At 40.6% G+C, this 144,179-nt stretch overlaps 5 protein-coding genes and 1 non-coding gene across 11 annotated transcripts; 2 read left to right on the forward strand and 4 right to left on the reverse strand.

Annotated features, from left to right (window-relative positions):
- Positions 1-26,203: 26,203 nt before the first annotated feature.
- armc1 (armadillo repeat containing 1) lies at positions 26,204-40,100 on the reverse strand. Its single transcript, XM_088322076.1, has 7 exons — positions 39,829-40,100; positions 36,951-37,162; positions 33,856-33,947; positions 31,528-31,720; positions 31,345-31,461; positions 29,650-29,724; positions 26,204-28,174 (listed from the first exon to the last, which is right to left on the reverse strand). The coding sequence occupies exons 2-7, from the start codon at positions 37,110-37,112 to the stop codon at positions 27,977-27,979; spliced, it is 837 nt and encodes a 278-aa protein (XP_088178202.1). The 5' UTR covers positions 37,113-37,162; positions 39,829-40,100; the 3' UTR covers positions 26,204-27,976.
- On the forward strand, positions 39,786-50,076 carry mtfr1 (mitochondrial fission regulator 1). 3 transcript variants are annotated; one of them, XM_088322074.1, is made up of 9 exons: positions 39,786-40,173; positions 40,272-40,399; positions 40,963-41,071; positions 41,143-41,241; positions 43,137-43,267; positions 45,614-45,855; positions 47,285-47,534; positions 49,316-49,451; positions 49,532-50,076. In XM_088322074.1, exons 3-9 carry the CDS (start codon positions 41,036-41,038, stop codon positions 49,577-49,579), a joined length of 942 nt encoding a protein of 313 aa, XP_088178200.1. In that variant the 5' UTR covers positions 39,786-40,173; positions 40,272-40,399; positions 40,963-41,035; the 3' UTR covers positions 49,580-50,076. The 3 variants fall into 3 exon arrangements, with proteins under 3 accessions (XP_088178200.1, XP_088178199.1, XP_088178201.1); XM_088322073.1 differs by having other exon boundaries at positions 39,786-40,399; XM_088322075.1 differs by having other exon boundaries at positions 39,786-40,399; positions 40,996-41,071.
- A 2,162-nt stretch (positions 50,077-52,238) lies between these two features.
- Positions 52,239-97,206, reverse strand: pde7a (phosphodiesterase 7A). Of its 3 annotated transcripts, none has more exons than XM_088322484.1 (12): positions 96,253-97,206; positions 77,647-77,707; positions 68,130-68,216; positions 66,915-67,081; positions 65,790-65,853; positions 65,430-65,626; positions 62,354-62,485; positions 60,819-60,910; positions 60,597-60,741; positions 58,722-58,818; positions 58,561-58,641; positions 52,239-57,142 (listed from the first exon to the last, which is right to left on the reverse strand). In XM_088322484.1, exons 1-12 carry the CDS (start codon positions 96,388-96,390, stop codon positions 56,943-56,945), a joined length of 1,461 nt encoding a protein of 486 aa, XP_088178610.1. In that variant the 5' UTR covers positions 96,391-97,206; the 3' UTR covers positions 52,239-56,942. The 3 variants fall into 3 exon arrangements, with proteins under 3 accessions (XP_088178610.1, XP_088178609.1, XP_088178611.1); XM_088322483.1 differs by having other exon boundaries at positions 68,130-68,219; XM_088322485.1 differs by lacking the exon at positions 68,130-68,216.
- Positions 97,207-103,533: 6,327 nt separating this feature from the next.
- Positions 103,534-103,619, reverse strand: trnay-gua (transfer RNA tyrosine (anticodon GUA)). The gene is given in 2 exon segments: positions 103,534-103,569; positions 103,583-103,619. It is a non-coding gene; the product is annotated as a tRNA-Tyr (tRNA).
- Positions 103,620-107,989: 4,370 nt separating this feature from the next.
- trim55b (tripartite motif containing 55b) lies at positions 107,990-120,778 on the forward strand. Of its 2 annotated transcripts, none has more exons than XM_088322164.1 (8): positions 107,990-108,238; positions 109,942-110,114; positions 111,655-111,838; positions 111,911-112,006; positions 115,407-115,640; positions 115,709-115,731; positions 119,110-119,234; positions 120,446-120,778. In XM_088322164.1, exons 1-8 carry the CDS (start codon positions 108,119-108,121, stop codon positions 120,601-120,603), a joined length of 1,113 nt encoding a protein of 370 aa, XP_088178290.1. In that variant the 5' UTR covers positions 107,990-108,118; the 3' UTR covers positions 120,604-120,778. The 2 variants fall into 2 exon arrangements, with proteins under 2 accessions (XP_088178290.1, XP_088178291.1); XM_088322165.1 differs by having other exon boundaries at positions 111,658-111,838.
- Positions 120,779-126,436: 5,658 nt separating this feature from the next.
- On the reverse strand, positions 126,437-127,342 carry crhb (corticotropin releasing hormone b). Its single transcript, XM_088322104.1, has 2 exons — positions 127,176-127,342; positions 126,437-127,088 (listed from the first exon to the last, which is right to left on the reverse strand). Exon 2 carries the CDS (start codon positions 127,077-127,079, stop codon positions 126,603-126,605), a length of 477 nt encoding a protein of 158 aa, XP_088178230.1. The 5' UTR covers positions 127,080-127,088; positions 127,176-127,342; the 3' UTR covers positions 126,437-126,602.
- Positions 127,343-144,179: the final 16,837 nt, after the last annotated feature.

Consider the following 144,179-nt stretch of genomic DNA (forward strand, 5'->3'; position numbering starts at 1 on the left):
CTTTCAACGTCTGCTTGTTCAGTGTCTCTCTCCTTTTCTTTCAATGTCTGCTTGTTCTCTCTCTCTCCCTCTCTCTCTCTTTCTCTTTCTCTTTCTCTCTCTCTCTCTCTCTCTCTCTCTCTCTTTCTATTCTTCTCTTTCAATGTCTGATTGTTCTCTTGCTCTCTTTTCTTCTCTTTCAATTTCTGCTTGTTCTCTCTCTCTCTCTCTATTCTTCTCTTTCAATGTCTGCTTGTTCAGTGTCTCTCTCCTTTTCTTTCAATGTCTGCTTGTTCTCTCTCTCTCTCTCTCTCTCTCTCTTTTCTTCTCTTTCAATGTCTGCTTGTTCTGTGTCTCTCTTCTTTACTTTCAATGTCTGCTTGTTCTTTCTTTCTCTCTCTCACTCTCTCTCTCTCTCTTTTCTTTTCTTTCAATGTCTGCTTGTTCTCTCTCTCTCTCTCTTTATTTCTCTCTCTTTTTCTATCTCAAACTTTTTCTTTCGACGTGTACGTCTAATTTCTCTCTCTCTCTCTTTCTCTCTCTCTCTATTCTTCTCTTTCAATGTCTGCTTGTTCTCTTGCTCTCTTTTCTTATCTTTCAATGTCTGCTTGTTCTCTTGCTCTCTTTTCCTCTCTTTCAATGTCTGCTTGTTCTCTCTCTCTCTCTCTCTCTCTTTTCTTCTCTTTCAATGTCTGCTTGTTCTCTCTCTGTTTTTTCTTCTCTTTTAATGTCTGCTGTTTTCTCTCTCTCTCTATTTCTCTCTTGTTTTCTATCTCAAACTTTTTCTTTCGACATGTACTTCCTCTCTCCTCTTATTTCACTTGGTCTATTTCTCTTTTCTTTCTGTCTTTTACCTCTCTCTTATTCGCTTTTTCTGTCTCTTTCTCTATCCTTGTCTCTCCTTCTTTCACTCTTTCTCTCTGTCTCTATTTTTCTCCCCCTCTTTCACTCTAATTCTCTCTCTCCTCCTCTCTTTCTCTTTAATCAACCTGCCTGGCAGGCCGTAAGAATGTTTTTTCTACCATGTGGCCCCTGAGTTAAAATGTTGCCACGCCTGGCATAAGACATCTAAATTCACTGGATCCTGGGACAGTCTCAAAGTAGAAGTGCCACGATAGATTAAGGTTTCTAGACCAGTTGAACCACTCAAAACCGTATGGATAAAGGAAAAATAGGGTTCTAAGAGTCCAAAAAGCGGCAAAAGCATATCTGTCGCGCTCCAGGGCTCCATGCTCTTACAAACTGTTGTATTTCCCTTACAAAATAATCTTACACCATATTTTTATTTCAAAAGTTTTTATTTATGTAGTTTAAAATTTTATATTGTACACGTGTTTCGTTATATCATATATATTGTTAATTAACATTTTGTTGTGAGATACCGAGTTGCTCGACATGAATGAGGTCTATTATTAAAAAAGTTCAAAAATGAAGTAGCTTGGACGTTCACTGTAGAAGGAAAAAATATATGCAAATATAATTAAGTAGAATAATATATTTTCTTATTCAAATTATGAATTCATGTTGTGCATTAAATCATTGTTGGTAACATACTGATTAAAGGGATAACCACAAACCTGTCTTTTTTCATTTTCTCATTTTATACTTCTTTTTTTTCTTTGTATTTGTATTTCTTTCTCTCTCTCTCTCTCTCTTTCTCTCTCTCTCTCTCTCTCTCTCTCTCACGCTCTCCCTCTTTTCCACTCCTTTTCTCCCACTCTGTCTCTGTCTCTTTCACTCTCTGTGTCTCTCTTTTTGTCTTCCTTTGTTGCTCTTTGTCTCTTTCTCTGTGTCTTTTTTAACTTCTTTTGCTCTAACTTCCTTTTTTTCCTTTTCTCTCTTTTCTCTTTCTCTCTTGTGGAATACTCTTCCCCCTGAGATCCGATCTGCAACTTCAGTGGAAATGTTTAAATCTAAGCTTAAAACTCACTTCTACTCTATAGCATATGAATAACCTATACTTTACGTGGAAAATATCTATGTATTATTTGGGATTGCAACATCCTTTGCTGTCTGGTCATCCTGGAAGGGGGATACCACATGTGCGGTCCCTTCTCAAGGTGTCTTCATTTTCCTCATGTTGAGGTTTTTTTGAGTTGTTCCTTGCCCTCATGTTGGTTCCAGAGCAGGGGATGGTGTAATAATAGTCTGAAAAATAGTCTGTGTAATATAATCTGCGTAATAACCTGTGAAGCCCTTTGAGACTCTTTGTGATTAAGGGCTATACAAATAAAAATGACTTGACTTTATAATAATAATAATTTCCCTTGTATTGTCATTCTTTGTAACAATGTACACAGAACGAAATGTCGATACACCTGACCCGTTGTAGCGAGCCGATGCAGCCGCAGCCAACAGAGGGCGCCGCCATTTTACCAATGTTATAAGTCTTAGGTATGACTCGGCCGAGGCGCGAACCAGCGACCTCCCAGTCTCAAAGCGGGCGCCCTACCATCTAGGCTACTGAGCTGGTACAACATAATAATTCGTAATATAATGCATCAAAGCATGTGAGCCCTTTGAGACGGACTTCCTTTCACTACATAACTACCACATGAAAATCCGATGTTGAATGATGCATGATGGGAAATCCCCAGGCGGCAGACGCATGCGCACAGTAGCATCAAAACGTTCGCTTCGTTTGCAACAAAAAAAAAAGATACTGAGATAGAGGCTACCGCGGCGAACTCGTTTGACTTGATTGATTTGCCGTTTTGTCATAGTCGGTACCCATCATTGACAAATTTGCGTTTTTCCGTACAGATCATCTCGTACGTCGTACACGTCTTAAAATGCATAAATAAACGTACTTTGTACGGCAAAAACGTACAGGTTGACAGGTATGCAAAAGTTTCCGTGTAAATTGTCAACGCAGAGTAATTTCAGAAAACAACGACCCAGTGCTTCAAAATAACCTACGATGCCAAGTGAATGGATGGTCATGGAACAAGGGGTGAAGGCGGAGGTGGAGGAGAGCATCCAGTCAGAAAACAAGCGCCAAACAAATCCTCCATGTGGAACATGGAAGTCATTGAGCGAGAAAAAGAGAGAAAGCAGCCACTGAGGAGGATTTAATGAGAAGAAGGGGGCTGCGCAATGATGTGGCCTTTGAGTGGAGAGAATGGCCCTAGTCGAGCATGGCCTCTGAAATGAGGTGAGACCGCCGTCACCTGATCCACAATTATCATGGCTGACAAGTGGGGGGGTGACAGAAATGGAAAAAAGGGGGGGGAGGATGGGTTCACAATTCACTTTATGGCAAATTGTCCGCACCCTCGCGGGACTTAATGAAAGCTTGTTGGAAAGATTTATACTTTATAAGGGCAGCCGGCGACTCGCCGTTGGGTGTTACCGTCACGGTGTGGACAGATGGTGAAGAACGACATTTTTGCCACGCTAAAAATAACACTGGCCAGGCACTTATTTAAAATGAAATTTCCTCGTGACCGGATTGGTCCGTGGAGGCTTCCCTTGCCGGATAGATGGGTTCCTATTCAGTGTAATTTAGAGCAACTTCCCGAAAAGAGAATCATATAACCCCCATCTTGGATCAAATTGGAGGCTATGAAGGTCAGGAAATATAAATAATAGCAACTGCAGCTATGGTATGTAGGCCTGGAGAGGGATGGGCGCCACCAGGCTGTGCCTGCCCAAGACACACCACAGGAAATGGTGCCCCTAAGACCCTATTTGTTAAGGGATCCACACACACACTGCTAAAGCTGTCAATGGACTTGGACTTCAGCTTAGCCTCAACATCATCCCAAGAGTCTTGGTACAAAAACCGCTTAGGCCTTTCCACACCCGTCAGTGGCTAAAGGACTTCCCATCAGGTCGTCCACAATCCGTCAAGCTTGGAAATCACTGCTACTCCACCATTACACTCAGCACCAGATCTCCACAAGGGTGTGTATTAAGTCCCCTTGTCTTTGCTCCATACATCTGACTAAGACCTGACCAATTCCTCAAATAGAAGTTTGCTGATGACACCACCGTGGTCGGACCACAGGAAATGGTGCCCCTACGACTTTATTTGTTAAGGGATCCACACACACACACTGACAGGTAAAGTTGTCAATGGACTTGGACTTCAGCTTAGCCTTCAACATCATCTCAAGGATCTTGGTGCAAAAACCGCTGCATTTAGGCCTTTCCACACCCATCAGTGGCTAATGGACTTCCTATCAGGTCGTCCACAATCAGTCAAGCTTGGAAAACACTGCTACTCCACCATTACACTCAGCACCACATCTCCACAAGGGTGTGTATTAAGTCCCCTTGTCTTTGCTCCATTCATCTGACTAAGACCTGACCAATTCCTCAAATAGAAGTTTGCTGATGACACCACTGTGGTCGGACCACAGGAAATGGTGCCCCTACGACCCTATTTGTTAAGGGATCCACACACACACACACACACACACACTGACAGCTAAAGTTGTCAATGGACTTTGACTTCAGCTTAGCCTTTAACATCATCCCAAGGATCTTGGTGCAAAAACCGCTTAGGCCTTTCCACACCAGTCAGTTGATAAAGGACTCCCTAACTGATCGTCCGCAATCCATCAAGCTTGGAAATCATTGCTCCTCCACCACTACACTCAGCACCAGATCTCCACAAGGGTGTGTATTAAGTCCCTTTGTCCTTGCTCTATACATATGATTGAGACCTGACCCACTCCTCAAATAGAAGTTTGCTGATGACACCACCGTGGTCGGATTCATCTCAGGGGAAGATGAGTCAAACTTCAGGGATGAGGTCAAAAGACTAATGGCGTCATGTTTATTGAAAAACCTGCCACTGAAAACCACAAAAACAAAAGGAGATAATCCTGGACTTCAGGAAAGGCAGAGCAGACCCAGCCCGACTTCACATCAACGGGGCCAGCGTGAAAAAGGTCTGCTCCATCCAACTCCTGGGTGTGCAGATCTCTGAGGACCTTAGCCAACACCGCAACAGTTTGTAGGGCCCTTAATCACAAGAGGTCTCAAAGGGCTGTAAAGACTAAATGGTATTATTACACCATCCCCTGATCTAAAACCTACATGAGGGCAAGGAAAAACTCAAAAACTCTGCATGAAAAATTAAGAAACCTTGACTCTGGGTGATATTACATTTGCCAATGTCTAGAGCGGTCACAACATTAAGATGGACCAATAATTACCATTTCAGTCTTTCCAGGGTTGAGGCTCAAGAAGTTAAGTGACATCCATCTTTTTAACTAAGGCCTCAGTGAGTTTTCCCTTCCGATTACAAGAGTGATCAAACTAAACCTTGTGGTGAATCGCTGGCGCTTTCTCGTGGATGGAGCGAATTTGGCAACTGCTTCGAATACAAAAATGATTCTTTCTAAAGCTGAATATCTTGAAATAAAGCAAAACTCTTTACAGTTTACGGTATAAAGTATAAGTGTATGAAATCTGCAATCTTTATACAGCAGTAGCTCTTAGTGTAGTTTTAATTCAATATAAACTAAAGGACTAAGGTTCTCTTAGGTCCCTTTGGGGGGACAGAAGCAGTCCAATTAGGTTTTAATTATTTCATTTGAAATATCACTCGTTACAAGGCCAATTCGAGCTACAAGCTCGTATGAAGAGGTACCACACTTTTCCTAAAATTCCGCCCTTCACGTATGAACTTCAATGAACAGCTCCCAAACTGGTGAACTAGCGGGTGCGAAAATGATAGGTAACCAAAATAAACACCATCCTGAATCGTTTCATCCGCGGCCACGGCTTTAATCCACGTCTGCCCAGGTCTCTTTCATGAAATTCTACAGCGCCGTCATAGTGGGCATGCTAATGTACTGCATCACAACGTGGTACGCAGGATGCTCTGCAACGGACAAGAAAGCCCCACGGAGGATTCTAACCATCCATCTATTCGGTCCACCGCTTATCCTCAGTAGGGTCACGGGGGTGCTGGAGCCGATCCCAGCTGTCTTCGGGAGGTGGGCAGGGGACACCCTGAACTGGTTGCCAGCCAGTCACAGGACACACAGAGACAGACAGCTCACTCGCTTATTCACACCTAGGGACAATTTGAACTGGCCAATTAACCTGACATGCGGGAGGAAACCGGAGTGCCTGGAGGAAACCCATGCAAGCACAGGGAGAACATGCAAACTCCACACGGGGAGGCCGCGATAGCTGGACTTCAACCCTTGAACCTCTGCACCGTGGGGCTGTGCGCTACCCACCCAGCTACCGTGCCGCCCCAGAGGATTCTAAACACGGCCCAAAAAATCACCGGCTGCCTCTTACCAGCCTGGTGGACATCGCCAGGTCTTGCTAATGAAATGAAATCATCTGCATTTCTATAGCGCTTTTCAAGTCAATGACTTCCCAAAGCGCTTTACATTGTGCTTCACATTTCCCAATAGCGGCCGTGATCTGTGCAGCCATGTAAGGCGCTACCCTGCTTATTGGGGGTATTGGGGGTTCAGTGTCTTACCCAAGGACACTTCGGCATGTAACACAGACAAGCCGGGATTCGAACTGGGATCCCTTAATCCTAAAACGATCGCAAAACACATCATGAAGGACTCCTTACACCCCAGCAACCACCTTTTCGAACTGTCACCATCGGGCTTGTTTGGAATTAAATATTATAATGTATCGTTTACCAAATGGTTCGAATTAGTTATCTGACTCCATTAACATTCACCCAACGCGCTCGTTTCTTGATGGAAAAGATGACCGGCATTTCCACAGGGGGGCAGATTTAATTTCTTGAACAATTTAACTAAGTATGCTCCATCGAAAATGGCCAAATAAGTGTCGTCGGAGTCTCTGTCGTGCCTCCTCTCTCGATCTTCTTCTTCCTTCTCTCGGCCCACGTTATTTCCGCCAGCTGGTGTGCCGCCTCCTCCTATGGGCGTGCCAGGAAAGCCCCCACGTGGGCGCCACGGCTCCACCACCTCGCCTCGATGTTTGGAAAAACTCAAAACAACTTCTCCAAACAATGCCTGCTGTCCTGCATCAGAGTCCTGTTATCAACAGAACTATACAAAACATTCCGCATTCGGATCAGCGTGACCTATCATTGAACTTAAGCCTACTCGATGAAAATCTTCATTGCACTCGATGAATGTACCGTATTTTCCGCACTCTAAGGCGCACCGGGTTATAGGGCGCACCCCCAAAAAATAGTTTTTAGTCCTATATTTGACATACATAAGGCGCACCGGATTATAAGGCGCTACAATGGGAACGTCGACAAAACAGTCAGATAGTTCAGTCAAACTTATTACCCCCTTAGCATTCCGAAAGCTTGCAAAGAAGCAAATACGTGTCGTAGACACGTGCGGATGCGGTGTCCGTACGATGTCACTCAAATGCATCGTTCCATCATTCGGAAGGTTAAGGTCTTTGGATTCAAGAAATGCCAACCATTCCTTAGTTTTTCTTTTCTTTTTCTCTCGCAACTTTACGGTGCATATGACAATAAACACTTGGAATTGAGTTTAATTCAAAAATAGACACTCCATTCCATCCATTATCTGCACCGCTTATCACAGAAACATTGAGTTCAGTCTGAAACAAGATACAGGGAAAATATATAGCCAGAGTAGCTCACTGAAGTCGTTGTGTTCAATAATAATGTGCAGCCATGGTCCTCTTATATCCGTGAGTTTAGTAAATCCAGGAGAATAAAATATTTACAAATACAGAAAAGTAAAAAATGCTTTCTGTATGCCGTCAACCACGTGCTATACACATTCATCTTTTTCGGTCAATTGCAGGCTTTGTTTTGCCGCTTCAGCCTATGCCAGCCTGTAAATGATAAAAAGGATCCGCCCTTTGACCTCCGAATAACTTTAGCCAATCGTGATCGATTCAACTGATGATTGCCACATCTTTTTCGGCCAATTGCAGGCTTTGTTTTGCAGCTTAAACCTATGCCAGCCTGTAAATGATAAAAAGGATCCGCCCCTTGACCCCGAATAACTTTAGCCAATAGTGATCGATTGAAATGATGATTGACACATTGGTTAGCCAATGAAACGCCGGTAAATAAATCCCAGCATACACCGCCGACTACTTGGCGTTCGGGGGAAAATCTAGTCGCCGGCTGCAAGTTAGTTGGAAGACTTTGCGATTTGATATTGATCCATAAATAAGGCGCACTGTATTATAAGGCGCATGGTCAGCTTTTGAAAAAAATTAAGGCTTTTAGGTGCGCCTTATAGTGCGGAAAATACGGTAACTTGTAGTCAATCGTATAAAATCCTTTATAGTAAAATGTATAAAATCCTTCAGGCTCTATGTTCGGATCCCACAAGGCCCCGAAGAACAGACTGAGGGATGGCTTCTTCTCCAGAGCTATCCACTAAAACCTGGAACACAGTTTTAAGAGCACTATCGCAGTCTTAATATCAATAACACGGCTCCCTCTGACTCTCCGCCGACTCGATGGCGAGAACAGGAGCGCCGCTGATTAAGTGGTGTTAAGGAGCGGGAAGACTTGTTTGCAAGGACAATCTTTGTGTGCTTTTGGGGCGCGCTGGCCGCCGCCATCTTTGCGCAAGCACGAAACCTGTTTAGAGAGATGAATCGAGATCGGACGAGCCGTCCTGACACGATTATGAGGGATTCATCTGCGGCCATCTGCCGCCGTTATGAGGGAGGGGGAGGACGGGAGGGGCCTACCTTCTGTTCAGCCAGCCAGCCACAAAGACCAGACCCGCTGCTCCAATATTTAACGTCAACACTTCAAGGTGGGCGTTCGATCTTGTATAACACGGGTTTTAAACTCAATTTGCTCGAGGGTCGCCGGAGCTGGGGTAAGAGTGAGGTGGGGCTGACAAGAAGACCTGTGGTCCCCCAAAATAAAAAATGCCATTGTTTTAAAAGAAATAAAATAATAATATAGATAGAAAACACAAAATAAATGGGGTCGGCAGTGGCTCAGGAGGTAGAGCGCTCGTCTTGGGATCAAGGGATCCCAGTTCGAATCCCGGCTCGTCCGTGTTACATGTCGAAGTGTCCTTGGGTAAGACACTGAACCCCTAATACCCCCAATAAGCAGGTTAGCGCCTTACATGGCTGCAAGGCCGCTATTGGGAAATGTGGAGCACATTGTAAAGCGCTTTGGGAAGTCATTGACTTGAAAAGCGATATAGAAATGCAGATCACTTCATTTCATTTCAAATGAAAATCAGTCAATCAACCGGAACAGGAGGAGAACCCAAATGCGTGACGTTTCTCAAACAAGCTTTTATTTTACGGGAAATGGGGCAGTCATGCACGTTAACACAAACGCCGGTGATTCGGCGATCGATACGTGGAAGACGTAAGGCAGCAGTGGAATGAAAGGAAGCCAGAGGCCGACAAGATTAATACCAATTGCACGACCAAATATCGGACGGATAGGGTTGATACCGGACACAACGGGACAGACAGGATTGATACAAAAACTGGAAATCGAAATTAAACAGGACAAACTAGACGGAAACAAAACTGGAGACCGATATTAAACAAGACAAAATAGACAGGAAACAATGCCGGACAGGAAACACCAACAGGAAACTGGACAGAGTCAAAACCCCCGTCTTGCGGGCGCAGAGGTTCGTTGGCAGGCTGACAAAGGGTGAGTGAGAGCAGTGCGCCTTAATAGAAGTGAAGCCCATCAGTCAATGAGCCGCAGCTGGTGCCACACGGGCAGGGTCAGTTGGGCTCCATGGCAACCGTGACACCGTAATCTGCGAGGGAAGAAATTAGAGAAAAAAATGGAAGCAAACAAAAAAGAAAAAGGACAGGAAAAAGGAATAGAGAGGAAGACAAAAAGAGAAAAAAAAAAAAAAAAAAAGAGAAAAAAGAGAGAAGAAGCAATAAGGGGGAAAACGACAGAAAAGTTAAAAAATGAAAGGAAAGAGAAAAGAAAACACCAAAGAAAAGAAAACAAAAAGAAAAATAAGAAGGAAAATGACAGAAAAAAGAGAGAAAGAAAGGAAAGACAAAGAGCAAATCAGATCAAACGGAAAAAGAAAAAAGACAGGAAAAAATAAGAAAAATAGAATAGAAAATGAAAGAGGAAAAAAAGACAAAAAGGGAATAATAAACACTGTTCTTTTAACATTAACTAAACTAATGACACAATTAAAGCAAATCTGTAAATAACACCTACAAAACAAAAATAGTTATAACAAATACAGTAATAATAATAATACTACTATTATTACAAATATGTTTAGTTATTTTTAGTCTTGGAAATATTACTATGATAAAAGGTGGGCTTGCATAGTTTGAGGAATCTTTAAAAAGTTTAGAATGAAATATTTTCTTATGTATGTGTTGACACAAGTTGAGTTTTTCCTTGCCCTCATGTAGGTTTTACATCAGGGGATAGTGTCATAATAGTTTGTGGTCTGTGCAGCTCTTTGAGACTCCTTGTGAATAAGTGTGTCACAAATAAACATGAATTGACCTAAATATGACTTGAAAAAAAGAAAGAGGAAAAGACAGAAAAAGGGAACATAAGAGAAAAAGAAGAGAGAATGAAAAAATAGTAAAAGAAATAAATAAGTATTTCCAAACATGCACGTTCATATCATAGTTCAGTGTCACGGTTGCCATGGCGCCCAATTGGTCCCAGCCGTGTGGCGCCAGGTTCTGTCACGGTTGCCACAGCACCCAATTGGCCCCACCCATGGACACCGGCTGAAACGCTTTGACAGATTGCTCACTGGGAGTACTTAAACGCGGTCCTTTGAGCCGTTAGTTCTCAGAGCGTCTGCAAGACTCCTGTTAAACTCTGTGTGAGATGCCTAGCTCTGTGAATTTGCCTGTGTTTGATCCTGTTTTATTTTTGGCCTGAACTGTTTGATTTTAACAACTCTTTTGTTCGTATTTCAGTCCACTACCGCAACCATCGATCCCCGGATCGAGTGTGCGCGCATTCCTCCTCTCCCTAATAAACTGTGAGTATGTTACGCGATTGGGTTCTCATTCCTGTTTCCTGTCCTGGTTCGTGACAGTTCAGGTGATTTTTGCATGTTTTTAAAATGAATATATATATTTTAATAACTGTTTTTTTTACTGCTATGCAATAACACACAGCTTCACGACACACTCTGTCTCTTTAAACTTTCATATTAAGTAGAGTTCCTTAAACTATAAGCCGCGATTTTGACCATTCTGTATTGTATATACCACAGGTGTCAAACAGGAGGCCCGCGGGCCAGATCAGGCCCGCTAATGGATCGAATCCGGCCCGCGAGAAAACACTCAGAGAAGCGCAAGAGAAAAACAAGCTGCAGGTTGAAACATGTCAACTTGATGTTGCCAAAGCCAGGTGCCTCTCACAAAGACACTGTACTTGTATTTATCTCTCTCTCTCTCTTTTTTTTTCCTTTTCACCCCTTTCCTCTCACTCTGTCTCTCTCTTTCACTCTGTCTCTCTTTTTCTCTTCCTTTGTTGCTCTTTGTCTCTCTCTCTCTCTCTGTGTCTTTTAACCTCTTTTGCTCTAACTTTCATTTTTCCTTTTCTCTCTTTTCTCTTTCTCTCTTCCTACACTTTGCGCTTTCTTTTCTCTTTTCTCTCCTTCTGTTTTTTATTTCTCTTTGGATGTCTTTCTTCCTCTCCCTTTCTTTTCCCCCTCTCTCGCGACATTTTATCTTTTGTTTCTCACGCTCCCTCCCTCTCTCCCTTTTTCTTTCTTTGTCCCGCCCTCTCTCCTTTTCCCTCCCTCTTTCTCTTATTTCTTTATCTCTTTTTCTTTCGCTTTAATCTACTAGTCCGGCTCCCGACAGAAGGTCTGTTATATCGTGTGGCCCCCGAGTTATAATGAGTTTGACACCCCTGGTATATACTGTATATAAGTATAGAACCAGTTCAGGGTGTCTCCTGCCCACTGCTCAAAGATGGCCGGACATAGAAGTCGATCTGGTTTTCTTTTCTTTTCGCACGCCATGTGGACGAAAAGTGTGCAGAGCAGATGGGCTCGGTGGCTCACCACAAACGTCCACTTGTTGTTTCAAATTGTGTAATCGGAAGAAAAAATTCCGATCGCACCTTTATTTTTTCCCCTTGCTCGATTTTTACACGCCGACATTGTTGATTCCTCGGATTGTTTTTAGGTTTTTGTCAAACGACTGTTTTAAGAAACAATTAAACTGGTAATCATTTTGAAAAATGATAGGAAGACTTTAATATCCTTGTTATTGGCGTCTAGAGAAACAACTATATAAATATATATGAAAGGCTTCAGGAACAAATAGACACAAAAAAAACCAAAAAGGGGATATTACAGATTTTTGCTGATTTAAATGCAAGGAATATCGTTCGTTTAGTTGATAAAAATGAGAAAACATTTTGATAAAAGCATTGGTTTTTTTAGACGAAGCATGTATATCATCAAAAGGACACTGTGTGATATTTGACCACTAAGTGTTGCAGTATTGTGTAGTGTTTTTTCTCTTTTCAATATTCCCCCTTCTTCCATTTTTTTTTCTCTCTCTCTCTCTTTCTCTCCTCCCTCCCCAGTGGCTTGCAAAACTATTTCGCCCCCTTGAACTTCAAACATCAATCAAAAACAATGTTTGGGATGTTTAAAGCTTGGGAAATCTTTTTATATCCATATCCAGATTTAAACTTCTCCACAAACGTATCTCAGACCTACCTGGTGTGTTCCTCATTCTTTATGATGCTCTCTGCGCTTTAAAAAGACATATGAGCCTATCACAGTGCTGGTGCATTTATACAGAGACTTGATTACACACAGGTGGATTCCATTTTTTTATCATTAGTCATTTAGATCAACATTGAATCATTGAGACATCCTCACTGAACTTCTGGACAGAGTTTGCTGCCCTGAAAGTAAAGAGGCAGAATCATTCTGCACACCCACTTTTTCGTTGTTCATTTGTTAAAAAAGTTTAAAATATCGAATAAAGTGTGTTCCACATCATGATTGTGTTCCACTTATTGTTGATGCTTCACAAGAAATTAGTTTTGTATCTTTATGACTGAAGTCTGAAATGTGGCAAAGGGTCAAAGTTCAAGGGGGCCAAATCGTTTCGCAAGCCACTGTATATATATCTATATTCATTGGAAATGTTACGAATGTTTGTATCATGTTTTCCTCCTACAAAACCATATATTTTTCCATTATCAAGCCTTTTTGTAAAAGCCCCAGAGATCACTATGGAGCACTAAAGAGCATACGGCTCCAGAGCTGCTTGTATGCATTTTCTATTTGCTACTTTCGTTGATGCTGTTTCATTGTACTTATGTTGCTGCGTCTCCGTGACTTTTACTGGTGTTTGTTATTAAAACTTTGAAAAACTATGGGTACTGTCTTTTTTTGTAAATGTCTCGTGTTTCAAAATGGGCACGTGCGGCTTATAGAAAGGTGCAAACTGATTTTTGTTCTTTTAAAATGGATTGCTGGCTGCCTATACACCAGAAATTAAGGTACTATAGCTACTAATGGGCAGCACGGTGTAACAGTGGATAGCGCGTTTTTGGCACAGTTCTGAGGTTATGGGATCAAACCTTCCTGTGTGGAGTTGCATGCTTTTTCTTTTGTGCTTCTCTGGGTGTTGCCTCAAAGGGCGAATTAAAAACTACGTCAGGCCTAATCTGGCCCTTGGGCCACATGTTTAAAACTTGCGCTACAAAGTATTTCCGGAGATCAGAGAAATGCAGTGCAAAAACGATCACCATCAAACCAAATGGAACTTGAGCTGTTTTGTAAGGAATAATGGGCTAATATTTCTGTTTCTAGATGTGCAAAACTTCTAGAGACATACCGAAAAGACTTGTGGCTGTAATTGCAGCAAAAGGAGATTGTCTATCTATCTATCTACCTCGGTCATATCGCTCAAGAGGGGTGACCGACCGACAGCAAGACAAACACATACAATAACAAAAAAAATAAAAAGGGGAAAAAAATAGCAGCCATCTCACTCAGGTCAGGGTGACACAACACACTCTTTTGTTCAACAGCAGGGCCCGACAGCTTTCACTGGTTTACCCCTGCGGCATCATACAGGAGCCCTGCCCATCTCTTAGAACACGTCCAACATCCCACTATCCTTTCACAACACCTCGACACTCATTCCTATCACCAACAAGAGCTCTAGCTTCCACCAGATTTAGGCCTCTTTCCTCCAGTGCACTCATAACACCATCCATCCACGTCAATCACGGCCTTCCTCTTGGTCTCCTTCCATTGACTTCTGCTCTGTAGATCCTCTTCAACATTCACTCCTCATCCGTCCAAACCATCCGAGTAATCTCTTACCAACACTCTTGCTCAGTTCCACTACTACTCCAGTTCTGTCTCTCACAATTTCATTTCTCAATCTATCCAATCCTGTCACTCCTAACATACTTCTCAAACACTTCATCTCAAAAACTTTTAATTTCCTCCTTAAATCTGCGTTCAGGCTCCAAGTCTCTGCACCATACAACACAGTCGGCACAATCACACTCTCATACAGTCCCCTCTTAACATCCATACTCATACTTTTGTTGCTCATCGCTCTCCTCAGAGCACCCAAATCTTGCTTCCATGATTCAAAAGGAGGTTGTACAAAGTATTAACTCAAAGGGGGCCAATATTTTTGCAACACCCTTTTTTTGTTGTTATCACAATAAAAAAATGTGTTAAATTGGTTTATTGTGTCTCACATGTTGTTGATTCTTGAAGACTCAAAAACCAGAAATATGGCAATATGTGGAAAGGTTCTCGGGGGACGATACTTTTGCAAAGCGCCGTATGTAAATGGTGGATACGTGCGTGAGCGCGTGCGTGTTTTATTTTGAAACAAATCGTCTTTTCCTGTACGTCAGGAAGGTGCGCTTAATTATGGCTCTCTAATAACCTGTCACAGAGGCGAATGTGAATGTCACAGCGTATCGGTTGGCCCTAATGGCGGCCGGCAGATCCACTGATGAGCAGTTTTGGGACAATTAGGCTCAAATCTCAGGTTGTGTGCGATTGCGTACGATTTGCATGCATGAGTGACGGGCTCGAACGCGCACTCACTTGTTGGACCTTGAACGCGGACCCTACACCCCCCTCCGCGCAGTCAATACTCGGCCGCAGCTTTTATTATCCTTCTAATCCGCATATCCGGACAGATATGCATAATATCGTGAATTATTTTGACACTGGGGACCTTTTAATTCTCAACAGCTATAATTCATCCGGCCAATCGAGCGCCGGGAGAGGTTGTTGCCGGGCGAACGTGTCACGGGGGGGAAAACGGAGCCTCCCCCCACAGCCAAATCAAGGACAATAATGAGCTATGACAACATTTGTGATCTTTGTGTGTCAATCTCATCAGTGGAGTGGAAGGACAAAGCAATCGAGTGCATTCGGTGCACTGTTGCTAACCAAAACAGCAGCGACGAAAGCTTCGAAGAAGAACTTACCGTAAATTCCGGACTATAGAGCGCACCTGATTATAAGCCGCACCCACCACATTTTAAGAGGAAAACCGATTTTGGACGTACACAAGCCGCACCTGTATATAAGCCGCATGCGCCCACATTTAAACATGTAACACAAACACAAAATTAACCCAAACCCGACTTCAAGTCCCGCTATTGAAACTAAATGTCCTTCTTTCCCAGCTTTCAACTTGTTAGCAAATGATTTCGGGCAGTTACTGTAGAGGTGGTTCGTTTCTCCACAGAGATTGCACTTTCTGCTATTGGTACACTCCTCAAAAGAATGTCCAATTGTCCTACACTTTCCACAAAAGATTCGATCACATGCCTCAGCCAGATGTCCATAGTGACCACATTTGTGGCAGAGTTTGGGTTGTCCTTGATAGTGGATATAACCTCGGTCTTCCCCCAGGACTATCATCGACGGGAGGTGTTTCAGTCCCTGGAAACCCTGAGGGTCTTGCCATTGTTGGATGGGTACCCTCCAGGCACCATTCCAGACGCCGTCTTCATCCCTCACCTTCATAGCCTGGCCTTTTATCGTGCAGTACTTGCTCAACCAAAAACAGATGTCCTCTGCAATCACCGCTTCATTGAACATTCTGACAATGACTATCTTGTTAGCCTTGTCAGTCAACTTCTCCACCGTAAAAGCAGAAAACTGGGGCCTCACTCCCTCAAAGCGGTCCCAAAACTTGCCAAAAGGGCCGCCCATGTGAAACTCACATCAAAGCCTTTGTTAAATGGCATGGTTATAACTGTGTTTAAATCCTCCGTTTTTAATTTCAGACACTTTCGAATAAACTTCCTCGAAAAGTCCAACCATGACATTTTGATGGAATCAGCTCCCACATCTTTAAAAAGGAAGCGCACGCTGTGAGGTCTCGGCCGCCTGGCCATGACCGCTAGGTGATGTTGGTCCATCAGCTAACTGAACTTAACGGCCCAATCTAAATTTGCAATATAAAGAAGGAAAACTCATGACACTTACAGGGTACATTGATCGAACCGGGGATGGAGACGTATTCACGGAGCTCCCACGGTTCTCCTTCATTAAAGTCCACAGTCCAAAAATCACAGCTGGAAAAATGAACGGAAAATGATACCGGTACTTAAGGTTTGATGCAGACCTGCAGAGTCTGGGTCCCGTTGAAAGTAATCCAAGGAAAAAAGTGTATATTTCCAAAGGTGGGGGGGGAAAAATATATCAGATGAACACATTTACTTACGCAACTCCTTTTTCTTTAACCAACTTTTTACCCCCTCTTCTTTCCTTGTTTGTCCCTCAGCTTTAGCGATCCCGACTTAAACTCGGCACCCCGCGCTTGTTCGGTCCTCATTTTTCGTTCACCCGTGCAAAACATATCAGAATAAGCGTCTAAAATAAATACAAATAAATACATTACAACAATATACAGTTGCAAATACATATTATACATGGGTTTCACATATTTACAAAGAAAGACGGTACACCGAGAGAGTTTTCAAAGCTTTAATAATAATAATATGACTTAGACAGGGCAGTTAATGGTAGCAACACTCGAGCGCCGCTGGCGGCTGTTAGAAAAATTACATAAATTGGCCGCATCACTGAATAAGCCGCAGGGTTGAAAGTTAGGGGAAAAAGTAGCGGCTTATAGTCCGGAATTTACGGTAATTCATTTGGTACCATAAACGTACCATAAAAAAGTATCTGCCCCCTTCCTGAATTCTGTGTTTTTTGCCTATTTATCACTCACAAAGGTTTCAGATAGTCAAACAAATTTTATAATCGGACAAGGACAACCCATCCCCCCAAAAATCTAAATTTATATAGAGTCTATCTAAATAATTGCCTCCCTTGTTAAATCACAAACTAACAGGTACCAACCACAATTTTTAGAAAAGCTGAAATCAATGCCCCAAGCCACACCCAAAATTGATGCCGACCACCGGTGTTAAATCAAGACTCACTTAAATTAAATCTGTTAAACAAAGCGAAGAAGTCTACAAAATCTCAAGAGCACAATGGCATGCCATGATCCAAAGACATTCCAGAAGAAATTAGAATAAAAGTAATCGAAGTCATCAGTCCGAAAAAGGTCAAAGACATTTTAAGGTTGTCGGGCCCCAGAGAACCACTGTCAGAGCCATTATGTACATATGGAGAGAACTGGAAACAGTGGCAAATGTTCCCAGGAGTGGTCGGCCAACTCAGATTACTCCGAGAGCGAAACAACGGATTATTCAGGAGGTTACGAAAGAAATCTGAGAAATCTTCTAAGGAACTGCTGGCCTCACTGGCCTTAAATAAGGTCAGTGTTCATGACTCCACTATAAGCAAAATAATGGCCAGACATGGCAAGCGAAAACCACCGTGATCACAAAAGAACACAAAGTGTCGTCTCACATTTGCCAAAAAGCATCTTGATTATCCTCAAGACTTTTGAAGAAACATTCTGTGGACTGATGAGTCAAAAATTGAACTTTTTGGAAGGTGTTCAGCCCGTTACGTTTGGCGAAAAATGGCACAACATTTGGCTAAAATAAAGCAACGGTAAAGCATAGTGGTGGCAGTGTGATGGGCTGCTTTGCTGCTTCAGGACCTTGACAACTGTCTGTGGTTGACAGAAAAACTAATTTTAATGTTTACCAGAAGATCCTGAAGGAAAACGTCCGGCCATCAGTTGGTGCCCTCGAACTTAATCGCTCTTGGATCATGCAGCAGGGGAACAATACCAAAGACGCCAGCAAGTCCGCCTCTGAATGGCTAAAAAATAAAACAAAATAAAGGTTCTGGAATAGCCAAGTCTAGATTCAAATCTAATTGATATGATGTGGTGTTACCTTAAATGGGCAGTTCATGCTAGAAAACATTTCAATGTGGTAGATTTAATACTATTTTGCAAAGAAGAGTGGGCCAAAATTCCCCCACAGTGTTGTGAAAGACTCACCAAGTATCATAAACGTTTTATTACTGTTATCGCTGCCAAAAGTGACCCAACTCGGTATTAGGTTCAGGGGGCAATCCCATTTCCACATAGGGCCACATAGGCTTTGATTTTTTGTGCCTTTATAAATTGAATCAACATTTTAAAACTGCATTTTGTATTTCCTTGGGTTGTCTCTGTGTGATATTAAAATCAGTTTGAAGATTTGAAACCTCTATATGCAAAAATCACTGAATCCACGACATCAGAGCACTTCACACTAAAGAGTCTTTTCGCTCGTCGCACTTTAGTTTTATTTATCTCTTTCAGTTTTGTGAAGTTATGATAAATAGAAGGCATATGATGTTCCTTCAAGTCTGTCCTTTTGAAAAGCAAACGGATCTATGATCATTCTTAGCGTTCCACTATCCACGCAGCCAGAGCCGGCCAACATTGTCACTTTGTATGTCCACTTCAAAATACTTCTACAGAAATACAACAAAAATACGACACAATAACCACAAAACTAAATATTCAATACAGTGCTTAAAAACAGGGACCTCGTATATTATTTTGCTTTCATTCTGAAAATAAAAAAGTGTAGGATTAAAGCCAAAATACTACTACAGTAATACTATATTACAAAATACTACTACAGAATTATTCACTACAAAAAGACAACAACAGTAATATTACAAAAATATGACAAAAATACGACTATGGAAATACTACAAAAATTCTACAAAAATACAACAGAAATACTGCAAATTACACCTATGGTAATACTACAAAAAATCTATGGAAATATCACAAAAATATTAAAACAATAAAAATACAGTCAAATTGTACTACGTAAACACTAGATATACAAAAAACATTCTTATATGGAACTACTACAAAATACAACAGAGATACTACAAAAATACGACAAAAATTTAACAACAGAAATACTGCAAATTACATTTATGGTGATACTACAAAAATTATATGGAAATGTCACAAAAATACTACAAAAATAAAACTACAGTAAAACTGTACTACATAAATACAAACATTCTGACATGGAAATACTACAAAATACAACAGAGATAGTACAAAAATACTACAAAAATTCAACAACAGAAATACTGCAAATTACACCTATGGTGATACTACAAAGATTATATGGAAATGTCACAAAAATACTACAAAAATAAAACTACAGTAAAACTGTACTACATAAATACAAACATTCTTATATGCAAATACTACAAAATACATCAGAGATAGTACAAAAATACAACAACAAAAACACTGCAATTTACACCTATGGTAATACTACAAAACTTCTATGGAAATATTTTAAAAATACTACAAAAATAAAACTATAGTAACACTGTACTACATAAATATAAATATTATTATATGGAAATACTACAAAATAAAACAGAGATAGGACAAATATACTACAAAAATATAGACGACAGTGATAGTACGAAAATACCATAATGATAAAATTACTGTAATAATACAAAAATACTACTATGGAAATATGACACAAATTCTACAAAAATACAACAACGGAAATACTGCAAATTACACCTATGGTGATACTACAAAAATTCTATGGAAATATCACAAAAATACTACAAAAATAAAACTACAGTAACACTGTCCTACATAAATACAAATATTCTTATATGGAAACACTACACAATACAACGGATATAGTACAAAAATACTATAAAAAATAATACCACAGTAATGGGACAAAAATGCTATAATGATAAAACTACTGTAATAATACAAACATACTACTATGGGAATACGACAAAAATTCTACAAAAATACAACACCGGAAATTACATCTATGGTGATACTACAAAAATTATATGGAAGTATCACAAAAATGCTACAAAAATAAAACTACAGTAACACTGTACTACATAAATACAACAAACATTCTTATATGGAAATACTACAAAACAAAACAGAGATAGTACAAAAATACTCCAAAAAATGATACCACAGTAATAGTACAAAAACACCATAATGATAAAACCACTGGAATAATACAAAAATACTATGAAAAAACAACAGATATACAAAAAAAAAAATCCACTTTCGTAATACAACAAAAGTACTAGAGAAATACTAAAAAAGTACTACTATGGAAATACTACATAAAATTACTTCAGAAATACTATTAGAGTAACAACAAAAACTACACGACTTTAATAAAAACCCAATATCAGAAATACCAAAAAAAAAACTACAGTAATACTTAGGAAGTGTATAAATAATAGTATAATATAACCACTACTAGAGAAATATTACTAGAAAATACTAATACGAAAGGTTTACAGCAGAAACACTGCAAATTACAACTATAGCGATAATACAAAAATTATCCAATGGAAATATAAAATACTACCGAAATAAAACGACAGTAACACTGAGCTACCAAAATACTACAGAAATACTAGATATACAACAAACATTCTTTATGGAATTACTACAAAATACAACAGAAGTACAAAGATACTATACTGTACTAGTTATATTACAAAAACACAATAATCATAAAACTACGGTAATAATACAAAAATACTATGAAAATACTACAGATATACAACAAAATAATCCCCTTTCAAAAGTACTACAGAAATACGATAAAAATAGTACAGAAATAAAACTACAGCAACACTACAAAAAAGTACAGAACTTCAATAAAAACCTGATTTCAGAGATACCAAAAAACGTTTTTAAAAAACTACAGTAATACTTCAAAACTAAATAAAAAATGAAGTGCTTAAAACAGGGACCCAATATACTATTTTGCTGTAAATGTGGTCGTTTCTATACAAATTTGATGAAAGTAATCTACTTCAAAAAAAGTATAACATGTCACTCCAAATAGAACACGGAAAGAGTTCTAGTATGGCTGTAAATGATCAGGGTTGGGTAGGGTTACTTTAACTAGATTACTTTCAATTACTTTTGGATGACTCCAATACCAAATATGCAAATAAAAGACAAAAGAAACTAAATATGAATAAAATGATGACTCACAACACGTGGTAGGCTTTCTCTCCTGGCTTTGATCTCTTCGATCTCCGGCAAAACTAACATAAAATGCGACAGAAACAAAATGAAAAGAAATCCAAACAGCTTGCCAACATCATTTTTGCCGTTCCATGTATTCCGTTACTCCCCGAGCCTGCACAAAATTGAGTCATTTTATTCATATTTAGTTTCTTTTGTCTTTTATTAGCATATTTGGTATTGGAGTAATCCAAGAGTCATTGAAAGTAATCCAGTTAAAGTAACCCTACCCAACCCTGTAAATGATCAAGTAACAGGGGGCCCCCAAATCAGATTTTGCTTAGGGCCCCATGAAGGTTTAGACTGGTCCTGCACGCAGCCATAAGTTGGCTTTTACTAGTGAATACAATCGTCTTTATAGCACATTAAATGAGGTTTGGGGGGCTTCGTACGCCGGCGCATAATGATATTATACACGACATTAGCGGCCGTCCACATAGGACACCGCGCCTTCGCCTGGGATAAAAGCCAATCAACTCCGTGCTATCTATTTGCATGCGTGCGGGGTGATGGCGGACCCGCTCGGCGCTATCGGTCATAAATCTCGGGCCCGGCGGGCGAGGGTGGCGGGAAATGATGGGACTCTGGCAATTTATGTCAAATAACTTTTGAGGACGCGGCCGGCGCGGCGGCGGCGGCCATAACTCTTCCTCTTCTAGCTCCCCCCCGCTGGGTTTAATTGAGACATTTCTCTTGATCTGTGTTGTTGAGATGTAACGGCGCGTTTTTTTTATGACGAAGGTCATGCCGAGTGTTTGAACGGCCCTTTTGAGATTTGAGTGGCCTCTAAAAACACAACTGAGTCGGCTAGACAAATTGAAATGAGTAAATAATCTGCTTGACCTTTCCCAAAAAGGTTTCATCGTTTTGTTATCGGGCTATTATGTGTGTTTTTGTCAAAATATTCTTCAGAGGTTTAGGGTTGGGTTTTATAGGATTAATGCGGGGTTTGGAACGTATGGCTCGCGGGACATACAGTGTCAAGTCATGTTTATTTGTAGAGCCCTTCATCACAGTCTCAAAGGGCTGCACAGACCACAGATTATTACACCTGATCTAAAACCTACATGAGGGCAAGGAAAAACTCAAAAACCTCAACATGAGGAAAATGAAGAAACCTTGAAAAGGGACCGCACATGAGGTCATCCCCCTTCCAGAATGACCAGTGAAGTTATATACTATTTTATACACTGTTTTATCTTACGTAAACTCAAATATACTTGTTCTAAAATTTGCAGTAGATTCTCAGAAAACAAACAAGATCCAGAATTCACAATGGGCACGTTCAAAAGGCTTTGCACTTGGGCAAATGGTTCAAAAGGGTGTGGCAATCTCTCGGTTCATCCGTTTAGAGGAAGAAAAAAAATACAGGTGTGAATCTGGTGGTGCCTATTTAAGGATGATGAAGCCAGCGCAGGTTGAACATGCATTTGAGGAAATCGTGTCATTCAAGACACTGCTTCATAGAAAAGCGTTCTTTGATTAAAACGTTGATTTGTAGAGGGAAGAACCTATAAAGGTGAAAAAAGGTGTTGGCTGTTCAGCTAAAATTATCTTCAATTACTTAAAATAGGAAGAAAAAACAGACACATGTGGAAGAAAGTGAAAGACAACTCTTAAATTGGACCGAAGAATAACCAGAATGGCAAAGGCCCCGCCAATGATTAGTTCCAGGACAATGAAACAGGCTGCAGTTACCTGTAAGTGCTGTGAGGGTTGGAAGCATATTTGTTTTCGGGAATCCCACTCAAAGTCCCTCAGTTAAAAAAAAAGAAGAAAATTTGCCAAAGAACACATCAACTGGAATAAAGATAAAATGAGGAAAATTTTGTGGACCGATGACGGAAAAATTGTCCTTTTTGGGTCCAGGGGCCACAGACGGCGTGTGGGACCTAAACTCTGAATTCAAACCTCAATACAAATAGAAGACAGTAAAGCATTGTGGTGCAAGTATCATGGCCTGGGCATACTTCTCCTACTCTGGTGTTGGGCCCATTTATCACAAACCAGGGATCATGGTTTAATTTGTGTATGTTAAGATACTTGAAGAGGTTATGTTGCCTTATGCTGAAGAGTAAATGCTCTTGAAATGGGTGTTTTAACATGACAATGATCCCCAAACACCAGTAGATGAGCAAAGTCTTGGTACCAAACTAATAAAATAATGTCATGGAGTGGCCAGCCCAATCCCTAGATCTCAAACCAATCGAGAACTTGTGGGGTGATATCAAAATGCTGTTTGTGAAGCAAAACTGAGGAATGTAAATAAATTGTTGAATGTTGATAAGCAATCATGGAGTGAAGGAACAACTGAAAGAAGCCACAAGTTGGTTGACTCTATGCCACACAGATGTGAAGCAGTTATAAAAGACAGTGGTCATGCAATATTAGTATTGCCTACCTTTTTCTTGTTGGAAATACAAAACAGTTTTGAGTTTGTACAGTCAACAGCAGACACTGCTATTGTTTTGAACACACCCCTTTGAACTATTTGCCCAATTGCACAACTTATCATGAATGCTTGGCCTTGTTTGTTTTTCTGAGAATCTACTGCACCTACTAGTAACTTGTTCGGCATGTAACAATAAAAAATATGCAAAAACCTGAGATATTCTGGTTAGTCACATAGCACCGCTATCATTTTAAACCGCACCGTATATGATCTTTTCACGAGTACACATGGCTCGGAGATAAATCTGCTGAAGCAAATTTGAGCTGTGTTGGTCCAATTCTGATTTGCCAATGTAGCGCTGGTAATGAAATTTCTTAAATCCAGTGTATGAATGGTAGTTTCCACTACACTGTCACACCAAAAGACCCTGTTTTGGCTGTATGTCACTAAGGAATCCTTTGGAAGCTCAATATGTTTACTGTTGAGACACTTTATGATGAAAACCCACAGAACACACTCTAAACTCCCCCCAAAAAAGCCAGCCAATTTTACAAAGCATTTTGTTTGGGTGAGCGGTAGGAGTATGCAGAACTCTGCACAGAGGACGATTCCTTCTCTGTCACATGGGGCCCACGGCGCTGAAGGGACTTAGTTTGCAGTAGTTTGACATTTTTGCAAAAGAACAGCTTGCACCTTGATCTGAAACCATTATTGACGAAAAAATGAAGTTCAAAATGGGCCTAAAATGTCAATCATTACGTTCGGGTCGGGCCAGGCAATTTTCTCACAGACGTTTTTCTTTTTTAATAAATATCCTTATAAAAATCTATACTAAAAAAAGTGTGGATACAAAACTGAAAAAACTTTTAAAATGCCGCACTACATTCTCAAGAAAACAGACCGCCTTCAAATTTTCCCCTCAACTCTTAAAAAAGTTATCAGTTAATGTAACCTCTGCTAACACAGAAATAAAAAAAGATAAAATATTTATAGTCTTATTAAACTTGAGATTTTGTTAAAAAAAAACAGGCTTTCATTTGTTACTATAATCACCTCTTTTCATCTTGAGTGCTCACAAATAAAATGTCAAATTTTAGGTTTGCTTTGGGTGTGGCTCTGCAAACCAAGTTAATTGTTCGGGTTCGGGCTGGGTCAGGCTGTAATACCCGCGGGTCTGGGTACAAAAAAATGTCACAAAAATCATTAAGAATCATAAAAAAAAAAATAGTGAACTTTTCACATTGGACGCCGCGGTGTACCTAAAGAATCACCCCAGTAGGAGGTGACATCACACCCAGTCCTCTTGCGCTCCACCAGCATGGCTCCAGGGCCTGCAGCTGCCTTTCTGCCACCAGTGCCATGCAAAAGCTGATGCCCCCGCTTTTCCTATTTGCCTTAAGGCATCGCTCATTAAAAACAAATACAGTGCCTAGCAAAGGTATTAAAAAAAATCAAAACCAAGAGGCCCGTGATCACATTGGATAACCTGCTGGCATATACAGCTGAGGTGGGACAATCAATGCATAAAACAACTATAAATCGTAATCTTCCAAAATTTACCCTTTATTAGAAGAGTGGAAAGAAGAAAGCGTTATCTAAAAGAATACCATAAAAAAGCCCATTTAGCATTTGCAAGAAGCCCTTATGGTAGACACTAATATCATGTGGAACAAGGTTCTCTGGTAAGATGAGACCAAAATTTAATTTTTTGGGCTGAATGCAAAGCGTTTGGCGTAAGAGTAACACTGCACATCACTATGAAAACACCATCCCCACTGTCAACCATGGTGGTGGCAGGATCATCCTTCGGGGTTGCTTTTCTTCAGCAGGGATTGGGTGGGAAGATGGATAGAACCAAAATCTGTTGGTATCTGCTAGACACCCAAGAATTGGGCGCATGTTCACCTTCCAACATAATGACCCTAAACATAATGCAAAATATACAATGTAATGGATTAAAATTAAGAAAATAAAGGCGTTAGAATGGCCAAGCCAAAGTCCAGACCTCAATCCTATAGAACATTTGTAGAAAGATCTGAAAGATGTGGCACATAAACATCACCATCTAACCTTAAGGAACTTGAGCAGCTTTGTAAGAAGAATGAGCAAATTTTTCTGTTTTCAAGAGTGTTACCCAAAAGTTCTTGTGGCTGTGATCACAGCAAAAGGTTGTACAAAGAATATTAACTCAAAGGGGGGCAGTATATTTGCAATGCCTACTTTAAAAAAAAAAAAAAAATTGTTAGCGGAACAAAAAATGTTCCATATATTTGGTTTCTTTTCACAAATGTGACTCACGTGTTGTTGAATCTTAAAAAATATTTTCAGCTTAAAGTTTGAAGCCTGTAATGTGGTAATCTGTCCAAACATTTCTGTGGGGCCAAAACTTTTGCAAGGCTCTGTAGTGTTAAAAAAACAACAGCACACCAACAAAAGTTGAATCGAAAGTTTATGGTCGTCTGATGGGAATGAGTAATACAGTATAATACACGAGTGGACGTCTGTACAACTAATGAAGACACTGAGCTACACACGAGGACATCTACCAGTCAAATACTGACCGCGGTAACGCAATATAAAAAGGAACAATTTATTGCTTTACCAGGAAGTATCTGTCGCTCAGGCTAGATTTAGGTCACGCCGCCGCGTTACGACTAACAAGAGACGAGACAAGCGGGCCAGTCAGCAACGCGCTGGACGCTAATTACGAGAGACATCATGCCGGCGAGATAACGGGTCAACCTGGGATGTGAGGTAAGCACTTTCGGCAACCGAGTTCTTTTTATGCCGTGTGAAAAACAAACCGAACTCAAATTGGATCCAGGAAGGCCTGCGGTCAGGCACTATTTACAGAAGGTATCAGGGTGCTCTTGCTTTTTGATCCCAGGGCCGCTTATGTTTATTTTGTATTCTGTTTTGAGGAGATAGTTCTATATTCAAGGAAACCAATATACCTTCTGCTATAACAATTACATCTCTCATTCAATATGTTAAAAATTAAAATAAGTACCCAAAATGTACCATTTTATTTAACTCTGATTTGTTCCTTTATTCAAAGAAAAATCACTATCAATATTGTATTCCTTATATTTTCTTAGTATTTTTGCTATACAATTAACATACTTTATCCTATCAAAATAATTTGAATTAAGTGATTCAGATTTTATTACAATGGAAATAAGTTTGTTCATTCCAATTAGAAATATAAAACCTAGAATTGTATTCCAGAAATTTCCTAGTGGTTTGACCTCAATTAGTATTTCTTTCGCAGTAAAGGTTGTTTATTATTAAAAAAAAAAAAGGCATTTAGTAATATTGAATTTATTCTATCCTGTTCTCAGAAATAAACCACCCAAATTTCATTAGAGGACTAAATAAACATTTTTGCTCTAATTTGCCAAATTATATATTATTATATAATAATAATGATAAGAATAATAACATTAACCCAAAACAACCCATTCCAGAATTTTCCTAGTTGTTATTTTTTACAAATAATGTGATTTTTAAGAAATAAAAAAGGTAATTTTATAGTATTTAATTTATTCTATCAAATAAATGCATCAGAATTAAATCACCCTAATTTCACAAAGGGAATAATCTAAATTTCTGTTTCTTCAATTTGAAAAAAATTTAAAAATACATAACCCCTCAAATGTATTTCCATTTTTACCAAATCATTTTGAGTTCATTAGTTACTATTAATGTACCTTAGAAATGACAATTTTATTGTATTTATTTGATTCTATTAAAGTGAGGTTTCAATGAATTGGATTGTTTTACTATGGAAAATCATCATTTGTACGCTCCAATTTTTTTCAATCAGATTAAGACTAAATTGGCCGCCGCATGTTCTTCGCTCTTTAAAGAATAAATAATAATTCCAGAATAACATCCCAAATAAAAAGGCACGCTGAAGAATGGAGGGAAAATTGGCACTAATGCATGCTTTAAAAAAAACACATGAAATGTGAAATGATTAGTATGATAAATATTCTAGCGAGGAGGGGGGGGTCACAAAAATCATCTCGTAACAAAACAAGCGTCCTTGGTGTCAGCTGATTTCAAGTCCTCTAGTTTGGATAACCAAGTAACTAGCGTACGCTTGGTAGACACACATGCTCGGTGTGTTCATGCTCGTGTGTGTGTGTGGTCAGTCCGGGCTAAGCCCACCCGCATGGTGGTATAACATGGGGGCGAGGGTCGGGGTCACCAATAGAAAGAACGTGTTAGGAAGTTGGCGGCCGTGTTAAGCCAGCCTATCCCGTCCGTGACCGATCCCACTCGCGTCACCGCCTTGTCCGGCTCCTCAGACGGACTCTCCTCCTCGGGTAAATAGTCCGGGATGTCCGTGTTTTCCTCGGGTGCTGTTGCGCCCTCGCCCTCCTCCTGGAATGGCATGATCAGCTGCGGAAAATACCAGAGGATGATATGCGAGGCACAATAATTTACTCGAGTCAATTTAGATAGAGAAAATATTTGATCCAAATAACTAAAATGCGGAGGGGAAAAAAAATACATTTAATAATCCTTATTAACAATTCAACCAGCAGTTTTGTCCATTAACAAAATAAGTGCACTTAAGCAGCAGTCAGCAACACACAGGCTGTGGACCAGTACAGGGCAGTGGGGGGTTTGGTACCAGGCTGCACAGAAAGAAAAAAAATAATGATAAAACAATATTACCTATAGTTATTTTACTGACATAGTAAATACTAAACTTGAACCAGGGCTTTGAGATGGTACATAAGAATTTAAATTAGTACAATCAGCACGGGCACGGGTGGTGCAACTGTCATGTTGGAAACAAGGATTCCCACCTGTCGAAGATTCAGTGAAGGATTAATCAAACCAAACTTTTGAGCTTACAGCCAACCAGCATGGAGTATGAATGAGTGTAAACACGCTTGCACTTAATTAAAAACCTTTGGCAACTGAGTTGGAGATTGCATGGATCCCAAAGTCAAGAACACAACAAAAATACCACATAATACCAAAACCTGGTTCATTTGGTGAGTGGGGATTTTCAATAACATGAAACGTGGTTAGTTTTCCAGTAGACGTTATGATAGCCACTAGATTGTGTTTCCATTAGCAGGTCTGCCTCACACTTCAGTGGACCTGAGTTCAATCCAAGCTACCAGCCTCTTTGTGTGGAGTTTGCATGTTGTCCCGTGCCCCCAGGGACTCTGGTATCCTCCACAGTCCAAAAACTTAGTTTGCGCTAAGCACCTCATTAGTGGAAGCGGTTCAGAAAATAAAATATGATTTTGGTGCGATGTTACGAAGACGTCTAAATGTTCCACATGACTACACTTTGGATTTACTCTCATTATCATTAATGTTATAATTATTCTTATTATACTACTATGATTTTACAAAAGGTGTAGAAATGTTAAATGCCGCCCTTGGGCTGCGCCGTGAAAATATTTTCAGATAATGAAACGGTCGGTGGCTGAGTGGTTGTCGGCCACAGCACAAAAGCAGAAGCTCCTTGATTAAAATCATTCCTGAGACAAGCCTGCCACCTGTTGGTCGTACTCAGTTCTGTCGCGTAGCAGTCAAAAAGGACAATAAAAATGAAGTTGTAAGTATAGAAATATAAGGACTGACAGCTGCCCAAACAAGTGTCCGCAAATGATTGACTTAGTGGCGACACAATTTGGTTATATTCTCTACTCAACATGCACAAAGTGTTGTGCATATATTTTAATATTTTGAGCTCTTTTAGCAAAACATTGGTGCTATTAATTTGTTTCACATGCCCCACTGTGGCACACCTCCACAACCACTTATTGGTCTCCAGAAGATTTTATCGGTTATCGGTAGGAAAAGATCATTTTTGAGATTTCTCAAATAGTAAGCTCTTGTTCTTATCTCACCTCTCCTCCGTCGTCCGTCCTCAGCACCTGTTGGGCTTTCATCACTTTGGTGGAATTGATGGCTGTGCCCAGCGCCTGTCATACAAAATACATTTTTTATACTGATTAGGTAATTTTGATCTAAATAGACCTCAAGTAAGAGTGATTGTTTTTTTTTTTAAGTATGATAAATTACTGACCATCTTTTACGAAATAAATCAAACTATCGATACATACAGAGTGGCAAATAAGTTATAGTCAACCACCAATTGTGCAAGTTTTCCTAAACTTCACATTGTTTGATTTTTATTGAATTTATTTCCAAATCAGAGTGTAAAATAAGCATTTGGTCACCTACAAACGAGCAAGATTTCTGGCTGTCAAACGAGGCTCCACTCACTACCTGTATTAATGGCGCCTGTTATAACTCCTTATCGGTATAAAAGACACCTGTCCACAACCTCAGTCAGTCACACTCCAAACTCCGTTATGGCCAAGACCAAAGAGCTGTCGAAGGACGCCAGAGACAAAATTATAGACCTGCACCAGGATGGGAATACTGAATCTGCAGTAAGTAAAACACGTGGTGTAAAGATTTAACTGCTGGGGAAACTGTTAGAAAATGAAGACGTACAAGACCACTGATAATCTCCTCGATCTAGGGCTCCCTGCAAGATCTCACCCAGTGGCATCAAGCAGATACAATAAAATGGTAAGCAAAAATCTGAGAACCATACGGTGGGACCTAGTGAATGACCTGCAGAGAATTGGGACCAGAGTAACAAAGGCTACTATCAATAACTCAATGAGCCGCAAGGGACTCAAATCCTGCACTGCTAAACTGGTTCCCCTTGCTAAAGCCAGTTTAAGCCCAGGCCCGTCTGCGGTTTGCTGGAGAGAATTTGGTTGATCCAGAATAGGACTGGGAGAATGTGTTATGGTGAGATGAAACTAACATATAACTTATTAGAAACACAGATTCTCATGTTTGGTAGGGAGAAAGAATACGGAATTGCATCTGAAGATACCACACCCACTGTAAAGCATGGGGGTGAAAACATTATGCTTTGCGGCTGTTTTTATGTAAAGGGACCAGGATTAATTATTTGTCCAAAGAAAATGATGAATGAGGCCATGATTTGAGAGATTTTGAGTAAAAAAATCGAATTCCATCAGCAAGGGCTTTAAAGATGAGAAATGGCTGGGTCTTTCAGCATGACAATGACCCCAAACACATAGCCTGGGCAAAAAAGGAATGTCTGCGTAAGAAGCATTTCAATGTCCTGAAGTGGCCTATCCAGTCTCCAGATCTAAACTCAGTAGAAAATCTGTGGAGGGTGTTAAAAGGCTGTGTTCCCAACGACAGCCCTAAAACATCACTGCTCCAGGGGAGATCTGCATAGAGGAATGGGTTAAAATTCTAGCAACAGTGTATAAAAAGCTTATGAAAAATTATAGAAATAAATTGGCCTCTGTTATTGCCAACAAAGTACGCATACGAAAGTATTGAGGTGAACTTTTGGTATTGACCAATTACATATTTTCTACCATAATTTGCAAATAAAGTCCTTATAAATTCCAAAAATATGATTCTGTTTTTTTCCACATTCGGTCTTTCTAATAATGGGAACACTAGTGGGATGACTAAATAGTTATTTGCCCCAGTGTAATATCTAGGATTTTTAGGAGAATTACGCTCCAAAACTTGCTGCTTACGTCAGCTTTAAGGTCGGAGCGAATCCTCACAACGCATCTCTTGACGGCCATCTGAAAAGTGAAGCTGATGACGCCTCGGATTTTCAACAGGGCCTCTTCGCACAGGCTCCGGCGAGTCTTCACGCCACAGAACAAGTGTTACAAAATGAATGTATGACACATTGAAAATTGAGTTCTACCTACCGAGTCATCTAGCCCGTCGATATGGAGCACTACAGTCTTGGCCCTCTTGTTGTTGGAGCCCAGGAAGAACTGGGCCTTCCGCCGGCAGGAGGCGGCGGCCGCCTCGGCCTGCTCGGCTTCCTCCTTACCGGCAGACTGGAAGATCTCGTAGATCTCTGAGGCTAGGAGTTTGGTTTCCCCTGGTGACGTGCTCCTTCCAGGGACAGACGGGAAATTAGAAATAGCGGCTACGAATAGTTCCTTTCTTTTAAAAATGTGTTGAATGGTTTGGTAATATACTCAAACTAGAGCAAAAGGGCTGATCATTTTTCAGTACTGTACAAAGCATACTAAAATAATTTTCTCCTAAAAAGTGTTAGGTAATTTGCATCTTTGTACCAATGTTAAATTAGGATGTTTCTTTCATACAAATTTGAAATCTTTACAAAAATTTAAAACTAAAATGATAAAACGCCATCCAGGCTTTCGTTTAAAAGAAAATTGCAATCAAATATTTTTTGAAAAGCAAGTAGATATATTATTTATATAAACATATGTGATCGAGCATCCATTAACTTTTCAGCATTTGACCTCTAGTGAAAAATGCTTGTATACAGGACAGTCTCAGAAAATTAGAATATTGTGATAAAGTTCTTTATTTTCTGTAATGCAATTAAAAAAACAAAAATGTCATACATTCTGGATTCATTACACATCAACTGAACTATTTCAAGCCTTTTATTATTTGAATATTGCTGATTTTGGCTTACAGCTGAAAAAAACTCAAAAATCCTATCTCAAAATATTAGAATACTTCCTCAGACCAAGTAAAAAAATAATTTTATAACAGCAAAACTAAATCAAACATTTGAAAATGTCCATTGATGCACTCAGTACTTGGTCGGGAATCCTTTTGCACGGATTACTGCATCAATCCGGCGTGGCATGGAGGCAATCAGCCTGTGGCATTGCTGAGGTGTTATTGATGCCCAGGATGCTTCGATAGCGGCCTTCAGCTCATTTGCATTTGTAGGTCTGGTGTCTTTCATCTTCTTCTTAACTATACCCCACAAATTCTCGATGGGGTTCAGGTCAGGGGAATTAGCAGGCCAATCAAGGACAGTGATGCCATGGTCAGTGCACCAGTTACTGGTGGTTTTGGCACTGTGGGCAGGTGCCAGATCATGCTGGAAAATGAAATCCTCATCTCCATAGAGCTTTTCAGCAGATGGAAGCATGTAGTGCTCTAAAATCTCTTGGTACACAGTTGCATTTACTCTGGACTTGATGAAACACAGTGGACCAACACCAGCAGCTGACATGGCTCCCCAAACCATTGCTGACTGTGGGAACTTCACACTGGATTTCAAGCAACTTGGATTTTGCTCCTCTCCAGCCTTTCTCCAGACTCTGGCGCCTTGACTTCCAAATGAAATGCAAAACTTGCTTTCGTCTGAAAAGAGGACTTTGGACCACTCTGCAACTGTCCAGTGCTTCTTCTCCATAGCCCAAGTCAGACGCTTCTTCCGTTGTCTTGAGTTCAGAAGTGGCTTGACCATGGGAATACGGCTATTGTAGCCCATTTCCCGGACACGTCTGTGAACTGTGGCTTTTGATACCTGGACTCCAGCTTCAGCCCACTGTCTTTGAAGCTCCCCCAAATTCTGGAAGCGGCTCTTCTTCACAATTTTGTTAAGGTTGCGGTCATCTCTCTTGGTTGTGCAGCGTTTCCGGCCACATTTTTCCCTTCCAACAGACTTTTTGTGGATATGCTTTGAAACTGCACTCTGTGAACAGCCTGCTCTTTGAGAAATTTATTTTTATGTCTTACCCTCCTGATGGAGGGTATCAATGATGGTCCTCTGGACAGCAGTCAGATCAGCAGTCTTCCCCATACTTGTGAATTAGTTTACTGAACCAAGCTGAGTGTTTTTAAGGCTCAGGAAACCCTCGCAAGGTGTTTCGAGTTAATTAGATGATTCAGGTGATTAGTTGAATAGCCTACTTGTATACTTTTTCATGATATTCTAATATTTTGAGATAGGATTTGAGTTTTCTTAAGCTGTAAGCCAAATTCAGCAATATTAAAATAATAAAAGGCTTGAAATAGTTCAGTTGATGTGTAATGAATCCAGAATGTATGACATTTTTGTTTTTTTAATTGCATTACAGAAAATAAAGAACTTTATCACAATATTCTAATTTTCTGAGACAGTCCTGTATATCCTGTTATTCATACTTGGAATTCAGTGTTGTGATTTTTGTGAGCCTAACAGTATGTTGCCCTCCACCCCTGAAAAAAAGTGAATTCATGCAGTGTGTGTGTGGAGACTAAAGTGTGCCATTTACTTCTGCATGACGTTCTGCAAACTCAGCATCATGCCCAGCTCGCTCTTCATCTTCTCCCTGTTGGCTCGACATTCTGCCAGGTAGCGCACAGCCTGCCAACACACATAAATGAGACGCTTCCAGCGGGCATCCACTTTATGATGTTATAAAACACTCGAGTGTTATGTAAGCAGCAACAAATGTGCATGTCTTGACTCTGTGTTTTGTTACGCTACCCGGGATTCTGTCAAGCAAAAGTTATTGCCTAAACATTCAAAGGCGCATTCAAATTCAATACTGATGGCAAGTTTTCCCGTTTTACAACATTAAAGTGACAATGTGTAATAATTCACCACTAGAGGTTGCTTAGAATGGAGCTGAAGTGTGCATCTTCGGGGAGGACACACCATGGAAGCCCAAAGGACACCACTTGGCAGTATTTGGAGGTCTACTTCCATATATTCTTGCATGAGAAAGCATGAATTTCAGCCAGCGCAGGACATGAAGGCTGTTGTTAATCCCCAAAAGTGACAACTAAAGACCATGCAAGCTGGATACGCCTAGAGCGTCTGAAAAGAGCCAAGGGCTGGAGTTGGTCAGAGCTGATGTAAGGGGCTCACTTAGGCCACTAGTAAAAGAAGCTACTTTAGAGAATGCAGGACGAAGGAAGCTTTATTTACACGAGCAGCTAACAATAGCGGCTAAAAGCCAGCCATTGCATGCAGCCAAGTGACTAACAAGAGTGGCTAGAGAAAGAAACAGTGGGAAAAAGTGAGAGGTGTCATTATAGCTAGGGCTCAACTTTGGAAGAAAAAAGCACCACTAGTAGGGTGGTCCTTATTTTTCGACTTTTAAAATTTCATGCTCTGACCCCTTGAATATGTTCCAATATATACAAAACGTAATTAGGCAAAGTTTCATCAAAATCAAAGGATATTTAGAGGTCGCTCAAGGCCTCTGAAATTTTGGTATGAAAAATAAGGATTTTTCGCACATTATATCAGACCTAGTGTACAAAGTTACTTGTAACTTTTCTTGTGTTACAATTATAAGCAATGGACTGAAATTGGATGTTCTAAAACGCCGTACACATAGGGTTAAGATTTCCGTTTTTTTCTCGAAAATTGCCAAAATTTTACCATTTTGGGAAATTTCAAAGTCGTTGAGCTACCTCTAAATATTATCCAAATTGTTCAAAATTGCACACAGTGTGTTTTTATCGATATAAGAACATATGCGGGGGGTCAGAGCCCAATATTTCAAAAAAAAAAATTTCGACCCCCATTAAGGACCACCCTAACCACTAGGACAAACTACCTTCGCAAAACAGTCAATTAAGCTTCGGTATTACTCAGATTGTAGCCAAGTATATCAGGTTCTTTAAAAGATGTCTCATGTTGTGTAATATATTAACTCATTTGCAAACGTACGCAAAGACATGTTTAAAAGATTTTGTACACTTCTTTATTACCTTAGTTCAAGCATTTTTTGGGGACTTTCAAAGCCAATTTTTCAATTTCTCCAGTACCAGCAATATAAAGAATCCGGTATGAAACATGCAAAGTATTTTGCAGAGCCTCAAATATATTAGCGGTTTACATATGCGATTTTTAATCTAGCGATACAGTTATCAAGACGTGTGATTTTTTTAGATTTTGAGTAAATTATGAATATATTTGATTTAGAGACAAATCTCTCCTCATCAAGGTGTTGGGTAAAAATAACAGTAATGTGTAGCTTATTTTTAGGTGCAAGAAGTTCTTCCCATTAGAATGTACAAAGTGGTGAAACGCAACCTTTATTTTTTGCATGAGCCACAATGAAAGTCCATAATTGATACTTAATACTTGCGCTAATACACATATAATAGGGCCCTGTTCAGGTATAGCATACATCTTTATGTTTTTGTATATTACTTGAATAAGGGCTGCATCAACTATTTGATCAAATCTATTATTAAAAGCGTTGGCAACTAATTAGATCATCAATTTGTTGTATCACGTGATTTATGAGCCCTACGTCCAGTACGTTAAATCAATGCAAATAGGAGAGCACGCTTAGAGTTGAGGTGCCGCTATGGTGCGGCAGAGGGCGCCAATGATGTTTTTATCAAAAAGTTCTTACCTTTTAAAATATTTTTTATTGAACATTGCATCGATACCAAACAAAGATGGCATTAAAGTTTCAACTTTGCAGTGTTTAACTGTTTCATAATGAAACAAAGTAACAATTAAGAGAACAGAAGGTGCTGCAAAAATACAGAGAAAGAAAATCAGAAAATAAGTAAATAAAATAATAATGAAATGAAATTATCTGGATTTATATAGCGCTTTTTAAGTCAATGACTTCCCAAAGCGCTTTACAATGTGCTCCACGTTTCCCAATAGCGGCCTTACAACCATGTTAGGCGCTAACCTGCTTATTGGGGGTATCAGGGGTTCAGTGTCTTACCCAAGGACACTTCGACATGTAACACGGAGAAGCCGGGATTCGAACTGGGATCCCTTGATCCCAAGACGAGCTCTCTACCTCCTGAGCTACTGCCGCCCCAATTACAATAATTACATGTTTAAGTTTACACAAACGCAGATGCTTAAGCATAATACATATGATTAGCATATTGGGAATGTGGATCATATTTAAAGATTTGAACAAAAACAAACTAATTTGTTGACAAGATTTTGAAAAGTGGGTTTACATTTTAGATTTTATTGGGGATAAAAATAATGCCACACATAAAAGAAAATGTATTGGTTTTTTGTTTTGTTTTCAACGATAAGTCCAAATGTTGTATATTTTGAATAAGGTGGATCCTTTTGTATGTATTTTGTATATTGCCCAGTTGATTGAGAAACACTTGGATTTCTGTTGTTTTCTTTTATAGTAAGACTGTACTCTGTTGTTTTGTTTACTATTTTTCTATCAGTCCAGAACTTTAACATTTGAATAAATATAATGTCCGATTTATCGGTTCATCAAAAATAATAAGCGGCCGATTCATCGATCATGAAAATAATCTGTTAGTTGCAGCCCTAACTTGAATGAATGTTGTTTTATTTAAATGAATAAAATAATTTTACACTGGAGGTTCAAGCAAAACAATCTGAGAGACCCACCAGCAACGCAGAGTAGACCACATGAGGGTTGGGGTGGTCCAGGAAAAGGATGAGCCCCGGCAAGCATCCTTGATCTTCGACAATGGCCCTACGGTTGAGGGGGTCGGCGGCGAGATCTCGCAGCTGGTTCACCACCGCAAGCGCGTCCAACTCCGCACTCATGGCGCCTCCTGTCGGGCGGCCACACGCATCCAACCTACCTCCGCCCGGCTCTAATGAAAAAGTACGCACATCATCAGCATGCAATTACTTTGACCTACTTGGCCAATTCTCAAAACAACTTAGTAAAAAAAATTGTAATTTTTTTCTCAAGAGTAAATGAAAAGTATTGCACAAGGCCAGGTTGACATCATATGGGATTGAAAGTTTGCTGAAAGTTAGGCCGTAATACGCAAATATGATGGTGCCAACCACTGTGATACCTGAAGAAGAAAGTTTGGTTTTAACCGCAATTGTTTTTCTTTCCAAAACAAAACTGTGATTTGACTTTTTTTTTTCTAAAAAGGTCAAAGCAATCCTTTTTAACACTAATGATGCTTTGAGTAACACTTTTTGAAATACAAAACAATTTCAACCTTTTTTATGCCCAAACAAATTTAAAGTCAACAACATGGAATCCCCCCAAAATGCACATTGACCAATCACAAGAGTAAAAGGAGTCTCTAAGGGAGTCAGCTCCCTTCATCAACTTCCAAGAGCCCGCTCATAGAGATGTTTCGTCAAATATTGGACTCACATTTTTTGCGACTCACTCAGCCCTCATTCGCCTTTTCTTTCTGCACTGGGGTAAATACTATATTCGTAATCGCTATCTAACTGTATCGTAAGTCGCTATTTTGAATGAGCCGGAAAGACCTGATGCAAACATCTCGGAGTGAAGCAGGAAACCGCGCCGTCATGTGTGCGGGAGCATTTCGCCGTGGGCTTTCTGCAGCCAAAGTAAATCAACGCTTTTGACCGTCAGTAACGTTAATCGTGTTTGTAACAGCAGGAAAAATACTTAGTTGGATTACCCAGTTATTGAAAAAAATAGTTGTTTACGATGGCGTTATTACCAATACTGGTTGTTAAAATCCCAGAAAAATCCCCTAAAATTATATTTTGTTAAACATCAAATGTTGTGACTTTTCCTAGATTGGTCCCAACAGTAAAAAAAAAATCTATTTACATTCTCATGTAAGCTGTAAAAAAATAGTACAAAAATGGTCCTTACAATGAAATAACACAAGAGTTGCAGCTCTATCAAGTCATCTACAAAAATATAATTGACAGAAATAATCCTGTAACAAAACAATTAATGGACTTGTTGTAAATACCTCAGGAAGTGCTAGTCTTTGCCTAAGTGTCTTTTGTTTTCATAATTAACACTTCTGCCCAATACTGTTGTGTCACATTATTACAAGAGTGATCATCAGTTCAAGATAATTGATTTAGTGCATTTTATTGTCTTTCTTTGCAAACAATGGGTCCCTGGAATATTTGTGAAAATAAAAGGAAAAGTGGAAAACAATGATTACAGAGAATAGAGCTGAAGGAAATTATTGCAAAATACAAGTGTCTTCCACGAACCGCTGCTCCAGGGTAGATTTTAAAAAGTATATTTAAAAAAAAAAAAAAAAAACATTAAGTTTATGTTTTTTTCTCTACACATTTAAATAATTATTGTAGTTTATGTACAAGAATGTATTGATATATTGGATATTCTAAATTGTTGGGGTACATGTTTTATGAATATATTGAGCATTTTGCATTGCACTTGTTGCAAAGCCACAAGCATAGAAAAGTAACACAAAATTCATGTTGAAACACTCTTCATATCTTTGTCTATAGATAGGATAAAGAGAGAGCGAGATGTAGAGAAAGCGAGATGTAGAGAAAGCGAGATGTAGAAAAAGCGAGAGAAAGAGAGATGTATAGAGAGAAGGAAAGGCGAGAGAAAGAGAGAGATGTATAGAGAGAAAGACAGATGTATAGAGAGAAAGAGAATGATTTACACCCCATTATTTTATTACATGCAACATGCTAACCCTACATTATTGTGTCCACATGATGGCGCCATGGAGGAAATGATTCATCTTGAAGCCCCTGCTATATGGGGCTTCATTTTGCCATCACTACTATATAGCAAACTTGACCATGCCTAGAAAAAGTTTTGGGTTGATTTATTATTGTCTCTTTTCCACATTAACACAAGAAGATTTCCTGCATAGCTATATTAATATTTGATTTTTTTTTTTAATTCTCTGCACAATATTGTCAGTCCGCCACTTTCTGAGGTACTGTACAAAATAGAACACTCTACAACCATTATTTGTAAATATTACCCATCTATCCTAATACTTTTTTTTAAATAATTTTTATTTTGATACTTTATTACATGCCTGTCCTATAATTCCACGTCTAATCGTGTTATAAACAATATACTGTACACTATGTTGTAATCGATGACAATACAAATGATTCTATTCTAACAAAATCGTGTAACACAGATTAGGAACAACCCAGAAAGGGGAATTTAAGAAGCTTAAAGCAGCAATTGACCTCTTTATTATAAGAGCAGTTACATAAAAATAGACGCTAATAGGCATAGTTAATCAATTGATTTTTCTGTGATGTGAGATAGGGGGGGGTGACTGTCAATATCAAGAATCTGAGAAGCCCAAATAAATACTTCAGTGAATGTCTTCGACAAAGCACGTCACGACCTACACACGAAAACAAGATGTAATTTCAAAGGCAACGCAGTTTTTCTACGCTTCAAATGTTTCTCTATAATGACGTTTCGCTTCGACCCCGAGACTCACCTCAAATATCGCCCTTTTAGAAACACCGAGCTACATGCTAGCCTATATGCTAGGCTATGCTAACGCAAACTCACCTTTCAGTCAGTTTTCGGGCGAAACCATGAAACAGCCAAGGCAAAACCTCAGTGGCACAGCGCGTAGGAATATCAAGCCCGGAGACAAAATGTCACCGTTTTAAAATATTTTTTTTTGACGGGAAAAAGAAGATAAATATCACCGGGGCCCTCCGCCTTTTTCTTTTTGGTGCTCGTTTAAGCTAGCAGCTGTGCACACTGTTTTGGGGCACGTCAGGTTGGGGTGGAGTAGATTAAAAACCGGCATGTGCCGGTTTAAGGGCTTCTTGGCGATAACAACACTATTAATTCTTATCGGGACATACGAGGATTTATAAACGAGCGCACTCTAAAATTCTGCTTTGAGTGAGTGTTTTAACACCCAATGGAAAGCTATTCTTGTTGGAATGTCTGTTTTCTATTGGCGATTTTAAGTGTCATTCAATAATAATATCCAATGGCAGTGGTGGATGGTGACATAATCCTATTGGTTCAACGATTTTTAACACCCAACCCCACATCAGTCACCCTTGACGGCTAAACAAGGTGGAAACAGTCAGAAAGTTGTCCGAAAACATTCAAGTTTCACTTCGTAAGTTGATTGAATTATTCGTTTCACTTCTATGTTTTACGAGAGAAGATCTCATTAATCGGTAATTTTCTTTGACCGTTGAAGTTGGGTTTGTGCACCCAAAATTTGGTTCTACCCGGTTAGCATCACTGGCTAAGTAGCATCAGGTAGCCACGATGGACGATTTAAGTCGAAATAATGGCGATTTTCTGACTTGGATTTAGTGGGATTTAGCAGAATTTTAGGATATGGTGGGAGACAATTTATGCATGATATTTTACGATGACATTTGCGATGACTACAAACTTTGCGGCATTAGTTAATATTAACGCATTATTTCACTTAGCGATTAAGAGGTTTTTTTGTAGCGATCGTGAATTCATTGATGTAATGATGTTTTCCTACGATGCAAGTGCGCCATTGAAAACTCCTTTGAATAATTAATTGACGCAGGAGCGCTCGATTTTTGTTATACACGTCATTTAACCAACAGCCTCCCCGGTTAAGAAATTAAAAATAAGATCAAATATGATTTTGATCGCATTTATAAGTAGAACAAGACTGAATATGTATTTGTTCTTTAGATTCCTATGTGGTGGTAATTTCATCCCTTCTAGGGCATGTGCCAAGCAAGCCAGTTTTGGTGCATCGGGAGCAATGGATAAAAGCTATGAACGCATTGAAATGGACTTGGTAGGTGAAAGTATGAATTTCATTTGTGTGTAGAGTACGATCTAAATTTTTTATTTTTTTATTTGGTGCAGACGTTTGGATCGGCCAAGCCTTACGGGTCCACGAGGAGTATTGTAAGGAGGATAGCTAGTAACCTGCCCCTCAAACCTTGCCCAAGGGTTCACTTTCAGGTAAGGGATTGGGATGTGTCTTGGCTACCTTGTTGACATCACCCGCTTTCCTTTTTCCAACCATAAACAGTCCTCTTTTCTCCTTTCTTCCATCTATTTCAACATGTTATCTTGTTTCCTCTGCTTTTTTTCCTCTTTTCTAGCGACCCACAGGAATGCAGTAGGTCTGCTTTAGGTCAGTCTGTTTGCAATGACAGTCGAGTCTCGTCATCGCCGAGTCCTTCTTGAGTGTGTGCACAAACACGAGACTGCTTTGAACAGAAATTTATAACATTCAATTGCGGTTGATTGGCTGTGCAGCAAATGCCTAACACGCTAACAAAGAAGTAGCAATAAGGATTTACTAGTACAGCAGACCCCTGGGATACGACATTAATCCGTTTTGAGGAGGAATTGCTGTACAGCTGGGGATAGAAACCAGTTGATTACCTCGGAACGCCTGTTACCTCAGATAAAACCATTAAAATAAAACATGAGTTTATACATTAAGTACTACTTATGTGTAATATACATGCAGATGATTAAATAACATTATAAATCTACATGTAAAGGAAAAATGCAGTTTTATTAACCGTTGAAGTAACGTGCCTTAAGCTGACCGAGTGGTGTGGAAATGAAAATTGGGGAGTAAGGAGAGAAAACAATGAAGTATTCAATATTAAACTGATTTCAAACCTGCCACTTTCAAAGATTGTCATGCTCGTTATAATATTTCTTTTTTTTTTAATAATAGCCCCAATCGCACATTGGTTACGGCAATGCATCTTAGAGCAGGTACCGATTCGTGTGCCTTCTTGGTACTTCATAATCGAAAGCTTCAATTCCATAGTCGTTATTTTCAAATACCATCCATTATCTGCACCGCTTATCCTCAGTAGGGTCGCGGGTGTGCTGGAGCCCATCCCAGCTATCCTCGGGAAGTGGGCAGGAGACACCCTGAACTGGTTACCAGCCAGTCGCAGGACACACAGAGACAGATAACTCACTCACTCATACATGTTTTTGGAATATGGGAGGAAACCCATGCAGGCACGAGGAGAACATGCAAACTCCACACGGGAGGCTGTGGTAGATGGACTTGAACCCTTAACCTCTGCACCACCCCGTGCCTGCGTGGGTTTCCTCCCACATTCTCCAAAACATGCATGTCAGGTTAATTGGCCAGTCCAAATTGTCTCTAGGTGTGAATGAGCGAGTGAGTTTTCTGTCTGTGTGTGTCCTGCGACTGGCTAGCAACCGGTTCAGGGTGTACCCTGCCCACTGCCCGAAGACAACTGGGATTGGCTCCAGCACCCCCACGACCCTACTGAGGATAAGCGGTGCAAATAATGGAGGGATAGATATACTAAATACACTTCAACAAATACACTATTTAATTGCTTACTTCCTTTGTCTTTACAAACAGAGATTCTGAACAAAAAGAGAAAGGCATTGTGGGAGATAATTCAATCAATTGCATATAGGAATTCCAATGCTGCGACGCAAACAAATAGCAGAACAGAATTTCTATGATGTCAACCAACAGGAAGGCATCTCAGAGATCTAACTCGTCGTACGTACAAACACCGCAAAATTTGTATTTTATGCAATTATGGACCTTGGAAATAGTTTGTTGTGTCTTGCATGGCTGACTCCCTATTGGCGTGTGTGTGTGTGTGTGAATGGGTAAGTGTGAAGTACATTGTTTAGCGCTTTAGGAAGTCTTTATTGACTTGAAAAGTGCTATATAAATGCAGACCATTTACCATTTGTTGTATAGTGAACATTGAAGTGAAAATGTCAAGTCAGGGACAATGTATTCCGGGGGTCTCCTATTGTTTGCCTGCTAAAAAATGACAAGATAGCAACCATTTTTACTAACAATAATTACTCAACTCATCCTCTCTCTGCACTAGCTATATCCGTTCGAGGATGCGAGCATTTTTAGCGGGGCGAAGGGCAGCGGCGTGGCCTCCCTAGCAGACGTCTCCTGGATCGAGCAGGATGACGAAGATGAAGACGAGGAAGGGGACGAAGCTGAGACTTGGTGAGAAATTAATATACTCATAGGGCGGGGTTTGGCAACAAGCAGCTCTGGAGCTAATGTGGCTCTTTGGCGCTCGCTAGTGGCTCCCTGGTGATTTTTCAAAAATGTATGATAATGGAACAGCATATGGTTTCTGTAGAAGTACAAGCATGACACAAATATCCCGAAGGTTTTCTGATTACTGTATTTTCATGACCATAGGGCGCATCGTGTTAAAAGGCGCAGTCTCCGTAGCTGATTCTATTTCTGTATTTAACATATGGAAAGGGCAGACTGCACGGTAGGGCCTTATAACTACACAGACTAGCATACAAGAGTGTGTATTTAAAAATATAGCGGGAGCAAAACTTACATAATGTTTATTTAAGTATTTTTTACAAACTAAAACACACAGATAAAACAATTTTAACTAGATAGAACACCTTTGTCATTACGCACGCGCCCACTGAAGGAAATACACCCATAAAAAAAAAAATTCAGTTATACATGAAATACTTACAAAAGAACTTGTTTTGAAGCCATTTTTTAGAAAAAAGAGCGGGTCGGAACGAGCCTCAATGATTTTAAGTTACTGTGGGAGGGAAACAAGTTTAAAGTGGTACATTTGTTGATATGGGACAGTCTCAGGCTTTGCCTTGATTATTTTTTCATAAATATCAAGTCATCCAACGTCACACAAAGAAATGAAATTTGCTAATAATGTACTTGGCACTTTTTCTGAATTTTGTCTTAAATATATGGTATGGCTCTCTCAAAAAAAAAGTCCAAATATTTTGCTATTATAGCTCAAAAAAAACGTCCCTAAGTCAGGTGAAATCATCTCGATTTAAGTACTTGCTAAGCAGAAGCATCACAGACAAAAGCCAAGGTTCAGTTCAATATATAAAGGCAGTTGTGTTTCCACACTAAATTGCTCCCTGGGCGAGACCCCCATGAAGCAAAACCAAGAAAAGCACATGAATCGTGGAATGTTGTTCACTAATCTTGGAGTGAAATAACTGAAAGGTTTCAAAACTTTGTTCACTCTCTGCCACACCGACGTGAAGCAGTTATAAAAAAAATGGTCACGCAACTAAATATTAGGATAGTGTTAGGAATTAATTGTTAAAATGTATCGTTTACCAAATTGTTCGAATTAGTTATCTGACTACATTCACCCCACAATGGGCGCTCGTTTCTTGATGGAAAAGATGAACAAGAATAGCCGACATTTTCACACGGAAGCAGATTTAATTTTTTTTAACAATTTAACTAAGTTAACTCCTTCGAAATCGAATTAGTGTCGTTGGAGTCTCTGGCAAGCCTTCTCTCAAGTCCTCTAGCTTTTCTCCTCTCGGCCCACGTCTCCCCGCAAGACTCCTCCCATGAGCGTGCCAAGGAAGCCCCCCCCCCCCTGGGCGTCGCAATGTCTGGAAAACTCAAAACAACACAGAGCGTTTCTACGTCATCAGGGCGTTGTTCTCAAAACATCGCCTGTCATCCTCCGTCAGAATCTCATCTCATCTCATTAGCTACACCGCTTATCCTCAGTAGGGTCGCGGGGGTGCTGGAGCCCATCCCAGCAATCATCGGGCAGTGGGCAGGGGACACCCTGAACTGTTTGCCAGCCAATCGCAGGGCACACAGGGACAGAGAACTCACTCGCTCATTCGCACCTAGGGACAATTTGGACCGGCCAATTCACCTGAAATGCATGTTTTTGGAATGTGGGAGGAAACCGGAGTGCCCGGAGGAAACCCACGCAAGCACGGGGAGAACATACAAACTCCGCACAGGAAGTCTGGAGCTGGATTTGAACCCACGCAGGAGGTTCCCAAGACATGAACTGTGCCGCACATGCGCTAACCACTACGCCGCCGTGCTGCCCTCCGTCAGAATCCTGTTATCAAAATTCCCTAGTCAAAATATTCTGCATTTGAAACGGCGTGACTTGTCATTGAACTGTAGCCTACTCGGTGAAAATCTTCATTGCACTTAATAAATGTAACTTGTATTCAATCGTATAAAATCCTGCAATGGCGAAATCCTACTTTTTGAGTTTCTTCAGTCAACAACAGACACTATTTTTTTAAACACACCCCTTTGAACTATTTTTCCGATTGCATAGCCTTCGGAGTGTGCCTATTATGAATGCTGGGTTTTGTTGGTTTTCTGCGAATCTACTGCACCTACTGATAACTTGTTTAGCAAGTAACAATAAAAATATACTAAAACCTGAGATACTCTGGTTAGTGACATTGCACTGCTATTATAATGATCAGCACTGTACTTTAATTTGAACATAAGAATGCATAAAAAAGCTCACATCACTCCCAATTTAGCAATCCTCCTTGTCACTCTTCACAGCAAGTCGTCTCGGCCCCCGCAAGGAGTGACTTTCCGGGGCCACTTGTCTCGGCCCCGCAGAACCCGCCTGGACCGCCGGCGCTCGCTCCCCAGTCTGCACCAGAGCTCCCCGGACCCCCGGGGCCAGGCGGCCGCCAGTGATGAAGCCATCCAGAAGATCAGCGCCCTGGAGACTGAGCTTGCCAAACTACGAGCGCAGATAGCCCAGATCGTGCTTGCCCAGGAGAAGAGCGCCCAGTCAGGTAGGCGTGTCGGGATGGGAATCGCTCGCTAGGTGGCAGTAGAGCAGGGATATCGCACTCAGTTTGGTTCTGGGGCACGGGCATAACATTATAAGAAAATTATAGCTCTTTTTAAGTCTCTTTTCCTTAATAAAGGACAGGATTGGCTGAAATATGATTTTTTAAAAAACGCTTGTTTTTTTTTAAAACCAGTAAAACAAAACAAAAATATGATCTGCATCAAAAATAGTACACTGCCTTAAAATGGTTCACTCCATTTGATTCCTAGCACCGCTCTTAGTTAGTATTTTTGTAGCATCTCTGCAGCTAGATTTTTGTAGTATTTTAATAGCTTTACTTGACTTTTTATTTTGTAGCATTTCTACAGTAGTATTTTTGTAATTTTCCCAGAGTATAATCAGTGTATGAAACTCATAACAAAAAGTTACCGGACATAAAGTTGCCTGCCCCATTTTTCACAACTTTAAGACGACTCATGGCAAAAAAAAAATGTTGCAAAGTATTAAGGATCGATAATCAGGATATATTACAGAACATTTTAAAATTAAGTTTATTATAAAACTACTTATAACATTCAGTGCATGTATATGACATCGCTGTTTTCCATCTGCCATCAGTATGTACCTGTATTTACTGATCTTCATTCATGCAATGTTTGCGTTGCGGCGTCTGCTACAAGCCACGTGAACTCCTCTTTCCACGATGCTTTTAATGTACGTTTTGTAGCGTCATCAATTTTGTTAACTTCTTATGAATCTTTCTTCTGGGGCTGAGGTTTTGGCTTGATTCCTGGTAAGGATATGTCAGAGTGTGCAGTTTCCTCATGCGTGAGAAGATAAGCAGGACATTGTGGTTCAGCCTTTAAGCATATTAATTCCTCAACAGCAAGCAAACACAAGAACAATTAGCAAAAACGAAAAATGGTAATGACGTCACACAATGGAAAACATCTTACCCCAATACCACGAGTAAGAGCGCTAGTAAATTGACAAATCTTAACAATTCCTAACCACTTCTCCATTTTACTTGTGTTCTCTGTGCGTCTACTTTGGAAAATTATATGCAAATGCACAACCTTATAACGCTCGGGAAAGTCCGGAAGCAGGAAGTTATTCGATGCAGGCTTCTGATTGGCTACCGAGTATGCAAATTGCCAAGTGAACCGAAATTCTAAAACGAACAAAGATTCCGAAATCTGAATAAAATGTTTTATTTGAAAAAGTTGTCGGCCACTTGGGCGGAGACGTTTTGTAAGTTGTACACCCGACGTAAAAGATGCACGCCCCGTTATTTCAGACACTGGTAGAATTATTGTAGTAGTGCTCTCGTATGAAATTCCTAAGTAGAGGTACCACTGTACTACAATTCAAACATTTTAAGCAATTGTTTGAACCCCGTTCAATTTGGGGGGGTCATGCTTTTGCCTCAGTTACATCCACTCGGCCGTCCGCTTGCGGTGACGGACCTGCACCCCCTCCTCCTCCTTCACTGCCGCCACCGCCGCCACCACCCCTTCCTCCACCCGTACTGCAGCGCACCTATTCCGCTATAGACCTCATCAAAGAGCGGCGTGGAAAAAGGACACAAGACCCGACGGAGAGCAAGACTCACGCGGAAATGCCGAGCATGCTGGACGTCCTCAAGGACATGAACAAAGTCAAGCTGAGATCCGTCAAAAGGTAAGAGACGCGAAGAGGACCGTCAATGTCAGTTTGAATGAATGAAAACTTTATTTCGAACATTAGAATAAAAACAGAACAAAAACAATGAGTCAACAACAAAATAATGTTACATAACATGTCTGAAAAAGGGTAGTCAGAAGCAGATGCTTATTTTCCCTACCCCTTTATCTTCCCTATTAAATACATTTTACAAATCCTCTTCTTCTCTTGTGTCTAATATAACAAAATCTCGTGGATATACTTATTACATAGGTCAGATATCAATAATTCTAATAATTACAACAATCACATAATTTATACACTAATCTTCGTAATACCCATCCCTCAACGTCATAATGCCACTATTTACCAAACATCACTGCGGCACCAATGATAATAAAAATAATATTTATAATAACAGTTATGATATAATAATAGCAACATTAACAACAAGTTAACCATAGTTTTAAACGCAGTATTTCCAATCTCACTCATATCCCATTTTCTTCATCCCTGTATTTCGCCGGTAATGTTTTTTTTGTATTTAAATGTGAACACATGAATAGTTGGACATTGTTTGATCTCTTCTTGTAAATTATTCCAAAGTTTGACTCCACACACAGACACACACGTACTTTTCCTGGTTGTTCTCACCTTTGGGATTTTGAATTTACTACAGCCCCTCAAGTTATAATGAATGATTGTTGGGTGTTTTCTGGCACCATGTTTTTGTTGACCTTAAATAACAGTTGTGAAGTGAAAAATGTATTAAATCATCCAATTTTAATAATTTGGACTGCATGACTAAAATATTGGTATGATCCCGATATCCTACCCTGTGTATGGTTCTTATTGCAGGTTTTTGAAGGATAAAAGGGGGCTGGAGTGAACTTTTGTAATTATTGCCCCAGACTTCTGCACAATATGTTAAGTATGGCAGAACTAGAAAACAATATAATAAATACAATGCATTATGGTTTATAAGGAATTTGGCTTTATTAATTATAGAAATGCTCTTAGATACCTTAGTTTATATGTCTCTGATGTGTGCTTTCCAACTTAATTTATTGTTTATTATGACCCCTAAAAGCTTAATTTCTGATACAATGTCTTTTGCAGTACCATCCATTTTTACTTCTATATCTTGATTTGCCTTGCGATTACCAAAGAATATTACTTTGGGTTTATTTAAATTTAAGGATCATTTATTTATATCCATCCATACTTTTAGGTCAATTAATTCACCAAGTTACCAAATCAATATCATTTGAATAGAAAATGTTAGTGTCGTCTGCAAATATTACTAATTTTAATAGTTTTGAAACATTAAAAATATCATTAATATATAAATAAAATAACTTTGGACCCAGGATAGAACCCTGTGGTACTCCACAACAGATGTCCAAATATTCAGATGACAACTCTCCCATTTTCACATATTGCTTCGAATCCATTGCAAAGCCAAGCCCCTGATACCATATCTTTCCATTTTTTTAACAGTATATTATAATTAATGGTATCAAATGCTTTTTTTAAGTCAATAAATACCCCGTCTGCGTATCTTTTTTTCAATTCTATGGGTGATTTCTTCTACTGCATCAATAGTAGCCTTTGTTGCTGATCTGTTTGCTCTAAAACCATATTGACTTTCATTAATCAATCTACAAATTGTTCTAGTCTATTATTGTAAAGGTTCTCTAATATTTTAGAGAACTGAGGAAGCAGATACCGCTCTATAGTTTGTAAAAATGTGCTTGTTTAATTTTTGTATATTGGTTTCTGACACCGTTTCGTCTCAGCCGTCAACGCCAGGAGCCGAAGGAGCCCACCGATGCCGCCGCGCTCATCGCCCAAGCCCTCAAAAGGAAATTCGCTCACACGTACCCGCATCGAGGTCAAGCGGAGCAAGTCAAGCAACCTGCCGAGAGTCCCCTGGTAATGAAAAGCACTCCAGTTGAGGTTCATGTCATTCACTGTGCTCACTGTTCTTCATTTTGTGTCTCGTTTGAGAGTAGTTTGGTCAACACATGCTGAAATCAACCGGGAAGCTCAAGTTTGTTTGAAAGGAAGACGAGGAGGACGAGGCGTTTTCAAAGGGACACTTTTATTTTTGTGGAAGCACAAAAAGGGATATACGTGGAGTTTGGTGCACTTTTAAAGTTCTATTTTGTTGCCATTCTAATGTACAGAGATTTTATCTTAGTCTTTTTGCTAAATTATGATTTTATGTCAAAGTGCTTTAAACGTATTTTTTTTTGTTGAAAAGTTACTTTAAGAAACACTAATTTGCCAAAATATTTATGGCAAAAATGGGACTTATCATTTTTTTGGTAATCAATACCTCATTTGATGCTCAATTGTTGTATTGATTTGATCATTTTTTTTTAGTAATTGTGGTACAATGGAGCCAACACGTCATGACTGACATTTAAGATTTGTGAAATTGTTAACTAGGGTCCAAGTGGAACTATGTGATTTATTTAAATCATCTAAAGTGGAATTGCGTTCTGTTACGACACTGCCTGGTTTTAATGTATTTAATAAAATGAGTCCTTACCTATTTGTGTTTATTCTTACACCACCGTCACTATTTTTCTAACTTTTTAACTCATTTTGAAAAACGATAGGATTGCAACAAATTATTCTTACTGCGATCAGTAAACGAATTTGCCTCTAGGTGATGCTTGTGCTCCACCTTAAATCTTTTCTTTTTCTCTAAAGTATGCTAGAATTTCCTACACTTGTAAAAAAATCAAATCTATTCTTACTTTGAATTCTGATATGTATTACCAATCCCAAGAAAATGGAATCAATGAACCAGGCTGTCTGAAATAGCATACACAATTTATTAACAAAGAAATTAATGATAGGGGGAAAGGATGGGAAGGCACCAGAGATTATGGGAGTTTTCAACCGCTGAAAGTTGCCAACACAAAAAACAGTTTATGCTAATATGCTGGTCGATTTAGGGAGATTCCCATTCATCCATTATCTGCACCGCTTATCCTCAGTAGGGTCGCGGGAGTGATGGAGCCCACCCCAGCTATCTTCAGGCAGTGGGCAGGGGAAACCCTGAACTGGTTGCCAGCCAGCCAGTCGCAGGGACAGACAATTCACTCGCTCATTCACATCTAGGGACAATTTGGACCGGCCAATTCACCTGAGATGCATGTTTTTGGAATGTGGGAGGAAACCCACGCGAGCACGGGGAGACATGCAAACTCCACACTGGAGGTTCAATCTCATGACCTCAGAACTGTGCCACACACGCGCTAATCACTGCGTCACCGTGCTGCCCGGAGATTCCCTTGTACAGAAACGCTCATTCCTAAGAACCAGCAAATATGGTGTTAAATCTGAAACTGTCCTCTCACTTGTTGTTGCGGAGATTTGGTCTTGTGCTCCAGATGGTCGTAACATATGGCCCACGTGCTGAACTCAAGGCCACAATGCAGGCCCGCACGGCCGTGCCACGCGGCCGACGCTTAACGAGCGAACCGGTCAGGTAGGAGAAAAGAGCGAGCTATCGATCAGCTCCTCTTTTTATATGGACCAGGGACGCTTGACCAGATCCTGCCTCTTTGGGCGTGGACTCAGATATCTGAGACCACCAGGATCAGATGACTGTGTTTGAAGTTGCTAAGCTTGTAAGAAAGCCAAAGAAGTGAGAAATTTGCCTAATGTTCTATACCAGAGAATGCCCCTCCAATCTACATAAAATATTGTTCTCACCATACTTAGTTATGAATACATAGCCTTGGATATTTTAATTACATTCAAAACTTTTTTATCAGATTTCATGATGGTACATGGTGAATTCGTACGTTCGGGAACTGTCCAAAAGGGGACACAGTCGTTTCATCCATTCCAAAGGGAGTTATTTTTCTGATGGGCTTATTGCAGGGGTGATGTGTAAACAATGAGCAGTAAAGTCAAAGCTGAGAATGTAGCTGATGCATGTACATACAAAGAAGACCCTATGAAAGCCACTTTGCAAAACATGATTGGCTAGAGAAGGAGGGGGGGGGGTTCTGTTGACAAGGGCCAGATGCCTGGATCACAGGACTCTGGGACGGTTCCTGGTATGACCAGATGTAAAAGGCTAGTGACAGAAAAATGCCGAAGCAGCTAACAATAGCGAGAGCCATAGCCAGAAACAAAGCTAATATGAGTGGCTAGAGAGGGAAACAATGTATGCCTGAAGGTAAATGGCAGTGAAGTGCTTAAAAGGGCGTGTCAAATTGTGTAGTTTAATTCCAAATCTCTAAAACTAAAATGTTTGTGAGATGGTCCATATGTTTTTGCTTATAATTTTAAGTACACCACTCGGGGTCGCTATACACAAGAATCGAATGGTTTTTTTTTTGGGTTTTTTTACACAATGAATTTCAAAGCTGACAATCGATGTTAATAGAGAATGACAAAGGTATTTGCCATTCTATGTTAACATATTGGGCAGCATTCTAATGCAACTGCAATGTGGTTTAAAGGTTAGTTTTTAATGCTTATTTGAATTTATAATGTTTTAGTTCAATGAAGTATTTTTAGATGAGTATACAGTACACACCAGGTCTTTCCAAAAAATACCCGTTTTTAGATAGCGTCTTTATCAAAACGTTCATAAATGAGACGCAAGACAGTTGTAACTTCAGAAGAGTGAAATCTTTCCTCTTGTATTCATGGACAAACCCTTGAAAAAAATGACAAAACCATCATTCCACATTTGAGTACACAAGAGGTTTTCTTTTTATTCATCCAAAAAACAACTGCAATGGCCGCGTATCAAAAAGTGGAAAAAGAGCACAAAAAGCCTTTACAAAAAAACTCCAGTCTTGCCCCTCCGTCCCCTTTAACCCCAAAAAAGAAAATGGCTGTCGCGACGTCATTGTAAACAGTTTGCCCCCTCCCAAAATGAAAAAGAAAACAACAGTCTTACAGCACTTTTTTCACCAGCGAGGAGGGGAACAACATTTTCGTACGAAGTACCGATCCTGTCATTTTTTTAAATATATATGAATAAATACCTACAAATGTGTGCCTGGTAAATACATCTCGTAATACCTACACATTTCTTTATATATTTAGGCATTTTGTGTTTTAATAATTGTTTTTTTTTTCCATGTATTTTGTATCTTTTCGCGTGTATTCTGTGAGGGGGGGGGCGGGTCAAACAGCCTGAGCTTTTCACCGATTGGTTGACAGATAAACGCACCCATCAACTACAACAGCCGATTCGTTCATCGCATAAATGCAATTTACTCATTTATGCATGTGGTCATGTTTATTTTGATATTGTCACGCATTTTGTCGGGATAAAATTTGTGAAAATGAATACGCAAGTAAATGCCGTAATGCATAAACTGGATTTAAATCATTTATATATTATGCGATTACCATATTTTCCAGACTATAAGACGCACATAAACTCAATGCTCATTATAACTCAGTGCACTTTATATAGCACAAAATACTGGTGCATAAAATTGGAAACGCATACAGTATTTATCCGTGTACTACACAAGATTTTACGGTATACTACCGCATCTGTTCACCCCAAACACTGTATGCAATAGGAATTGAACCTGGATCCCTGGCAATGACAACACTGAAGTGTAACCACTAAACCCCCAGTGTTGCATACAACTTCTGAAAACAAATTCAATTTTACCTCATGATCACACTATTTTAGAACGGAAATTACAAAATGCCTTTCTTAAAGGTTGCCGCTCTCTCACGGCCGCAACCCAGGTTTGAATCTCGTTGCATGCAATTTTTTGAGATTTACGTCAACGGCATGTTTCGACTCATCAATCGTTCCTCTAATATATACTGTAAGTGTATAAAACGTGCAACGGTGATTCTTAAACACTACTGTAAGGACTTTATGGTCCAGTGCGTCTTATACAGGAAAATATATGACAAAAGGCTATTTTTAGGGGTGCACCTTATAATCCGGTATGCCTTATAGTAAAGAAAATACGGTAATATATGTGTTCACTTATTTACATGGTGTGTATTTGTCAGTATTTATTTATGAATATTTTTTACGGTACATATGACAGGATCGGTCCCTCATACCCGGGATCTTTCGGAATGTGGTCTTCGTCGTTGCCATGGCGAGTTTGGTCACTTAGCTAAGCGCTAGTGCATAGTCGTAAGGCATCCGTCCGTCTTTGGAGAGTGACGTCGCGTCCGAGTGTGTGTGTGTGTGTGGCCCTTTAAGACAGAAGATCGTCTCTTTTCTATGACCCTGAGAGGCTCAGAGCGGAAGAGTTCAACGTTTGAGTGTATGGCTTCGACTGCTTTGTGCTTGCAAAAAAAATAAAAAAGTGTGAGAGGGTGTGTATGGCTTCAACTGCTGGGAAAAGCGTGTTCTCGTATGGCTTCGAAATGCATGCGTGTGCTGGTTTGTGCTTGTGACGGTGCGAAGCTGGGTAGTAAACAGTCTGGGTTGGTCGAGAGGCAGCAAACGACTGGGCGTGTCACTTTAAGGGAAGGAAGATTCGATACCAAAACGAAAAGTCAGCCACTTGTGCGCATGCGTCCACGAGGGTGGTCCTTATCCATGAGGAGAATTTCCTAAAATATTTAGACGGGCGAAAGCCTGAATATAGTGTTAAAGCCTCAGTGTGTAATATTTGACCACTGGATGGCACTATATTGTCTAATGCCAACGAAAACCGGTGCCAAGAGCACAGCGTAGTAGCAATATTCCAGACAAAATGGCGGCAACTTTTAGGTAGGGATAACACTAGGAAAAAGAAATGTCTCAACCTATAATTTTTTTAATAGAAATGATAGTTTATATGTTTTTGCCTAGTATTCAAATCAATGTCTTTGTACCCCTAGGAGGCCCTAAATATTACACACTGTCCCTTTAAACCGTGATGTTTCGGATAGATCTGACATATTTAACCTGCATGTTGTGTTAGGAACTGGCTCCACAAACGGAGTCAATTTTGACCCGGGGTCTCACTCAGTACTGACCACCATGAAGGAAGGGGTATTGTTCAATATAGTTAATACAACGTCCTAACAAGCGTTATATGCATCCATAACCATATATTCTCATTGTAATTTGATTAAATGGCCCCTGAGACACATCAGTTATTACATTTTACAACCTTGAAAGTAGTCACTGGAGACCCTAGCACAATACAAGGCAGGGGTGGCAAACTCATTTTAACTCGGGGGCTACACGATAGAAAAAAAACATTCTCTAGAGGGCCGGACTAGTAGATTAGAGAGAAAGAAGAAGAAAGGGAAAGAAATGAGAGAAAGAGAAAGAGAAAAGGGGAAAACAAGAGAGAGAGAAAGAGAAAAGGATAAAGAGAGAGAGAGAAAGAGAGAGAAAAGAGAGGAAGAGAGAGAGAGAGAAAGAGGAAGAGAGAGCTAAAGATAAAGAGAGAGAGAAAGAAATACAAGTACAGCGTCTTTGTGAGAGGCACCTAGCTTTGGCAACATCAAGTGGACAAATTTCAACCTGCAGCTCGTTTTTCTCTTGCGCTTCCCTTTAGCCCGTGGACCGCCTGTTTGACATCCCTGATATAAGGGTTAAGAGTTGCCCCGAAGCCAATTCGGCCCGATAATATAACCCTACCCAAAAATTCAGCCTGTAGAGGCATGGGTGCCGCCAGGCTGTTCTTATCCAAGTGACACCACAGGAAGTGCTGCCCCTATGACCCAGCGGGTTAAGGGATCTGTGAAACATGAATATAAGCAATCGGAGCTGCAGTTATAGTGTTACTATTTCTTTAAAGTGCATTTGAAATTTGGTCACCATATTTTATTGATCGTTAAATTTGTTTTAACTCAGTTTCAGATGTTTTATGGGCCGAGTATTGATGAAAAGTATGAAGACGAGAAAAGTGACGGAGGTCTTGCTCATCGGCCAAGCGAACCCCAGCCGATGATGCGAAAGCAGCTGCCCTCCTTGAGGGAAATGCAGAGTCGGTTCTTTTACTGCCACAATCAAAAAGAAGACTGTCCAGGAGGCAGCGAGCCTAGTAGAGGAGGAGGCCTTCTTGTTTTGGGAGAGGTCTCCACAAAGGCCGATGTGCCAGACCTCCATTCCATTGTTGCACTCCAATACTTGTTTAAGCCCAAATAACATTTGAAACCGAGTTGGGCAAACGTGGCAATGTTTTTTTCAATGTTTTACAACAGTGTTTTTAATTGGTGAGTCAGGACCCAAAAGCAGGTCAAGGACCCTCTTCGGTGGGTCTCGGGCCTTTAACTTGGCAAAAAATAATGCTAAGAAAAGAAGCAACTTAGATAAATTCCACTCTTTAACAGTAGATGGCAACAATACCCTCCAATTGTGAGTTCATATCCTCCTATTGATAAGCTTATCAGGATTAAATCTTGTTTACTTGAATCATTTTCGATGTTACTTTTTTGTCGAAGTTATTTAGAGTTTGTGAATGAAAAAGAAGGAAGTAGATCTCCCCACACCCCCTTAAAAGCAGTGTTGACAGTTTGGGTTCAGTGAGAGAGAATTCTCAGCGAAAAGTAAGTAAATTGAGTTGATTTGGAATGCATACATCTCAGTAGTTTTTCATTCAAAGTATCTGCATGAGGAAAATGGTGGAAGCTCTTGAGTGAAGTGTCTTAGATTTCATAGCAAATAGAGCAACAAAGGGAAAATCGCTTTATTTTGATGGTTATTTTTTCTTAAGAAAAACCCAACAGATTCTATTATCTCCGATTTAAACTGCACACCATTGTCTTTCAATACATTGGATTCGGGTTTTTGGCTTGGAATTAGGCCAGGATAGTGGGTCCTCGGATCAGACCCGTTGAGACACACTATTTTTCCAACAATATTAGAGATTTGAATCTAAATTTCAAATGCACTTGGAAAAAAAATAATTTTAAAAGCACCGCTCGGATTGCTTAAATTACTGGGCCAAATTGGCCTCGGTGCACCTCTCAAATATGTCTGATCTATCTGAAACGTCACTAGATGTGTTTTCTCAAAGTTTCCCACCATATTCAGGCCTTCGATCGTAAAAATACGAATTTCGGAAGTTCTCCCTATATATAACCACCCTGTTGGACTACTGTACCAAAAATGGCTTTGGGACACCTTTCAAAAATGTCTGAACGATGTGAAACTTCACAAGAAGCGTTTTTCTACGGTTTCACATCATATTCAGGCTTTCACTGACAAGAAATCCAAAGTTGGAAAATAAGGACCACCTGAGCGTAGATCGAAGTACGCAATACTCGGCGTCGAATGGCACTTCAAAGGAGAGATAAATAAATACAAAAATTAAAAAAAAAACGGGGGAAATTACAGCAGGTGCCAAAAAATGAGGTATCTACGTATTGCTCTACATCCAAAAACAAATTAAATAAATTAAATAAAATCAGTGGTTTTTAGCGAGAGAGAGAGAAAAAAAAATGAAGAGGATGGTGCGTATGTCAAGAGGTGTCAGGATACTCCCCTTCCCTGAGTTTGGTCTTTGGAGAGGCGGGTGGAGGGTCCGGGCAGGGGGTCTGCTCCCGGCTGCCCCAGCTGGCCTTGTTGAGGCCCATGTGGCCCAGCATGGTCTGGGAAAGCCTCGTGTCAGAGAAGCGGGACCACTCGGCGAAGAGGGGCTCCGCCACGTACGTCATGAAACCTTGACCAAGGAGACGAAGACGGTTGTTAATCCGTTCAGAAAATGTTGAACAAAAAAGAAATGTACAAAGTACGACTCAGCAAATGAACAAAATACTTTGACTAATTCCTTAGTTTAAAAATGATAGAATCTGGAAATTAAGAGTAGGAGTTAAAGAGGTTAATTTGAATTACCGACTTTATTTGTGCTTTATTTACATTTTTAAAAATCCCTATTTGTCTGCGAATTATCCATGAAGTTTTAGTGCAGGAATGTCAAACTCATTTAAGCTCATGGACCCCATGGTAGAAAAAAGATTTTAACAGGGGCTCGACTAGATTTAAGAGAGGGAGAGATAGAGAAGGAGAGAACAAAGAGAGAGAAAGAGACATAAAAAAGAGAGGAAAGGGAGAAAGAGAGAGGAAAAATAAAGAAAAACAAAAAAGAAAAACAAAGAGAAAAAGGAGAGAGAGAAAGGGAAACAGAGAGAGATCGGGGATGAGAAACAGAGCGAAAATGGAGAGAGAAAGGGAGAAAGAGGGGAAAGAGAGTGAGAGAAAGAGAAAAAAAGAAACAGTATGAAAAGAAAAATAGGAGAAAGACAGTGAGAAAGAGAGGAAAAAAAAGAGGGAGCGAGAGAGAGAGAGAGAGGGGGGAAAGAGAAAGGAGAAAGAAACAGAGAGAGAGAGAAAAAAAGAAAGAACGAAGAAAGAGAAAAAGAGAAGAAAAAAAGAAAGAAAGAGAAAAAGAAAGAAAGAAAGAAAGAGAAAAAGAAAGAAAGAAAGAGAGAAAGTAACAAACAGAAAGTTTAAAGCGGAGGATGAGAATAAAATAGTTAAAGAAAAGAGTGAGAGTGATAAAGACAAAAAGAAATACAGCTCCATTTGCTTTGCGAGAGGCTTGGCCTGGCTTTGGCGAAAGCAGGTGGACATAATTAAACGCGTAACTCATTTTTCTCCTGTGCTTCACTCAGCATTGTCTCGCAGGCCTGATCTGCACGGCTAAATTAACATTCATCTCTGGCACCGTGACTAACAATATATAGATTATATACTGCATCCATCTGCATATTGAACTGAGAAAAAGTAAAGGAAAATTTTCTCATTTTTCTTTGTAGCAGCAACAATATGCTTATATGAATAGACAAACATGCAGACAAATCCAACTGCATGTTGTATTTCTTTGTGCTTTGTCTATAAATAAACCATTGGTTTTGAAACGCTTCTGTATTAAACAAAGTAATAAATTTTGTCTATTTTGAACCACTCATTTTGATCACATGCTTTGAAAACATTAAAACGCAATACAGCTAGCTCAGAAGTTTTTTTTTCATTGAACTTGAATATCTTGATAAATAGGATAAAGACGAAATAATAATGGCAAGTCAAGACAAATGTAGCCAGTTGTTTGAATGTTGGGGACACAAGAGTGGCCCTCACCTATCTGAATGTTGCCCACTGTGTTATTGGCTCTGTCACAAAGTGGGCTGACTTCCAGTTTGTGCTTCATTTCAACGTCGCCTGCATCGGGGAATATCGGGAATTTGAGATCAACGGCACAAAAAGGAGCCTCGAGATTTTCGTTTTTGAGGTAGTGGGACCTTGTTGGAAGAACTCCTCGGTGACTTTGTCGCTCCATTGCTTGCTCAGCTCCCACGGCCGGCACGGATTACAGATGTCGGCGCACTTCAGGGCCATCTGTCATGAAAACACGTCATTGAAGAAAGAAAATAATGTTAGAAATGGGAGTTCATTGTAGGGCTGCAACTAACGACTATCGTAAAATTCGGACTATAAGCCGCGACTATTTTTAGATTTCAAACCTGCGGCTTATGCAATGATGCGGCTAATTTATGCAATTTCTCTAACGGCCACCGGGGGCGCTCCAACAGTAAAGGCTAGAGAGAGACACTGAGACAATAAGTGTCGAGGAAGACGCAAGTTTAATGTTACTTTGAGCTTTTTGAACAGACCCTCATCATGGAAGAGGTGTCAATCGAAAGGGGAGGGCTAACTACCATATTGGAAATACTTAAGAGAGTCCGTTTATTTGTAGACTGAAACAATGTGGTGAAACGAATGGATTACAAGAAGCAACGTCACACAAGCAGAAATTTTAAAGCAAAATCCTAGATGTCTGCTGGCATAATTGTGTGTTTTGGAGAAAATATTTCACACGGTTGGATTCTTGATATAACAAAGCCATTTTAGCGGAATTTCAGAGAAGTTGAAAACGGCAGGGGTCGCAATGGTGAGTTACCTCTGCTTTATAGTTTTCCGGTATCTTTTTCCAGACTGATCGTGATTTTGGTTCAGTCCAGTATATATAGGGTTCATTCCTCACTACAGTTAACAGTCATGTGTCACACCGACATGTCCCGTTTGGCTAAGAAATCCTTTGAATGGAAGCACACTAAACAGTGTATGCTCACTGTTGTGATACTTTCAGATGAAAACGCACAAAAAATATTGAAAAAAAATACCCCAAATGCTAGCAAATCACTCAGAGCAACATGATCGGGTGAGCGGTAGAAGTGGGCGGCTCGCTTCACACAGTGCAAAGCACTACATTCGCTCTCCCGCTCAGTGCAGTCTGCACCAAAGGTAGACACGACAAAAATCCTTATCATTTGCAGTGTTTTGTGACATTTTTACAAATGAACTTTGCATGCACTTTTTTGGGAAACCATCATGAGGACAAGAACGACGGTCAAAATGAGCCCAACACTCTTAAGTAACTTAGGGAGGGAGACAAACTTAAGTGGTATTTATATATATATATGTATGGGACACAGGCTCTGGCATTATTATTTCATAGATTTGATAAAATCATCAAATGACACACAGTGAAATAAAATGTGCAGAATAATTAGCTTTTGTCTGGCAGTTTTATTGAATTTAGTCTTAAAAATCATGCTGTGGCTTTCTCAAAATATATTTAATATTTTTGCTTTTATGGTCAAAAACGGTTCCCCACCCCTGCCTCAATCGATGTAAGTAGCTATCTACCAACTTACCAAATGCAGAAGATAAGACCTAAAGCTCATCAAAATAGTGGTCTAGTCTCCACAATTTTCAAAATAAATACATATTTTGTATTGAGATTCCGCCGTAACGACTCAAGAATCACACGGTGTTGCGCATAGCATGCTGCATACAAACTTAGCCTTGCCTTTATTGGCCAGGGCCATTAAAACTTGCCTCTGATAAAACCTGAATTGTGAAAGTTCTGGTTGGACAAGCATTCCATCACTCAAATAACAAAGTGGCAAAAAGTAGAAACATGGAACTGTTGATACTTGAAAAAAACTGCAGTGTCCGGCTATTACACAATCGCGCTACATCAAATGGCAATATCGATTCGATTTCGGTTAGTCGTGCAGCCCTAGTTTAGACTTTTTCTATTATCGATTTTTCTCGACAACATCAAGTAATTGTTCCAGCCATACTTTATTGTGAAAGGGAAGAAGTAGCACCTGTAGTGCAAAGTGTCGATGGCTGGCATCTCTCAAGCACAAGCTGCTCTGGTCCAAGTGCAGGCGAAACCTGGACAGGTAGTCGTTCTGTCTGCTGATGTCTGTGGCCAGGATCAACGAGCCCAGGTCCCTTTCCAAGCTCGAACTGGACGGACGATGACACGTGTCAATCAAAAAAAAAAAAATCTAACTCATCATCTTGATTTGCTGACATGAGCTCACCTGTCATCGATGGGGAGGTGGGCGAAGAGGCCCGTCTCTCGGAGCAGGCCTACCGCAGACTTCCAGTGGTGATTCTCCAAAACTGAAGTATTCTGCGGGCAACAAAGGCTCAAATTACTTGTTTAAAACATTAAGAGTAACATCAGAATTTTGTGTTTTGATTACCTAATTTATTCACGTAAAACATACTCTTTTGTTTTTTACCTAGAAAAGAACTCAAAGTTTGGGTGCACATTATACATGATGTTTTGCAGTCGTATATTACTTTATTTGTGCAATGATTTATCAGTCAAAAGATATCGCTGACCACAGTCGTCAAATATTGGATGCAACGGGAATAAAACCCGGGTTGCAGCAATAAGAGTGCATAGTCTTGACCACTGGAACATTGGTGACGTAGAGGATATATGAAAAGGTATTCAATTTTATTCTATTATCACACAATTTTTGTTCACAGTGCCAGAGACAAAGAATGGAGAAAACAGAAAGTTGTCCTGAAAGATCAATAAACACAAAAAAGCAAGACAAGGGAAAATACTTTTGGTGAATCTGATGATGAATCTGACATTGAAGGCAAACAAATAAATACATTGTAAATTTAATGTCGGTATTCCTTTATACTTTAATGAATTTATTTTATGATTGCCGGACATGTTGAATGATATTTTGTGGACGCGCCACCAAAGCAGCTTGATAGAGACTGTAATGGTGATTTCAGCCAGAAGATGGCATCCGCAAGTAGAATGTTTTGAAGTTGCGGACACAACTTTTAAACCTTAAAGGCTTTCATTTTAAGTTAAAGTTTGTTTTAAGCCATTTTGTTTAGTCTGTTTTTACATTTAGAGCACTTACAAAAAGATTATCGCACCAATTTCAATTGCTTATAATAATTGATACACACTTCTCCACAGGCACTGCAGTCTCATCTCTTTATTGTAATTGAGGAACAAATAAGTGAGCATGAATACCAAAATTGTGCAAGTGTGTTCAACCGTCTTCCTAAAGAGAAGCTTTAGTTTAATGATAGTCTGTAGTTTGCAATACTTTGTTGTTTGATACAGGGTTGGGTAGGGTTACTTTAACTGGATTACTTTCAATTACTTTTGGATTACTCCAATACCAAATATGATAATAAAAGACAAAAGAAACTAAATATGAATAAAATTACTCAATCTTGTGCAGGCTTGGGGAGTAACGGACTACATGGAACGGCAAAAATGATGTTGGCAAGCTGTTTGGATTTCTTTTAATTTGGTTTCTGTCGCATTTTATTTTAGTTTTGCCGGAGATCAAAGAGATCAAAGCCAGGAGAGAAAGCTTACCACGTGTTGTGAGTCATCATTTTATTCATATTTAGTTTCTTTTGTCTTTTATTAGCATATTTTGTATTGGAGTAATCCAAAAGTAATTAAAAGTAATCCAGTTAAAGTAACCCTACCCAACCCTGGTTAGATGCATGAATATACATGAATAAATATGGTGCCTCCTCAGATTATAAGCAGGTATTTATAAGATTTCTTTGTAGGTCAAGTCACCTTGTAGAGTGAAGCCAAATAGTGGTCAGTCTTGATGAGAAAGGGCTGGTTGACTCCAGGGTGGTCCAGGTCGTGAGTGGCGGCCGCCAGCAGACCCAACAAGATGTCGTATGACGTCAGAGACTTGGAGAGCTGCGTCACACACAGACACAATCAAATAAATACAAAGAGAAGAAATAGGGATACACAATAGAAAGAAATTGTTATCACTCTATAATATTCTATCAGCTGGCATTGCTGGTCAGAAAGAGCCTAAGCCCTTGTGTTCCTCACTCTAATGTATTTAGATTTTGTAAAGAAGTAGTGGCACAACTTGGTCGTGTCTCCGCTATACCTCTTCATAATGTTGGTGAGGCACTGGAAAACTTGGCCAATTTCGGTCACGTGGATCATGATATGTACAGGCTGTTGTCTAATTGTTTTGGTTTTATAATGATTTTCTTAACAACGAGTAAAACAACTTGGTCGTGTCTCCTCTCTAACTCTTCATAATGTTGGTGAGGCACTGGAGAACTTGGCCATTTTCGGTCACGTGGCTCATGATGTGTACAGGCTGTTGTCTAATTGTTTTGGTTTTATAATGATTTTCTTAACAACGAGTAAAACAACTTGGTCGTGTCTCCTCTCTAACTCTTCATAATGTTGGTGAGGCACTGGAGAACTTGGCCATTTTCGGTCACGTGGCTCATGATGTGTACAGGCTGTTGTCTAATTGTTTTGGTTTTATAATGATTTTCCTAACAACGAGTAAAACAACTTGGTCGTGTCTCCTCTCCAACTCTTCATAATGTTGGTGAGGCACTGGAGAACTTGGCCATTTTCGGTCACGTGGCTCTTGATGTGTACAGGTTGTTGTCTAACTGTTTTGTTTTTATAATGATTTTCTTAACAAGGAGTAAAACAACTTGGTCGTGTCTCCCTTCGACCTCGTTATAATGTGTTTGAGGCGGAGCTCGGCAAAGGGCTTCTGAACTTTGGAGTGTACGTAAATTTTGACAGCTGTTTGACCAAGTTCACAAACAAGTGTCCCGATGGCGACACAATATGTCTTCTAAACGAGACATAAACAAAGTGCGGTGTATATATTCTAATGTTTGTACTGTGCCATAAATTTGTTACAAGTGCGCCGCTAATAAAAATTTCTACGGCCGTAATTGGCCAAAAGTTACAATTGTCTGATGTAGCATTTGTACATTTATTTAGATTATAGTTACTAATATGTCATGCTAAGATAATGCAACTTGATAAGAATGAGTGATAACGTTCTCTTAGCCAAAGTATGTGTGACTTTAGGTGTTAGAACGTTTTTTAAGTTTGAAATTTACGTATTTTCACATAATAAATACACCCATAATCATGTTATCTACCGTATTTTTGCTTAAAAAAAAGGAATCAGTTTAAAATTTTGAGTTATCTTTTACAAACCTTGTTGTTTACATGCGGTCATGATTAAAATCCTTTATAGTCAAGTCAAATTTATTTATATAGCCCTTAATCACAAAAATGTCTCAAAGGAATGCACAGGATTACAATGACACAATTACCTGATCTTAAACCAACATGCGGGCAAGGAACAACTCAAAACCTCATAGACATCTACTGTAGTCATTAAAATTTACAATGTATTTATTTAGCATCCTTCAAAGTCTGATTCATCATCAAATAACCCAAAGAGATGTTTCCCTCGTCCTGATTTTTGCATTTATTTTTATTTTTAAGGACGACTTTCTGTTTTCTCCATTTTCTAACATTCGTCTCTGGTGGCGTAAATAAAAACAGTGTGATAAGGGGATAAAATGTAAGGTGTGTTACACACATCAAGTCAAGTCAAGTCATTTTTATTTGTATAGCCCTTAATCAGAGTATCAAAGGGCTGCACAGGTTATTGCATAGACTATTATTACAGACTATTATTACACCCTCCCTGATCTGAAACCAACATGAGGGCAAGGAAAAACTCAAAATCCTCAACATGAGGAAAATGAAGAAACCTTGAGAAGGGACCGCACAAGTGGTAATCCCCCTTTCAGGATGACCAGGCTGCAATGGATGTTGCAATTACAAATAATACAAAGATATTCTCAACAAAAGGTTATTGATATGCTATAGAGTAGAAGTGTGTAGAGTGCCCTTGCCACACGCAAGCTACACTGATTTCAAATCAAACGCACCACCTCAAACGCCGGGTTCACTTTGGGAAATCTCACAATAACCCCTCCCCCCCTAAAAACATTTTCTCCTCAGATCTATACAATTCACATAGGTCACCTTTTTTGACTTCAAAACGGTAAATTTCTCCTAAAGGTGAGATTTCGTGCCTGTCTTTACTGAAGCTATATAATGTTATTGTAAATGTAAACTAAAATAAAGACACACAAACAAATAATTGGATTTCGCATGCAGATACAAGGTTGGCTGGTATCAATCACTAGTATCAGAAGGGGGAAAAAACAGCTATCATGCATCAAGGGCTGCAACTAACGATTATTTTAATATTCGATGGATCGGTCTATTGTTTGGATTTTAAAGAACCAAATTTTTAATTTCCTCTTCTTTGTTTGATTTTTGACATTTTGGACGGATAGAAAATAGTGCACGAAACAACAGAATATTCTGTAATAAAACAACATCGATTGATTACTTACTTACTGGTACACATGTTTTGGCCTTGTCTCAAACATAATGACTTTTGATTGGAATTTTTTAAAACATTAGGTAAAGTCTTTGGCTTCCCAATAAACACAGACCCACTCATTGCCCTTTTTAGATTCCCACCACAACCGCTCCTATCGTGACCAGCACAAACTCAATTCCTTACCGCCCTATTTGCGGGGAGGCTCATCCTCCTTAAGTGGAAACATACATCCCCTCCAACACATATCAGATGGATTCAGGAAATACTGCAAAATGTGAAGCTTGAGCAACATCAGAACGAATCAATGATGGAACTCGCTGCCAACGCTTTAAATAATGGATTTTATTTGATTTTATCTATTCGTTGTTGCAGCTCTAAGTCCATATCTAAAGAGAATCTGCATTATGCTTTCAAACAATATATTAGTGGTCCAAGCTTTACCACAGGCTCCCGTAGGTAGCAGTACATGGCCTGCGTGACATCAGCGGCGTGCACAGCATTGTGGTAAGGGTTGTGCGCATGGTAGTCCTCCTGGACCAGGACTAGAAAGCGCCAAAGTCGGACCACGTCCAGACGGAACAGCTCCACCAGGCCGTACTGGTCCAGCAGGTGGAACGTCAGCGTGATCAGGCTGTTTCCTGCCAAGTTGATAGAATTTAGCACGTGCTGCTGATTTGGATTGCAAAAGAATCGGACGGGTGATTTGAATTCATAAAAAAATAGAGGATTTCCTTCTACATCAGTTAACCTGTAGATGGCGCCACTAACATATAAATGGTGCTGGTGCATTTTTGTACATACCGTTAGTCAACCTGTCGAAGAGGAAAATATCAAAATTCCAGTTGCCCACTTTCTCCAGCATACACTGCAAAACAAAAGAGCGCCGGGTCAAAGAATATCTTCAATACTTTTTTCTTTTACAACATTTATGAATAAACTAAATAATGAAATACTTAACTCACAGTGGTGAAAAGTTATTTCCATTAATTCCCCTAAATTGCAATAATATCCGTTATCAAAAACAGAAATCAATGTATGGAGACCCAAGAGTGCCAAAATGAATACATAAAAAACACTTTTCCTAAACAACAGGTAACACGTAAGAACTATTCATTTCTAAATCTGTGTATAACGTACACTCATGTATAACCCTCACACCTGATTTTTTTTTAGAAATCGATGTAAAATTTTGTTTACATTTTTTTCTCAGCTCAAACTAAATATTGTAAGTGACAAACTTTGTTGAATACACGCAGGCAATGATTAAAATGATTTATTGTTAAACTATAAACGCAATGCCAACATAAAATTCACAACGTAGTTATAAGAGTCTGATTCATCAACAGATACACCAAAGAGTTGTTTCCATTGTTGTGCTTTTTTGGGTTTATTCATATTTTTCAGGACTTCTGGTTTCTTCATTCTCTAACATCCATCCCCGTACTGTGAATAAAAATAATGTGATGAGATAAGACTGAATGAGTTTTCATTTTTTTATGTAATATCATAGGTGGTCTATTGGTTAGGATTCAGCACTCTCGCTGCTGTGACCAGGGTTCAATTCCCTTAGCATTCAACGTTTCACAACTGTAAAACCTGGTATATAACACGCGATCGAACTTTTGAGTTCGTCTTTATCAGGGGATGGTGTGAAAATTGTAGTTTGCAATAATGACATTTTGTGAATTTGTTTGTCTTGCTGTCGGTCACCCCTCTTGAGGGATATGACCAGGATAGATAGATAGATGGCTTGCAATAATCTGTGGTCTGTGCAGCCCTTTGAGACGTCTTGTGATTAAGGGCTATAGAAATAAACGTGACTTGACTTAAGTTAATAAATGAATGTGCGTTATACACAAATCAATATGCTAAGTCATTTGAGACCCTCTGCAGTTTTGTTGTTATTGTTGGGTGTTTTGATCTTACGCGGGCCTGTCCAGTGTAGTCCTCGTCGAGGATGGGGAGCGGCATCTGCTGGGTGGCGCCCCTCAGCAGGCGGGACGAGTGCAGGAACCTCTGGAGGCTGAGCAGCCTACGAACTCTTCTCTCGGGCGCTGAACCTGCCGCCGATTCCGACTCGCTGCCCAGGCGAGCTGCGCGCACATAAAAAAATCATGTAGACACACGTGAGGTTGAACAATAAGACCAGGGGGTTGGGAACATATGGCTTGCAAGCCAGGTATGGCTCCTTTTTAGGATATGCCAATCCTCTATCGTTGCATTTTTAGTACACGCAAAGCTAAAGAGACACAGTAGACACATTGTTCAGTCCAGAATATATAGGGCATACTTCAAACTACAGTTTACAGTCACAGTGTTACAACAACAGACCCCGTTTTGGCTGTATGTCTTTGTAGAATCCTGTATATTGAGACACTTTATGATGGAAACCCACAAAACAAACTGTGAACACCTGAACATGCCAGCCAAACACCCAGAGCAATTTAATGCAGTAAGTGATTTTGGTGGGCGGATTTCTTGAACAATTTTAGTTATTAGCTACAGTTTGTTTTTGTTGATGTTGACTATGTTTTGTGTATTGCTGCCCAACCAACATCCGTTGCAGCCTGGTTCTCCTGGAAGGGGGATTACAGCATGTGTGACCTCTTATCAAGATTTTTTACTTTCATCATGCTGAGGTTTTCGAGTTTCTCCCTACCCGCATCCAGATTTCAGATGAGGGGATTTTATAATTATGACTTGTTCAGTCCTTTGAGACTTTTGAATAATGTCTGGCTATTCAAATAAATGTGACTTGACGACTGTTCTGCATTTTTTGAAGCGCCAGCTCTTCACATGACTTCCGCACCGGGCCCGGTGCTGACGAAGCCGCCCACCTTTAAGCCTCTCTGTCTGGACTCGCTCAGCAGACCTGCTTTGTCAGTGCTCTCGCTCTCTCACACACAGCGAACACTCACACAAAAGCCGCACGACTGAATAAACCGTCGACTGCAAGCTGGAAACACAGTAGCGTGAAGCACACGAACACAAAAATGAGTCTGTGTTGTGATGTCATTGAAAAAGGGATAATAAAGGAAGGGAGGGCACACGTGCGTACACACGAGCTAACATGAGCACAAGATTTGGGGTTTATGCAAGCTAGCGCACAAAGTAACGGCAACGGCGACCAATCGTACTCACTGTGAAGGTTTCGGAAGTCGATGCAAAGATAGGGATGGGAGCTTCGGCGTTCCGGTTCAAATCCAACCTGACTTCTTACTCTCACATCTCCTGGAAGAAATTTGCACTTATTCCCTCAAGGCTCATGCAATTGAGGAATAAAAAGTGTGAGTTTTTATTAATGATTTTTTTAATGCTAAAGATGTAATGATGAGATACATTGTTGGAGTTTTCACTGATACATTTTTAGTGTTCACTTTAATATGAACTATACGATGTTCTAGGCAGGCAAAACTATCTTTTTTTTATATAAAAATCAAAATAAATGTTCTCATGATTTAATAAGAAATTTGCAACGGAGTACTTATTATTTTTGATTATTGTTCTTTCACGTTTAATAAAAATACAAATTCTGATATTTTAGGACATGTGTCTACTTTCTGGACAGGGTTTTATTGAATTAAAGCCATGTTTCAAACACAAAGAGATGTGGTTTAATTTTAGGTTTAAGATTAAAAACAATTTAGCATTAGCGACTAGTGGCTGTGTCCAGAAAGCAGGCATTAGCAAAAAATAAATTCTTCAAACCATAACTACTAATTAGTTATGGTTTGAAGAATTACTTTGCGACTAATATCTACATTTCTGATTATTGTCCTTTCAGCTTTTTAGCCGAAAAAATAAATCTGATATTTAAGGAAACATATTTTCATTTTGAACACGGTTAAATAAAAAAAAACATTAAAAATAAAATTTTTAAAATCAAAATATGGATGGTTAAATTCAAAGACACAAGCGGATAGCTGTTGTATACACAAAGCTAGTAGTTAATGTTCACGACACTTTTTGCAACTAATTTCTACACTTCTGATTATTGTCCTTTCATGTTTTGCTACAAGAAGAAATCTGATTTTTTAGGAAATGTTTCCACTTTTGAAATTACGCAATTTTACATGGTTAGTCACAAAAGTCATTAGCATTAACTTTTAGCGGCCATGTTCACAAAGCTAGCATTAGCCGTTAAGCTTCGTGGCATTAGCTGCTAAATGACTTCGCATTAACTTCTTAAGTGATGCTTACGGCGAAAGTGAAGCTAGCCAATAAAGTGATGTAATATTGTACTATGTACTACAACTTGGCATTATTAAGAGCTAAGAAAAGATGTTTAGGTTTAAACAACTTCAAACCGTAAAAAAATTGGGAAAACTTAATGCAAAAAAGTTAGGTGAAAAACAATAAGCATCCGTTTTCTTAGAAACAACGCACAAATATGACGGGCTTAAAATGACTTGTCTTATTATTTCATCAAATTTAAACAATTATTAAATCTACGAATGGACATGTACTGATGATGCAAAGTATCGGTGCAGAAACCAGCTTTTTTTATGTACAGTATCGGTACTTGCGACTTCAGCAAATACCACTCGTTGCCATTTTCAAACTAGAAATTGGCGTAATAATAAATTGTCGTTATTTAACTACAATATTAAAGAATTTTTTTTATATCTCAGAGAATATCAGCCATTTTTTGCAAGTTTTATTAACATTGTGGCGCTTAAGTGTTGAAAATGTCCTGCATGTGCAAACCACCCACACAAACACATAAGAAGAAAGATGGACAAGGAGCTGGGCATGCAATGTCATCACAACACAGATCCTTTAAAGGTGATCCTCAGCCTTCCTTCCGTGTCTCATTGCAATTTACACGTATTGCTTGTTTAACTCATTTACTGCCGCTGAAGGCTATAGCCGTCAGCCATCGCTTTTACTGGACTGTGAATGAATTAAAAGGGGTAGACAGTGTTTCCAGCATGTGTGTTTATATATTCGGACTCACACCGACACAAACATACACAGAGCGATACACATTTTTCCAAAAACCAACAAAAGACATACCTTAAAGTTTGTAATAATTCACCACATGAGGTCACTTGAGATAAGAATGAAGCTGAATTCAAAGAAGATGCACTATAGAAGGCCAAAGGATACCACCTTGCAAAATTTGTTGGCATAATTACATATTTTCCTGTGTGAGCAATGATGAATTTCCGCAAGCGAGCTACAGCAAAGGACCGGGCGAGCTGGATACACCCTGAGCGGCTGAAAAGTGCGACTAGTTGGGGTTGGTCAGAGCTGGTGTAAGTGGCTGACTTTAGCAGCTAGCGGGTGATACCAAAGAGGCCAGTAAAATATTGCTAGAGGCATCCAGAAATTGTCAAACCTAGCTGGGGAAGGCAAGTGACATTGTAGCTTGTGCTTATACAAGTGGCTAGAGAAGGAAACTGTCATAACCAAAGAAGCCCAACTCGGAAAGGTGAGTGACACTCAGGAACAAATTAAGCTTTAGTTAAAGTGAATACTTCATCCTGCGACCATCAGAGCACAAAAACAGAACATTTAGATTTAGGTGGGCACTCCTTTGGGAAAAGCCTGATTCCCTCTGCCATTACCTTCTTAAATATCACGCCCCACTGACTCATTTAACCAGTGCTCTCCCACTGTCCCACTGTCATGTATGCCTCTCATTCTGTTGTTTGTGTGTGCGTGTGGGTGTGTGTTTGTTGTCTGATTTTATGTAAGGTCTGTTGTTTTCCCCTGGTACAGTCTGTGGAAGTGAATTTCCCTTAGGGGACCATCTAATTCAATCTAATCTGATAACAATAGTGGCAAGTGGCGAGCCAGTTCTTACAGCTTAAGATGAGTGGCAAGAAAAGGAAACAGTGGGAAAAAAAGTCAAAGATGATAAGCAGAGGAAGGCAAGTGGCACGAAAGGACAGAGCAAGCTTTATTTACATGAGAAGCTAGAGAAGGAATACATGGAAAAAAATTTGAAAAGTGCCTGACTCACAGGACTTGGCGACCATCAGATACAGGGCATTGCTGTGGAAGTTAAGGGCTAAAAGCAGCAACCGGACAAGCGAGCATCCCCAAATGGTCATTTGAGGCTTCCATAGTTTTAAGATGGCCACCAAAAGTGAGCTATTTCAAGGGGCATCTCAGGTTTTGTTGTAAATGCTTATGAGATTGTAGATGTGTTTTTGCTTATTATTTCAATCAAAGGCGTTTTATTTAGATCAGCAGTCCCCAACCTTTTCTGCACCACGGGCCGGTCTAATGTTTGGCAATTTTCTCGCAGCCCAGCCCAATAATAACATTATTGAAAGTTACAAAAGCAATGACAATAATAGCAAGCTTAAATCTACTGTGGAATCACTAGACCAATAGGGAAGACATAGGAAAAGGCATTAGGTTTTATCTCATTACCATACTATCTTTTCAGAGTACTGTCCTAAAAAAATAGAATAAAATTAAAAAAAAAAAAACACGACAAATGAAAAAAACTATTTGGGGTATCTGATGATGAATCAGACTTTCAAGGACATTTAAAATATGCATTGTGAAATGTATTTTCGTATTGTGTTTATAGTTAAGATGTCAATAAATTATATTAATCATGGTGCCACGTATTTAGCAATCTGGTGCCAGGAATAAAAAATAGTGTGATGATGAGAAAATCTAAAACCTCTTCCCATGTCATCTACATCCATTGTGATTTAAAGGTTAAATTTTGCCATTCTCACTGCTGCGATCTGGGTTTGATTCCCGTTGCATCAAATCCTGTGCAAATATGGTCAGCAATATTCTATGATTGATCAATCATTGCTCAATTATGGTCATATCCACTACTACCGTAAATATAATGCGAACCTGTTAAGTATTCTACACCAGGTTGCGATATAATGCACACTGCAGCTTTAAGGAAAATAAACGCCATTGATGTTTGGTCCTCCAAAGATGAACGAGTCAAAGATTTTTACAAGACAACTTACACCAACAAATGGCAGCTATTTTACTTAGCGGCTTGCAAGTGGTCATTTTCTCAATTTCCTTCCGGGTTCCCTACCACATTAAAACCACAAACGCGTCAACCCAGCAAGCTGGCGCCCCCCGCAAGCAAACTGTCCGATTTCGCTACCAAGGAAAGGGAAGAAACGCATTTCTAATCGGTCGCCTTGCACATGAGCACCATAAATCACAACGGTTCATCCGGCCTGCGGCGAGCGATTCATGCGTGCGAGAATCGGTCCGCATGTGCTCGGGCCGGGCACGTGCGTGCACTTGGCGCCATCATTAGCACGCCTTTGGAAAGTCACGGGGTCCGCCTTGTCTCCCCCCCTCCGTGCGCACAGCTGCAGTGCATTAATGGTGGGATGTAGGTCATGTCATTCCCAGTGATGGCGGGATGACACGGAGAGTGCGGTGAATAGAAGGCGTCCACAAAGGGCAGATGACGTAGAGGGGGGATTGAAAAGAAATGAAGAAAAAGAGCAGCTAAAACGCCTTTTCTCAGAGAAAACAACGCCGCATTCCCTCTAAAATGATGCCGTCCACTTATTCGGATAATCGCTTCTCTCACTTTGACCTCTGTTGCTAACCAAAACAGCAGGTCATTTAAGCAGTTTCTTATTGATCTGCAATAGCCGACTTCCTTTTCCATGTCAGCACTTAGTTTCTCGTTACAGAAGACCATCAGAATAAAGCAGGGGTCGAGAACCTATGGCATTGAGCACATATAGCTCGGTGATAAAACGCAAATTGCGCAAATTCCTCCATAACGTTCCAATTCTGGTAAGTTTTAGTGCGTGCATGGCCTAAGCTACTCTATTACCGTATTTTCCGCACTATAAGGCGCACCTAAAAGTCTTAATTTTTTTCAAAAGCTGACCATGCGCCTTATAACACAGTGCGCCTTATATATGGCTCAATATTAAATTCGCAAGGTCTCGCAACTTACTCAACAGCCGCCGACTAGATTCTCCCCCGAGCGCGAAGTCGTCCGCGGTGTATGCTGGGATTTATATACCGGCGTTTCATTGGCTAACCAATGTGTCAATTATCATTTGAATCGATCACTATTGGCTGAAGTTATTCGGAGCCTCGGATTGGCTAGATGCCCAAAACAAGCCCTCCAATCGGCCGAGTTTAACAATGGTGTAGCAAGTCCGCGGTGTATGCTGGGATTTATATACCGGCGTTTCATTGGCTAACCAATGTGTCAATCATCATTTGAATCGATCACTATTGGCTGAAGTTATTCGGAGCCAAAACAAACCCTCCAATCGGCCGAGTTTAACAATGGCGTAGCAAGTCCGCAGTGTATGCTGGGATTTATATACCGGCGTTTCATTGGCTAACCAATGTGTCAATCATCATTTGAATCGATCACTATTGGCTGAAGTTATTCGGAGCCTCGGATTGGCTAGATGCCCAAAACAAACCCTCCAATCGGCCGAGTTTAACAATGGCGTAGCAAGTCCGCGGTGTATGCTGGGATTTATATACCGGCGTTTCATTGGCTAACCAATGTGTCAATCATCATTTGAATCGATCACTACTGGCTGAAGTTATTCGGAGCCTCGGATTGGATAGATGGCCAAACCAAACCCTGCAATTGGCCGAAAAAGATGTGTCAATCATCAGTTAAATCGATCGCTATTGGCTGAAATTATTCAGAGCCTCCAATAGGCTAGATGACCAAAACAAATCTTGCAATTGGCCGAGTTTAGCAATGGCGTAGCAAGCTTAGCAAGCTTGCTAAAGTACACCATAGAGAAACATGTTTTATCAGTCTGTATTTGCAAATAATTTACTCTCCTGGATTTACCTCACTAACGGTTGTAAGAAGACCATGATTGCGTATCATTATTGAACGTGAGAACTTAGGTGAGTTATGCGGCTTTATGTTTTCCCGGTATCTTGTTTTAGAACGATCTTGATGTTGCTGTGTTGAGTTGAGTGAATTAAACTCAATTCCAAGTGTTTATTGTCATATGCACAGTAAAGTTGCGAGTGAAAAAGAAAATAGAAACATAGAAATGTTTGGCATTTCTTGAATCCCAAGACTTGAACCTTCCGAATGATATTTGAAATGACGCATTTAAGTGACATCGTACGGACACCGCATTCGCACGTGTCTACGACACGTATTTGCTTCTTTGCAAGCTTTGGGAATGTTAAGGGGGTCATCAGTTGGACTGAATCATCGGACTGTTTTGTCCACGTTCCCATTGTAGCGCCTTATAATCCGGTGCGCCTTATCTATGGAAGATATAGGACCAAAAACTATTTTTTGGGGGTGCGCCCTATAACCCGGTGCGCCCTATAGTGCGGAAAATACGGTAATAATCATTGTTCAATTGAGTATACAAAGGGCACAGTTTTACCTGGAGTTTAAAGTTAAGGGGTCACACCAACAGTCCCCTTTTATACCAGTTGGCCAAATCAGGTATGATGGATAAGCTCATTTAGCATTTCATTCAGGAACACGACATACAGTAGATAAGAAATGAATCAGTTTTTAGATTGGGATCCCAAAGTGGAATTGTCATATAGTGGGTTTGGTGGCGAAATCGGGCGAGGACATTTTTTTTTTGTTTTTTGTTGCCGGCCATTTTGGGCTTTGGCTTCCCCCCTGTTTGAGGTGGTTTTCACTCCGCAGCGGAGTTTTGAGCTGTGGAGCAGGGGGAAGCTAAGCTAATTAGCTTAACAAATTACAAACTAGCCGACACGCGCAGGGACAACTTGCGAAGAGCTCGAGCGGATGTGATTCTGGGGCCGAAAAAAATAATGCCTTTGACGAGACGAAGGATATTTAAAAAAAAAAAAAAGTCACTGGACTTTCTAGTAAGCAAAATAAATGACATTAAATACAAACAAAATATGATACTTGATCTGTTGACAGAGGTGAAAGAGCTGAGGGAAATACATCAATAAACTTTTTGTTTGTAGTTATTTGTGAAATAGTTAGAAAATTACTCTGCTCGCACCTTGTTGTGAAAAGGAGGCAGGTCAAAATGAGCCTCAATGATCTTTAGTAACTGTAGGAGGGCTACAAGTTTAAAGTGGTAGATTTGTTGAAATGGGCCAAAGGCTCTGCCATGATTATTTTTTTCATAAATGTTATCAAATCATCTAACGTCACACAGAGAAATAAAATGTCCTGAACATTTGGCTTCTGTCTGGAGAGCGTGTTTGGCAGTTTTGCTGAATTTTATCTTAACATTTATATATATATATATATTTATATATATATATACATATAGCTATTATGGCTTTTTGGGTCAAAAAAGTTCCCGGCCTATGAGATAAAGGAACACCGCCTTACGACAGTTTCACTTAACAATGTGGGATCTCTTGTTTTTTTCGGCCCCTCTTTACAGCATTATCCCCACTATATAACATCAATGACAAACAAATTTGCTTGCCCAAAAAAAGTATAAATTCAAACTTTGCGGCTTTTGTGCGTATGTACAGTTATTGGTCACCGTCATACAAAATGCTGGCCATTGCATCAGGAAAATGCCGAAATGCTATTGCTACCTTCCATGATGCCTTTCCAAGGCTTGCAGTGAGGCTAATATGGGGAAACGAAAGAAACTGAGCTTGTGATTATCAACACGAAGAAGTCACACAGATCCAACCATTGCTAGGTTGCATGACCGTAACCAGTCAACAATCAGGACTATTATCAAAAATAAGGAGACAATTAAAGCACTGACATTTCCTAAGGACTAACAGTCCTCAAGAGTGGAAGTTCTAAAATCAGTGATGCAAAACCATAGAAAACATGGAAACAAAGCTTGCGAACACATAGAAATACCAGGAAGGCACTGGCGTCACTACCTCAAACATTTTCCAATGCTAAATAAAATGTAATTTTTCCTGTAAATGTATTTTTATTTATAATGTTATTTAATCCTAAGCATGTGTATTACACATAAGTAGCATTTACATTGTGCCATTTCATTACGTAAATGTTTTTATCTGGGGTAACGAGTGTTTGGAGCTGATAACCACAGATTCAATGCCTGCTATGAGTCAATTTCACTTTGTGATCCCTCACAACAGAGTAATGATGTATCCTCAGTTCCACTGTACTTATATTTCAAGGCTCTTCTTTTTATAAAATGTTGATATAAAAAAAAAAAAAAAACGCATCACAAATATCGATAACGCTCAATTCAAATGTCAAGCTTGGTTGCCATGACAAGAATGACCACTAAATTTCATGTCAATATATACAATTCATTTTAACGATGGCCTGGCAAACTGCAAGGGATAAATCAATTAGTTTTTGTTTTTTTATGTCCGGTCACTTCAAGGAAAAACAATGTTAATTATAATCTGGAACAAACACCAAGTGAGACTTCTGAAAATAAAAAAAACTACAGGATTGTAATTCTCTTATTTCAGAGGTCCCCAGAATACGGCTCGCCTCCACATTTGGTTCAGCCACCTGACCAATGCCACCAAACATTTTAACGCAATTTTTCCGGGTAGTAACGAGATTAAAACTTTTCCTAGTGGACTGGAGGGTGAGCCTGATCCCTTAACCACTAGGATTGTAGGGGCACATCCTGTGGTGTGTCTTGGGCAAGTACAAACTGTTGGTGTCTATCCCTCTCCAGGTCAACAAATGTTTCCACCCGGTTCCGAACCGGGGACCTTTCGCGTATTAGCCGAATGTGCTAACCACTGCATTACCTGTAATTAAGATGACAAATGAAAAGGCATTTTCTTTTGTTCCATTATCATACTAAGTTTAAGCACGGTACAATGAAATTGTCACTTATAATGCTTGGAATAGAATAGAAGATAATTTATTGTCATTGTATCATGTGAAATGCACAACAAAGTTAACATTCATCTCTGGTACCTTGACTAAAATTGTGTGATAATGAGATCAAGTTTATTGCCTTTTTGCATGTTGAACTAATACACATAATGCACTTTTCTTTTAAAATTGAAAATCACATTTAAATTGCAATACTGGTCTTAAAAGTGGCAATTGTTTTTTTCCCCCAAACTGTGCAGCCCTACCATAGAGTGTTTTTCGATTATATTTCATTTCAGAAATAGTGTTATTATCTATATTCTGACTTCCAGAAGGGTTATTCTTTTGTGTCTTACTGGAAAACAATATGTTTTTCCATTTAGCACTCCTGTAACCATCACAATTTTACTGTTGCGAAATTTTCTGGGCCCCTAATCAAAGAAGAAAAAAGTCATGTGGCCCTCACAGTAAAAAGCTTGGGGATCTTTGCCTTATTTAAACAATTGTTAAATTAGTGTAATTACTAACTCCAAAAACACCATACAGACTTGGCATCTTTGCTCAAGCTCCACTCTCTCCTCCAATCCGTTTATGTTTAAGTCAAGTAATGTTTATTTTTATTGCCCTTAATCACAAGATGTATCGAAACGCTGCACAAACCACAGACTATTACACACTAATCTATCATTACACCATCCCCTGATCGTTCTGTCCACTTGATAATCTTACACAGCTGTTTAGCACGGCCAAACAGACTTCTTGCCTGTTTGACCCACTTCCGGGCATGCTGATTTAAACAGGGTTCCTAAAGCTTAAGGCAAGTTAAATTCAAGACGTTTTTTTTACAGTTCAGATGTTAAAAAAGAACCTCATCCAGTCCATTAAGGGAGGAGGGCGCTTTGTGAGCAAGGAGGAAACACTTACCTAGCATGCGGATGTAGAGGGCCGTCTGGTCCGAGCTGTCGTAGGAGATGGCCCCGCGTCTCTGCACAAAACACACATGGACGAGGGTTATAAACTCACACTTTGTAAGCTTGAGAGAGCAATAACCTAGGAAAGCGCCGCCAGGTTGCGACACTCCGATTTCCATTGATCGTGTGTGTACACAAACACTGATAACGGCATCGCAACCCCGAATCATTTTGCCGATACCAGTTATCAGTGAGCCCGAACGTGAGGTGAGTGCACACAAAAACACACAACAGGGTTTTCCTAACGTTCAGAATGAGCAAAATAAAAAAATAATACATTTGAGGGATATGACATTTGTTCAACTTTGTAAGTTTATAAAAAAAAGATAAGACCAAAAGAATAATAGTTATAAAACCAATTCAAAGGACAGCATGCATTATTTGACCATTATATGTCACTGTAATGAATAGTGCAACCAAAAATGAGAGCTCACAACACAAGGAAGACTACAAATTACTCCATCCATTCATCCATTATCTGCACTGCTTATCGTCACTAGGGTCGCGGGGGTGCTGGAGCCCATCTCAGCTATCTTCGGGCAGTGGGCAGGGGACACCCTGAACTGATAGCCAGCAAGTCGCAGGGCACACAGAGATGTCTTAAGCCAACTCTTTAGCTTTTACAACAAATTAATTTTGGCTCCAAATATCGGTTATGGCCCCCTTATACTAATAATCAGTATCGGCCTTGAAAAACCAATATAGGTCTATCCTTTTTAAGACCCTTCTTCTGAGAAAATGTTCAATATAAAGTAATTACCACTTTCAATCCTTATTTCCCTGAGGTCATTAAACATTATCTCACAAAATTATAAAAACATATGGATGAAATATACAGAGACCCCTATGTTACGACGGGTAATGGGGACCAGAACCCCCCCGCAAAAACTGAAAATCTACAAAGTAGTCTCGCACCATCATAAAACCCCACAAGGGTTAAACTGATCTTGAGATGACGTCCTTACCGACGAAGAGTATATGACTGAAGCATAATTACAAACACCGTATATATCTACAAATAAAAATACAGCACACAGAATTGCAGCAAATTAATGCTCTTTATTGTCATTACACAAAAGTACAAAGAAATTATCCTTTCAGTGAAAGAAAGCAATTTAGAGAGCAGTTGGATTGCTACTCGCAAGCAGCGTGGCTCCTCGGATTGAGCCAGGTCTCTGCAATAATTGAAGTCGATTGAATTGATGAATTTATTTTATATGGAACAAGCCACTCAAAGCAAGCCGTTTTTTTTAGGCTGGACTCATTGACCTGTGTGAACGACTCGCTGTTTGACTGACAGCATAGACTAGCCTATCACAGTACCGCACACAGACAGTAATCCCCACCCAACACACACACATACAACCTGCCCCTCATGACAGCATTTGCTGTGTGCTGTCTGCTCAGAACACAATGCACGACTCCTTGATATCAAAGACAATTTAATTCACAATTCGCGAAAGAGTGAACCATCTATAACCGAGGCGGGAAGTATTAAAGGGTCTCTGTATGTAGATTTTATGAAGAAAACATGTACTATTTCTAGAGGTGGACCGATTATCAGCCAGGCCGATTATCAGCCAGGCCGATTATCGGCGGCGATATTCAGGAAGATGACGGATATCGGTATCGGCTATTTTATTAATTTAATTGGCCGATTAAATATATTTAAAACTGGGTAAGAGGAGCAGGCGATAGCTTTGCATTGAAGGAGTCATCAGCCAGCTCTCACTTGCACCTCCCCTCTTCCTTGTTTCAGAGATCTATTAAAGGTTTTATTTGAATCCATAACAAATACTCTGTTTCTTTTTGCATGATTAAAATTTTCTCATGCCAATTTTGAATCTTTTGCAGCAAATGAATATAAGCTCCAAATATCGTTTATCAACCGCCTCTTAGTACCAATAATCGGTATCAGCCCTGAAAAATCCCTGTTTCCTCACAATTCGCATGTTTAAAAACTAGGGATTGCCCTTAGCAACCTCCCTGGTGTCACAGCTGAAAGAAAAGGCGCTCCTTTTTGGGTCAGGGTGGCCGCGCTCCCTCGTCAAAAGGACACGGCGCCCGACATGGATGTGGCGCTAAGTGGCACGAGCGGCACGGCTTGGCGTTGCTCAGCAGGGTACCAGCTGAGTCACAGGCGGTCTTGTAGAAGATGCGAACGAGCAAGTTTGTGTTTGCTCTGTCAACATAAACCTGCTGTGGGGATGGGGAGGGAGCACTCACACGTCTGTGCACTCAACACGTCCTGGACACCTTCCAGGGCAGCACTCCGCCTCGGGGCTCCCCCGAGGCTAGAGTTTCCCCTTCCGCAAAAATACCGCCTTTTTGGCTAATGACCGAGTTGGAGGATCAGGTTTTTTTCTGCTATTTGGACAACTGGGGCAATAGTGCTGTGATGGTCTCAAACAAAGTCGGGAACAAATCGCGAGCTAGGTATAGCACTTTCTATGAGTACATCTGGCTCAGAGATATAATGTAAGATAATCCTCTCCATATCACTTTAATGTATTCAAACCCAGCCTGAGCCCAACCAGTTAACGTGATTTGCAGGACCGAGCCCATGTTACTTTTTGAACAGAACTTCATCACGGGAAATTTGTCAATCAAAAGGGGAGGGCTAACTACCATACTGGGAATAATTTTACAAGTGTTTATTTGTAAATTGAAATAATGTGGCAAAACAAACAAACCACAAGAAGCAATGTCGAACGAAGGAGAAATGTTTTGGGCGGATTTCCACAGACTCATATTTGTTTATTAAAAGTCATTTAGGGGTTAAAGTACCGTATGTTATTAAAACACTTTCTGTGTAACGTCTTAGTAAATATATCATGTTTCAATGTGGGCACTTATAGTCAGGTGCGGCTTATGTATGTAAAGAATGTTTATCCTTTAAAAATGGTATTGGGTGCTACTTATAATCAGGAGCGCTCTATAGTCTGGAATTCACGGTAAATCTCTGCGTGTATGTCTTATTAGAAAATCATGAACTCCAAGGTACTGGCTCGAGAGTAACGGTATATACAGAAAATCAAATCAATCTATCATTTTATTCCTACTGGCCCGTCCGCTCTGCCAATTTCTTTTTTACTCATTGCAGTGCTCTGATCAAAGCATTTGCGCTCCCGGACCTAAAAACTAATCATTTAAAGTTTAGTATAAATTATAAAAAGAATAAAGGTCTCCAATTAAAAGAGAAAAAAACATCTGCTCTTAATGCTGCAACAAAAGAGGCCAGAAAGGGGAACTGAAAGAACTAGAAAAAGGAAACACTGTTGAGCCACAAACATTGCTGCAATAAAACTCAACACATACAAAATATTTTGAGCAAAGATTGATATTTACGTATGTTCCAAAAACAACATAAAACGGGTGACAATTTTATAGGTTAGCACTTATATTTCCTGTAGTACAAAAACAGCGATAGGGCCAGACAAGTTGGATTTTTGTATCCATAAAAATTCAATGAGCTCAGGACATCTACATTTTGTCATCGTTTAACTTTCCTTACCAACTTTACTCTTACACTTATTACCTCATGTATTGCAACATACGAAATTACCGAAATACTTTTGCTCGCACAAACCGACTGGCCAGCCCTAGGTCATACCCCTGGGTCCATACAAAGCTAATATTTCACCAGCAAGCAAACACTTCAACACTGGGTTGGGTCATCTGCAAAAAAAAAAAACTATTTTAGTGTCAACAGGCCGTTGTGTTGACACACCGCACTGGCCCTCGACGTGAACCGTATAGATTGTGTCCAAGTATGCACTGACAACACAACATGTTTGATTTTTCTCTTTTTTTTTAGAGAGAGAGTTAGGTGTTAATCCACAATACTGTATTATACAGTAAATCAAGCTATGCACACCGGACAGAAATTATTCTGTGTTTTGACGTCCCATGGTGCTTTGCAGTGTGTATTTTCAAAGGCAGGTATGCAAAACAACATGCATCCATGCACTGTTTGGACAAGGCGGTTTTGTGATCATACTGAAATCGAGGTAACACAAAGGTGTGGTTCCATTGACGTATTATCAGCGATGTCATCAAAAAGTGAAGGAACTAAAAATGATAAACCAAATAGCTGGGTAAACATATATCCTTTTACTACAGGTGAATGCTATAATAATACAACAGACAACTACCGAACAACGTTTCTGTTCTCGGTGGAACGGGAAAAGCGAAAGATAGGATAAACTATTCTATTGAGACTGCATGACGCTCGCGTGCGTTTCGCTTATTTTGACGTCAATACCGTTTGCCCTACAGCCTCTGGCGTGGAACGAGGCGGGATTAAAATTTCTCCCCATCTGCCGGGCCAATGACCTCCTTTCACTTGAAGTGGGAGTGGGTAGGAGTGAAACGTGGGGGAGGGGATCGGATGGAAAAAAAATAGATAATTCGCCGGACTACACTGGAATGAGGTCATTATAAATATCGCTGCGTTGATCAATTTGGTGACGAAATTTCAAAAACGCGAGAGAGCCGTTTGATATGTTAGAACCTGGTTAGACTTCTTTTGGTCAAATCTGTTGAATCTGTTAGTCCCTAAATCTTACGTCAAGCTTCCCTTTGGCATGCCAGAACGTCATTAGACATTTTTGGTTTAAAACAGTTCATACGCCCTTTTCATGGCCAAATTCAAGAACTATTGAAGGACCTTAAAGAGTAATTTTCTAATTTCTCCAGGACCATTAAAAGAAGAAATCCAATGTGAATCAATTTATAGCCCTGTTGTTTGAGGTCACTGAGTGCTACCTGTCGGAGAAAGATCCGGATTTTGTTATGAATCCCAAGCCAAATGCAAAACCAGCAGCATTCGTTCACTGTATGAGGCATCGAAAATGAAACTGAGTTTTCTGTGCCCCATTTCATTAGTGTGCGTGGCGGTCTTTGTTTGGTCTATGTTGTATCAATTTTTTCTTGTTCTTTTCTTACCGACAGCCATCGATGACCTCAAATTGTATGGAAAGAAACATCAATTCTTCTTAAAATTAACTTATTTGTGAATTGAGGCCAGTCTGCGTCATTTTTTAGCAGACTTTTTTAATTTATTTTTTTCATTTAATGCGTGGTCTATCGAGTCAGGCTGCTGAGAAACAACAATTGACAACGATTTTAAGGATTTACAAGCACTTCACCCCAAATTCAAGCACTTTTCAAACCTTGAAAACAAAAAAAGCTTACAGCATTATCAAGAATTGCAAGCATTCATACGAATCTGTTTAACCCTGGAGAACCCACCGGTCAGAATTTTCCAAGGAAGAAAAGGGTTCTTGATATCTCCAGGGTGAAAAGGAAATTCCCAGTAACAAAGCCGATTTGTGCACTCTGTTCTTTTTGTTGTTTAACCAAAAATGGTTGATCTGTAAGTGTATTGCAACATTTCTGCTAAAGTTCAGTGAAAATACCAAAGTTGCAGTCCATTCGTCGGCCAATTAGGCAAGGGATTGTTCCCAGTAAAAAGGATTGTCTAAACATCTTATTCGATGTGCGTTTGTAGAACACCTGGCGTTGTAAACAGATGGCCCAAGTGCACAGCAGTCTTGAGAACACAGTAATCTCCCCCTCGATCGTTTGCAGCGCACTTCTAACATAATAAGCATGCCCATTGTCCCCTATACCATTCCAAGAAAACCTCATTTAAACACGGCTGTTTCTTATCTGTTTTCTCCTGCCTGGGGTAGCGGTACTCGGATTTCTGAGGTCATGGATGTAGGGAGAGGGCGTGTTAAACGGGATCACATGATGATGTTACCCGGAGCTTTTTGTTTAGCGAATAAATAACTCCTTTGATTTAACTAAGTGGGTAGTATGGCCAAGACAGAAAATAAAATGACCTTATTGCACTGGAGTGTTTTTGATATTTGTCTCTCGTGAATTCATGAAGGAGAAAGGAAAAACAAAACTAAATTACTACCAGATCTGCCAGGCATGCTTAACTCGATCTTCCAGTCAATCGGAAGCAGATAATGATCAAATTTGATGTGACCGGAAGCTATGAGGTACACAGAGTGGTGAGCAAGTTGTTTGTATGTACACCTCATTCTGGAATTAGGGGTTTCAAAGACAGACAAGCGACGAGATGAACTGAATAGACATTACTGCATTTACATTTTTACATTAAATAAAGGATGGTTGCATTCCTATCAGACAACAAAATCAGCAAAAGACCGTCCATTTCTGCGTCCTGTCCATACACAGGATTTGCTTGTGTGTGAATAGCCAGAAGGATATAATTTAACTGTATAAGGATGGACTCAACTGTGGCATTTTAACAGTGGGTGCAGAAAATAACCTCCTTACTACAAGTCCCTCAGTGTTAAGCGGCATCAAAATACCCCGGATGAGGGAAACTACACATGCGTAGTAATGCGTAAAAATATTAATTGTGTCACGCAAGGGGTCGGTAACCTATGGCTTGAGCCACATATGCCTCCTTTCATAGGTATATTTGCCTCGGATATCAAAATCAAACTCAGATAAATATGATCTATAGTATTACAATTCTATTAAGTGCCGAGTCGAGTCTGGTGTGCAAATAGCTGACGTAGAGTAACAGAAAGGATGATGCGGTCCAGTATATGAGGAGCATACTCACCACCACCGTTTAAAATCAAGGCGTCACATCAACAGAACCCATTTTGGCTATATGTCGCTAAAGAATCCTTTATATGGAAGCTCAAACAATTTGGGTTCACTATTAATACGTTTTATGATGAAAACCTACAAAAGTAAAAGTAAACACCCAGAAACCTTACCCAAGCACACAGGGCAATTTGACTGAGGTGAGATGTAGCGGTGGGCAGAGCTATGCACACAATGCCGTCTACACTAAAGGTAAATACGCCTATATCCTAGTTTTCAGTATTTGGGATATTTTTACAAAGAAGTCTGCTTGCTCCTTGTTTTGAAACCATTACTTGTGAATAGAATGAAGGTAAATTGAGCCTCAATGATATTAAGTAACTGTGGGAGGGAGACACGTTTGAATTGGTGTATTTGATGATATGGGGCACAGGTTCTGGCATTATTCTTAATTCACTAATGTTATCAAATCATCTAACGTCAAACAGTGGGATAAAATGCGCTGAATAATTAGATTTTGTCTTAAGAGCGGGTTTTGCGCTTTTGCTGAAATTTGTCTTAAAATGTATGGTATGGCTCTCTCAATAAGAAAAATCCCAATATTTTGCAATTATGGCTCTTTGGGTCAAAAAGGTTCCCAACTCCTGGTTTACGCTATGATAAATCTAATAGATATGGTTACTAGTTCACTGAAATTCAGTGTTACTCTTTATGAAAAGGATTAATTGCAAACATTGAGAGGATACCATATTCCAAAAATCAAGGGCAGGGAGTTGCATGCAAAAGCACAAAGTTCTTTTGGCAGTGACGGGTATCAGAAACTGGCCAGATTAAAACGTGCCAAAAGCAGAACCGCTTTGTGGCCTTTACAAATAAACTTTCTGTCATCACAACATAGCAAAACAATGACTACCGATGCCCTTTCAGTGCCAGTCGACAGTCACGCTGCTGGTTTCGCAGAATTCTCACACACTCTCTCACGGAGCACAGGTGCTTCTTGCAGTCATTCGACAGGGAAACGAGACGGTGCATAATCCGTTGACGGATACTGAGAACAGCAATGTCATTGAAGTGGGTTTCATAAGCGGGGAGCTTACGAGTGCTCGCCGCACATTCCAGTAACTCGGTGCTAAACCTCAAATGAGGGTCGTTTCGGACCACGCCGGCGTGTGTGCAAGTGTTGCACCCAAAAAAAAATCTTCGCCTGGAATCCACTTGTTGCAAAAGTGTTTTACGAGCTCGACTCGCTCAGTTCTTGAGAGACCGCTGGAGCTGAATTGGTCCCCGTGCTTGAGATAAGCAGCAACCGACCCTTTCCCGTATGGTGTCATAAACTGCTCTTTTATGTGGCTTTCTTACTGGCAGTCTATGAAGGCTACCCACGGTTAAATCAAGTGGCAGGATGCAGAGCTGTTTGCTCTGCCAAGGAATTTCATTCTTTTTTTTTTTTATTTATTATCCTCAGGCTTTAATTGCTTCCCTGGATCAACTTTGTCACAGCCTGCCAACTATTTGGGGGTTAAATACACTCAAAAAGGTAAATAAAAATGACTGTGTCAGTCAAATTGGTGTTAGTACGCGGAGGGGCCTACTCATGGCCGACAGCGCCCGACACAACGGCACAAAAACAGAACGGTCATGTGATAAGAGAGGGGCCCCTCGCCAAGGGAAAGACAACAAGAATGAAGGCCAGTGTCTTTGCATTTCAAATGAAGACAGGATGTGAGGACTAACTCCTGTTTGTTTACCAAATACTGCACGTTCCTGCTTGGTAACAAACAGTGGGACAAATGTTCGCAGTCGGCAACATGGGGGTTAAAAAAAAAAAAAAAAAAGCTTTGAGGACGCTTGTGAAACACTTGGCTGCTTCAGCATTCTTACCACATCCTGAACAGACGTCAATGCGCACGGCCTTATCGCTGCAGTTAAAATCAACAAAGTATCCTTCTCCACTCCCCCACGCAGTGACAGCTTATCATATAAACGCACAGAAACGTCCATAGTGTGGCTGCACAGCGAACTGCGCTATCTGTGGCTCTTACGCACAAGCTTATCCCCGCAGTGTGTCTAAAAAATCTCTGACGAGAATGACCAGAGGCCAGCCCAGCTATGATAATGATGGCGGAGATGGCGACGATATCCAGAGGGCGGTTTTGGCAGTCTAAACGACTAACCTTCTTTATCTCCCTAAAGCCACGTGACCTCCATGTCATCGTTATCATCTTGTCGATCTTTCTATCTGGCTGTGTCTTTAGTCAACGGCGCTACACAGCACCGTTCACAGCTAACAGAGAGAAAAGCACTAATGATCCATTTCTAACAGTGGCTCTTCCCAAGGAACACATGTGAATCAGAAATTTGTAGACTGTTTAAATAACAAACCCAATTCCAATTAAGTTGGGACGTAACAAACATTCCGATGCTTTTTGGGTCAAGATTTTATTAGTCTACTTTTTTGTTACTGATTAGCGCAAAGGCCTAAGACTTTGATACGCATTTCTAAACTTACAAGTCATAATGTTAATACTATGTCATTACTAAGTTATTACAGTACTCTTATTTTAAAAGTTATAATTATATGCTCTGTCAACCACTAAATCAAATACCTTGTATTAAGGCACTGGGTGATTTTCAAATACACATAATAAGTAAATTTAAACCACAAAAAAAAAGTTTGAAAGAATGATCGTGTATTTAAAAAACACTGTTCATTTCATCCATCCATCCATTATCTGCATCGCTTAACCTCAGTAGGGTCGCGGGGGTGCTGGAGCCCAACCTGATCATTTAAATTATTTCGAATTCCAGTTAGGAGTCTTATTTCCTAGAAAATCGCAATGACCCATAACTTGCACGCTATTTTCAGAACAGCGGGCTAATTCAGGTGTTCTTCACGGGATACCTGGTGCCCTTTTCTATCAATAAACAAGTACATTTTAAATATTCTAAGTGGGAGGATCCCAATACGACTTTACAAATTCCGACACAATACAGATAATTCAGCCCAGAGTTTTACCCTATGCCAATATTTAATACCTGCAGGAATTATACATGATGTGTGTGTTTTAAAATCTAAGGTAATTTTTGGACGATTATAGTTCCTGCCTTGAGTCGGTTCTAGTTAACATTGCCAATCGTGGGGTGGTTTCGACAAGAGAGGTAACTAGGGAGCTAAACACTTTTAACCACTGGAATGGATTGTTTGTATTCAAGACTTTGAATGAAATCAGATTGATAACATTTTATTGATCTGGTATCATTATTGGATTGGGACTCCTTTATAATAAATATTGAGCACTCCTTCACCTAACTTTTCTGGACCGAAAGATTGTTTTCACTACCCCTTAGTCACACCAATAACTAAAGGCTACTACCGTAAATTCCGGACTATAAGCCGCTACTTTTTTCCCCAAACGTTCAACTCTGCAGCTTATTCAGTGATGCGGCCAATTTATGTAATCTTTCTAACAGCCGCCAGCGGCGCTCGAGTACAAAAGGTAAGATTTAGACCGCTGGAATACATAAGCCGAGGAAGACTGCAACTTCTTAGCTTGTGCACAAATTAAATTAGCGTAGAAGTATCCTCACCATGCAAATTGCAAAAAGAAAGGCACATGACGCAGCTTTCAAGCTAAATGCAATCGAGCAGTCCGATAAAGAAGGAAACAGGGCTACTGCACGTAAACTTTACTTTGAGAGCGTGTTGCTAGTGTGTTTTTGGATAAGGGAGCGCAGGGACGACGTCTGTACGAGGAAGTCTCTTTCCCATATTGGGGAAGACAACTTTGGTGACGTCAGTCATAAGGAGGAAGATGAGGACAGCTTACCGTGATTACTGCAAGAACGGAATATTTTTTTGACAGGGACAATTCCTGTGTTGCGAGCGTGTTGCTAGTAGCGTTTTGCTACCCTTCACAGGCACAGTTTGGGATGAAAGTTATAATATTATTATTAAAGCTTTGAAAACTCTCTCGGTGTACCGTCTTTCTTTGTAAATATGTAACGTATTTTCCGCACTATAAGGCGCACCTAAAAGTCTTAATTTTTTTCAAAAGCTGATCATGCGCCTTATAATACAGTGCGCCTTATATATGGCTCAATATAAAAATTCGCAAGGTCTCCCAACTTACGCAACAGCCGCCGACTCGATTTTCCCTCGAACGTGGAGTAGTCCGCGGTGTATGCTGGGATTTATATACCGGCGTTTCATTGGCTAACCAATGTGTCAATCATCATTTGAATCAATCGCTATTGGCTAAAGTTATTCGGAGCCTCGGATTGGCTAGAGGGCCAAAACAAACCCTGCAATTGGCCGAAAAAGATGTGTCAATCATCCGTTAAATCGATCGCTATTGGCTGAAGTTATTCGGAGCCTTGGATACGCTAGAGGGCCAAAACAAACCCTGCAATTGGCCGAAAAAGATGTGTCAATCATCCGTTAAATCGATCGCTATTGGCTGAAGTTATTCTGAGCCTCGGATACGCTAGAGGGCCAAAACAAACCCTGCAATTGGCCGAAAAAGATGTGTCAATCATCCGTTACATCGATCGCTATTGGCTGAAGTTATTCGGAGCCTCGGATACGCTACAGGGCCAAAACAAACCCTGCAATTGGCCGAAAAAGATGTGTCAATCATCCGTTACATCGACCGCTATTGGCTGAAGTTATTCGGAGCCTTGGATACGCTAGAGGACCAAAACAAACCCTGCAATTGGCCGAAAAAGATGACTGAATAGCACGCTTGCTAAACAACGCCATATAGAAACATGTTTCATTAGTCTGTATCTGTAGATATTTTACTCTCCTGGATTTACTACACTCACGGTTGTAAGAAGACCATGATTGCGTATCATTATTGAACGTGAGAACTTAGGTGAGTTATGCGGCTTTATATTTTACCGGTATCTTGTTTTAGAACGATCTTGATGTTGCTGTGATGAGTTGAGTGAATTAAACTCAATTCCAAGTGTTTATTGTCATATGCACAGTAAAGTTGCGAGCGAAAAAGAAAATAGAAACTAAGGAATGGTTGCCATTTCTTGAATTCCAAGACTTTAACCTTCCGAATGATATTTAAAATGACGCATTTAAGTGACATCGTACGGACACCGCATCCGCACGTGTCTACGACACGTATTTGCTTCTTTGCAAGCTTTGGGAATGTTAAGGGGGTAATCAGTTGGACTGAATCATCTGACTGTTATGTCGACGTTCCCATTGTAGCGCCTTATAATCCGGTGCGCCTTATCTATGGAAGATATAGGACCAAAAACTATTTTTTGGGGGTGCGCCCTATAACCGGGTGCGCCCTATAGTGCGGAAAATACGGTATATATATATGTATAATATGTATTTGCAACTGTATATTTTTGTAATGTATTTATTTGTATTTATTTGAGACACTTATTCTGATGTTTTTCACGGGCGAATAAGAAAGAAGGGGCTGAGCAAACGTGGGCTGACGGTAAGTGGAGTAAAGGTGAGACGTGTTTGTTGTCGCGGCGGACAATAGTGGATATATATTTTTCCCACCCTTACCTTTGGAAATATACACTTTTTCCTTGGATTACTTTCAACGGGTACCCGGACTCTGCAGGTCTGCATCAAACCTCAACTACCGGTATCATTTTCCGTTCAATTTGCCGGCTGTGATATTCGGACTGTGTCGGTTATGGGTTAACCTTTTTTTTTTTATGTGGGCGCATGCGGCTAATATACAGGTGCGGCTTGCGTATGTACAAAATCGGTTTTCCTCCCGAAATGTGGTGGGTGCGGCTTATAATCAGGTGCGCTCTATAGTCCGGAATTTACGGTAGTTACGTCAATATCGTAGCTAAATTTCTTTATAAAACATACATTTACTTTGGCAAATATGGCATGTCGTGTTTGGCTAAGTGGTTGTGAAAAATGGCGCAACCACAAAACTGCGTTTCTGCTTTTGTGTACCGTATAATGTCAGCACACGTAGTAAAAAACTCAGGTCAGGTCTGCGTGGGATGAGCGTTCCGTGTTGTAGTGCGGGCGAGCTCGAACTCAACTGCTCCACTTGGCATACTAAAACAGGACTTGTGTTTTCTGGCAGCCGAACTATGAAAAAGAAGTCGCAGGGCGGTGAGTTTGCGGCCACACGGAACCACGAGGATACGAAGTCAGTCAAATGATCCGCTCAAATCTTTGGTGTTTTGTGGGAAACGCGTGATGATTTCCCAAAAATCTTTTGATCCCTGCCATCTCGGAAAACAACCAGCAAAACTTGAGTTTATCTCTTGTCTCACCCTAAAAGAGTCGAGACTTTGAGCAGTAATGGATCAACGAAGCCTTTTGTCAGGCTGTGCAAAGCCACCGCCTCCTTCCGCCGCATTTTTCCTCACAAGCATTCCCACAGAGCGACATATTTACCCGAAACTCGCTCGAGTCTTTAACCTGCCTTGGCCCCGTATTTACAAGAGGGATTGTCATCATCAGCGGAGGCAAGCAGAAGAAGAAGGAGAGCGAGTAGGAAACAGAAAGTTGGTGTTTGAGCGGAACAAACTATTTCAAAAGGGAGGCTGAAGAAAATTGCTTGGGCCATCTGCGAGTCTGGCGGAAGGCCAAACCAAAACCCACAGTGCCAAGGCACATGGCTGTTGCACCAAGCCATTCCGGCCATGTTTACACAAACAAAACAAAACAAAAAAACCCTGTAGGACTGCATGTGTAAACACAAAGAGACCACAAAAGTACATACACACCTCTTGCAATTGTAAATATGAGGTGAGAAGTAAGATTTCTAGATCTGGACCGGTTTTGCGGCAAAGGTCGATTGCTGAGTATTTTTGTTTGACTCAACCAAGTACCGCTGATTTTTGTAGTGGTAATGCTTGATCTGGGTTGGGTACTTTAGGACTTAAAATGGATACACAACTGAACAAATGTGCCAAATTAACAGCCTCCCATGCTTATTTTCAAGGAATTTAAATTTTTGGGGCCCCTCGTTACGGCATTTTCCCCACCATACGACATCGGCAACCAATTATTCAAAACTGTAACTTTTCAGTGTTAGTTCAATTGACTCGGTCTCTTTGAAAGGTAAGACTCTGGAATTTTGTCCCAAAATAAAATAATCACTGCAAGTACTGGTAACATTGTGTAATCCAGGTTGGAACCCACAGAATCGAAGGTTTTTATTCTTGCCTGATTTTTCTTGTTATTTTTTTTTGCAATCACATGCCTGCAAAAGAGTGCAGCATGGGTATCTTAGCTTGACAACAGCTAGGACAATAGCATAAAGCTCTACCTGGTCCCAGGTCAAATTTGATCACAAACTGAAAAGCCAAATATTGTATTTTACACGTTTCTCTAAAGAAATGTCATGGCAGTTCCAAAAGTGGCCATTTAGAGACCACCAGTTAACAGCTCTAAAAAAACTGAAACTGTGGGTTTTTTTTTTACTTTGGCCTATATTTAGACATTGTGAAGAATGGTAAATGTTTGACTTCTCTTTTCAGAAGTCAATCACGCATAGAAATAGATACTTAGTTGCATTAGGCACTTTTCATATTCGTAATTTGTATACATTTCGGAATTTAATAGGCTAACCAATATGTTAATCGAAATTTGAGTTGGCCACTACGGGCTGAAGATTTTTTAAGCCAAGGTGGGTCATGTCCGTTTTCTCAATACAGGCCTTCATAGGCTTTTGGTCAAGAGTGGTATCAATCGAAAGGTCAGAAGCTAACAGCCATATTGGAAATAATCTGTTTACTTTTAAAAAGGGATTTATGGGGCTAAACAAACGGATTACAACAAGGATGGTCAAACATACAGTAATGCTTTTAGACTGATTTTTTTCCATCCGCCGGGTTTATCGTGTGTTTTGGAGTAAATATTTTACATGGTTGGATTCTATGGACTGTCGTGAATGTAACGAGACCGTGTTTATGAGTGGAATACTACGGCATTATTTTGTGAGTTATACCGGGTTTCTTCTTTCAGGCTGATCGTCATATTTCAGTTTTGTGTACATTTCAAAATGTAATCTCTTTTTCCAAGAGTTTAGGCTTTCCAATGATATGTGGAATGACGTATTTCAGTGAGTGCTGACACCGTGAAGACACGTCTTTGCTTCTCTACAGACGGCCCGCCAGCGGAATGCTAAGGGGTTAATGTATCCCTGGGGTCTACTGCATTACTATTATACTAAATGTTCATGTTATTTTAGGATCCTAGACCCTACTGAATGGTGCCTTACAAGGCAATAGCGAATTTTCTCGAAGTGCCACAGCTGAGTTCAGGTCAGTCTAAAGATTACGGTAATAAAGTAAACCAAAACCACCTAGTGGAAATGAGACATTACCTTACTCCAATACTACTGATGAATATGACAGGCCTAGCCAATTGCTCCAAACCACCAAGAGGCCCAAAAACAGTGGGGTCCATTGATAGCCTGGACTATAGACTTTGAGGTAGCTTCAAAGCAGAAACACATGGGTGCGTATGTAGGGCAGGGTCGCGCACAAAGCGCTAATAGCGGGCTTGGGTGCAGGGAGTTACTCCAGGGGTCACGCACTGACTTCATGCTTCATAAATATGTCCAAGGGCGAAACGCACCACTAGCAAGAGTCGTGTCTTGAGTAAGCAAAGGGAAGTGAGCTCAGCTGTGAAAAAGAAAACCACTAAAAGAACTGTAAACAGTGGCCTGTAACGAGTACTACTCTAGAATCTAAAATATTTATGGACTGCATCATTTAGGAGCAGTGAACACAACCTTGACGCAAAGGCCGCAACCTTTAGAGGTTAAAAAAAACAATTTTGGATTGAACATGGCGATAAAGTTGGGAAGACTACTTCCAAGAAATGAAAAAGCTAGAAAGAATGTCGAAACAAGAGTTCCTTTGATCAACCTAAAAAGTGCGTGACTGATAGTGAACAGTAAATCTGGCTTTTTGGTTTTATACTTGAACAAGTCCTAATGCCAGAGCTCCAAACAGAAGAATAAGCAGTAGACTATTATTAGGTTACATGGATAAATCTGTACTTCAAAACACTGCAACGCCACATTGCGAGCGATTTATATATTTAAACCAATCAGAAAACTGCTTTATGTTTCCTGACAGAAGCATTGAATTACATTATTCATGGATGGATACACCTGTGGCATTTTAACCTTGGGGGCAGAAAAAAAGCATAAATGTCCAGGAAAAATCAACTTATACACATAAGGGTTTTTACAGAGTAGGCCGAACTTTGCATGTACTATTTATCTTTGCACTACCGGTCCAATGGTGCTTTGTGGCAAAAAATATTTCATACGGAATAATTGCACACACACACACACACACAATCCAATTACTCGAATGCCTACGATAGTAAAAAGAAAGGATTAATGCAATTGGAATACTTGCAGCCCGACTCAGACTTTTCTCGAATTATTGTGTGCATTTGCATGGCTTTATACAATCAAAATACTGGCAATATTCTGTTTGCCATCGGATTATTGCCTGCATATAAACAAACCTACTGTTTGCCTTACTCAAACATGCAGGCCAACGGTTGCACCTTTTCCTGAGTGACAATGAAGGAAGTTCAAACGAGACTTATGTTGTTTCTTGTAATGTGTCAAAGGGATGTTGACATAAATAACAGTGCGGCTGGGTCGATGTTTTCTGCATTGACAGATGTAGCAATAACAGAAACACGAGGCCTTCATCTCCAACCAGCATGTTCAAAAATTTGGAATGTGGTCAGAAATCCACAAAGAAAAAGATAAAGCAAACGTGAGAGCCTCACAGCTGTTTGTTTTAGGAATGAACTCCAAGCAACCACATGCAAGATTCCTATGAAACTATTTTGTAAACGCGGTCAGGAAATAGTGTCAACAATTGAATAATCAAAAAACGTTTTCTTTTAAAATATCATACAGTTGAGCTTTTGTGGTGGGGCGGTCAATGGAACAAATGTTGGGCTACACAAGTCAGATTCTAAAGGAAAAAAAACAAATTGAGTAGTTCCGACTTCCGAGAAGAAGTGAAATGCAGTCACATATATGCAAAAAAAAATCTGGGTAGTGTTTTGTAAACCTTGTAAATACAGCCAATGAAATAACTCAAAACAAGGTGTATATTGAACACTGAAGGACGTAGCAAGCTTTATTCAGACATAGCATCTAACAACAGTGGCTGGTATCAAGCCATAACCTGCAGCCAAGTGGCTAATATGAGTGGCCAAAGAAGGAAACCGTAGGTAAAATAGGTTGAATATGACTAGCTGTACGAAACAAACTTTATCTGACCAGAGCAGGAAACAATAACAATAGCAGCGAGCCATAGCCTGCAGCCAAGTGGCTCACGTGAGTGGTTCGAGAAGAAGACAGTGGAATAAAAGTGCAATGGGACTTGGCAACCATCATAATCCTAGCTATGGAAGAAGCAGGTAAGTGCTAAAAGCAGCCCCAGGACACACTATTTTAGCAAAATGGTCATTTGGGCCCCCATTAAAGGGAAATGGCAGCCAAACACGTCAAATTCTTCAAAGGTCGTCTAAAGTTGATTAATATAAACCTATTGTTTTGTCCCTAGTTTGTCCTTTGCACTTCTGACGAGTCGTCAAAAGATACATCATAAATAAACCTAAAAGTATACTTAAGGGACAGTGTGTATTATTTAGCGCCACTTAGTGGTAAAATAAATTCATTTAGGAACAAAAACAATATTGATTTAAATAAGCAACATATAAGCTTCATATGAATATGCATTTTAAAATACTTAAATCAAGCAATTGGAATTTATTTTTCAAAGCACCAGACTAACCTAGAGGAAGATAACATGTTTTCCTGCCATCTTACGTTAAAAAGCTTGCAAAAGGCCATGCTAAAAATGAGAAGAGATATGGAGCATTTTGGTCCTTTGGAGTCCCTGCAGTTTGTATTCTTCCCTATCTATTTATTTTGACACTTATTTATTTCAAAAGTGCAATTTTATTGAATTATTCATGTATCTAAGGGACTTATATTAAATTGTATTGAACTTCTTATAAAAAAAATATTTATGTTTTTTATGTAATCATTTTCTAATTAATTTATCCATGTCTTGACTTGACCTTGAAAGAAACATCTCCTGGATGCAACTGGGACGCATCATCAGTGATGTATTTTGGGTTCATTGAGTCCATTGAAAATAGTTATTTATTAATTTTAATACATGTATTGTTTAAATATAGATATAGAATTTAAAATACAAAAATATACAACACAAGGAGCCTTTAATAGGTCAATTGCCTGTCAATGCGTAGGTCCGGCTCATCTCTGAAGAGCCGGATGACCCTTTACAACAAAAAACAACAGCGACCAGGTGATGAAGGTGCTTTATCTGAGTCAGATCAGGTAACCTATCCTGCTACTGGCAACCATGGAAACCAGTACTATCTGTTTCATTTGGGGGAGCAAATCCCTACCCCCAAAAAAAACTGCTGGACAGACGAGGGCGCCCCTAGGCTCTACTTACCCAAGATGCACCACAGGAAATAGTGCCCCTAAGACCCTGGTGAACATCCGTGAACATGTGTTGTTGATTATTATTTGTATCATTGGTGTTTTATTTAACTGAATGTACAGTTTTTACACAACTTGGAGTTGCTATATAATAAACACTGGGGATTTTTTTCTCAATGAATAATTAGAGATCAATTATTACACACTGTCACTTTAAAGTGTAAGAAACACGGGTAACCTTTTGGGGTGGGTAAAACAACTTTAAAAATCCTTATTTATCCAACACAATTTGACTTTGCGGGGGGTTTATGCCCTCTTACAGTGGGTTAACCCTTCAAAACAAAGGAGTAGGACTACACAATGAACAAAAAGAAGTACAGGGCTACACAAAGAACGTATTTACCTGCAGCAGCTGTGCGAATAGCATGTCTAGATGCAGAATTTTTGAAGGCTTAAATAAAAAGCCATTTTTGTGCACAATGAGTGCGATTTACCTGAGAAAGCTGTCTTGGATCCGGAGCCCCGAAGAGCGAGGAACTGGAGCTGAAACTGATGGCTCCCCTGCGGCTCAGGACGTGCTTGGGAACCGGCCTGTCCAGAGGCAACACCGGTAGTTGATAGCATACTTCCATTGAACAGTCGTTAACAAAGAAAATACTTAGAAAAAATAAAACAATGTCAATATCCGAGTTCACAGTTGAAGGTGTTCATTGTGGGGACAACTTCCACCGATCCAGATCGATTGGTGCCATGGTGGTTCCGATGAATTCTGAACGGAACCTCAAGGGGATCCTTTCCTCCTGATTCGGATCGAATCCAGATAGGATAGACGTCAAGATTTTGGGGTCATTTTCTGGGTCTTTAGGAAGGTGCTTCCTCATTTTTTTTTTTCAAACCCCTCCCCGACCCCAACCCCACTTTTTCAGCCTCTTCTTCTTAAAAACCCAAACGAACGTATTTAGGTAGTATTGAGGTTCACAACATGAAAAAATATCATTTTTATATTAAGGAGCTAGGTAGAAAAATGGAGCTTCGACGCTTCACGTCGACGTATCGAAACCAAAGGAGTGAGGTTGGAGGGGGGGGTCGACAACAGCGGTTTCTTTTTAAGAAAGGGAGAGGGTCTTTTTCTGTCTTCTATCTTTTTTTCAGTCATCTATCTTCTTGTTTTCTCCCCATCCGGTTTCCTTTTTTCCCCCTCGTTTGTTAGCACTAAAGTGGCCGCCGACCACGAAGAGAAAATGTAGTGGGGTGGCGGGGTAGGGGGGACCCCGACGTTTTTTGTCCCTATCTTTTCCGTCGCGCTCCCGGTGACTCCTCCAAATACATCGTGCATAAAAAAAAAAGAAAAATATAAGAAATGTGAAATAAATCGTCACCCGGGCTGTTGTTTCTTAAAAGAGCGACACCACCTGCTAGAAATGGTGCTGTTGTGGGGGAGCCACAACCAAAAAAAAAAACGAGAGGGGAGGGGGGAGGACGGAAACGCCTTCCGTGTACATTCAACCAATCAAAACACCGCTCTGACTGTAAACTCTACTTCCATTGGCCAAAGATAAACACCGCCTTCCTATTGGCTGTCTTCCACAAGAGCGATTCCCGACTGGTGATTTTCTCAAGGGTATCCCTCCACACAAGCGGGCATGCCCTGGAGCGGGGCTCCGCGAGCACGCGCGCGCACGCACTTGGGCGCGCGCACGCACATCATTGCCTGTGATTACCTTCCTCATGACTCATACTACTCAGGAACTCCGAGTGACTCAAGATATTTTCGAATGTAAAGCGCACACTCAGCAAAATGTTCCTTTTCTTGACTGTGTGTTAATCCAAATATACTATTGATTTTGCTGTGTGTGTTTAGGTGCAGCTAAATAAACACAGACCTCCCTCACCTTCAAAATAAACACTTAGCATTAAAGAGACAGTGTGTAATATTTGAGCACGAGATGACATTGTATTGTGTCGTGCAACTTAAAAGAAGTGCACAAGGGAGGAGAACATTCACCAAAATAAAAACTTTGGAGCCTCAAAGTGACCAAATTGCTTGTACTGTTATTTTTCTTCTCATTTTTTGCCCATTCTTTTGAAAAGAAAAAAGGGGGTAAAAGAAAGGGGAAAGTATAAGAAGAAAAATGTAAAGAGAAAAAGAAAAAGGAAGGGAAAAGGAAAACAAAAAACGAATAAGGAAAAAGATGAAAAGAAAAAGAAGAAAAAAATGTAAAAAAAAGAAAAAATAGGAGAAAAAAATGAAAAATTAAAAGAAAAAGGAAAACTGAAACAACGAAAATATGAAAACACAAAGAAGGGAAAAATATTAAAAAGAAAGATAAAAAAGAAAAACGAGAGAGGAAAAAATCGGAAAAGATTTTAACCTGGAGGAGGCACTGAACAGTACACACTGTCCCTTTAACGGAGACAATTTTAATTGTTCATTTAGCGATCGAATAATGTAAGGAAATGGAACAATGAAGTTTAATAGGATCCTCTGAATTCAAAGATATTGAATTTACTCTAAAACAGGCTTGATTACACATCTTTGCTACATAATATTGAAACGCCAACTAGTTCTAAATGAACAAAACATGAAAGTTAGAAGTTGTAGGTTAAGTTAAACCACAAACTAGTTCTACCTAGAATGACGACACTGGGAACAAATTCTCACTTGGAGAGAACACCTACATATGTTCCAACACCAACCAGACTTAACAGAGCAAAATATGAAAGGAAGAAGACAAGATATGTAGAAATGCTAACTAACTCTACCCGAACAAAATAAGATGGGGAGACAATGCAGGATATGTATGAATATTAATTAGTTCTAACTGAACTAAACATTAAATTAAAAGGACGCACGTGATGTTAAGGTACTTACCAGATCAAAACACATTTTTGAATACTAACTAGTTCTAACTGGACAAAATAAGAAAGCAGAGGATGCAGGGAACATACAGGTAACAAACTTAGACGTGAACAACTATATTATGCTCAAACACAATCTACCTCCAACAGAACAGAACATGAAAAGAAGAGAACACGAAACAAGCTGAAACACCAACTAGTTATGACTTATCAAAAAAAAACTAGAAATATGCGGAGAACATGCAAGTATTTACATGTAGATAGAACAACTGCAAAATGTTCCCACAGCAATAATCTCTAACAGAACAAAACATGAAAAGAAGAAAACGTGGAATAACCTGGAACACCAAATGTTAATAACCGAACCTAACACTGAATTAAAAGGACGCACGAAACATACAGGTTCTTACAAGCGGATAGGACAAGTCATTTATGTTCCAAAACCATCGAGGTCTAACAGAACAAAACATGAAAAGAGGAAAAGAGAAAACAGGACAGGAGAGCCATGATGACGAGAATAAAATATATAAACAGGCACATGAAATACATCTAACTGAACAAAAAACATAATCAAGAGGACACTGGGTAAAACAGGTACCTATGCATGGATAAAACGACTGCATAATGTTTTGAGACCAACCAGCCCTAACAAAACAAAATATGAAAGAATGATGATAGAAGAAGCAATCCGAACACGTGGGCAGAAAAAATGAGAGTGCAACGACTAACCATGAAACACAAAACACGGATTCTATCAATAGCAAACTGAACAAAACATTGAAGTGAGACACCACAGGATTTACTGGAATACCAACTTAATAAAACATGAAAGACAACACCAGATTTGAAGTAACACAAATTGCTATGACTTGACTTGCCTAACTCAACAAAGCAAATAAGAAAGAAAACACAGGATATATTATCACACTAAGTAGCTCTAACTGAACAAAACATGAAAGGAAGATGACACAAGGCATACCGTTTCCTAAGACTTTGATTACATCTGAATATTTAATTGAGAGAGTTCCGTGCACTGTGGCACAATGGATGTGTCATGGCAACAGTCGGGCTTTGTTCAGAGTGGAGACATAATAATCCCCCCACCCGCTTCAATTTCCAGGCCTCACCCTTTACTACTGTGCCTGCTCACCCCCTCCCCAACCCCGACATCACACAAAGGCATCACACATCCAGACGACAACAGAGATAAAATAATGCCTGTTTTTCAGTATATGCATGGAAAACAATATATATATACAAATACTACAAAAATACCCCACAGTAATACTAAAATACAAAAATACCACTACAGAAATATTACACCAAAAATACCAAACAAATAGAAACACAATAATACAGAAATACACACTACAGTACTACAAAAATACTACTATGGAAATACTACAAAAATAATACTATGGAAAAAGTAAAAAAATACAACTAAAATACAATAATACTACTACAGAAATACTTCAACTACAGTAATGCTACCAAATTACTAAAGGCATACTAAAAACATTTTACTATAGAAACACTACAAAAATTCTATCATGGAAATACTACAGAAATGTGAGTAAAAATCATGCGAGGATGAAATAAAATCGAATGCCTTTTCCTTTGTTATCCATAGTCGTATATACGGTATAAGCAAAAAATAAGGCCCGGTGGTTGCCGACCACTGCCTCAAAACATTAAAGGGACAGTGTGTAATGTTTGACCACTAGATGTCAACGTATTGTGTAGTGAAACAAAATAATGAATGCTAAAAAGTGCAAGGGAGAATCCAAACTACGGTGACTCAAAGTGACCAAAATGGACCATATTTCCCCCTTATTACTTTGACCCACCTTTTGTAGAACAAAAGAGAAAAAATAAAATACAAGAGCTAAAACAAAAAAAAGGAAACAAGCAAAAAATAGAAAAGGGAAAAACACAAGAAAAACCGAAAAGAAAAGCTGGAGAGAAGAAAAAGAGAGGAACGGAAAGGGGAGACAAAATAAAAACAGAAAGAAGAAAGAAGTAAATCAGGGGTGTCAAACTTATTTTAACCCGGGGGCCACACGTTAGAACAAACATTCTCTCGGGGGCCGGACTAGAAGAATAGAGGGAAGGAAAAAGAGAGAGAAATAAAGAAGAAAAAAATAGGGAGAGAAAAAGAGAGATGGTGAGACAAATAAAGAGAGAGGAGGAAAAAAAAAGAGAGAGAGAGAGAGAGAGAGAGAGAAAGAGAGAGCGAATGTGAAAAACAAAAGAGATAAAAAGAGAAAAAATGGTGAGAAAGAGAGGAGAGAAAAGAGAAGGAGAGAAAAAGAGAAGAGAAAAATATAGAAAAAGAGAGAGGGAAAGAGACAGAGAGAAAGCGAGGGAGAGAGAAAGAAATACAAGTACAGCGTCTTTGTGAGAGGCACCTGGCTTTGGCAACATCAAGTGGACATATTTCAATCTGCAGCTCGTTTTTCTCTTGCTCTTCTCTGAGCATTGTCTTGCGGGATGGATTCAACGAATTAGCGGGCCTGATCCAGCCCGCGGGCCGCCTATTTGACACCCCTGAATTAAATAGAAAATTAAAGACCAAAAGATGAAAGACCGGGGCGGGGAAGAGAAAAAAAAAACAAAGAACAAAAAATGAAGAAAAACAGAAGAAAAGAAAGACGAAAAACGTAAAACGGTCAGGAAAAAAAGGAAAAAGAAAAAGGGAAAAGGAAAAAAACAGACCAACTTTTAAGAACAAAAGCAACAAGAAAGAAAGAAAGAAAGAAAAAGACAGGTGTTTATTTTTAGGGGTACCCTTAGCAGCAAGATAGCCGCCAAATATGTCAGCTCCCAGTCGTTGATCCTCATCTTATTTCAAATGAATAAAAAATTCTTAACTTACACGTATTGTAAAAAATGTACATTTATATGTTACTTCATGTATTTCACTCTCTTTGAAATAATTGATGTGTCTCTTTACCACTAGGAGGCTCTAAATTACACACACTGTCCCTTGAAATATTCCCCATCCATCCTGATCTTCTTTTTTTGTTTTTGCTTCTTCTTTTTTTACTATTTTTTTACTTCTTTTCGTATCAACCCGTGTAAATACGAATTGAAAGCAAGCTGGCGGAGCTTTTGGCCCCCAGGGCGAGCAGCTGATAGTCCCCCAGGGAATGAATTCCGTGAGGTCCCGGCGTTCCGTCCGTTGGAGTAATTGATTAACTGCAGACACATGGGACATTTATTGGTTTATTTTGGGAGTGACATGATAATAAAACTTCAATCTTCCGATAAAAACGTGTCAAAACGCTGTTTTTATGAATAGAGGTGATGTTTACCATGTATTAATAGTTAAATCAGGAGTCACTAAACTTTTAAAAGCGCTATCAGTTTGATATGCCTTCCTAAAATCAAACAACTCGTTTTATTAAAATGATATTAATACGTTGTTACAATGTTATTAACAGATCATGATTATGAAATGTGGTATTAAAATGGGCACATCTAGTCAATCATGCTAGTTAGCGATAAAATGTCCTAGAAAATCACAATGACCCCCGCACCAGTGAGCTATTTTCAGACCCTTAAGTATTTTAAGTGGCTCCTTGTTATCATGAAAAACAATACTGTATTGTAATATATAAATCATTAATTTACTTAAAATTAAACGAATAATGATTTACAAAATCATTAGATGATAACACATTTGCATTTGGGGGGCTATAAAATATTTGCACAACTAAAAAAAACAGTATATTTAAATTGTAAATTACTAAATGTAATCGGATAAAAAAAACTTGCAATTTAGCACACTCTAAAGCGCTTTGGGAAGTCTTGACTTGAAAAGCGCTATAGAAATGCAGATCATTTCATTTTCATCTCATCTGTACTGTACTGTAGCGTCACCTTGTGGTTGACTCGTAATTTCATTTGATAATTCAAAATAAATTTAATTCGATAATTAAAACCCAACAGAACCGATGTATATATCTATGGAACTGGCTTTACGCGTGTATGGCCAATAAAATATTTTATAAGATATTAATACGAAATATCAACAGCAAAAAATTGATACTCGAGTCCTGAAATAAGTAATAAAAATTGGTATTTTTAGAGGGCAAATTACTACAAAGCTAGATATAGATATAAATACATATGTATGTATTTATGTATGAGTATATGTATATGTATGTACTGTATATATATACATACACAGTACATGCATATACACATGTATACAGTACATAGATAGATAGATAGATAGATAGATAGATAGATAGATAGATAGATAGATAGATAGATAGAGAGATAGAGAGATAGAGAGATAGAGAGATAGAGAGATAGATAGATAGATAGATAGATAGATAGATAGATAGATAGATAGAGAGAAAGAGAAAGGGATATATATATAGATAGATAGATAGAAAGATAGAAATACATAACAACAATTGGTAGTTTTGCAGATAGACAAAGAACATTTATGTGGATGATTACAAACAAGTATTACATACATTTATTAAATCAATTATCAAGAAATAAAAATGATGCAAAAAGAATGACATGTTACACGTTCCATGTCATTAAAACATTTAAGCATTTAAAATAGTGTCATCTCTATCCTACCGCTAGAATGCAGTACACGACTATTTCTGTGCTTTGTCATCCAGGCCCGATGTTCACCACAGTACTATGCGTTTAAATATTTTTCTAAATATCTACAATGAATTAACATGCATGCATTTTAAATAAAATAGTAAGGTAAATATGCAACGGTTATATGCGGTTTAAGTGTAAAAACGAACATTTTGCAAATGTTTAAAATATAAATAGTTAAATAGTTTTCCATTTCACCAAAAGAAAACGTTAGCTCAGATTCACTACTCGTATACGACAAATGACAATGTGTTGTTTAATATAAAGAATGAAGTAACAGCAAAAAATCCTTCGAGCCGGATTTGAACCAGCGACCTAAGGATGTCAGTGTAACCGCTACAGTCCTCCGCTCTACCAACTGAGCTATCGAAGGGATATCGATGAACGGTACGTTGGCGTATATGTAGGTCTGACACACAGACTGCGCAACTGTGGTTCTAAATGTGTGATATTGTGTACTTCTTTCATTTTTTAATGTATCAATTAATGTATAAGCCTTGGGTAATTTCGTCAAGGGCAAGACGTGGGTTTAAAAACCGTAAACTTAAAGATTTAGCGCCTCCTAGTGATATAAAAACACATTTTTGGGGAAAAAAAAAGGAATTAAAACTTTTATTGTTTAGTCGTTGGGCAAGAAGTTTCTTTTTTTTTACATAACATGAGGCTCACCTAGAAGGAGCCAATATTATTGAAAGCAGTGTTAGCTTACTCCACAAGTTAGCATCATGTCTCACATTTGTTGAGGCTAAGGCTAAAAACGGAACCTAAGGGTGTGGAATTATATAATGGCAGTTCAAGATAATTATAGCAGTTTTTAATTGAGCTAAACCAATATTCCTAATGTTATTTATGGTTAAACAATGAAATGAGCTAATGCTAATCGCTTTAGGTCATCTTACCTTTTTGACATAGCTGTAATAACTGTGGTAATCATAGCTGTCAACGTATACGTTTCACCGTATTTCATACGTTTTTTAATCATTTCAAATCGTGTATGCTGTATAACAATATTTTACGGGAATTAAAAAATAAAACAATCTCGTCCCTCGCCATTCGGCTCCAATCCAGATCGTCTCAGTCACTGTTACGAGAACGTCATCGTAGATTGCTAATAGTGTTGCAGTATTCTGCATATTCTGTCTGGCTGTGAGTAAATTGGTGCTCGTTGTGTTTGTAAGGTTTATTATCGCTTGTTAAGGGGATTTGCAACCATTAAACGGGAGAGCAATTGTTAATGGTTGACGGGTATGAGATCAAGAGAATTTAAGTCACTGTAAATTAAAATTACCATTCACACAAAACCTTTTTCACAGCACTTTTTTCTTGTTGTTTGTGCATGTAGGAGTTTGCATGCCCAAACTAGACGAGCGGATACTGGCTGTAAGGAGTCGTGAGCAGTCACGAACAGTGAGCAGTCTCCAGAGGTAGCCCCTGGGACTGCTCGTGAACTGGATTTTCCATATCCGTATATCGAGCAAGATTTTTGTCGCAAATACAACTTGTGTAGAGAAATTCTACTGTTCAGAGGCGCTCGTATAAAGAGGTATCACTGTATTTAAAAAAATTACACCCAAAAATTTGGATTAGAAAATGGAATCTACAGATTTTGGACAAACCAATACTCACAATGCTTTTTAGGGTTAACACTTGATAATAAACAAAAAGCTTATGCTAATCGCATTAGGTCTGCCTATCTTTTTGACTTACCGTAAATTCCGGACTATAGAGCGCACCTGATTATAAGCCGCACCCACCACATTTCAAGAAGAAAACCGATTTTGTACTTACACAAGCCGCACCTGTATATAAGCCGCATGCGCCCACATTAAACATATGTAATACAAACACAAATTAACCCAGATCCGACTTTAAGTCCCGCGATTGAAACTGAATGTCCTTCATTAAAGTACACAGTCCAAGTATCACAGCCGGCAAAATTAACGGAAAATGATACCGGTACTTAAGGTTTGATGCAGACCGGCAGAGTCCGGGTCCCGTTGAAAGTTATCCAAAGAAAAAAGTGCATATTTCCAAAGGTAAGGGTGGGAAAAATATATATCCACTATTGTCCGCCGTGTCCACAAACACTCACCTTTACTGGTCCCCACTTCCCTTCAGCCCACGTTTGTTACGCCCCTTCTTTTTAATTCGCCCGTCTAAAACATATCAGAATAAGTTTCCAAAATAGATACATTACATAAATATACAGTTGCAAATACATATTATACATGGTTACACATATTTACAAAGAAAGACGGTACACCGAGAGAGGTTTCAAAGCTTTAATAATAATAATATAACTTTCATCCCAAACGGTGCCTGACAGGGCAGTTAATGGTAGCAACACGCTAGCAACACGCTCGCAACACAGTAAACGGGTCTGTTAAAAAAAAACATACGGTACTTTAAAAAATCATGGTAAACCGTCCTCATCTTCCTCCTTAGAACTGAAGCCATCAAAGTCGTCTTCCTCAGTGTCGGAAAGAAACTTTGTCGTATAGACGTCGTCCCACGCTCCCGCAGCCGGTGTTATGCCGAGAAATGCCTCCCTGCCGAGAATCGCATCCCCTGTCGCGGGAGCGCGCACACGTCACTCCCGCTACTACAACCACTTTTATGTACCTCGTTTTATCTCACTTTTATATCTGTTGATGATTTGATAGTTTGTTTCAGCATAATAAGCTTTATGGTAGAGTGCATAATAGTTTAAATACGAGCGATTAGAGTCGAAAAAGGCAAAATAAACACGTTACCTGCTCAAAAGTGGTTTATATACGGTGTGCGTTACCGTTCGATTACATTCACAACAAATACAAGACAGAATGGTTTAAGTTGTACTACGTTCCCAACAAATGCAGGACGAAGTGGTCTTGGATACATGTTTGCAATTATATTACCGAAAAGTGAGATAAAACGAGGTAAAAGTGGTTGTAGTAGCGGGAGTGACGTGTGCGCGCTCCAGCGACAGGGGATGCAATTCTCGGCAGGGATGGATTTCTCGGCATAACACCCAGCTTTTCGGAACCCGTTGGTGACGGTGGATTTTTTGATGCTGCCCCACGCTGTCAGGATCCACTGGCAGACTTGCGAAAAAGTTGCCTTTCGCATGCGGCCAGTTTTAGTGATGTTGAGTCTTCCTCGGCACATATATTCCACCGGTCTAAATCTTACCTTTTGTACTCGAGCGCCGCTGGCGGCCGTTAGAAAAATTACATAAATTGGCCGCATCACTGAATAAGCCGCAGGGTTGAAAGTTTGGGGGAAAAGTAGCGGCTTATAGTCCGGAATTTACGGTAGTTGTTATAACTGCCATCTATTACTTTGTGCTTATTTTAGCTGTAAACGGATACGTTTTCCCCACGTTTTATGTTTTTTTTTAATCATTTTTAATTGTGTACAGCATATAACATTTTTTATATGGGATTAAAAAGAAACAGAAAAAAGACCAATCTCATCTTGCCCATTTTGGCGATTATCTGAATCGTTTCGGTCACTGGTAGCTGAGGACTTCAACATAGATTGCTCATGTTGCTGCGGTATTCTTTGTGTTTATTTTGCATAGTCTGTCTTGCTGTGGGTAAATAGGTGCCACGTTGTGTTTGTTATGTGTGCTATTGCCTAATAAGGGTAATTGCAATCACTACTAAAGTTTGCAGGTATGGTGTACTGTGTACATTTTATCATACTTAAAACTTTACTCTTCAAATTGGTCAAAGGATCGTCTCCATTACAGAAAGACTTCAAATTTGAAGCCTACCCTTATGGGAGAACAATCTGTTAGTGGTCCGTGTGATATTATATGGTGATTTATTTCCCAACCCGTTCTGAGACGAGGCATTTTTTTTCATTGAAAAACAACTCGAGGTACACCATCAAAAATTCATTTCCGGTACAAGTATCATGTAAAATTATCAAGTTGCCTAAATTGAGTTTATAAAGTTAATTTTTAGTCATTTGTGGCCACCATGGCTCAGGAGGTAACACAGGCTATTCCTTTTTGTTAACAATTTTGCATTAATTTTGAATGTTACTATATTCTAACCTGTTTTACTTCATTGTACGCTGTGATGCTCAAAATTTTAGAACAAAATCGTTTTCCTCAAATGATTTAGGATCTATCATCAGTGATGTCACACACTGCTGCGATCAATGTCGAGGTCCAGCTCATCTCTGAAGAGCGGGATGACGCTGTATCTAAGTCGGATAAGGGGTCTTCTGCTACTGGTAACCATGGAAACCAGTAATATCAGTTTCATGTAGAGGAGCAAACCCCTACCACAAAAAAACTGCCTGGAGACGGGTGGGCACCTACACGATGTACTTAACCAAGACACAAGAGGGGAAGTTTTGCCCCAATGACCAAGTTGGTTACGGGATCCGCGAACCGTGTGATTCTCTATACTCTGTCTTGCTGTTTATTATCCTTTAACAAGGTTAATTGCAACCATTAATAAGGGGAGTAATTGGCTGATGTTGACAGGTATGGGTAAATCAGAATAGCTTTATAATAGATCTCGATTTCAGGCAATAATGAGCGTTGACTTCATTATTACGCCGGCTGGTGGTATTTGTAGCAGTGTGATTATTGATGGCTAAAGCTAGGAGCACTGCACTATGTAAACAAAAGCCAAAAGTGTCGGCAACCAGCAGCTGTCATCCACTTCCCTTCTCAGTTTCAAATATGGGCATGGTATAAATGGCATTGACGCCAGTGCGGTAGCTTCTAAAAACAGACGTGATACCAGCAGCGAGATAGAGAGAAGAGCAACACGCCCGGCCTCGTACTTTTCAGGCCTAATGCTATATTCATAGCGCAATTCTCTCCCGAGGTTAACCAAGTTCTTGTTTTCCATCGGAAGCGCCGCCATCGCAATGGAGAACCTGGAGAAGCAGCTTATTTGCCCCATTTGTCTGGAGATGTTTACAAAACCCGTGGTCATCCTGCCCTGCCAGCACAACCTCTGCAGGAAATGTGCCAATGATGTCTTCCAGGTAAGAAACCGCTCAACCGACGGATATTTGTTGTGGCCCAGATCAGTTTGGACCGCCCGGACGTTGACTTTAGCATTTGGAGCTAACCTCGTGTCATTGGAACATTTGACATTTGTGAGAACGTAAATAGCATATGATGACATCTGAAAAGAGATGTCCTGAATACACAAGAACATCTTTGAAGATTGGACATTTTTAAAAGTTTACACAACTTTGTAACATAAAACTCTATTTCAAAACCATCCCTGCCGTTTGCAATTTTTCCTAGAGGGCAAAAGTAAAAATAAACAACTGCGGTATTGTGATTGCGAAAGCTCCGCATGGTCCAACGCACACAACTTAAAGAGACTCTGATTATTGCATAACGGCCAAGCAAGCATACATGTAGTCAAAAAATAAGATTTTAGATGGATATTTAGTGAAAAGGAATTGAATAGTGTACAGGAACAGAAATACGAAGTTTAGTAGAAGGTTCAGGTTTGAAAAACATCAAAGCGAAACTAAAACATGCCCAACTACACGGTCTTGCTATATGATGATGAAACACTGACTACAGTAGATCTAAATGAACAAAACCTGAATGTAGGAGATGCAAGATATTTTGCAAACAATATAGCTCTACCTGAACAAATAATGAAAGTAAGAAAATCCAGGATATGTTAGAATAACAACTAGATCTAAACCAGAGACGCACGCAACATACTCATATATGAGCAGAACAACTACATGATGTTCCATCACCAAATGACTCCAACAAAACAGAACATGAAAGTCTGTCGACACAAAAAAGACATTCCCACACATGGACAGAACAACAAAGAGAGTGCCATGGCAACCAGACAATAAAAAATAATGCAGGCACACTAAATAAATCTAACAGAACAAAACAAGAAAGGGAGACACCGCAAGATATGTTGGAACACTAACTAGCTCTACCTGAATAAAACATGAGTCCAAAGTGAAGACGTAGAGAACAAACTAACATGTGGATAGAATAACGACATCATCTCCAACACCAATCGGCTCCAACAGAACAAAACAGAAAAGAAAGACAACACAGAGCAAATTCCCACACATGGACAGTACGATAAAACAATTTCCATAATGATGAGACCTTGAAATATAATACAGGCAGACTAAATACATTCAACTGAAGAAAACATGAAAGACAATGCAAGATATTGAGGGAAACTAACTCGCTCGACCTGGAAGAAACAGTAATGAGATAGGTCGCAGGAAACTTACTCTCGCATGTATAGAAACACGACAAAATAGTCCAACACCAACCAGCTCGAACAGAACAAAACATTAAGTAAGAGGACACAAGAAAGAGAGGGTGCCATGACGACGAGACCATGAAAATTAATGCAGCCACAATAACTAGCTCTAACTGGGAAAAAAACCTGAACACAAGACAACCAGAATATGTTCTGACACTAACTGGCTCTACCTGAACAAAACATAGAAGGAAGGCAGTGCAGGATACATTGGAACCGTGACTAGGTCTAACTGAACAAAATGTGAAAGGAAGACAACGCACGACATATACTCAAACGTTTATAAAACCATGAAATTTACCAGACCAAAGGCATGATGGTGTTATGCAATCAGGAAAGTACAGAACATGAAAGTTTAACCCTTAATATATATATGAAAAGTTTCCTTGTATAAAAACAAGTCATATTGCGGTCAACCATTCACAGGCCTCCAACCCGTACCTGCCTACCAGCCGCAGCGGTTCTTTAGCGTCCGGTGGCCGCTTCCGGTGCCCTTCCTGCCGGCACGAGGTGGTCCTGGACCGTCATGGCGTCTACGGCCTTCAGCGCAACCTGCTGGTGGAAAACATCATAGACATGTTCAAGCAGGAGTCCGGCAGGTACGTTGGGGAAAAGTTACTTTAAATTGGACTATTTCGCAAGTCACAGTTTAGAAAAGAATACATCAAGAATGCATTTGAAACAGGCAATAATCTGATCAGTATGCCCCATAGCATTGTGGGACGTGTAGTACAGAGACAAATGAAACATGTGCAAACTCCAACTCATTCGCTAAAAAAAGCCTCATGGTTGATTTCTTTTTTTTTTCTGCCCCTATGTTGAAAATGCCATATGTTTATCCAGCCACAAACAGTGGATGACTTGTATCCATCCATATGTAGTGTAAGTCTGTGATTCTGGCAAGCCACGTACGAGCACATCTTGTAAACACGCGATGCAAACTTTTGGATGTATGATATATAATGATAAATAACATATAACATTTTTAAATGTATAGAATACTTGTATAAATAATACATGTATTTAAAAAATGTCAATAAATAATCATTGTACAGTAATCCTTCGTTTATCATGGGTAATGGGGACACACCGGTTTATTTTAATTTTATTCATTTTATTGTATTTCTTAATTGAAATATTAGATACTTATGTATAGATATGAAAAAAATGATTTAATAAATAAATTAATAATGATATTATTTCATGATAAAAAAATGAAAGAGGAATATGTAAGGCTTTGTTTTTTGTGACTTCCCCAATCTATTTTTTATTTTTGAAGGAACTGTTTCATTTTATATGCATCTATTTTTTCACTTAAATACATACATTTTCACGATTACTGATGGGAATCACCTGTCCCCGCTCTTTTGGCGCCAACTGCCTCAGACTCTGATTGGCTCCTGATTAGTACCTGTACCCACTGTTGTCAGTCCCCTTTTGCCAGTCCGTCTGCGAACCTTAGTTAACTCTAGGCAAGCCTTTCTCGACCCTGACTCCCACCTGTCCCGTTTTTGATCCTGTCTGTCCCCCGGCTTTGACCCGTTTTTGATCCCGACCACGTCTACTCTCCCGTCCCGGCTTTCAACCTCTTTTTGTCCCCGACCACGTCTACTCTTCTTTCCCGGCTACGACTCGTTTTTCCGTTCTTGACACCGCCATCGCTCGCCACGGAAGAGACACTTTCGCGTTCAGAGCGACCTGCTTCCCGCTTCCAGCAATCACCAGATCGTGGGCGCAACCCTCTCCCTTTCTTCCAATAAAACTTGTGAGAAATGCAACGCAAGTGGGTCCTTTCTCCGTTCTGGTCCGGACACAAATGGTTTGAATATAGAAAATAACACCCTAATATGTTAATTGGAAAATGGAATCTACAGATTTTAAATTATGCTTGTGTAAAATACAGGATTGTAGAGGATTAATATATCATAAATGTCACATCATGAGGAAACTATTTATATAACATCTATATATAACATTTATGAATTTCAAAAGGGGACAAGTTTGTGATCGATGTGCTTATTTTAGCCTACTTTAGCATGCGTTGTTGACCCCTGAGACGGCTGAGGACTCGTCGATAACCTCCCTCGCCAAGCCAGGCTGGTGACATTATCAAAGTGACACGTCTTTCCCTCCCGACAGCAGCAGCATGCCGGGGCCCGAACGCAAGGAAACGGCGGCCCCTATGTGCGACGTGCACAAAGACGAGAAGATCAACATCTACTGCGTCAGCCACAATGTGCCCACGTGCTCCATGTGCAAAGTGTTCGGGGCCCACAAGGACTGCGAGGTGCAGCCCATCAACAGCATCTACCAGACCAAAAAGGTAAGCCCCCCCCCCCCCAAAAAAGTGCGAAAAATGTCAAAGAGAAGAATATGATCGGTGGGTCTCACGCAGACGGAGCTGAACGACGGCATCGCCATGATGTTGGGCAACAACGACAGGTTGCAAGGTATCATCGGTCAACTGGAGGAGGCCTGTCGCGCCATAGAGGTCAGTTTCTTCTCAATCGCATGGATTTTGTGTGAAACGATCAGCCAAAAAAAGGACTTGTCACATAAGCTGAGACCTTCTTTACTTACTTCTACAGTTGATAGCCCAAGCAAGTGCCTTGTGTTGTAAAACATTGGTTCAAAAAAACTACAGCGATAGGGTATTGACGACAACTTTAAAGTGAGAAGAACAATAGTGGCTAGCGGCTTACGTGAGTGGCTAGAGAAGAAAGCGGTGGGGGAAAAAAAGCACCAGATGATTGGGAATCCATGGCCTGCAGCCAAGTGGCTAATATATACGATTAGAGAAGGAAACAGTGGTAAAAAAGTACCGAGCAAGTTTTTTTAACACGGAGCAGCTAACAATAATGTCAGTGACAAGTGTCGATACATAGCCTTCAGCCAAGTACCTAGAGAATTAAATAGTGGCTAAAAGAGTCAAAGACGGCAAGCCTTATTTACACTGAGCAGCTAAAATTAAACAACAGCAGCTCGCTATTAGCCTGCAGCCAAGTGGCTAAGATGAATGGCTAGAGAAGAAAACTGTAAAACAAGGTCAAAGATGGCAAACTTTATTTACACGGGTCAGCTAACAATAACAATAGTGACTAGCTGCATGCTACAGCCACGTGGCTAACATAAGTGGCTAGAGAAGGAAACAGTGGAAAAACAGCTTTATTTACACAGAGCAGCTAGCAATAATAGTGACAAGTGGCAATACATAGTCTTCAGCCAAGTGCCTGGAGAAGGAAACATTCGCAAAAAAAAGTCAAAGATGGCAAGCTTTATTTACACTGAGCAGCTAACAATAACAATAGCAGCTCGAAGCGTGCTCTAGCCTGCAGCCAAGTGTCTAAGATACATGTCTAGGGAAGAAAACTGGAAAAAAGTCAAAGTTGGCAAACCTTTTCTACACAAGTCAGCTAACAATAATAATAGCGACTAGCTTCGAGCCATAATCTACAGCCAAGTGGCTAACAGGTGTGGCTAGAGAAGGAAACAGTGGTTGAGAAAGTTGAAGGTGGCAAGCACTGGATGCTATAAATACAGGACTCGCTTGCACGGGCAGATGAGGAAGGAGAGTGATACTGAAGGACTAAGCAGGAGGAGCTATTGATAACAATAACATGAGTGGCTAGCGAAGGAAACAGTGTTAAAAAAGTAAAAGATGACCATGCGCAGAGTGTCACTGAAGGATGAAGCAAGCTTTATTTACGTGGATCTGCTACCCTTACAATTCTGGCTAGCAGCAGGCCATGTTCTACAGCCAAGTGACTGACATGAGTGGCTAGAGAAGGAAAAAGTGGAAAAATGATGCCTATATCATGGGACTCAGCTGTTCCCAGAGGTTTCAGAGGATTGTGACTATAAATATTGATAACAATAATGACATAATGGTCCTTGGATTGAGAGCATGAAGATAATTTAATTCAAGTGAGCCTTTGTAATTGCTGTACAATTTTTTTCAGTGGGTTGATCGTACACATTTTTATCTAAAATCTTTCAATTTTCTCCAATATTTACATTCTATTTTTTACATGTACTTCATAACAACATGGTGTTATATTCTGCGAGCGAAAAAAAATGTGATTTGCCTCCTGGCCTTTTTTTCTTTGTTGTTGCACCTCCATGTTTTTACCAAAATGTGTTATACCTCCTGGGGCCTAGTTATAGTCATTCCGGGACATTACAGAGAGTATTGCAATGCAGCTTCGTCATAAGGGTCATAAACCTGTCAGAAATTGAAATTATGAAATATGAATGCAATCATGTCAAAAAACAGTCAATAGAATAACTGGATTATGACTCATGATAGGAATCCAGTCATAAAACCGTCAATAAAATAATTGGATTATGACTAGTGATTGGAATCCAGTCATAAAACTGTCAGAATAGCAATACAATTATGATTTATGAGTGGAATCCTGTCATAAAACTGTCAAAAGAGCAATACAACTGTGATTAATTTTGTCAAAAGAGCAATACATTTATGATAAGTGCAATTACATGCATTTATGGCATTCCAAACATTCCTGAAATTCCTCTATGAATGAATGTTTTTTTTATGATTTATGTAGTATTTACGCGAATTAGTTTAGTAAATTATGATTTCTGACTGTAATTTTATGAATTCTTGACATATCTGTCATAAACCTGTAAAAAGAACCATACACTTATTTAGGAATTTCAGGAATGGAGAGAATGCCAAGAATGCAAACAATCATTAATCTTCATTTTTATAATGCATTTGGCTAAATATGACAGGTCATAAAATAATCAATCATAAAGGGATTTCTGCAACGTTATGAATGCCAAGAATACATATATCGTAATTATAGTCATGAATAAAAAAAAAAAAAGATGTTAAAAAGAAGAAAAGAAAATAAATGACAGATTTATGACTTTTTGACAAAAGCTTCTATGTAATACTCCCTATAGCAGGGGTCGGGAACCTTTTTGACTCAAAGAGCCATAAAAGCAAAAAATATTAATTTTATTTTGGGAAAGAGCCACACCATATATTATGAGACAAATTTACTAAATTGCTAAACCCGCGCCCCAGACAAAAGCTTAGTCTTCAGCACATTTATTTTTGATGATTTGATAAAAATGATGAAAAGAGAATAATGCCAGAGCCCCTGTCCCAAAATCAACAAACATACCACTTTAAACTTGTCTCTTTCTTGCAATTACTCAAGATCGGTTAAACTCCTTTTGACCCTTTTTTTCATACATATTGGTTTCAAAACCAGATGCAAGCAGTTATTGTGTAAAAACGTCACAACATTCTGCAAATAGGGAGCCTGATGAGCTCACTTTTGGCGCAGACGGCGTAGGGCGAGAGATGGGAGGGAGTGCTTGCACTTTTTGCATAACTCCACCCATCCCTCCCGCTCACCCAATCAAATAACTTGAAGTTCTCTTCCGGTCTTTTGGCGTATTTACAGTTCTGTGGATTCATCATAAGGTATCTGAACACTGAACACAGATTATATAGTGAACTTTTATATAAAGGATTCTTTAGCGTTGTACAGCCAAAACGAGTTTTTTTCCCCCTTTTTTTGTGTGACACCTTGACTGTAAATTGTAGTGAAAAACGTGCCCTATATATACTGCGAAGTAATATCATAATATTTAGCTTTGGTCTGGATTTGCGTGTGCCTGTAAAGGATGAACGATGCAGGTTTTGAACAAGATGGAGAAATTTTGCATGCAATCAAATTTGTCTCTGAGTCACAGATACTCATAGAAAGGGCCATATATGGCTCGCGAGCCATAGGTTCCCGACCCCTGCCCTATAGCATTCAAGCTATACACTGATGGTCTCAAAATACTGTTCTTGGAGGAACTTAGCACCAGGACTGGATTGATTTCATTCAATGATTGAACGATTCCAAAAGGAGAACAGCCGACGTCAGAAGAACCTACTGTGTGAGAAGTTCGACCAGCTCTACACAATCCTGGAGGACAAGAAGCGGGACATGGGTCTCAAGGTGACGGCCGAGCAGGATGAGAAGGTCAACTACATTCGAAGCTTGACCAGGAAGTACGGAGACCACCTAGAGGAAAGCTGCAAGATGGTTGAGAAGGGCTTGGAGATCATGGAGGAGCAGGAGATGGCTGTCTTTCTCCAGGTCGGACTCATGAATGTGTAATTAGTGTGCCTGGTTCCATCTCATTATTTTCTCTTTCTCTCTTTCAGAACACAAAACCTCTCCTTAAACAGTAAGTGTGTGGAAAATGTACTTTATTTTCAAGTATCGGAACTAGTTTTTACGCTCTAGAGCAGGGGTCAACAACCTTAATGAAGCTGGGAGCTACTTTTTGTTATTGAATCAGAATAAGAGTCACCTTTATTATCATTGTCTTGCTATATTATCAAAATAATAATTAGTAAAATATAAAGAGTATTCACATGGGGCGGCAGTAGCTCAGGAGGTAGAGCGATCGTTTTAGGATTAAGGGATCCCAGTTCGAATCCCGGCTTGTCCGTGTTACATGTCGAAGTGTCCTTGGGTAAGACATTGAACCCCCAACTACCCCCAATAAGCAGGTTAGCGCCTTACATGGCTGCACAGATCACGGCCGCTATTGGGAAATGTGAAGCACAATGTAAAGCGCTTTGGGAAGTCATTGACTTGAAAAGCGCTATATAAATGCAGATCATTTCATTTCATTTCATTTCACATGTAAAATAAAGTAAAAAAGCACAAAAGGCTACTGGTTTGGTATACATTTCTAGAACAACAACTTACCAAATATCAAAATTACTCTTACACGGGCTCGACTACACATACCCGCTTCATATACAGTGCATCCGGAAAGTATTCACAGCGCTTCACTTTTTCCACATTTTGTTATGTTACAGCCTCATTCCAAATTGTATTAATTTAATCTCTTATCTCAAAATTCTACACAAAATACTCCATTATGACAATGTGAAAAAGTTTTTTTTTTTACTTTTTTTGAATTTATTAAGAATAGAAAATTAAGAAATCACATTTACATAAGTATTCACAGCCTTTGCCATGAAGCTCAAAATTGAGCTCAGGTGCATCTTTTTTCCACTGATCATCCTTGAGATCTTTCTACAGCTTAATTGGAGTCCACCTGCAGTAAATTCAGTTGATTGGACATAATTTGGAAAGGCACACACCTGTCTATATAAGGTCCCACAGTTGAGTGTGCATGTCAGAGCACAAACACCAAGCATTAAGTCAAAAGAACTGTCTTTAGGCCTGCGAGACAGCATTGTCTTGAGGCACAAGACACTGGGGAAGGATACAGAAACATTTCTGCTGCTTTGAAGGTCCCAATGAGCACAGTGGCCTCCATTATTCGTAAATGGAAGACATTTGGAACCACCAGGACTCTTCCTCGAGCTGGCCAGCCGTCTAAACTGAGCGATCGGGGAAGAAGGGCTTTAGTCAGGGAGGTGACCAAGAACCCGATGGTCACTCTGTCAGAGCTCCAGCGTTCCTCTGTGGAGAGAGGAGAGCCTTCCAGAAGGACAACCATCTCTGCAGCAATCCACCAATCAGGCCTGTATGGTAGAGTGGCCAGACGAAAGCCACTCCTTAGTAAAAGGAACATGGAAGCCCGTCTGGAATTTGCCAAAAAGCACCTGAATGACTCTCAGACCATGAGAAACAAAATTCTCTGGTCTGATGAGACAAAGATTGAACTCTTTGGTGTGAATGCCAGGCGTCATGTTTGGAGGAAACCAGGCACCGCTCATCACCAGGCCAATACCATCCCTACAGTGAAGCATGGTGGTGGCAGCATCATGCTGTGGGGATGTTTTTCAGCAGCAGGAACTGGCAGACTAGTCAGGATAGAAGGAAAAATGAATGCAGCGATATATAGAGATATCCTGGATGAAAACCTGCTCCAGAGCGCTCTTGACTTCAGGCTGGGGCGAAGGTTCATTTTTCATCAGGACAACGACCCAAAGCACACAGCCAAGATCTCAAAAGATTGGCTTCAGAACCACTCCGTGAATGTCCTGGTGTGGCCCAGCCAGAGTCCAGACTTGAATCCAAAATGTGGAAAAAGTGAAGCGCTGTGAATACTTTCCGGATGCACTGTAATTGAAACACCAACTAAATCTAAATGGAACGAACGTACAGTAAAAAGAGAAGACATTATATGATATAACGCAAATTAGCTCTACCTGAACAAAACATGAAAGGGAGATGCATAATATGTTGGATGTCCAACTGACCAAAACGCAAAATCAAGGGAAAACATACAACATAATGATCCAACACCAACCAGCTTAAACAAAAGGAAACATAAAAAAACAGACAACACAAGAAACATTCACAACAAGAAGAGTGCCAAGACAACAAGACAATGAAATATAATGAAAACAAACTCACTACATCTAACTGAAAGAAACATGTAAGTAGGAAAACACAAGAAATGTTGGATCTCTTACTAACTTTAACCGAACCAAACAAAGGAGATCGACAACACAGGATATGTTGGAACACTAACTAGCTCTAATGAAACATGAAAGGAAAGATGGCAGAACATGTTTGAACACTAAGTCTCTCTAACGGAACAAAACATGAAAGAAGAGAATGCAGAATATGTCAGGACACTAACTGGCTCGAACTGACCGAAGGAGGTAAAATAGAAGATGAACAATGCAGGATATTTTGAAACACTAACTCGAACTGAACAAAAACATGAAAGAAAGAAAACACAGGATATGTGGGGAAACTCACTAACTTCAACTGAACAAAAAAATTTAGATAAGTCAGCGCAGGATATGTTGGAATACTAGCTCTAAATGAACAAAAATATGAAAGGAAGACAAAGCGAACGGTATTGAAACAGCAGCTAGCTTTAACTGAACAAAATGTGAAAGAAAAGACAATGTAGAACATCTACCTACACATTGATAAGACAATAGTGGGAGTACCATAACGACAAAAAACATAAAATAAGGAATTTACCAGAAAGAAGGCATGATGTCAATGAGCAGAAAGTACAGAACTTGAAAGATTAACTCTTGACCATGAAATGAAATCTAACTGAAAAAACATCTAAGGACGAAAACAGAGGATATGTTGGAACTCTCACTAACTTTAACTAAACAAAACAAAGGAAATCAACAACACAGGCTATGTTGGAACACTAACTAGCTGTAATGAAACAAAAAATGAAAGGAAAGAACGCAGAATATGTTTATACACTAAGTATCTCTAACGGAACAAAACATGAAAAGAGAAAATGCAGAATATGTCTGGACACTAACTGACTCTAACTGACTGACAGAGATGGAATAGAAGGTGAAAAATGCAGGCTATGTTGGAACACTAACTCTAACTGAACAAAAACATGAAATAACATGCAGACAAAACTACATCTAACTGCAAAAAAACATGAAAGTTACAAAATGCAGGTTATATTGGACCACAAACTTGCTCTAACTTAACAAAATTTGAAAGTAAATTTATCCCGCACCTACGTTTTATTCCTGGCGACATATATGACAGCTCAGAACCTTTGTGGTGACTTCCCCCTCATATTTAAAATTAGTAACAAAATCCAAAGTCACAGGAAGTGCAAGAAAATGTTTTTTTTTGCGTCCAGGCTCGCAGAAGCATGCAGCACGTCCCACCTGGACAAAGTGGAGCGAGGTTACGAAAACATGGATCACTTCAGCGCCGACTTTAGGCGAGAGCGCAAAATCTTGGGCGACATCGACTTCCTCCAAGGTAGCGAGTGTCTTAGTGTAGCACGGGGGTCACACTCGCTTGAGCTCGGGGGCCAAGTGGTAGAAAACCAATCGCACAGGGGCCCGACTGGAAGATGAGAGGGAGAGAGACTGAGGGAAAGAAAGAAAGAAGGAAAAGAGGGATTGAGAAAGAGAGAGAGAGAAGAAAAAGAAAGCGAAAGAAATATGGAAAAAACACGCAGAGAGAGATAGATAAAGAGAATGAGATAGAGGGACAAAGAGAGAGAGAAAGTAAGATGGAAAAGGAGATACAGAGAGAGATAGACAAAGAGAGTGAGAAAAAATATATAAAAATTATGGTGAGAAAGAGAGAGAGATTGAGAGAAAGAGACATAAATAAAAAGACAGAGAAAGAGCGAAAGGGGGAGAAAGACAGAAAGAGAGAGGGAGGTATGACAGAATAAGATAAGAGAAAGAAAGAGAGAGAGAGACAGAGAGAGGGAGAAATAAAGAAAAGACAACGAGAGAGAACAATAGAGTGAAAGACTAGAAGAGAGGGAGGGAATGTGAGAGAGGGAAAGATAAAGAAAAAGACAGAGAGAAAACGACAAAGAGGAACAAATGAGAGAGAGGGGATTAAAAAAGAGAAAGAGATAAAGAAAGATAAGAGAGAAAGAGAAAACGAGAGAGAAAAAGAGAGAAAGAAAGACAGAAATAGAGAGCGAAAGAACAAGAGAGAGAAATATAAAAGGGAGAGAATGAGTAAGAAAATGAGAGAGCAAGAGAGAGACAAACAGATGGAAAGAAACAGAGAGAGAGAAAAAGAGACGCACAGAGAATAAGAGGGAAAGAAAGCGAGTTAGAAAGAGATTCAAAGAGACAGGAAGAGAGAGAAAGAGTAAAACAGAGAAAGAGCGAGAGAGAATACAGATAGAGAGAAAGAGGGAAGAAGAGAGAGAGAACTAGAAAAGGGGAAAGTGAAAAAAAGAGAAAGAGAAGAAAAGGAGGGACATAGAAAAAGCAAAAAGGAGAGAAAAGAGAGGGTTAAAAAGAGAGAGTGTAAAAGAGAGACGAAGAAAAATCAGGTGGACATAGTACAAATTGCATCTCATTTTCCTCTTGCGCTTCTCTCACCGTTGCCTCGCGGACCGCATGAAAACCCTTGGCGGGCCTGTTCCGGCCCACGCCGCCTCATATTTGACACCCCTGCTCGCGCTTCATCCTGACACTTCTTCTCCTTCACTTTTGCAGACGACGACGACGAAGAAGACGACACGGAAGAATCGGCTCCGGTGACGCAAAGTGAGGCAGCCGCCCCGAACGCCTCACCGGCTAGTGCCCCCGCCCTGCCCACCCCCCCGCAGACGACCCCTACCCCTGCCCAAACCAAAAGCGCCGCGTCCAGTTAAGAACGTTGCCCCGGTCATTTATGATTTTCTCGGGGCAAAAACAACAAAACAGAAAGCACAATGACTGTTTATCTGTGGTTTTTGGGCGTTTTGGGGGGATTCTGGAGCTTTTTTTTTTTGAGAAAACAAAAATACAAAATGAAACGGTAGACCCCGGGAAACAGCATGAATCCATTCTGAGGTGAGGTCCATGCTGAAATTGTCGCATAGGGGCAGTGTTGGGACTTACAAAGGAGGTTCCTGGTACTCAATTACTTTAGTCAGTAACGAATACTATAATACATTATTCAGGATATTTTGTGACTCTGCTATCGTTACTACGAGGTGTGTTACTTTATTATTCCGCCATTTTCTAAATTTAGATCATTGATTCTCTTTGATTGTTGAGTACCCTTGCTTCCTGGGTGTTTATAATGGCCCACAAAACACAATTAAATACTGATACAGAGTATTTCTCTGGGGATATTCTCCTTATCGTATATACTGTTAGGAATTAAACTATTAAAAACGTAGCGTTTACCAAATTGTTCGAATTCGTTATCTAATAATAATAATAATTATATAATAATAATAATTTCCTTTGTATTGTCATTCTTTGTAACAATGTACACAGAACGAAATGTCGATACACCTGACCCGTTGTAGCGAGTCGATGCAGCCGCAGCCAGAGGGCGCCGCCATTATACCAATTAGGTATGTCTCGGTCGAGGCGCGAACCAGCGACCTCCCAGTCTCAAAGCGGGCACACTACCATCTAGGCTACTGAGCTGGTACTCTGAGTCCATTAACCAAACACAACACACATTCTCTCCTAACAATGCGTGCTCGTTTCTTTTTGTGAAAAGGCGGACAAGAGACCAGCATTTCCACACAGGAGCAGATTTAATTTCTTAAACAAATTAACTAAGTGAGCTCCACCGAATTAGCCGAATTACTGTCGCTCGAGTCTTCGTCGAGCCTCGTCTCTCGTTCCCCCTCGATCTCCTTCTGCCCACGTCTTTCTCCCAAGCTGGCGTGTCGGCTCCTCCCATGGGCGGGCCAGAGAAAAGCCCCCACGTGGCCCCACCATCTCGGAAAAGAGCGTCGCGATGTCTGTACTTGTTCATCTGGTCTTCTGCGTCAGAGTCCTGTTATCAACAAAACTAAACAAAACATTCGCATTCGGAACAGCGTGACCTGAAGCTCACTCAGGGAAAATCTTCATTGCACTCGATAAATGTAATTTGTATTTGATCGTACAAAATCCCTTATAGTCAAATGTATAAAATCCTTCAATACTCACATTTTATGTCTTTTATTGTGAGGGTATTTTAAAGCAGTTTAAGGGGGTCAGCTTCTGTGCGAGTATGTACTGTATTTTGTAACTAGCCGTGGAGGGACGTGCATTTCACACCCAAGCCTTCACCTCCAGTATGAGTTAGTGATGTGTGAGTTAGCAAGCAAACCGGCACTTGGAAGTGAAATTTACTATTTTGTTTGTGAGGACTCTGGTGGAGGAGAGGTCTGACTGCAGCAAGAGCTCGGCCCGACCCGAACTTAATGATTCACATTTTAGGCCTAACCCGGCTTGAAATTTGGATCAGCTCAGGCTTGGGCATAAGATTTTGCCTTTAGGCTGAAAGTGGCGGAGGAAGCAGGCTTGCTCTCTTCGCGGCTCTCCGAGCTATTGCTATTAAATCAACACAATGATATTATCAGGACCAGAACGGAGACAGGACCCACTTGCGTTGCATTTCTCACAAGTCTATAACCGTCAATGGCACTCAAATATGCAGGATAAACTGCTGAGCGTGGTCATTTTGTTTGAGGTATTTCCAAAATTAAAACATTAATTTTTGTCCAAAAAAACCCTTTTTTGTTGACAATATTTCCCCAAAACTGTGTCCATTAGTTTTGTTTTTCAACAATGTAATCAGGATTATTTTCGAAATCAAGTCAGTTTTTTAATTAATCCTGTCAATTAATTAATTAATCATTGTTGATATAAAAATATTAGAAATACTTAATAATAATAATAAATTAATGCTTTTAAAATTTAATTTCAATTACATTTATTTAATACAAAGTGAAGTGCTATCAAATTTGTACTTAACGTTTTTCCTTCAATTCAATGCTTCAGGCTCCTTGTGTAGTGCCCAATTTCCCCACATGGAGGCAGTATAACACACTCGAGTTCTCAGCACCCCCTACCGTGACTCCGTCTTTGCAGAGGATAAAGAATACAAGGAGATTTTATACATCCATGTATTAATGCGTTGCTCTATGTAGGGGTCTCAAACATGTTGCTTGAGGGCCAATTGCGCCCCACGGGACGATATTGCGACAACCCCCCTCAATATGTAAGTTAAATGCAATGGATGTTCCTTCCAGGGAGAAGATCGTCATGGCTGTCGAACTGAAGCTTAAAGGACAGTCGATGCTGCTCGAAAATAAATTTTGGTGCGCTTCTGCCTTTCAGACAAGGGGTATTAAACATGTTTTATCTTCTTGGCCATAGTAATAAAACACCATTTGGCATTATTAGCTTCATTGTAACTCACAGAAGTTCAATTATTTTCCAAGAAGACTTTTTAAAAACAATTCATGTTCAGAAAATTAAAGGCTAAAACATGCATTGAATCTGATTTATGATAATTCTTTTTTTCATCTCTGATTGCTTTATTTTCTAATCAATTATCAGAACCCGAACAGACGGAGGAGAGGACCCAAACGCGTAATGTTTCCACACAAGCTTTACTTTACGGGAATGGCGCAGTTATACGCATGAACACAAACGCCAGTGGTTCGGCGATCGCTGGGCGGAAGAAGTGAGGCGCGTGAAAACAGGAAGCCAGAGGCAGACGAGATCGAAACCGGACAGAACAGATAGAATCGATATCAGATGCAGGATACACGAGCAAGATACCGGACAGGACGGGACAGACGGGATTGATTCGGGATACTGGAGCAAGATACCAGACAGGGCAGGTCAGACGAAATCGATACTGGATACAAGAACAACATACAGGACGAGACAGACGGGATCCATACCGGATACTGGAGCAAGATACGGGACAGGACGAGACAGGCGGGATCGATGCCGGATACTGGAGACTGGAGCAAGATACCGGGCAGGATGAGACAGACGGGATCCATACCAGATAATGGCAACTGGAGCAAGATACCGGACAGGACAAGACAGACGGGATCGATACCAGATAATGGAGACTGGAGCAAGATACCGAACAGGACGAGTCAGACAGGTTGGATACCGAATACTGGAGCAAGATACCGGACAGGACGAAAAAAGGCGGGATCGATACCGGATAATGGAGACTGGAGCAAGATACCGGACAGGACAAGACAGACGGGGTCGATATTGGATACTGGATACTGGAGCAAGATACCGAACAGGACGAGTCAGGCGGGGTCGATTCCGGTTACTGGCGACTGGAGCAATATACCGGACAGGACGAGACAGGCGGGATCGATACTGGATACTGGATACACGAGCAGGATACCAGACAGAGTCAAAATACAAGTCTTGCAAGTGCAGAGGTTCGTTGACGGACTGACAAGGAGTGAATGAGAGCGCTGAGTTTAAATAGGAGGGAAGCCACTCAGGAAACGAGCAGCAGCTGGCGCCAAACGGGCAGGCCCAAGTGAGGCAATGAGCAACCGTGACATCAATACTATTTATTTTTTTAGAATTTGTTTTGTAAAGAAAAATGTTTCTCAAAGCACATTTCAGAACAGTGGGATTTTTCAATCAGGGCATTGCTCATGGAAAACCTAATGCAGCCCAACCTTACCGAGACCTAAGCTCTGGCGAACCCCAAGAAAATCCAGTATGACACCCCTGATCCAAGGCCTTCAGCACTTTAATGTTCCATCCATCATTGACACCACTTTGGTCTGAACCCCGGCTCCGAAGTGCACACTTGAAACCCGAAGCTGCGCATCAGTGCTGCATATTTTAGCCGAAGTGCGCATTTCTGCGCCGAAGCACCCACTTCGACAGGCCCGGTCCCTATAAAGTTTTTCGGCCCCATCTTACCTCTACCACCAGGGTCGCTGGAGCCCATCCCAGTTATCTTTAGGCAGTGGGCAGGTGACACCCTGAAAGGATTGACCATATACAGTGGTACATCTACTTTTTAGTATCATTCGTTCTGGGAGTAGCTTCGTAACGTGAAACATTTGTAAGTAGAGACGGCTTTTGAATGTAAATGCGCTAATCCGTTCTAAGCCCGCAAAAGTACAGTATGATAATTTTTTAATAAACCCATAAGAGCATCAGAACATGAAACAAAAACATGTTAGAATTAGACTACCACATAATAAACATAAAATAAGAGGCACTTAATGTAAAAATAAACATAGATTAAAAGAAAAAAATAACACTATTCATTTACCTTTTTGCCTCGCGTTTATTGAAAAACAGATCCAATGACGTCTGCTTTTGACCATCTGTTGGAAATGCGCGAGGCAGACTTGGTGATAGCCCGACATGTCAACACTTTTTGCGGGTTATTCTTTTCCACAAATTCCGAGACTTCATGGAATTTAGCTAAAACGTCCTCCTCCCCGCTATCTTGCCGGAACCCCTCCTCCTCCTTGTCTTTGAACTGTGAAAGCGACACGAAGAGCATGGTTGGAGCACGCATGCGCACTGGGTTGCCAGGCAGATTTGAAGCGATAGCCAGTTTGTGTCCGCATCTTGAAACACCTTTCTAACAAGAGGCAATATTTTCCCCTTTAGGTGGATACTTCAAACCTGAAACTTTCTTATGTAGAGACATTCATAAGTAGAGGTACCACTGTACGTCATAATGACTGATTACATTCACCTGTGCCCGCTCGTTTGGCGCCAGCTGCTGCTGGTTACCTGATTGGTTCCCCGTCCTACTTAAGCTCAGTCCTTTCAATCGCCTGTGGTCAGTCCGTCAGCGAGCCTGTTTTCACAAGGCAAGCATTTTTGACTCTGACTCCCGTCTGTCCTATTTTTTTCACCCGTTTTCCACTCTTCCGTTCCCGATTTCACCGTTTGTTTCCTGCTACGACCCGTTTTTGAACCGACCACGTTTTTGATCTCCCGTCCTGGCTAACGACCCGTTTTTTGACCTTGACCACATTTTGATCTCCCGTCTCAGCTTACGACCAGTTTTTTTGTCTACTACGCTACGATTTGCCGCTCTGGAAGATCCACTTCCGCATTCGGAACACGTTCGGATTGCGGGCGCTGCCTTTCCTTTATATCTCAATAAACTTGTGATTAACGTTACGCAACTGGGTCCTACTTCCGTTCCGGTCGTGACACTGTATGAATATATATACACATTGTACATCCACAAAATTGTCTCATAATGCCATATAAAATGCAATTTACTAATCCGTCTATTTTTCTTCTGTCATTTTGAAGAATCCACATGCGATGCTTACCCACGATTTGTCTGCAAATAAATCAATATCTGCGTAGGCAAGATTCCAGAAAAATAGAATTTCCCTGCCTGATTTTTTTTTACTATTACAAGCATGAAATGGGTCTTTTTTTAATTTTATTTTGCTTATATTCCATTTCAAAATGAGAAATAAGTGATTGGGGTGTATCAAATAGTTAAATAACTCACTCATATCGAATGAATGGGTGTTCAATTATTTGCAAACAATAAAATGATATATAAAAACGACTCCATACTTTACCATTCAATATTTATAGATATTGGAATATGTAAGGAGAGGAAATGCGATATAACGAGATTGTTATGCAAAGATTCCCCACAGAGAAATGTAAAAACCGTGCTTTGAGTTTTTCTTTTTCTTTTATTAGAAATTATATGTTCTTCTGCACATGACTGCTTGCACATCTGTTTATTAACAAACAAAAAACGTCATATTTACACACAAAAAAAGTGTTTTAACATCCAGTTTGAGCTGTAAATCATAGCAGCAAAATGAATATGTGAATAAATAAGTGTTTTTTTTTTTTAATCAAGTGTGGATTTAAGGGTCTTTGGTGCTCACTTCCCGAACATCTCCATCATCCGTCTGTTGTTTTGGGCTTGTTGGGCCAACTGCTCCGCCTTGGACATCTCCATCATCTCCCGCAGTAGGTGGAAGGTGAGGTCCAAGGAGATGGGGGGGTCCTCGGACCTCCGGCCCCTTTCAGCCGAGTCCCCCTCCCCGTCGAGCTTGAGACCGCCTCGCAAAAGCCGCCGAGTCAGCTGCATCTGGAGTGCCCGGTTCAGGAGCCCCGCGGCCCCCAGGGGGTGCATGGAAGCCGGCGGGGGGGAGTTGAAATCGCCGTTGCCCAGCCGGATGAAGTACTCCTCCCCGAGGCGCTCCAGGACGGGACCCGTGGCTGACCTGCGCGGTTGCTGTGGTCGCTCCTGCGAGTTAGGGGGGGCTCCGGCGGGGGTCTCAATGGCCCGACATTCGCGACGGGGGAGAAAAGCAACCAGCAGAATCACCACGGTCGTGAGGAAATTGAGCTTCATGTCAGGAATCTGCAAGGGAGGAGAAGAAAAGTCCATTTTGGTTGCTGCGTCATGCGTAATTACGCACCCGTTTCATGCATTCGAATTGCTTCATACCTTCTACAGGAAATCCGAAGTGGTTGCGGGTGGTTTCTTAAGTTTTGTTTTGTGTTCCTGGCGTGATGCCCGCCGTCCTCCTCCTTTTTTTGTTTCCAGCCCCCCCGCGAGTGCAGTTGTGCGTACTTCGAAATGAGAACGATGTGCCGAGGCCACTTGTATATATAGTGCGCGCCTCGTTAAATGCGTCGAGGCGCATTGAGTCTGCGCGGGTTTGCAACGTGGATGGACACCCCCGGCCCCCCCAACCCCCGTTCTTCCCACTCACTCACCATCCCTGACAAAGTGCTTTAGTTTAGATAGGATGAGTCATGAGTGTGTGTGTGCGTGCCTTTGGATACCACACCTGCGAGCGATTTCACACAAAACGCGGCACAAAAAATATCAATTTTATTTTTAACCCAGCTAGCAACGTTTTGTGAACGGTGCCGGGTGTGTTTAGACTACATCATGAGAAGTTGCAGCCTGATAAATTACATTCGCTGTCAAAACATTCTAAGTGTATCTTCCGTATAAGGCATATCTTAAAAACAAAAAAATGCCAGAAATGCGAAAGTTTCCCTAAAATCCGGTGACTAGATGTTGCTGTATTCTGCAGTGCAACTGGAAACGAGTGCTAAAACTTTCAACTTCAGCTTCATTGTCAAACATGCTATATGCACAACATACAGCAGAGATGAAATTATTTCCTCTTGCCCATGCGCAAATATGCAATTAATCTGACACAATACAAATAACAAATAACTGCAAGGTTAAAGAAAAATGCATATTAGGTTTAGGATAAATAAACTATTTGAATAGAGCAGTTTTGCATTGGTTTGGCAGAAGGGTGGGATGGGGTTGGTTCAGGGAGAGAGTTCAGAGTCTTGGAAAGAGCTGTCTTTGAGCCTGCTGGTTCTGGCTCAAAGACTGCAACCCCTTTCCTGATGGCAGCAAGTCGAGGAGGCTGTGAAATGTGTGGAATGGGGTCACCTGCAATTCTAGTGGCTTTGCAAGTAAGTTGGGAGTTGTAAATGTCCAATAGGTGTCAGAACCAGAACAGATGGTAGATCCAAATGTGTAATGTTTCACAACAAACTGTATTGCGGAATCTGAGAAGTCAGGTATGGAAAAGCAAGCGGCAGCAAGCTGGCAATCGCTGGGCAGGAGGAGCAGGGAGCTCACGGGAAAGCTGGGGCAAATTGAGTAGCCTGGATGGGAGATCAGAGCGGGGTCGGTGGGCAAACACGGGTTGAGTAGCCAAGGCGGGATGTGTCATGGTCGAAGGAAGGAGAAAGTCAGGGAGCCGGAGACGATCGGGAAGCCAGGGGCAGTCGAGCAGGATATTGGTAAAGAAGGGACAGAAGGGAGCCAGAGTCAAATAGTGATTGCCTTGCATGTGCGGAGGTTTGCTGACGGACTGAAAAAGAGTAAAGGGAAGCGTTGAGTTTAAATAGGAGGAGAACCAATCAGGCAACGAGCAGCAGCTGGTGCCAAACAAGCGGTCACAGGTGAGGGCAAAGGGCAATCATGACAAGAGGGGCAAGAGGGGGACACTAATGACATTTTCCGATGCTAAAAAGGGCAAGGAGGAATGCAAACAACGGAGACCATAAAGCATCCTTTTTTTTGCCCATGTTTTAGCTAGGTCTTCATTTTATCGGGTATCTGGAGCAGCAAGATGGGCAAAAATTATGTCGCAAGGAATGATAAAAACTCCAGAGACTCAAAGTGAGCATAGAGCACAAGTTTTTATTTCATTTTTTGCAGTTTTTTGTCAGTATTTTTCAAAATGCATATTTATATGATCATGCATATAACCTGTGTTAAACGGCAATTTTTTTAAAATCAATTTCCTTTTTAGTTCAGTTATCAACTTTTTGTTAACTTTTTGTTAATATATATATATATATATATAAATCTGCGATTGGCTGGCAACCAGTTCAGGGTGTCCCCTGCCCACTGCCCGATGATTGCAGGGATAGGCTCCAGGTGCAGCTAATGAGATGAGATATATATAAATATATATGTATATTTACTGTATATATACTGCATATAACTATATTAATTAGAAAACGTTGAATCAGTTCTCAAATGAGGCAACTAATTAGCCGTTGCTAATTTCGAAAAGATAGATGTGGCTCACTACAAGCAGCAGTTTGTAAGCTAAAACCTTCAATATGTCTTAAAAAACAAGAATTAAAAAAGGACACCATATTTTTTTTCGTATTCTTTTTCTTGAATATTTATGAATGTCCCAGCAGACCGATCCCCTTCACGAAATAAGCTAGAATCGTCCGTCTGTATCATACTGCCCCCAGTGGCCTGGAGGAGCACTGTTACAGCTTTTTGTAGCTGTTCCTAATCTTCCGTCCCTGTCATCGTACCTTCCCCTCCTCGCGTAGCACTTAATGAATGAATCGGCATCAGCATCCAAGTCATGAGAGGGGAGAAGGGAGTACGAGGGGGCGACGCGACGTTGATTCATTGCCGCACGTATATACGAGCGTCACCATCCTCGGGGGCCAGTCGCCTCCCAGCGAGGGCCCGACGCCAAATCACACTCTCAAGATGGAACGCCTCATCCAGGAGGAAACGAGCCATTAGAATCTCAAGCAGCAGGACGATATTAAAAAAGTTGCTGTTTTCACACTCTTAGGGGAAGTAACTACCAGGGGTAATTGGAGGGACCACTTGACTTTCTGTTCTCTACGCCAGAAATCGCTACATGTTCATTTCATCCTGGGATTGAGATTTTCCTGGTTTCTCTCTTGATGAAGCCTGGATAGTTAAATGGTTTTTCAAGCATTTTTGTCACGGAGAGAGGATTGCGGTACCAGAAAGATCACGTCGGAGCCTCGTAGCTAGCTCTTTCCGTTGTAGCGAATTTGTTCCTGTATCATAGATTGATAGCATACCAATCAATGTTCTCTGTTAATCCATTCTATTGTCAGGAACCGGAACAGGATCAGGACCCAAATGCTTGACGTTCTCACACAAGCTTTTATTTCACAGGAAATGGGGAGTCATGCACGTTTGACAGCGGTCTGGCGTGGAGAGACAGAAAGCCAGAGACCGACACCTATTGCCTGAGCAGTTATCGGACAGATGGGGTCGATACCGGACAGGACGGGACAGACAGGATTGATATAGAAACAGGATATCGAATTAAACAGGACAAACAAGACGGAACGAAAACTGGAGAGAATAATAAACAGGACAAAAATAGACGGGAGAAAAACTGGAAACCGATATTAAACAGGACAAAATAAACGGGAACAATACCGGACAGGAAATACCAACAGCCAACAGGACCGAGTCAGAACCCACGTCTTACAGGGCAGAGGTTCATTGACAGACTGACCAACGGAGAGTGAGAACACTGAACTTAAATAGAAGGAAAGCCAATCTGTCAACGAGCCGCAGCTGGCGCCACACAGGCGGGCCATTTGGTTGCCATGGCAACCGTGACATAGCCAACTAAATGCACTGAATATCCGTCAGTTGCTCTGCTTGCAGCATTAGTCGCCCGGTTTTGGGGATAATGTATTGCGGCCAAGCAAGTGCAGATCATTTTAGACTAGAGGTGGGCACTCCGGACCTTAAAGTTTTTTTTTCTTTAACTCAGGCGATACCTGAATGATTAGAATCACCTGTATTGGAAGAGAGAAACTTCAAAATCATGCAGGACTTGTGGCCCTCCAGGCCCGGATTACCGAACTTTGATTTTGGGCGAAAATACAGCAACAGCATAAAAATAAGAGGCCAGACGCAACAAATGATCTGTCCATACTCGCTTGCGGCAGTAGCAGGGATAATAGATATTAGCCAACCACCCATGACACAAATTTGCTTGCTTCCACGATCCGATGATCGTCGGACACGGGTAGCTGATGGCAGGAACGAGGGAGTGGCACTTCCGTGTCGAGCGAGGTTGATCTTAGGCAGCGGGAAAGCAGGTCGATGGCCGGGACGGAGGAGCAAGGGCAGTAACGTGTCCAGAAAAGAGGTCGGCAACAGGTATCAGGCAGGAAACAGGGCAAAAAAGGTCGATGGCCGGGACGGAGGAGCAAGGCAGAAACGGGTCCAGAAACAGGTCGGCAACAGGTGTCAGGCAGGAGAAAACAGGGCTGGAGAATGTCGGATGGCACAGAGCTTGCCTAGCTGAAAGCATAGGTTCGCAGACGGTCTGACAGCCTCCTTTTGGAACACGGGGGTTTAAAAAGAGTAAGGGAGCCAATCAGCGACTAGGGCTATTGGCGCCAACAGGGCATGTAGCAGGTGCCCCGAATCAGCAATCATGACAGAGGAGACCGTACCTCTGCCGCGCCCTGGTTCCCTGTCTTGGTGGAGGGGGGCAAAGACCTTCAAGTGTCCTGTGGCTGCTGCCTTTGTGATTTTTTTTTTTTACTTTTCTGTTGGGACAGCCTGGTAGCTTATGTTAGGGTCTGGTAAGACTCCTTCGACCAGAGAGCTCCAACCTTAGGAACTGGGCACAGATGAGTCCGATCTCCACCAACCTGTGCCTAACTATCTTAGCTCTTTACATATGGTTGTTTGGACACCATACTTTGTCAGGTCTTTGTCAGTTTCATTTCATTTTCGACCACCACAATGCCAGATGTGTTTGTGTTTTGTTCCTGGTGTGTTTGTTACTTTTCTCCTGTCATTTTTCCAGTTCCATTGTCAGGACCAGAACGAAAATAGGACCCACTTGCTTTACGTTTCTCACATGTTTTATTGGAGGAAAGAGAAAGGGCTGCACCCACGATCCGGTGTTCGCTGGAGAGCGGGCAGCAAGTCGCTCTCATACTCGGATTGTGCTCCAAACGTGGAAGTGGATCTTCCGTAGCGAGCGATGGCGGTGTCAGGGACGGAAAAAAACGGGTCGGTAGCTGGGACTGGGAAAGCAAAGCATGGTCGGGGTCGGAAGCGCGTCGGAAGCCAGAACAGGAGAGTAGACGGGCACAGCTGAGTCACAACAGAAATTATGACATCCATTTGTAGTTTTTGTTTCTGGTTTCTTGTTTGGGCATTATATTAGTTGCTCTCTGCTCACTTGTTCGTTAGTATTTTGGTCCCAGTTTTGTTCATAAATGCCATTCTTGTTTTAAGCACCCCTGCTTCTAGTTTTGAGCAGTTTTGCATCGTTGCTCGTTAACATATTGGCTTTCTGTCTACTTTGAGCTCAGCGCTGGCACGCTTCCCCTGTCAGTCCATCAACGAACCTTTGCCCCGCAAGACTTGGGTTTTAACTCGGTCCTGTTTTCCTGTTGGTATTCTCCGTCCGGTATTGTACCCGTTTATTTTTGTCCTGTTTAATCGATTTCCAGTTCATTCTCGTCTATTTTCCTGCCCATGTTTCTTCCCAGTTTTCGTTCCTGTCTAGTTTGTCCTGTTTATTTTTATCTATCCTGTCTGTCACGTTCAGTCCGGTATCGACCCCATCTGTCCGATATCAACTCGGGAAAATGGAATCAATCTTGTCGGTCTCTGGCTTCATGTCTTCATACCTGTACGTTTATTATGCATTTTAAGACGTGTAGGACGTACAAGAAAATATGTATGGAAAAACGCAAATTTGTCAATTATGGGTACCATCCGGTATACACCAAGTATCACAAAACGGCAAATCAATCAAGTCAAACGAGTTCGCAAGAAACTCCCATCATCCATCATTGCGTGGTAGTTGTGTAGTGAAAGGAAGTCCGTCTCTTTTAAGAGAACCGGCTTTTTCGGCTCAACTTGTTAAAGAGAGCCGGCTCTCAAATGGCTCACTTGCTTTGAGTCATTATATTACGAATTATTATGTTGTATAAAGATGTTAAGAAAAAAAGTATAAAAGGAGAAAATGAAAAAAGACAGGTTTGTGGTTGTCCCTTTAATTAGTGTATTACCAACAATAATTTGATGCAGAAAATGAATAAATAATTTGAATAAGAAAACGTGTTATTCTACTTAATTATATTTGCATGTATTTTCCTTCTACAGTGAACGTCTACTACTTAATCTTTTAACTTTTTTATAATAAACCTCATTCATGTAGAGCAACTCAGTATCTCACAGCAAAATGTTAATTAACAATATATATGATATAACGAAACACATGTACAATATAACATGTTAAACTACATAAATAAACACGTTTGAAAAAAAAATATGGTGTACGATTATTTTGTATTTTGTAAGGGAAAATACGACAGTTTGTAAGAGCATGGAGCCCGCGACAGGTATGTGTCTTTCCACGCCAGACCACTGCCCAACGTGCATGACTCCCCATTTCCCGTAAATAAAAGGCTTGTGTGAGATACGTCACGCGTTTGGGTCCTGATCCTGTTCTGGTTCATGACAGCGAAGTACGGTAAAACGTGGTAGGACACTTCCATCACTTGCAAAAAAATCCTTGTGTTTGAAAGTTTCTTTACATGAGTTAGGAATTTAATATTAAAATGGATCGTTTACCAAATTGTTCGAACTAGTTATCTGACTCCATTAACCGAACACAACCTACATTCACCTAACAATGTGCGCTCATTTCTTGATGGGAAAAGATGGACAAGAGACCGGCATTTCCACACAGGGGCAGATTTAATTTCTTAAACAATTTAACTAAGTGAACTCCATCAAATATATCGCCGAGTTAGTGTCGCTCCAGTCTCCGTCAAGCCTCCTCTCTCGATCTTCTGCTTTTCTTCTCGGCCCACGTTTTTTCCGCAAGCTGGTGTGCTGGCTCCTTCCATGGGCGTGCCAGGAAAGCCCCCAAGTGGCTCCAAACACCTCGCCCCGATGTCTGAAATGGTCAAAACATCCCCGAGCGTTTCTACGTCACCAGGGCCCCTCTGCGTCGAGAAGTGCTGATTATCTTATCAGCCCTTTGTCCCAGTTCCCCGCTGTTTCTGTAAACATCATTCTCAACTAGGTTGTACTGACCTGCCCCACAGCCCAGCCAGTGAATATCTCATCTCATCTCATTAGCTGCACCGCTTATCCTCAGTAGGGTCGCGGGGGTGCTGGAGCCCATCGCAGCAATCATCGGGCAGTGGGGAGGGGACACCCTGAACTGGTTGCCAGCCAATCGCAGGGCACACAGGGACAGACAACACGCTCGCTCATTCACACCTAGGGACAATTTGGACCGGCCAATCCACCTGAAATGCATGTCTTTGGAATGTGGGGGGAAACCGGAGTGCCCGGAGGAAACCCACGCAAGCACGGGGAGAACATACAAACTTCGCACAGGAAGTCCGGTAGCTGGATTTGAACCCACACAGGAGGTTCCCAAGACCTCTGCCCCCAGTGAATATCTTTTGCATTAAATGTAATTTGTATTTGATCGTACAAAATCCTTTATAGTAAAATGTATAAATCCTTCACATGCGTTTACTTCTCTTCCGCCTACACCAATTTTTGCGGAACATACGTCCCATTTCATACTCGGTTTTCTCTCGTCAGCTTCGAGGGGACATCCCGTCCCCTCCGTCATCCGTCAATCACCGCACACAAGCGGCGGAAAGGGCCACGATGCCTCGCGTTAGGGCCCCGGGGCCCGGCGAGGCGTCAGCCACCATCAGCACGTCGGCTGACAGAAATAGCAAAGACCTCGTGGTCGATGCACGTCCCCGATTGCAAATCGCTCAAACCGGCGGACGGAAGGCGGCGGAAGCGAGCGATTATCCCGGCTTAAGCGGCGTTTCCTTAATTGGAGAGGCGCTTCGATAAATGCGAGGGGAATTGGGATGCTGAGCGATCGCTTGGCTTTTTCAAGACTCGTTTGCTTAAATAATGACCATGTCCTTTTTTTAATCGGAGGACTTGTTGCTCAGGCGTTTATCGCCACCTGTTTTTTTTTTCATTTCTATTCGCCGACACCTCTCCACGCGTTATAAAACATTGCGCGCACCAGGCGAGAGTTTTGACCTTTTGTGTTGAGGATGGCGACAATGAAGGAAGTGACATTTCTTTTTTATATGACAGAAAACAAAGAGGGGGAAAAAAGATTTGTGTGTATGTTCAACAATGCGAGAAAAGAAAATCTGATGTCAGTGTTAAGGACAATGTCGAAACATTTAAAAAATGGTTTCGAAAGATTTTCCAAACATATATGCATACAAGGATTATATCGACGCAACTTTTCCAGTAAACGATTTAAAAACATTAAATACAAAATTACTATTTAACACCCCGAGCATAACACCCACGCTCTAACCCTCTATAGCAGGGGTATCGAACAGGTGACCCGCGGGCCGGATTCAATCCCTTGGTGGGCCTGAGGGAAGCACAAGAGAAAAACGAGCTGCAGGTTGATATATGTCCACTTAATTTTGCCAAAGCCAGGTGCCTTTCACAAAGACACTGTAGTTGTATTTCTCTCTCTCTCTCTCTCTCTCTCTCTCTCTCGCTCTCTCTCGCTCTCTCTCAATCTCTTTCTCTCTTTCGATCTCTCTCTCTCTCTCTCTCTCTCTTCCTCCCTTTTCCTCTCACTCCCTCTCTCTCTCTCTGTCTCGCTTTTTCTTTCTTTGTTCCTCTTCCTCCCTGTGTGTCTTTTTACCTTATTTTGCTCTCCCTTCCTTTTTTCATGTTCCCTCTTTTCTCTCTCTCTCTTGCTCTTGCTCTCCCCTTTTCTCTTTCCCTCCCATTTTTTTCTCATTCTCTCTGTCTATTTCTCTTTGGATTTATTTCTTTCTCTCCCTTTCTTTCCCTTCACTCACTATTGCTCTTTTCATATCTTTTGTTTCTCGCGTTCTCTCTACCTCTCTCTCTCTCACTCTCTCTTTCTTCTCTCTCTCTCTGTATTACTCCCTTTGTCTTTCTTTGTCCCACCCTGTTTCCTTTTATCTCCCTCTCTTTCTCTTATTTCTTTATTTTTGTTTCTCTCGAATCTACTCGTCCGGCCCCCGAGAGAATGTTTGTTCCATTGTGTGGCCCCCGAGTTAAAATGAGTTTGACACCCCTGCTCTATAGAGAACCCCTCCTTATCCTAACCCTATAAACCTATTTCCCTAACCCTACCTATTAACTCCTTACCCTAAACCTCAACCCTCTCACCCAGTCCCTTTTACCCTAACCTTCTCATTCCAACCCTGCCCATGAACGCCTAATCCCTAAACCCTTACCCTTTAAACCCCTTAACCCTCTAATTGTAACCCTAAACCCAAAGTCTGTCCCCTTAACCCTTACTCAAACTTTAAACTCTAACCCTTGTCCCAAATATTACACCCTTACCCTTTGTCTTTACCCTCACCCTAATGCTAAACTATTTATTACTATTTAGTAAACCTAACCCTCTTTCTCTAAACCTAATCCTTGTAATCGTGTAATTGTGGCCTGTGTAGTTCTTTGAGACATTTTGTGATTAAGGGCTTTACAAATAAATGTGACTTGACTTAAACCTAACCCTCTAATCTTACCCCCCAATCCTAAACTTAGCTTTAAACCTAAACCCACACCCTAACCCCAAACCATAACCCAAACCCTCTGATTCAGCTATGTACAACGTCCGGCCAGGGGGCAGTTATGGCCCATGATCACATTTTTAATGGTCTGCAACAATTGTCATAAAATTAATATTATGTGGCCCGCCAGCAATGTTGATCGCTGTATAAAATACATGAGGATCAGGACCCAAATGCATGACATTTCTCACACAAGCTTTTTATTTTAGGGGAAATGGGGAGTCATGCACTTTAGGCAGCAGTCTGGCGGGGAATGACAGGAAGCCAGAGGCCGTCGAGATCGATACCAATTGCCCAAGCAGATATCGGACAGATGGGGTCCATACCGGACAGGACGGGGCAGACAGGACTGATATCAAAACAGAATATCGAAATTGAACAGGACAAACTAGACGGGAACAAAACTGGAAACCGATATTAAACAGGACAAAATAAATGGGAACAATACCGGATAGGAAATACCAACAGGAAACAGGACCGAGTCTAAACCCACGTCTTGCGGGCAAGTGGTTTGTTGACGGACTGACAAAAGGTGAGTGAGAGCACTGAGCTTAAATAGAAGGAAAGCCAATCTGTCAACGAGCTGCAGCTGGCGCCACACGGGCGGGGCCAATTGGGCGCCATGGCAACCGTGACACATTGCGACTGTAAAGAAAATAAAAAGAAAGTTGACTGTGAGGGCGGGCGCTTCCAGGACCAATGGAAATTGGAGGGGTATTTTCACCGAAATCTGAAACAACTGCGTCTACCTAATTTGCTAAGATACTGAGGCTGTTTTCAAAGAATATGATATCAAGAAGCAACGCGAGACAAAACATAAATAAAAGGCTGTGCAAAGGTGAAGCAACTGGTAGCTGTTTTAATGACACAGCAGCGCTTTTTCACAAAATCCTGCAAGTCAAATGAAAATGCTACAAAGGCGAGCTAAGAGGTTGCGACGCTGATCGCTAAGCACTTCAAACCTTTGACGGAGGGTGATTTTATTAAAGACTATTCCCCGAATGCCGGGATGAAGAGTCTGCCCTCACACATTTTGAAATCTAGCCTGTGTTGGGAATTAATTACCAAAATGTACCGTTTACCAAATTGTTCGAATTAGTTATCCGACTCCATCAACCAAATACAACCTACATTCACCCAAAAATGTATGCGCGCTCGTTTCTTGAGAGAAAAATGAACAGGAAAGCTGACATTTTCACACGGGGGCAGATTCATTTTTCCTAACAATTTAACTAAATGTACTCGATCGAAAACGGCCGAAGAAGTGATGTTGGAGTCTGTGGGAAGCCCTTTTGAAGTCTTTTAGCTTTTTCTTCTTGGCCCACGTCTCCCCGCAAGATGGCGTCCTGGCTCCTCCCATGGGCATGCCAAGCGGTTGTTTTGCACCCACCGTTCTCATAACACGGCGCCTTGATGTCTGGCTTCTCAAAACGACATCGCCTCCACGAGTCCTCCTATCAAATTTCCTAGACAAAATATTATGCATTTCGAACAGCCTGCCCTGACCTTGTACATTGAACTTAAGCCCACTCAGTGAAAATCTTCATTGCATTATGAGTCAATCGTATAAAATCCTTTATAGTCAAATGTATAAAACCATTCACCTGCTTTCTGAAAGGTTTGGACACCCCTGCTCTAACCCTAACCCCTTTAACCCCAAACCCTAACCTTACATTCTCTTACCTTTAATCCTAACCCTACCCCGTTTTAAGTATAACGACCACCGACCTGTATGAAACGAAATGAGTCAATAATTCAACTCGAAGTTGAACGAAACATCCTTTAAAATAATCAAAAGCGTGGCGGGCAGGTTTTATTTTCGCAAATCACGACACGTGTCTGAACCGCAAAGCTCACTATTATTCAACTTGTTTATTAAGTGCCGAGGACACTTATGGACGTCGAACCTCCTATTCCATCCGAGCTGTGATATAAATGGAAATTTGTTAAGTACCACATCTGAAATAGAGTTTCCGGAATAAAATTCAGGCCCGGCTGAAGAGAGATGGCCTGCACCTGCTTCTCCCGCACATCACACACTTTGCTTTTATCATGTAAATCAGAGATACGAGGCCGAGTGCTCGTCGGGGCATTAGTTCTCGTGTGTCAGGAGAAATGATGTGTGGATAAAAGCTCCGTCTTCTATTAGGGAAAAAGAAAACCAGACATAAAGTATGTATCCAAAACTTAAAAAGAAGAAAAAAAACTCATTTAACATTTTTAAAAAAAAAAGAAAAAAATATTCTCGCAACACCGCCACCTATTGCTTATGACAGCCTCTAAATCAGGGGTGTCAAACTCATTTGAACTCGGGGGCCACACGATAGAACAAACATTCTGTCGGGGCCGGACTAGTAGATTAAAGAGAAAGAAAAAGAAATAAATAAATAAGAGAAAGAGGGAGGGAAAAGGAGAGAGGGCGGGACAAAGAAAGAAAAAGAGAGAGAGAGAGAGAGAGCGAGAAACAAAAGATGAAAAGTCGTGAGAGGGGGAAAAGAAAGGGAGAGGAAGAAAAAAATGCAAAGAGAAATTGAAAGACAGAAGGAGAAAAAAGAGAAAAGAAAGGGCAAACGGTAGGAAAAGAGAAAGAGACAAAGAGCAACAAAGGAAGAGAAAAATAGAGACACAGAGAGTGAAAGAGACAAAGACAGAGAGTTGGAGAGAAGGGGTGGAAAAGAGAGAGAGAGAGAGAGAGAGAGAGAGAGAGAGAGAGAGAGAGAGAGAGAGAGAGAGAGAGAGAGAGAGAGAGAGAGAAAGAAATACAAGTACAGTGTCTTTGTGAGAGGCACCTGGCTTTGGCAACATCAAGTCGACATATTTCAACCTGCAGCTTGTTTTTCTCTTGCGCTTCTCTGAGTGTTGTCTCGCGGGCCGGATTCAATCCCTTAGCGGGCCTGACTTGGCCCGCGGGCCGCCTGTTTGACGCCTGTGCTCTAAATCAAGGGTCCCAAACTCGCAGCCTGGGGGCCATTTGCAGCCTTCTAAATAATAGTTAAAAGCCCCTGCCTTAATGTCAAAGTTAAAAGGACTGTGTGTATTTTTTGACCACTTGTTGTAGTATTCTGATGTGCGACCTGAAATGAGTGTTAAAAATGACAAGTAAGAATTAAAATTACTCAAAGTGACCATAAACAAGATTTTCATTTTATTTTTTTCGCCCAGACTGTCACGGTTGGCATGGCGGCCAATTGGCCCTGCCCATGGACACCAGCCAAAACTCGTTGACAGATTGCTCCCTGTGACTACTTAAACGCTGTCCGGTGAGTTGCCTGGGGTCGGAGCGTCTGATAAACTCTGTTTTGACACATCAAGCCCTGAGAATCTCCTTTTTTTCCCTGTGTTTTTGCTCTTGTTTTGCCAAGCCCTGTGAATATCTGTTTTTTTTCCTGTGTTTTTGCTCCTGTTTTGCTCTCGCCACAATCTGTTTGATTTTCACTTCCTCGTACCGAGCAATCTACTCCCGTGACCAACGATCCCCGGATCGAGTGTGCGCTCCTTTCTCTTCTCTCCAATAAACTGTGAGTAACGTTACGCGGGTGGGTTCTGCTTCCTGTTCTGGTCCTGACTTTTGGCAGATTTTTATTTTTCGGGCAGCAATATGCCGGACTATTATGTCAGCGCCCTATAGGTGAGGCTTATGTGATGTAAAATGAATGCCAATATCTTAACTTAACAGTATTTAAAAATACAAATATTTTCCTCATTATTTAAATCTCTGATTTTTAAACGGGTAAGATTTTTACCCCTAGGAGGCATTGTCCATTTAAATTTAGCCCCAGCGTATTATGGTTTTATTTATTACTGATTGATGGATTTTCATATGAATTTAGATGTTTTTGTGTGTGTAGGGAATCTGAAAAAATATATATTCGAAAACAGGGTAATGTTTCTTTACCTCTTTTTTGCAGGAACCGGATTCAGCCCAACCTCACCCAGACCCTAGCTTACAGTAATTAAGTTTGAGACTCCTGCTCTAAATGTTTTTTTAATAATTCTTTTCTAAATAATTTAATTTGGGTGACACTGCCACTTGTTGGTCTGGCATACACACAATAACCTGTAAGGGATTTTAAAAAACTTTTTAAAAAATGATTGTTATTCGGGTGTTGCTCTGGCATGCGTATGAGAGCCAGTTGAAATCCATGGCCAATAGGATTAATGTGGTTCTGCAAAATCATGGTAGCCACACATAATATTGAACTTCAGGAACTTTTACTTTAGGGTGTACTCACTTTTGTTCCCAGGGGTTTAGCTATTAATGGTTATATTTTAAGTTTTTTGAGAGGAAAAATACATCTAAACTGCTATATAAGCTTTACACAGACTACTTTTCATTGATTCAAAGCCATGTTTCTTCAATGTTTGTCATGATTACCGATTTGAATCACCTGTGCCCGCTCATTTGGCGCCAGCCGCTGCAGGCTTCTGATTGGCTCCCTGTCCCTATTTAAACCCAGTCCTGTCACTCTCCCGTTGTCAGTCCGTCTGCGAACCTCTGTTGATACAAGGCAAGCCTTTTTGACCCTGACTACCGCCTGTCTCGTTTTGCTCCCGTTTTTCCACCTGTCCATTCCTGATCTCCCTGTCTGTCTCCGGCTACGACCTGTTTCTGACCCCGACCACGTCTGCTCTCTTGTCCCAGTTTACGACCCATTTTTGTTCCCGACCACCTCTGCTCTCCCGTCCTGGCTTACGACCCGTTTCTGACCCCGACCACGTTTTTGCTCTCCTGTCCCGTTTTTCGACCTGTTTTTCCGTCCCTGACACCCCCATCTCCCGCTACGGAAGATACACTTGCGTATTCGAAACACAATCCGATTGCGAGAGCGACTTGCTTCCCGCGTCCAGCGAGCACCCGATCGTGGGCGCAGCCCTTCCTCTTTCTCACAATAAAACTTGTGGTAAATGTTACGCAATTGGGTCCTGATTCCGTTCTGGTCGTGACAGTGTTGTTGAATTATAATTATTAAAAAATCTCTGGAGAATTGTGAGTGGTGTACTCACCTTTGTCACATACTGTAATAGCCTTTAATTTTTGTTTTTTAGAATTTATTTGATATAACTGTTTTTCTGGTGACACCACTACCTGTTGGTCTGGCATGAACATTGCCTCCTTTTGAGTTTTTTTTTCCAAGTGTCACAAACCAAGCAGAAAATCCTTTCCCGTTTCCGACGTGCCTTTTTCCCTGAGTTTCACTGACCTTAAAAAAATATATACTGTTTTCCGCTTCCACTCATTCCGCGTCACCGTCACCAAAGCGGGGATGCTTAAAATGCCGCCGCCGACATCTTCGCAATTTTGTGGAGAAACGGGCCGAAAAAGTGTACGAAGAGCTTATTGTCAACGTAATGAGCGACAACCGTCCGGAGAATACGGGCGAGGCGGCTTCCTTCAAGCGTGTGAGCTTTTTTATGATGGCGAGTGACGTAAGGGGACGAGGCAAGTTGCGATAAATCGGGCGGGGGTCAGTTCACAAGGCTCTTGTTATTTACAATGACCTTTTTTTTATTTTATAACAAGAGGAAGTGAAGATGCTTTCCAGAAATCAAATGTGAGACGTCCTAATGAGGGAAAACCTTCTTGTTTGTGAAACGAGGAGAAAAAAAAGGCTCATTAAAAGAAAGTATAACCCGAGTTGAGTTCTTTCTCCATTGGTTTTGATGAGACGTGGACAAATGTGAAAGGACAACGTGGACATCAACACTTGGGGGACGTTGGACAACATGAGAAGATGATAACATGCAACTAGGGGTGACCAGCATTTCCCTTAAAGTTACAGGTCAGTCATCATTAGGGATCGTTGTAGCTTAGGATTGACCCGAAGCGCGTGCATATGAAAAAGACAGCCAGTGGCGTCACCAGACATCAGTTTCTGGGAGGAGGGGGGCACAACTATTAATACCCCCATTTATTTATTTTTTTGCACAGTCCTGATGCACGTTAAACATAACCAACGGCTCATCCGGCAACAGCTTCAAACAGGGTTCAGTTGTTGGGGGTGAAGATGTCATGAACCAGAACTTGATCAGGAGCCAAAAGCGTGACGTTACTCACACAAGCCTTTTATCTTACGGGAAATGGGGAGTCATGCACGTTAGGCAGAGGCCGACGAGATTGATACAAATTGCCCGAGTTGATATCGGACAGATGGGGTCGATACCGGACAAGACGGGACAGACAGGATAGATAATGAAACAGGATATAGAAAATAAACAGGACAAACTAGACGGGAACGAAAACTGGAGGGAATAATAAACAGGACAAAAATAGACGGGAACAAAACTGGAAACCAATATTAAACAGGACAAAAATAAACGGGAACAATACCGGACAGGGAATACCAACAGGAAACAGGACTGAGTCAAAACAGGGCAGAGGTTCGTTGACAGACTGGCAAAGGAAAAATGAGAGCAATAAGCTTAAATAGATGGAAAGCCAATGGGCCGTGGGGCCAATTGGGCGCCATAGCAACCGTGACAGAAGTTAGGTACAGCCGCTCCCCTACTTACGACCATTTGACTTACGAAAAACGGTAGATATGATCATTTTTTTCAGGATGTCGAAAAATGGCCGAATATTGCCGCAAGTCAGATTTTGTATTGTTTGCACCTTTTTTTCCGAGTACAGGACAGTACTGTAGTGCTTCTTTCTGCCACTACCGGCGTGTGGCGCTGTGAGAGCTCACCCAGCATCCACCCCGAAGAAGTTTTCTGCTTCCTCTTCCTAGTTTGTGTGTAAACATCCATCCGTCCATTATCTGCACCGCTTATCCTCAGTAGGGTCGCAGGAGTGCTGGAGCCCATCCCAGCGATCTTCGGCCAGTGGGCAGTGGACACCCTGAACTGGTTGCCGGCCAGTTGCAGGACACACAGAGACAGACAACTCACTCGTTCATTCACACCTAGAGACAATTTGCGAGGAAATTGGAGTGCCTGGAGGAAACCCGCGCAGGCACGGGGAGAACAAGCAAACTCCACACGGGAAGGCTGCAATTGCAGGATTTGAGCCCTCTAACCTCGGCACTATGGGACTGCGCGCTAACCACCCATCCGCTGTGCCTCCCTTATTAGAAGATGTCTCATTTTATTTTTCTTTGTTGCCAAAATATTCTTAAAAAGAATACTTATTACTATTCTCCGTATTTTTTTTTGTAATACCTGCAGGTACCACTGAAAAAAGTGACAAATTTTGGGTAAAATCAGTACAATAACATGATAAAACATTTCCACGTATTTTTTCGCTGACATATAATTCAATGGGCAGCACGGCGGCGCAGTGGTTAGCGCGTCTGCGGCACAGTTCTGAGGTCATGAGATCGAACCTCCTGTGTGGAGTTTGCATGTTCTCCCCGTGTTTGCGTGGGTTTCCTCCAGGCACTCTTTCTTCCCACATTCCAAAAACATGTATGTCTGGTTAATTGGCCGGTCGAAATTGTCGCTAGGTGTGAATGAGCAAGTGAATTGTCTGTCCCTGTGTGCCCTGAAACTGGTTGGCAACCAGTTCAGGGAGTCCCCTGTCCACTGCCCGAAGATAGCTGGGATGGGCTCCAGCACCCCCGCGACCCTAATGAGG

Source organism: Urocampus carinirostris, chromosome 18 (genome assembly GCF_059441175.1).
Source record: "Urocampus carinirostris isolate Australia breed hairy pipefish chromosome 18, RoL_Ucar_1.0, whole genome shotgun sequence".
NCBI lineage: Eukaryota > Metazoa > Chordata > Actinopteri > Syngnathiformes > Syngnathidae > Urocampus > Urocampus carinirostris.

Bases quoted from the DNA above. Each gene is read 5' to 3' on its own strand.
- trim55b (XM_088322164.1), top strand. From the start codon at position 108,119: ATGGAGAACCTGGAGAAGCAGCTTATTTGCCCCATTTGTCTGGAGATG. The intron at 108,239-109,941 runs GTAAGAAACCGC...AACCATTCACAG, and splicing joins GTGCCAATGATGTCTTCCAG to GCCTCCAACCCGTACCTGCC. The intron at 111,839-111,910 runs GTAAGCCCCCCC...GGTCTCACGCAG, and splicing joins GCATCTACCAGACCAAAAAG to ACGGAGCTGAACGACGGCAT.
- armc1 (XM_088322076.1), bottom strand. From the start codon at position 37,112: ATGAGTGCGGAGTTGGACGCGCTTGCGGTGGTGAACCAGCTGCGAGAT. The intron at 31,721-33,855 runs GTAAATGGCACA...TGTCCCTGGAAG, and splicing joins TTGCAGAACGTCATGCAGAA to GAGCACGTCACCAGGGGAAA. The intron at 28,175-29,649 runs GTGAGATAAGAA...TATTTTCCGCAG, and splicing joins GGACGGACGACGGAGGAGAG to CTGATCATGCCATTCCAGGA.
- pde7a (XM_088322483.1), bottom strand. From the start codon at position 96,390: ATGGAAGTATGCTATCAACTACCGGTGTTGCCTCTGGACAGGCCGGTT. The intron at 62,486-65,429 runs GTAAAGCTTGGA...TGTGTGACGCAG, and splicing joins GCTACCTACGGGAGCCTGTG to CTCTCCAAGTCTCTGACGTC. The intron at 60,911-62,353 runs GTGACTTGACCT...TGTTGCCCGCAG, and splicing joins ATTTGGCTTCACTCTACAAG to AATACTTCAGTTTTGGAGAA.
- crhb (XM_088322104.1), bottom strand. From the start codon at position 127,079: ATGAAGCTCAATTTCCTCACGACCGTGGTGATTCTGCTGGTTGCTTTT.
- mtfr1 (XM_088322073.1), top strand. From the start codon at position 41,036: ATGGATAAAAGCTATGAACGCATTGAAATGGACTTG. The intron at 41,072-41,142 runs GTAGGTGAAAGT...TATTTGGTGCAG, and splicing joins AACGCATTGAAATGGACTTG to ACGTTTGGATCGGCCAAGCC. The intron at 45,856-47,284 runs GTAGGCGTGTCG...CTTTTGCCTCAG, and splicing joins GGAGAAGAGCGCCCAGTCAG to TTACATCCACTCGGCCGTCC.